This window comes from Parasteatoda tepidariorum, chromosome 9, assembly GCF_982258835.1.
Source record: "Parasteatoda tepidariorum strain Cologne lab strain chromosome 9, Ptep-v5.0, whole genome shotgun sequence".
Classification (NCBI taxonomy): Eukaryota; Metazoa; Arthropoda; class Arachnida; order Araneae; family Theridiidae; genus Parasteatoda; species Parasteatoda tepidariorum.
Genome location: NC_141763.1, coordinates 16,514,743 through 16,658,921, shown reverse-complemented (window position 1 = coordinate 16,658,921; position 144,179 = coordinate 16,514,743). Strand labels below are relative to the sequence as shown.

The window sequence follows — 144,179 nt, the reverse complement described above, 5'->3', positions numbered from 1 at the left end:
TAAATTAAAATTTTTAACCCCTTAAAGTTAAAAGTTTAACCCTTTAGGTCTCTGCTCATTATTATTTTTACTCCTAAAATATCACTACTATTTTGATCAATAAAAAAATACTAGGAGGCTCCGCCCCCTGCTCGCTAACGCTCGCCAATCCTCGAGAATTGCTACGCAATCCTATGTGGTTCACGCCGTGAACTATGGCTCGCTGCGCTTGCTTGCCAATGAACACAATGTTCTAGCACAAATACATAGTATATTATCATCAAAGACATAGTATTTTATCATCAAAGACATAGTATTGTACTTATGTAGAAGAATTCTATCTATGTTCTTATTGGCTTTTAAAAAAGTATATTAGCTATTTAGATTGTACATGGTCAGTACATCAAAACATTAGCTAAATGAGAAACATATTAGCAAAATAAATTATCAAATATTGCAGTTACTCACCTAAATTCAACTAAATGTGTATAATAAATTAGTTAATACTAGAAATTCTGAAAGTTTTAGAAAAAAATTTTATTATTTAAAAATATAAACTTTAAACCCTAACTTTTCCTTGTGAGATAATAATCCTCAAAAAGTCTTTCATTTTCAAGAACACAAAAATTTGTTTTATCGCCAAATGAAATATTTTTTGGTGATCAGCATTATTGAAATCAATTTCTATATTAATTAACATTTGTGATAAAGTACATAACATTTTAGAACAAAATAAGGATGTTTTACATACAATAAATTAAAATGCATGGCTGTTAGCATTACCCGAGAAATACCACGTGGAAGTCGCCATGCTGCATTTCTAATCGGGGAGTTTTGATTTTGGCAGTTCCCCTTGCCTACTGCCAATAGAAGTTTCAATTAAATTTTTTCCAAAAAACATTTTTTTCTGCAAAGCTCTAAGAAATTAACACTAAGCATTTAGAATTTCTTTGAAAACACAATCTTGGCATCTTGGAGCAATTACTGAAAGGCTGTCAAATGACTTAACTCTTGACAGGCCAACATAAAGTTGTCCATGACTAAAAACTTGTTTCGTATATTTGCCAGAAGAATTTCTTTCTTTGGCCTAGAAGTAAGCATTACAATAACTACATTGTTCCGTCATTGAGCCAATATAATACTCTTCGACATCTACTGTTACATCTTGAACAGTTATTATTGCACTTGATCTCTGCAATCTACGTCTTCCATAACATTCCTCAACACTTTCTTGGGCTCTTTGAACACGTTTTCTTTCATTACGTTTAAAAGCCCTAGCAGCTTCACTAATATTCTGCATTTTAAAGCGTGAAAATTCAATGCATAAATAAACGCGAAATATAAAAAAATTCAATGCATTCAATACAAACACTTAAGACGTTTTTTAGACGTTTAGGTAGCTCCCAGTAGAAAAATATCAATTCAACAGCGGCCTTTTAAAGCATTCTCACTTCAATTAATTAACTAATTCTTAATTGAGTTTAAATTAAATATTATCATATTTTTAGGACATGAATCTGAATTGAACAACCTGATAATGCTCACTCTGGTTATTGTTTCCGTTTTTAAAAGCGCTATATGTTGAGCCACCTCATCTAGATTTGCCATGTGACATTTTTAGCAGCAATCATTGGTCGATTTTCTAACGTTGCCATTCGGGGAGTTGTAATGAGGCTTTTTTTTGGTGCCGTTTAAGAGAAATATATATATAGATATCACAACTATGATAATATGTATAATTAACTATGTATTAGTTGAATTTATGAACTGTTACAATGACAATTGTAACAAGTGCACGACTGTCAAAAATTGTTAATAACTAATATAATAACATTTAAAATAAGGTATTTATTTTTTTTCTAGTAGAGGATAGTCTACTTTACTCGTCTGTGAATTAATACTAATAATATATTGGATTTTTTATTAGTAAAAAATAGTTATGTGAAAAATGTTACAATTGACCCCACTCTCCCCTACAAATCATGCATTTACACCACTTGCAAAATTTGCGTGTGTCTATTCGCTAAAAAATAAATAATAAAAATCAGAAAAATCCAAAATCTCACGTAATTGCCATGTTCACTCAAAAAGTTATATTTATTTACCGTCGTCAACGTTCTATATTTATTTGGAAGCCTGGTCAATAAAAACTATTGAATCTAGAGTGATACTTGAGATTGATTTAGGCACACAAAGAATTCTCATCTCTATATTTACATGATCAATTTGCATTGGTAAAAACGGATTCGTTTAATTTTCAGATACTATGTTTAATGTCTCCGAGTCTTGTCTTGAGGTAAATAAAATGTTAACAACACTGATACAATATAACAACACAGAAAAAAATATCTTCAATCGACGAAAAATTACACGCAAGAAAAGTCATTACTTGAAAATGTCACACGAAAATGCAAATAAAAAAAAATTATAGTAATTTCTGTCAGAGTATTTTTTAAAATATTGAATTTGCAACTAACTGCGTGCAGAATAACTATAATCGTTTCAACAAGATTTAATAAAGAGAAATAATCATGAATTTATAAGCAACATATAATTCAAAACTAATATATTTTTCTTCGTCGTCAGTCATTTCCATCCAGAAGAGCTGGTATGATTTAAATCAGATTTCGGTTTGGAAGGACAGGTTGTTGTAAAATACACAAAATAAATTTCCAATGCTCATAATCTTGCGTAGCGGCTTATAGGAAGATATAAAACATTAGTTAACACTTGAAAGGCTAAAACTTAGTATATACCTACATTGCCCGAAAGCAGTCAAAATGACTGCATTGCGAAAGAATAACTAATGTGTAAAGAAATTTGTTTAATTAATTTATAATATTATTTACAGTTATATAACAAGTTATTAATAAATATTAACAATGAAATAATTTACTTCACTTGAAAAAAAATTATGCTTTATTGTTTGTACATTTTTTGCAAATGAAAAAGCAGTCGAAATGACTTCATTGTGCAATCTAGTGTTAGACAAAAATGGGTTAATAGGAAATATGGACTCATCTAAGTCTATCTTTATATATATTTCTCTTACACGGAGACAAAAAAAAGCCTCATTACAACTCCCCGAATGGCAACGCTACAAAATCGACCAATGATAGCCGCTAAAAATGTCACATGCCAAATCTAGCTGAGATGGCTCAACATATAGCGCTTTTAAAAACGGAAACTGAAATAACCAGAGAGAGCATAAGCTAGGCAGAAGTGAGTAGTCTTTGTCGATAGATCTCTATTTTAGTATTTTGTCGAAAGCGCTTTTTTTCACGAATTTATATATTACGAATTTATTTGACGATTTTTGATTTATATCACGAATTTATTTGTTTTACTAGAATTTATTTGTTTATGCAGGTTTTTCCATTGCAATTCACTTATTTAAATTTTCAATAGACTTAATTATAGGCAAAATTTTAACCTTTTTAAAGAGATATCAGTTTTAGAAATTTTATCTTAAGATTTTATACTATAGCACATTTCTAATAGGTTTAACGAATTACATGTCATTTATTTGAATTCAAATTTATTTTAATGACTTAGTATTTACTAAAAAGATGTAATTTTTTTTTAAAAAAAGTTGTAATATGGATTTGAATGATTGTTTTGAATTCTTAGAATTTTGTGCATTTGCAATGCACCGAGCGAAGCAAACCATATAAGATTCCGTAGCAATTTTCGGGGGTTGGCGAGAGAGAGCGAGTATGGAGCGCAATCCACTAGTTTTAATTAAAATTCATGCTTCATTCCATGATTTTATGTTAGAAATAAGCCAGTTAGTTGTTATTGTAACAATGGGACCATTGTTGCAATGACATACAGATTAAATAGCAACATCATAAATCATAAGCAACATCAACAATGAAAATCATTTATATAGCAACGTGGTATTCAGGCTATGGATATTGCCCCCCCCCCCTAGAAAGTTCAGAATATGCTTCCTAGGGTTAAAGTCTCGAAATCTCACTGGTTAATAAACATATCGTAACTCTTAAGAAAATCTCCGACAAAATGAACTCCGTGATTTGGCGAGTGACTTGACAAGCTCGTCATAACATCAAATTACGATAAAACAGCTATTTCTATAAGCGTTATGTAATTTTTGATGTAAGCTAAGATGTAATTTTTGACAATTATTAGAAAACATTATTAATATGAAATCAAGATATTTTAGATTAATAAAGGCACCGGTTTAAAGACATATGAAAATTACATTCATAATACTGAATGGCCTCAAACGGTGAACGACATTTTTGGCCATGGGTTGCTATACAATTCTTCATCCATGTCATGTGTCTCTTCTAGAAGTTAGTTACATTTACGGGATATCCTGTGTACATTTGTATGACAGAAGAATACTTATTGTACACAATAAAAAAAAAAATCTAAACCATTCTTTCCTATGATCCCATTTACAGCACTGTTAATTTTGACTTTAAGCAACTAGAATCCCATTTAATTGGAAAAATAAGCCTGTTAATATTAGAGTGGTAAATATTTGTATAAAGCAATATTTCACGATTTAATCACTCTTAATTTTACTTTTCCACTACCCCTTGGGAGCACCTTTTCTTTCTTACAAAAATGTGGAGAAAGAATATTTAACAATCAAATTACATAACAGTACGATTTGCCAGACAAATTGCAGAATGATAAAGCTAGAAATCGTTTGCTTTTCAGGGTGCATCTACCAAAAAAATGAACGACATTTTAAAATTAAGAGCTCTCTGAAAGCATTAAGTTCTAGTAATTTTATATTTTACATTTTTAGTTAAAGAAATATTTTGGGGCGAAAAATGCGCACATTTTTCAAGTTTATTTGTAATAATTCTGACGTTTAATCGTTTAATCAAACCTGTCCAAAAAGCATTCCATGCAGTATCTTATACTCTTTGATTTTGGTGCGATCAAAATTATAAAATCAATATAACATTTAAAAAAACTGAACAAAAATTCACAGCTTTTTGACTTTTAAAAGTTTAGCTCGCTTCAGAAATCGTGGCAGAGAAATATTATTTTTATTTCAGATGCCTGAAAATAAAATAAAATTATTTTCAGTTTTCTGGAATGTACAAAATTAAGAGAATTTGCAGACTTGGTCTATTATCTCTAGAACTACTTGTTAATTATAATTTCTAATACTCAATAGATGGCGCTCTGCGCAGTAATGTAAAATCATTAGTTTCTAATCAGTTTTCCTCCATGCCACTGTACCATCATCATCATCCTTCTTGTTATTAAATATATTTTATGTTAAAAGGCGTTTGTAATGATTGAAACCCCGAGATCTGAGAGATCATATCAACGTATTTAAGATTGGCGCACCAACCTGGAGCTAAGAATTTGATTAAAGGTGAGTGCACTTGATTTAAATAATGGATTCATACGATGATTTGAAAAATAAAAGAAAAACAATTCGCTCTTTAACAACTCGATTAATAACAAAAATTGAAAATTTGATGAATGATGATAATGTTGAAACTAAAGAAAAGATCGAAGAATTAATAGATTATAAGGAACAGTTAATTGATAAAAATAAAAGTTTAAAAGCAATAAATAATCGAATTGAACCACTAATTGAAAGTGAGGAAATAGAAAATGAAATTACTGGAATTGAAGAATATTCGGAAAAAATAATAAAGTGGCAATCTCGAATCGCAAGATTTTTGAAAGAAAACAATAAAGAAAGTAGAGGAGGAGAAGAATCATTTAACAACGCACAATACGAAAAATCTAAATTTGTTCCAAACAGTAATGCAGTTAAACTTCCAAAATTAAACATAAATAAATTTTACGGTGAAACAACATTATGGCTTGAATTTTGGAATCAATTTGAAATCGCGATCCATGAAAACGAAAGTTTAACTGAGATACAAAAATTTACTTATTTAAAAAGTTTACTCGGTGGAATTGCATTAAATGCTATTAAAGGGTTTGCTTTGACTAAAGAAAATTATATGAAAAGTATAGAATTGTTAAAAGATAGATTTGGGCGGGAAGATTTAGTGATTAATATTCATATGAATCGTCTATTAAATCTTGATCCCGTAAAAAATTCTAGTGATATTAGAGCATTACGGAATTTATATGATAATTTAGAAGTAAACATTAGATCTTTAGAAAGCTTAAATGTAGTCTCTGGAACATATGGACACTTATTATGCCCTATATTATTAAAACTAATACCAGAAGATTTAACTTTAGAATACAACCGCAAACGAAAATCAAAATCAGAATTTAATGTATCGGAATTAATTCAATTTATTAAGGAAGAAATTCAAGTACGCGAATCATCTACATTATTTCATGATAATGCTAAGAAAAATAAACACTATAACTATTATAATCCCAGGGAAGTAATAAATAACAAAAAACAGTTCAGATCGAATATTCCCACAGCTTCAGCATTGGCTACTAATGTAAAATTTAATTGTGTATTTTGTAAATCAGAACATGATTCATTTATTTGTGAAAAAATGTCGGTTTCTGAAAAAAGAGATAGATTAATGCGCGAAGGTCGTTGCTTTAAATGTTTCCGAAAATCACATTTAAGTTCACAATGTAGGAGTAAAATTAGTCCTTGTAAAAAATGTAATAGTAAATCTCATCACGAAATAATTTGTTTTGGAATTCCGAAAACTCAAAACGAAAGTTCGCAAGAAACCGCAGAGAAAAATACAGTCGTAGTACATTAGTCGTTTCTCATGTCGAAGAGGGACAAAAGGGGGAATTTCAATCAGTGTTTTTACAAACATGTGTTGCGAATTTACATTTGGCAGACAAAACGCAGGAGATAAATATTTTATTTGATTCCGCATCGATGAGGTCATTCATTACTAGAGAATTAGCTCAAAAGCTTAATCTCCCGATAATAAGAAAGGAAAATTTATTAGTTTATACTTTTGGAAGCCGTGAACCGCAAGAAAAAACATTTGATATAGTAAAGGCGAGTATAAGCAATAAAAAATATCCTACTCGAAGGTCAGAGTTCGAATTATTGGTTTCAAGTACCATAACACGTGCTTCTTTCCCACCGCATAATAATAAAATAAAGTTGCTGCTTGAGGATTTTGCGCTTACTGATTTATGCCTTTCGAAAGGAATAAATTCCATTGATATATTAATTGGAGCAGATTATTATTGGAAACTCCACACTGGGTACATAAAGGAGTTGACTAAAGATTTGTTTTATGTCGAAACATTACTCGGCGGAAGCGTAACTGGGATTACTCATTCAGATTTAAAAAATGACTCTATCATTGAAAATTTGTGTTATTGTAAGGAAAAATTTAATTGTGAGGAATTAACTAGTGAAAATAATTCTTGTGATGATATAAATTTACAGTTACGGAAATTTTGGGATATTGAAAGCTTAGGCATAAATGATAAAATTCAGAATACACCTTTAGAGCAAGAAACTTTAAAACAGTTTGAAGAAAATATAAAATTTCAGGATGGCAAATACGTAGTTAAATTACCATTTAAAGATGAGGTAAACATTTCTGACAATTTTAATTTATCTAAAAGAAGATTAATTAGTTTAACATCGCGTTTTAATAAAAATCCTTCTTTGCATGATAATTATGCTAGTATTTTTAAAGAACAATTATCGGAAGGAATAATAGAACCTGTTAATGATAAATCAATAGTTCCAAATATGGTTTATTACTTACCTCATCATCCAGTAATTAGAAATGATAAACAAACTACAAAGTTACGGATAGTTTTTGATGCTTCGGCTAAAGAAAAAAATTGCTACTCTCTAAATGATAACTTATTATCGGGTCCCAATCTAAACCCTAATCTTTTAATTTTACTATTAAAATTTCGCGAGTTTAAGATAGGAATAATTGCTGATTGTGAAAAGGCTTTCCTACTATTGTTAATTGATGAACATGATAGGGACTATCTTAGATTTCTTTGGTCAGAGCAATTCCCTCCCAAGAAAATTGAGGTTTTTCGCAATAGAACCGTAACTTTCGGAGTAAAATCATCAACATTTTTACTGGCTGGAACAATAAAGTATCATATCAAAAATTATAAAGAATCTCATCCTTTGGCGTGTAAGGTTTTAAATGAAAATTTGTATGTCGACGATCTTATTACTGGTACAAATACGATTGAAGATGGACTACTATTATCCAGGGACACTAAATTAATATTAAAGGATGCATCAATAAATCTTAGGAAGTGGAAGAGTAATTCTAAGGCGTTATGCCAAAAATGGCAAGACACGAAATTTGAAAAATATCCTAGTGAAGAAACAGTACCTTTAAAGGTTTTAGGATTAATTTGGAATACTTTAAGGGATGAATTTAATTTAGATTTAAGTTCTTTAATTGACTCTTTGGAAAATGTGAAAAATACTAAGAGAAGCGTATTACGCATATCATCGAAATTATTTGATCTAATGGGATATATAACAGCATTCACGATTAGAATTAAAATTCTTCTTCAAGAAATATGGGAACAAGGCTTAGAATGGGATGAGGAATTCGGAGATATTTTAAGACTGAAATGGGAAAAATGGTATAAGGAAGTAAATGTATTAAAGGAACTTTCACTACCAAGATATTATTTTCATGAAGAAGATAGCTGTTCCGAAGTAGGGAATTACAAGATAATTATATTTTGTGACGCAAGTGAGAAGGCGTATGGAGCGATTGCATATATTCGATATGAAAGAAATCAAAATTTTTACGTAAGCTTTGTTACTTCAAAGGCACGCGTTGCACCATTGAAGAAGTTGAGTCTACCAAGATTAGAACTGATGGCCACTCTTATAGGTTCCAGATTATTGGATACTTTAAAGAAAGTGTTTCAAATAAATAACTATATACTATATTCTGACTCAACCATAGCCCTTAGTTGGATTCGAGGAAATGCAAATCAGTGGAAGACATTTATTTCAAACAGAGTAAGTGAGATCCAAACTTTAACAGATCCTACTAATTGGAAGTACATAAAGGGAAATGATAATCCAGCTGATATCATATCAAGAGGATGCAGTGCTAATGATTTGCTCTCAAGTGCAATTATTTTTAATGGACCAACATGGTTGACATTAAGCGAAGAAAAATGGCCGAAAAAAGAAGATAATTTTAGAAGATCAGATGTAGATGAAGAAAAGAGATCAAAATTTATTGCAGTTAATTATGCAAGTGAAAATAATGTTAACGATTCAATTTTCGATATCCACAAATTTAGTTCTATTAAGAAGGTTTACCGAATAACAGCCTGGATTAGAAGATTTATAACGAATTTGAGAGCGAAGAAAGAAGATAGAATCAAAAATGTTTTAACTGCAGAAGAATTAGAAGAAGCTGAAAACCTTTGGTTGAGACACGTACAAGCAAAGAACTGCAGTAAGGATATAGATTGCTTAAAGGAAGGACAACATTTACAGAAGTGCTCAAAAATCAGAGACTTAAATCCGTTCATTTCTGACAAAGGGATTCTACTTGTGGGTGGAAGACTACAGCACTCCAATTTGAACTATTATGAAAAACATCCTATACTATTACCATCAAAAACTAAATTTACAGAACTGATAGTGAAAGAGGCACACGAAAAGACCCTACACTCTGGTATTTCAGACACGCTAACACAGGTACGAGAGAAATTTTGGATTCCGAAAGGTCGGCAATTTATTAAGTCAATAATTGGAAGATGCGTCTTATGTAAAAGATTCAATGTTCGATCAGGAAGAGAAATCATGGCTCCTCTTCTTAAAGACAGAATAGAACAGTCACCTCCATTCTCAGTTACAGGCCTGGATTTTGCTGGACCCTTATTTGTGAAAGATTCTGACAGTAAGTTTTACATCATGCTATGCACCTGTGCAGTTACACGAGCGATACACTTGGAAATTGTTTCCAGTTTAACAACTGAAGTACTTTTACTTGCTTATCGTCGCTTCATTTCCAGAAGAGGACTGTGTTCTGTTATTTATTCAGACAATGCTCAAACGTTCAAGCGAGCAGAGTTTGAATTGAAAAAAATGTGGACTATTTTGAGCAGTTCTGAAGTGAGTGAGTTTTATTCCTCAAAAGGAATAAGGTGGAAATTCATCGTTGAAAGAGCACCCTGGTGGGGTGGATTCTACGAGCGAATGGTTCGTTCAATGAAAATCATTCTTCGGAAATTACTGAGGAAAACATCTTTGACTAGTGAAGAACTCGAAACAGTTCTATGTGAAATAGAAGCTGTGATTAACTCGAGGCCTATTACTTACGTGACTACAGACTCTCCAGATACTTTTCCTCTAACGCCATCCCACATGCTACTTGGAAGACGATTAATAAGTTTACCGTCAGTCAAGTTATCCGGTATTGACTGCATGATTGACAAAAAAATGATAATTAAAAAATTTAAATATCGAGAAAGACTTATAAATCAATTTTGGAAGAAATGGAAAAAGGACTATCTTTTAAATTTAAGAGCTGTCAATTATGTAAATTTGGATAAAGGTAATCAAAATTTTAAGGTAAATGATATTGTTTTGATTCATGATGACAAACTTCCAAGGAGCATGTGGAAACTTGGAAAAATTGTGGAAACATTTCAAGGACGTGATAACAAAATAAGAGCATGTGCTTTGAAAACAGATACGTCAATAATAAAACGTCCTGTAAATTTATTATATAATTTAGAAGTGAACAATTAAACTAATATGAACATTCTATTTGAACTTTAAATTCACATTTATTATTATTTGAACATTTTATTTTACAATATTACTTAAGATATTCATTTAACTTACAAATTAAGTTTATCTTAAGATATTATTTGAACTTTTTTGATTTAAAGAAAATATGCATACATATATATTTTCTTGTTTAAATGCATGTTTGTTTAAAAATGAAAATATTTGCATGTGAAAGAATTTGTGTTGTGAAAATTGCTTGAATTATTATTCATGATATGATAATTTAATTTCATCAATTGATATTTACTTAAATTTCAATAATTTCATTTTTAGGTAATAATTTGTTAAAGGTTTGAACTAATGCTCATGAAACATATTATTTTAAGAATTCAATTAATATTATTGCATTATAATCTTTATATAATTAAGAAGGGCTCATATTGTAAAAAGGTAAGATTATATTATTTTTTAAATATTGGTACCTTACATTTGAGAAAAATAACTTTGATTATATATGAAAATGACAAAATTGTTATGAACTAAAAGTTCATCGGGGGGAAGTTTGTTAATTATAATTTCTAATACTCAATAGATGGCGCTCTGCGCAGTAATGTAAAATCATTAGTTTCTAATCAGTTTTCCTCCATGCCACTGTACCATCATCATCATCCTTCTTGTTATTAAATATATTTTATGTTAAAAGGCGTTTGTAATGATTGAAACCCCGAGATCTGAGAGATCATATCAACGTATTTAAGACTACTGGACCGATTATAATGAAATTTGATAAGTACAGTCCGCAATAAAATAAAAGATATCACCCTGAATAATTTTTGTTCTAATAATCGGATTTTCACGAACTAAGTGTCAATTTTAATGGTTCTTGAGGGTGACCTCAAATATTCTAATTAATTAGTGCTAACTATTAATTAAGTTACGAAATCAGACACAAAAACGTACTTTCTCTGAATAAACATATATATTTTTTTACATATTTGGATTCCTTATCTTCAATATATAGGGAGTAGCTGCAATCTGGGCGAATCAAAGTTTGGACCCCTTATTGTTAATTTCGCTTTTTGTGTTTTCAGTCATATTTTCAAAACTAATGAAGCAATTCAAAAAAAATTTTCACCCACTCATGAAAATCATTTACCCAAAGATAATTAAAAAATAATTTTTAATAATTATTTATAATTAATTATCATTTTTTATTATTTAATTAAAGTGAGGATGAAAAAATTTTGAATTATAAGGTATGGATTTTTTTATACCATAGTTAATCTACATATTTTTCATTTGAAAAATCTAAAGCTTCAACTGTTTTTATTTATTAGAAGATGAGAAAAATTAAAATTAATTATTTAAAAAAGTAATTTGGCGACAATGAAGAAATAATTAAATGGGGCGATTAATATTAAAATGTGATAAACTTAACAGGAACTTGACTTAGCCCGCGTAGCGTAAAATTTCATTCATATTTTTTTCGCGAAAAATCGTTTGCTAATCTTTTTATTTTTTTAAAACTATAAAATACGATGTTTCTTTTTTAGTCGCCTAAAAATCTATTTGTAATTTAGTAAAGAAATTTGAATAAAAAATTTTATTGAATAAAAAACATTTTATTCAACGAATGTCGAGTTTTATAAAAGCATTCTTCAGATAAAATATGATTACATACCAGATTGTGCTTATTTAATGTGATTATTTTTTAGTTTTTATTTCTCAATATCAATCTATTAATTCAATTTTAATATTTTTAAAAATCTTATTCTTTACCCTACTACTTTTATTATTTCCTCATTAATATACTAATCAATTTTTTTAGTACTTTAATGTAGGTTTTCTTTAAAGTAAAATTCCTTTTTAAATTACAGTCAAGTTTTTTTAAAAAGAATTATTGTCTGCTAGCTTAGTTTTGTATTGTATCAATGTATGTTCATATCGAATTTCATTAAAATCGGTCCAGTAGTTCTAGAGATAATCGACCAATTCTGTAAATTCTCTTAATTTCTGACACCAATGTAGTTCGATCCAAAGCACTAATTTTTTTCAGTTAAAACAGTAGTATTTTTAAAATATGTCTCTGAACTTTGCCTGGCAAAATGGCAAATATTGCTGGAATCTAAAATAATCTTATGATTAAAAAAATCATTAAGCTATTTTTTTGTTTTAGTTATTTATGTTTTTCTAGATAAAAGTAAATAACGAATTCTTAAATTGCGCGATAAGTAAAACTAGTTCACCATTTACATTAGCACGCGTGTAACTTTTGTGCTTAACTTATAAAACACGCAAATATCATACATCTACACTCTTCAACTTAGACCGTGATGCTGCTATTTAATACAAGCTTAAAGAAGGATATAGTGGGGCGTGACAGAAATATCAATAGAACAATTCTCAGTTCCGCAATGAAATAAGATCCTAAACACGTTTTGATGTAAATTTCAAGAGTTATTTTGATGGATTTTAGATCATGCGTTTTATGGCAAAATATTCACGTTTTTAATTAGTTCTTGATAAATAAAATCAGATAAAAAGGTCTGAATACGATATAAAAAACATGAGGTAAGTAAAATGTTTCCAAAAGTGAATAAAAATGCAAATGTGTTGAAACATTTATATACAGTTCAAAATACCAATAGAGATTATTCGAATAATCGCTGTTAATCGCAAATAATTCGATTGTGGATATATAAATGACTTTGCAGTTTTGTTCTTCTGGAGAAGTTGAGGACCAAGGGACGACAAATCGCACTCCAATGGATTCCAAAGGACGCAAATTGCCAAACCATACCATAGATTATAAAAGGGTTGGCGAAAATTTCTATTGGCGTTAAAGGAGCGTTCTCGCAAATCGCCAAACAGCTGTGTGCTTATGTTTTTGTTTTGTTTTCGTTATCGCGTAACATTCAACATGGGATGATATGGATGCGACGTTTCTAAGTATCAATGAAGCGGATCTTTCAAACAAATTCTTGAATATCATCACCAAAAATGATGGAAATCCGCTCTTCCATTAAATCATTTAATGGCATCCAAGCTTGGATTGACGCATTCAGCGTTAATACCTGCACATCATGGATTACACGCAGATTTCGTCCAACTGAGACAAAAAAAAAACTTATTTGCAGCTGCGTATTCTATAACTGTGTTATGATTTTTATCTATACTAGTGGGCTGCGCGCCCTGCTCGCTAACGCTCTCCAACCACCGAACATTGCTACGCAATTTTATATGGTTTGCTTCGTAAATTAAGCTCGCTTCGTTCGCTACTAACTTAGGTACATTGCAAATGCACAAAATTCTAAGAATTCAAAACAATCATTCAAATCCATATAACAACTTTTTTTAAAAAAAATTACATCTTTTTAGTAAATACTATGTCATTAAAATAAATTTGAATTCAAATGAATGACATGTAATTCGTTAAACCTATTAGAAACGTGCTATAGTATTAAAGCGTAACAGCACGACTGAGACTAATTTTTCAACTAATAACAATAATAAAACAAATAAATTCGTGATATAAATCAAAAATCGTCCAATAAATTCGTAATATGTAAATTCGTGAAAAAAAGCGCTTTCGACAAAATACTAAAATAGAGATTTATCGACAAAGACTACTCACTTCTGCCTAGCTTAATAGTATGAGATTGCCGCAGCTGATGCTCTCTCAGGTTATTTCAGTTTCCGTTTTTAAAAGCGGTATATGTTGAGTCACCTCATCTAGATTTGGCATGTGACATTTTTAGCGGCAATCATTGGTCGATTTTCTAGCGTTGCCATTCGGGGAGTTGTAATGAGGCTTTTTTTTGTCGCCGTGTAAGAGAAATATATATATATATATATAGATATTTGAATAATTTGTTACTAAATTATGCTTTTCTTATCTGACTTATGCTTTTCTGATCTATACTAAATTATGCTATGTGTGCCACCACTACAGTCGTAATAAAAGTAACTCTGCTATTAGAAAAACAAAAGACTGCCATTGCACTGTTTACATTTATATAACCATCAAGCAATAAACTGCAAATACAAAAAGAAATCATAAATTCGTGAATTCATTATTTCTGATTTAATGTCAAATTCTGCATTAAATGAAATATAAAGCGTATTTTTTTTTTTGCTATAGCGTCGACATAATCTTTTGTATCTGTTAACTAAATTGTGTTTATAAGCGTTCTTTAAAAGGTCGTAATAAAGCTAAGACAAAAAAATTATACATTATTACCTCCATAACCAATTCTATATTTTCATAACTTTCATTTAATGTATTTCGAATAGTGAACTTCTTTTCCTACTCACCCACTAATGGTTTTTACCAGAACGAAACGAACTTTTATTATTGTAAATTGTTTAAGTTAAGAGAATACGCGGATCTAAAGCAGTTGATAATCTATATATATATTTCTCTTACACGGCACCAAAAAAAAGCCTCATTACAACTCCCCGAATGGCAACGTTAGAAAATCGGCCAATGATTGCTGCTAAAAATGTCACATGGCAAATTTAGCTGAGGTGGCTCAACATATAGCGCTTTTAAAAACGGAAACTGAAATAACCAGAGAGAGCATCAGCATGTTGTTCAATTCAGCTGCTGCAATCTCATACTATTAAGCTAGGCAGAAGTGAGTAATCTTTGTCGATAGATCTCTATTTTAGTATTTTGTCGAAAGCGCTTTTTTTCACGAATTTATATAAGTTTTTAGTCATGGACAACTTAATGTTGGCCTCTCTAGGGTTAGATCATTTGACAGCCTAACAATGATAGCTCCAAGTCCAGAAATTTATAATTGTGTGCTTAAGGAAGTTCTTAATCTTTAATAGTAATTATTTTTTTGCTATTATTTTTTTGCTAAGCCCTTAATCTTTCTCAGTATTTGTTCGCATTTAGTATTTATTGCAAATTAATATTTAGTTTCTGCAAGTTTTTCTTTTGTATGTCAAACTTCTAAGACTTATACTTACGTTTTTAACAAAGTTGTGAATCGTTCACGGTTATTATTTTTAAAAACATAACGTTTTGTTTATGCAGGTTTTTCCATTGCAATTCACTTATTTCAATTTTAAATAGTCTTAATTATAACCAAAATTTTAACATTTTTGAAGAGATATCTGTTTTAGAAATTTTATCTTAAGATTTTATGCTATAGCACATTTGTAATAGGTTTAACGAATTACATGTCATTTATTTGAATTCAAATTTATTTTAATGACTTAGTATTTACTAAAAAGGTGTATTTTTTTTTTTTAAAAAAAAGTTGTAATATGGATTTGAATGATTGATTTGAATTCTTACAATTTTGTGCATTTGCAATGTACCTAAGTTAGTAGCGAGCGAAGCGAGCTTGGTTTGCGAAGCAAACCATATAAGACTGCGTAGCAATTATCGGTGGTTGGAGAGCGTTAGCGAGCAGGGGGCGCAGCCCACTAGTACATTATTAATCAAATAATAATAATCATCATTTAGCTTGTTGATAATAATAATTTGCTTTGCATTTTGAAGAACACTTAGAAACAAAAAAAAAAAAAAAACAAGTAAAATGAATATCTATTATAAAAAGTAAAAATCAGCTTTCACAGCTATGTTTTATTGGTAAATAAAATGTTTATTTATAATTATCAATTAGTTTTGTTTAACTATTTAAATGTTTAGACAAAGGATTTATTGTAATTAAAAGTTTTTCTTTTCTTAATGTTTAGACACATAAGTGAAAATTAATTTAATTGATCTATGTCTAAAATGTGAGTTCCATAACGTATAATCTATTTATGTTCAGTACCATACATCTAGCCTCTGTTGTCGCCAATAACTCAATTTTAAAATATATTTTTTTAAAATAAATTTTCTGATATTTTCATATGAAGGATAGTATAAAATTCGGGAATAAAAAATTTGTGTTTAAAAAAGTTGTTAAAAATAATAATTATTATTAATATTTGAACAGATGGAGGTTCGCCATTTGTGTTAAATTAAAAGTTTTCGAGATTGAAATGCCGTTTGGACGAATAAAAATAAGAATATTTAGGTTTGAAATATTGCATTTGACAGTTAAATTCAGTAGTTTTTCAATTTCCGATAACCTATATGAGCCTGTGTATTTGTTTCTGGAAAGAGCTCTTTTTTATCTAATCATTTAAACTATAAGTATAGTGAGCTTTAATAAGATATTCATATTATTTTCGACTTCTTTTTAATAAGGCATTTTGTAACGATACTGTTTCTATGAAAGCAAATTTAAAATATTTAAAATTTCTTTTATAAATATTTCAACACGAAAATGATTTTTCATATCTTTGACTATATTTTTCTAATTTACGGATAATGAGAAATTTGAAACAAACAATATTAAGATTATTTACTCGTTTGTCTGATTTTAATAATTTACTGCAAATTCTAAAGGTATTTAACATTGAAAATTCATAGAGAATTATTTTAATACTAGGAAGCTCCGAACCCCTGCTCGCTAACGCTCGCCAACCCCCGAGAATTGCTACGCAATCCTATGTGGTTCACGCCGTGAACCATGGATCGCTGCGCTCGCTCGCCAATGAACACAATGTTCTAGCACAAAGACATAGTATATTATCATCAAAGACATAGTATTTTATCATCAAAGACATAGTATTGTACTTATGTAGAAGAATTCTACCAATGTTCTTATTGGCTTTTAAAAAAGTATATTAGCTATTTAGATTGTACATGGTGAAAAAATCAAAACATTAGCTAAATAAGAAACATATTAGCAAAATAAATTATCAAATATTGCTTCACTAATATTCTGCATTTTAAAGCGTGAAAATTCAATGCATAAATAAACGCGAAATATAAAAAAAATCAATGCATTCAATACAAACACTTAAACGTTTTTTAGACGTTTAGGTAGCTCCCAGTAGAAAAATATCAATTCAACAGCGGCCTTTTAAAGCATTCTCACTTCAATTAATTAATTAATTCCTAATTGGGTATACTATAGCCTACGTCACAGGTTGTGTTATTCCTACTAAATTTAACCCATGAACGGCATTTTCTGCGAGCCTAACTTCAAGCCACAAATAAACAAACGAAGTATTTGATCGTCTAAATAGCTGCTCGCCAGATTTTATTTCATTATAAAGAAAAGTAATTGATATTCGATTTTTGATTAATAATTGATTTATGTGGATAGTGGCATAGAATTTAGCATTGCGTCATGGTAAATGTTATTCCTACTAAGTGGAAGTAGTTGTGTTTTTTTTTATATTATACCCAATTGAGTTTAAATTAAATATTGTCATGTTTTTAGTGCATGAATCTGAATTGAACAACCTGATAATGCTCACTCTGGTTATTGTTATCTGGTTGCTCACTACGTGCTCTTGCGCGCCGAATCCAATCAATTAAAAATGAAAACTGTTGCCAGCGCGAGAAAAGAAATATTATCGGTTTTATTGATACTTACATACGTACGTATTAGCGCTTTATATAATATAGATTTTAGGCTCAACGAAGATGCCATTAGAAATTTGGCACGTCCAGAACACTTTTAAACAGGATAAAGAAAAGGATCGATATAGTTAAAACTCGGTGTAAAACTGATGCCCGCATTTCTAAAACCTCCAGAGGTAAAATTAAAGTCCAACCAACCTTCTTCAATCAGCCGTAGAAGAGTTGGAGTTACCAGGGGCAGCAAGAGGATACCTTCTGGGCGTCCACCAGTTCGTGAGCAGCACTCAAGGAAAAAAAGGAAAAGAAATCTTGCTGAAAATGTGAGAAAAAATCAAAGTAGTGCTACATCGCATTAGAAAATTTTAATTATCTTTTAACTATATATATATTTTTAATTATGTTAGTTTTTTAATTACATTATTTTTTAATTATGTTATTTTTTATTTAAATTACGTTCTTAATTACTCAAAACATTTAACTGACACGTATGTATGTTGCGTATAAACCTGCACGCAATATTTGTAAATAATAAATTATATTTTGGAAAATGTGGGTTATCTATTAATTGCCTTTATTATTCAAATATTGAAAGAGTATCAAGGTATCTATGACCTCCGTAATAAATGAAGTATTTACTGACTTTTATGTATATTAAGGAATTGAATAAATTTTTCAGGAAGTTGAAGATCTCATCCCATTGAAAAAAAAAGTAATTTAATAAATATTTTTTTTTACAATAAATGCTTCTAGTAATAAAACAAACGTGACATAGGTCATTGAAGAAAAGTCCCTTCATTTATATATTTTTTCCTTCTTGAAATTATTTCGCATATTTCTTTTTTCACTAGCAAATTTCCGATTACTTTAAAATTTTAAAAATATCGATTTTTTCATTTGCAAGAAATTTTTACTTTAAAGCGTGATAACATTTTTGAATAATCTAATTTTTTTTCTAGTCAATAATATGTCTTTGTTAATTTCTAAAAAAAATGTTCATAAAAAAAGTTACATTATTCTTTCATCAAGATTGATTTAACAGAGAATATCACTAAAATAAAACAGGTCATGTTTTCTTACAATAAAAGTTAAATAGAATTAATTCTTCAAAATAGCGTTCCAATAAAACATGGTATTAAAATGTTATGTTATTTTTTGTGATTGGTTCATTAATAAATTATTTTTATTTCTTTGCAAACACAATTCTTGCAAAAAAATTAAATTTGTTATATCAATTAACTAGATCGTTTTATAAAATATAAATTATTGCGTTTAGTAAAATATAAATACAGTGTATTTGTAAAGTGATCCTAACAATAAAAAGGTTATTTTCTTTTTTAATTCTCTACTTAAAAGAATTAATGAGTTATTTTAGAAGTGATACTTCTTATGCGACTTCCAACAAGGTTGCGTTAAACGTTTAACGCTACATTTTTATTGCCGGGAAATCACGTGGTAGGATCCAGTTTTCCCTCATTCATTTCCATATTGTTTTGGTTCTCACTAGCATAAAAGTATTGTTTTTCCACAAATATTTTAGTTTGATTTGATACACATATAATTTAATAGGGTAGTATTTTTTATTTTTAAACTTAGTGGATAACAATTGTAAAAAATGAGAGAAAACAATCCCACGGACAATGAGACGGATTTAAGGTTATGTCAAGGTACGGCTCTTGTGAATATCAATTGATTGTTAGGTTTTCTCTTTTCTAATTGCCATTTATATTTCACCAAATGCAGCCATGAGGGATATTAAATTATTTATTGCAAAATCTTTATTGCCACTATCCACTGCAGGTTCACAAGCTCTGGCAGACGTTACTGGTGAAGAAATTGATTATTGTGAGCGGCCTGTGATCCTTGCAGGAGATTTTAATGTGAATTTCTCGTTACCTGAAGCTGAAACATTATTAACTTTCCTTAAAGACAAATTTGGATTGGAAATGATAAATGGTTGGAATGATCCAACAACCAAAGGGGGAACTACAATTGATGCAGTTTTTGCGAGAAATATTGAAAAAATAGAACTCAAACATTTCGTATCTTACTTTAGTTATCATAATCCCATTGTAAATGTTATAGATTTGGTTATTTCTCCACTTGAAAATGATAATTAAAAGATGCGATCAATTGTGAATTGTAAGCATTGTTAATAAAATTTGTCTTAAAGAAACAATATGATTTCACTAAAAATCAATTTCTACCCATTCCAATTTTCATTTCCACATTACGAAGTTTCACTTCTTCCTCGCGGAGGGACTCCACGCACTATTCCTCATGGCTAGTCGTGGAGGAGAAAAAGAATATTGAATTACACTGTTTAAGTTAATGTAATTTTGTTCACCCACCACATTTAAGCGCAATCCATCGCCAATTCCACCTGCAATCGCCAAGTTTATAATCTATGGCAGTGGTTCTTAACCTTTTTAAGCCGCGACCCAAATTTGAGAAATATGTTCATGTCGCTACCCAAAAAAAAGTCAAAATTTTTTCATTGCTTTATTTTAGATCGTATTTTTAAAAAATCTTCAATCCTACGATGATGATTTTTTTTAACTTACAAATTTTTTATTTATTTTTTTAATAATAAAGATAAACAAAAGTACTTTTCGATCCAAGGAAAATTTAATTAATAATCAAGTGTTTTTAATAATTTTTATTGACCAAATTAAAATATATTTATAACTTTTTGAAAATAATTGACATTTCAACTTATTCCAAAAAAAAAAAAAAGAAATATCAATACATATGTTAAGTCTTTTAAATTTTAAATGCAAGTCATACAGTTTTAATGAGAACCTTGTGCTTGAATACATTTTGAAAGATCTTCAAACCTCGGTTGAATGCTTGTCAAGGAGCACCTTATATCTATTTCAGGATTTAACTTGTTCCGGTAATTGTTTTTGATTACACACAGAGCCAAAAAACCAGTCTCACACATATATGTTGTTGAAAAGGGCAATAATACTTTAAGGGCTTCTTTAACCATTAACGGCTTTTCGGTTTTTAATTTTAACCAGAAAGCACATAAAGATTCAGTGTTTTTGTAGAAATTGTATCGAAGTGCTTGGTCACTTTGTATTTCTATTAATTGTCTAAAATTGATTAATATTAACAAATTCCTCATGCAAATCACTTACATCAAAATTAAATGGCATTCGAACCCAATTATATTTTAAAACATCGTCTGCAGGGAAATATCGATCAAAATCTGCTATTAGTTTTTCTAAATGATTAATAATAATTTTCTGTATTTCAAAATCTGTGATATCAGTATTATTGTCTTCAACAAGTAAATTAAGAGTCTGGAATGAAGCAAGTTTCTTTACTTTAACCTTATTTATCCATAATTTGAGTTTATTTTTAAAACGTGTAATTTTTTCAGTTAATTCAATAATAGTATGATTACGTCCTTGCATAGACTTATTTAGATTATTTATTTCAAATAAAATATCTGACAAATAAGCAACTTGAGTAATCCACTTCAACTCGGAGAATTTAGATGCTAATGGGTGTTTCTTTTCTGTCAAAAATAATTCGACTTCTGTCCGTAATGATAATACTCTTTGAACAACTTTGCCCTGGGACAGCCATCTAACTTCAGAATAATATAATAAATGTTTGTATTCTGCACCAGATTCGAAACACAGTTCGCGGTAAATTCTACAGTTAAGAGCTCTTGATTTGATAAAATTGACTACCGCAACAATTTCATCCATAACGATACATAATTCGGGTGATAATTTTTTTGAAGCAAGATTTTGTCTATGTAACAAACAATGAATCGATATAATTTGTGGATTCATTTGTTTTGCTCTTGTCGAAAATCCCTTTTGAGATGCTGTCATGGCAGCTGCACCGCCGGTGCAAATACTGAAACACTGATTCCAATTTAATCCTTCTTCTTTAAAAAACGAATCGACCAAAAAAAATAAATATATATCTTCACCTCTAGTTGTTGTTGACATTGGTTTGCAAAATAAAATGTCCTCCTTTATATCTGTTAAACCTGGATACCGCACGTAAACCATGAGTTGAGCATCTTTACTTGCATCTGTCGTTTCATCCAGTTGAATACTAAATAAACCAGCAATTTTTACAGCAGAAATAAGTTGATTCTTAATATCAAATGACATATCATTAATTCGTAAACGAATTGTATCATTTGATAATGGTATCTTTTGTAATTTCTTTGAACTTTCATCTCCGCACATGATACGTGCCATGTCAATGGCAGCAGGTTTTATAAGTTTTTCAGCAATATTATGGGGGTTTTTTTGTCTTGCAATATGCCAAGCCACATGAAAAGAAGCAAGTGTAGCTTGTTTGGCAGAATTTATAAAACCACTACTACATGGTGTATCCAAACGCTGTCTTTTTAAATGGGCTTCTTTTCTTTCGAAAAAAGTACGATCTTTTCCCTCAAAGGAAAATTTTTTATGTTTTGCATCAAAATAGTTGCTTCTAAGTTGGTTCGGTTTCATCGATTCATTACTTAATATTTCACTGCACAACACGCATTGCGGCTTGTTCACTTCTCGATCATAAATGCAAGTAAAACCTAATTCTAAAAATGCTTTCTTGTATTCACGTTTTGCCATTATTAGGGTTATTACAATTTTACAATACGCACGGCAGCTTGATCACTCCACTATTAATAATAAGACAAAATTTGTTTCTAAAATGCGCTTCGCAATGGCAATAAGCCTCGCCCCTTTTCGGCTGTCGGAGAAAGCTCTTCAGCAGCTGCTGTTCCGTATACTTCACGACCACGCCCCCCAACCGAATGTTGACACCAATTCTTTCTCAGCCATTCCACAACTTGATGGCTATATTCAAGACATTTTCACACTTATTAACGAACTGAACACCATTTTTAAGGGCATTAATATTGCCCAATTAGTTATTGATATAAAAGAAGCAAACACCCCTCTTGACAAAATTTTTATCCTTGTTAGTTATTTTCAAAATAACGAAGGGTAATTCTTTCACTACAAATTTTCCCCCACCCCTGATTTCATAGTTTTGTCGGGTTGGTAACCTCGTCACATTGCGGTAGTGATGTCAGGTTGGTAACCTCGTCACATTGTGTTAGTGATGTCGGGCTGGTAACCTCGTCACACTGTGGTAGTGACACCTATAGATAAAAACAAGAAACGCTTCCGAAATAACTTCTACTTACACTTCAGACGGGGATTCCCCGTAATATGTAAACACTCAAGTGAGCGATTTAACTGGGAAAAATAAAGATTCGATTACAAAAAGTTGTCTCTTGTTATTTGCAGTTTTTAAAGAATATTATTACTTTAAATATAGTAAGCCGCTACATTCTGGTGACCCGGAATTATTAACGAAAATGACGGACTCTGAACCATCGGCAACCAAAGATGAAATAGCACGAGTAAGTGTTAAAATACCCCCGTTTTGGGCGGAAAAGCCCGAAATATGGTTTTACCAAGTGGAAGCACAGTTTTCGATTTGTGGAATAACTGCCGAGGAAACGAAATTTAATTATTTAGTTTCCCAATTAGAACCAAAATTTGTTGAAAGTTTGTGGGATATTATAAGTGACGAAAGCAAAGCGAAATATACTGCTGCCAAAGAACGTCTTCTGAACACTTTTAAAGAGAGTGAAAATAAGCGTCTACAAAGACTGCTTACAGGCATTGATTTAGGAGACATAAAACCTAGTCAGCTTTTGCAAAAAATGCGAAATCTTGCTACTGATGGCATTTCAGATAAAGTACTTAAAACCCTATTTCTGCAAAAAATGCCGGATTCCGTACGCAATATATTAATTGTTAGCGATGAAGACATTGAAAAACTGGCACTAATGGCCGATCGTATTGTTGAAATGCAACCAAAACAAGAACTATACAGCGCAAGTAGTGCCGTTACTCCAGGAGCGGATGCTATTACTGAATTAAGACAACAAATTGCAGCTTTGGATAATAAACTGGAAAAACTGAGTGTCACTCGGAACTCTCGTTCTCCATCAAGAAATATGTATCGATCTTCTTCTGATCGCAGTAAGTCTCGCAAACGTTATAATCCAGGTGGCAAATACTGCTATTACCATTTTCGGTATCGTGAAAAATGCTTTCCTGATAAATGCAAAGGCCCTTGTGCATGGAAAAACAATCAATCGGAAAACCAAAATCAGCAGTAGAATTATCGGCAAGCTCTGCTGCTGAAAATAAAGAAAATTGCCGTAGATTCCGCTTATTTGTCACGGACAAAAAAACGGGTTTACGTTTTCTGGTTGACAGTGGAGCAGACGTAAGCCTTATTCCCTATACTTCCAAACACAAACTTATTAGTGACTATAAATTATATGCAGCAAATAATACCGAAATCGATACTTTTGGTACAGAAAATTTGATTCTTGATCTTGGTTTGCGCCGTGATTTTCAATTCCCATTTGTTGTCTCAAAAATAAGTAAAGCTATATTGGGAGCAGATTTCTTAAACAAGTTCAATTTATTGATTGATATAAAGCATAGAAGGTTAATTGATGGTGTAACTAACCTTGCAGTATATGGTGACATTGCATCCATCTCTATAAATGAAAGTGTAAATACAACAAACAGCTTGAGTAAATATAATGACGTGTTTTCGATGTATCCCAGTATAACAAAACCGAATATTCTTATTTCTACCGTAAAACATAATGTGAAACATCATATAGTAACTAAAGGACAACCTGTAAATTGTAAAGCTAGACAATTAGACCCTAAACGGTTGGAAATAGCAAAGAGAGAATTCAAATATATGCTGGACAATAACATCATTAGTCCCTCTAGTTCAGAATGGGCAAGTCCATTACATATAGTAACAAAAAAAGACGGTTCCTTCCGCCCGTGTGGCGATTATAGAAGGCTAAATGATTTAACTGTACCTGATCGTTATCCCATACCTCGAATCCAAGATTTTCAACATATTTTAAGTCATAAAACTATATTCTCTAAAATTGACCTTTTTAAGGCTTATTTCCATATTCCTGTAGCGGACGAAGATAAAGAAAAAACTGCCATCATCACACCTTTTGGACTTTACCAATTCAATGTAATGAGTTTTGGACTAAAAAACGCCCCAGCAACCTTTCAAAGATTTATCAATGAAGTTTTTTATGGCTTAGACTTTGTGTTTCCATATTTGGATGATGTGTTGATCGCTTCTTCTTGCGAGGAAGAACATCGTTCTCATCTTGAAACAGTTTTTCAACGTTTTGATAAATATGGTCTTCGAATTAATATTAGTAAATCAATTTTGGGAGTACCTGAGATAGACTTTTTAGGTTATCAGATATCTGCTGAGGGGTCAAAACCTCTACCTGAAAAAGTTAAAGCTATTGTAGAGTATCCCTTGCCTGAAACTATGCATGAACTTCGTTCCTTCTTAGGAATGGTTAATTTTTATCGAAATTACATAAAGAATGCCGCAAAAACTCAAGCTCCTCTGCATGAACTTTTGAAGGGATCTACAAAAAAGGATCGACGCAAAGTACCGTGGACTGATGCAACCAAAGAAAGTTTTGAAAAATGTAAACAAGATATTGCTCAAGTAGCGTTAATGGCCTATCCCAATTCGGATTACCCTCTGGCACTTCTCACAGATGCTTCTGATTGGGCTATTGGATCAGTAATTCAGCTAAAAGAACCAAATGGTTGGAAACCTATTGCATTTTTTTCAAAAAAGCTCAATGATGCCCAGAAAAATTACAGCGTCTACGATCGCGAACTTTTGGGTATATACTTATCTATTAAACATTTCAAACACTTACTTGAAGGTCGTGATTTTAAAATATATACCGACCACAAACCTTTAATATACGCATTTAAACAAAAGAATAATAAAGCCTCTCCAAGACAGCTAAGACATTTGCAATATATTTCACAGTTCTCTACTAACCTATGCCATATAAGTGGTCAAAACAATGTAGTTGCAGACAGGCTTTCTAGAATAGAAGACATCGATTCACCTGTTATTGATTTTGACCAGCTAGCAGATGCACAAATTAATGATGATGAACTGCAACAGTTAAAATTACATTCCAATTCATTAAAATTTAAACAACACCAGCTACCATCAGGAAAACTCTTATATTGCGATATTTCTACTTCAAATATTAGACCATTCATATCTAAAAACTTTCGGATGAGAATGTTTAGTGCAATTCATGGATTAGCTCACCCTGGAATCCGCAGTACCGTAAAAGAAATGACTAAAAGATTCATTTGGCTAGAAATAAAAAAAGATGTTAGACAGTGGGCTCAAACATGCATTGACTGTCAGAAAAATAAAATCACAAAACATACAAAGTCAGAATATGCACAATTTCAAGCACCGGATGAAAGATTTAGTGTAGTGCACATTGACTTAATTGACCCTTATTCACCTTCTAACGGATATACCTACTGTTTGACGTTTATTGATAGGTTTACCTCTTGGATGGAAGTGGTACCGCTATCAAATATCACTGCTGAAAGTATCGCAAGAGCATTCTATGAAAATTGGATTACCCGATTTGGTGTTCCTTCTCGCGTTATTACTGACAAAGGAACTCAGTTCATTTCAGAACTATTTCGAAATTTGGCTTCATTATGTGGTGTAAAGATAAACTATACAACTTCTTACCATCCTCAAAGTAACGGAAAAATTGAGCGTTTACACCGCACATTAAAAACAGCCATAAGGTGTCATAACTCTCTCCGCTGGACAGAAACATTGCCAACAATTCTAATGGGTTTGCGAGCTGCAATGCACGATGACTGTAAGTTTACAATAGCTGAAATGGCTTATGGTAAAACCATTAAGTTACCTGGCGAATTTTTTGAAGAATCTGTATTGCCAATATCTAATGATAATTTTGTTAATATCTAATCTTCGAAATCAAATGGCACTCTTGAAGCCCTATCAATCCAAATTAAAATGTAAACAAAAAATTTTCATCCCGAAAGATTTGCATACTTGTTCGCATGTGTTCCTCCGGATCGACAAAGTAAAAAAACCACTTGAACCCCCATATGAATGACCCTTTTTGGTATTACAAAGAAACGCAAAATATTTTCTAATTTCAATTAAAAACAAGCAAGTTAATGTCTCCATAGATAGACTAAAACCTGCGTATGTGTTGCAACCTGATGAAACTTTGCCTCCAACTTCAGAAAATGATCTTGCATCCGTTCCAGTGCCAAGTAAAGAAAAACAAGTAGAACAACAACCTGAGAAAAGAACACGTTGTGGAAGACGAGTTAGACTTCCTGTTCGATTCAAAGACTTTACTGACTCTTATTGAAATATTTACTTAAAATTTATGTTTAGTTCTTTATGTTTTCCATCTTTATTTACATAATTTGTATATAAAAATAAGTGTATTAATATGTATTCTACTCCTACCATGTTTTCAAAGTAAAGTAACTTCGTTACTGGTAGGGGAGTGATGTCGGGTTGGTAACCTCGTCACATTGCGGTAGTGATGTCAGGTTGGTAACCTCGTCACATTGTGTTAGTGATGTCGGGTTGGTAACCTCGTCACACTGTGGTAGTGACACCTATAGATAAAAACAAGAAACGCTTCCGAAATAACTTCTACTTACACTTCAGACTGGGATTCCCCGTAATATGTAAACACTCAAGTGAGCGATTTAACTGGGGAAAATAAAGATTCGATTACAAAAAGTTGTCTCTTGTTATTTGCAGTTTTTAAAGAATATTATTACTTTAAATATAGTAAGCCGCTACAGTTTTTCCCTTTTAAATCATTTTATTCACTATTTTATCCTTTTATTACCTTTCCTTTAAAGTATATTTTTAACTTTTTCACTTTTCGGCCGATTCGCCGCTAGGGCGACATCAGCTCCACCGCTATTTTTTTACACATCCCATTAGGGAGTGACTTAAACAGCGCCACTTCTGTGGAACTATTTTTCTACCTCTTAGAGAGGGCCCTTATGCTAATTCTTTTTTACTTTTTTCTTTTCTTTTTTATTTTAAACATTAACTACTAAGTATCTTCTATTCTTATATTAATTTTGCATCTTGATATGCTAAACTAATTTTGAGTCATGTGCCTTTTTTAATTATTATGAACGAGGATTAAGGGTATAGAGTTACCCAGGTACCTCATTAAGCCTAGGCTGACTAAGTCTTCTAGGGGGTGTTGGTATTACTTATTATTTGGTGTGCAGCGCTGTCTAGATCAAGGCGTGCAACAAAAACTTTAACTGCAATCTTTTCAGGAGGTATAAACTTTCACTTCCACTTCTACTATCTCTGTGATCATTGATACAAAAAAAAAACACATGTACGATCAACTATATTTTTTAAGCATGTACCAATAATCTGAATATATTTATGGAGTGATTTGCATGTTGCATTTATTTATTATTGTTTATCGGATGCAACATACCAAAACACTTCAGGTGTATTACTAACTTTTTTGGTTCGACTCAGCGCGACCCAAATAATATGCTTCGCTACCCAATTTTGGGTCGAGACCCATAGGTTAAGAACCGCTGATCTATGGTATGGTTTAGCAATTCGCTTCCCGCGACACTGCGATATTCACGGCAGCGAACAAGCAGATATGTTGGTAAAGAAGGACACTCAAGCAATTCAACAGCCAAAGACTTCTATCACTTTCCAATTCCACAAACCTTTATATCAAAAATCTAACAAGACACAGATTGGAAGGCCTTGCTCACTTCTCGTGTTTCTTCAAGAAGTTGGAGGGATAGCTTAGAACAAAATATTTCAGATAAGCCCTGTGAAATTGGCTGTTGCAGAATTCAGACTCGCCATGACTGCCTCGCGAACCACCTTCACCGAATTGGTATTTTCACGAGTCCTAACTGCCCACTTCGTGGAAGAGATGATATCGTAGACAGGAGCCATTTGTTGGGATGAACGGCTCTGCTCCGAGGTGAAGCGATGCTGGAGAGATCGACGTCTGCTGATGGCTTTTTTCTTTTATTGTGTTCTTTTTTTATTCCTGTTAATCTTATAAGAGTTTATTATTTTCCTTTGCAGTTTGTCATTTTCCTATTTAGTAATTGATTCGAATACTACAATAATTACACAAATTGTAATAATAAAAAGGATTTTATTTCATTGTGGTTCAGTGGTTAAATCCAAACTGAAACTTAAGAAGTGAAGAAAAAAATAATAAGAAATTGTTTGCGCTCAGCGCCATCTGTTATTATAAATCCTCAACACTCCCCACTTGAACTCCTCCGAGTTCACTAAAATTTTAAACATAAAAATTAGACAAAATATAACATAAACATATTAAAAAAAAAACATTTAAATGCAAATAAATTTGAAATGAGATGCAAATATTCACTTGAAAGAAAATAAAAAAAACATAAACTATTAAAGTTTATCATTGTTCATTTCAGTCATCGAGTTCTAAAGGATAAATAAGTTGTACTGGGCGTTTATATTCGCCGTTGGATTTGCGAATAAGTCCATCACGCCCTTGAAATACTTTTGTTATAATACCTATGTCCCATAATAGTTTTGATTTTGTGGTGCCCTCCATCATAACCACATCTCCCACTTTCAAACACTTTGTTTGGTTAGGAGAAGTAAAGTTGTGTGCAGATCTCAAATTAAACAAATAGCGCTCCTTCCAGCGCTTCCATAAATTAGCCAATAATGTAGCTTGGTATTCTTTTCTTTTTATAAGAATCTTTTTGGTAGATTCTCTATGGATGGTTTCTATGAAATGGGCTGGATACTCTGCCTTTTCTTTACCAGGGGTTAAAAATTGTGATGGGGTAAGAATTTCCGGTTCACCAATTTCGTTAGTGACGTAGGACAAGGGTCGAAGATTAACGATGGTTTCGATTTCAGTCAATATAGTGGTCATCTCTTCAAAATTTAAAAGAGCTTTTCGAAGTATTTTCTTTAGAGGCTCTTTGACACTTTTTACCAATCTTTCATAAAATCCTCCCCACCAAGGGGCAAGTTGGACGATGAATTTCCAGGATATTCTTTTAGCAGCAAGAAAGTTTTTGAATTCAGAATTTTCCAAAATATCAAATAATCTCTGAAGCTCTTTATCGGTACATTTAAAAGTCTTGGCGTTGTCGGAGTAGATTGTATGACAACCACCTCTTCTAGAGAGAAATCTTCTGAATGCGAGCAGAAAATTTGAAGTAGACAAGTCTGTGACTAATTCAAGATGTATTGCTCTCGTGACTGCGCATGTGAACAAGGCTATATATGATTTCTTTATTCCATTTTCACCCTTGATGTAGATTGGTCCGGCAAAATCAATTCCGCATACGGTAAAAGCAGGAGTTTCACTAATTCGATCTTTTGGAAGCTGTCCAGTCATTTGGGTAGAAGGCTTGGCTGTGTATCTGCGACAAATCAAACATTTCGAGACAACCTTTTTTACTAATTGTCTTCCTTTAGGCACCCAAAATCTTCTTCGAATTTGTACTAGAGTGCTCTCTACTCCAGAATGAAATACATTTTCGTGTTCTCGCTTGACAAGCAACTCTGCAAATTTAGACTGTCTTGGTATGATTATAGGCTTTTTCTCATCAAAGGAATAATTTCCTTCGTCTAATCTTCCTGTGATTCTCAGGATACCTTTTTCATCAAGATAAGGAGCTAAATTGAAAATAGTAGAAGAAGCTGGAATAGGCAAACTAGATTGGAGAGCTCGTATCTCACTTTCAAAGAATTTTGCTTGAGTAAGCTTTACTAGTATATCTTCAGCATTTCGGAGCTCTTCTGCAGTCAAAGTGTCCATATTCGGCTTAACTTTCTTTAAACAGTTCAAATATCGCACTACCCACGCTATGATTCTAACAACTTTTTCGAGATTGCTAAAGTTAGCGATATTTATCAACTCAAGTTCTTCACCATCTACACATTTCATAACGGTGACTTCATTTTTACGATACTCAATTTGTTCATCATTTTCTTTGAAGAGTTTCAATTTTGGCCACATTTCGGTCGGAAGGGACAACCAATGTGGCCCCTTCCACCAAATGTCGGAATTCTTCAATATACTCATGGAAGCACCTCTACTAATAAGATCGGCAGGATTGTCAATTCCGGGGCAGTGGAACCAGTCCTTAGGTTGAGTAATCTCTTGAATTTCTTCCAATCGGTTACGCACAAATTGTTTAAAACGAATGGCAGGAGTTTTTATCCAACAACACACAATAGAGGAATCGCACCAAAAGAAACTGTCACACGGAATTTTTATGGCTCTAGTAATAGTTCGAAATAATCTAGCAGAGAGGAGGGCACCTAGTAGCTCAAGTCGTGGTAATGTAATCATTTTGAGGGGAGCAATTCTACTTTTAGCTGAAACAAAACATGTAGAAATATGCCCATCACTAGTTTCTGATCTGATATATGCAACTGTACCATAACCCTTTAAGCTGGCGTCAGAGAAGATATGTAACTGTGAACTTATAATTTCTTTGTTACCTGCTTCGAAAAAATAATAACGCGGTATTTTCAAATCATTAAGTTCACCGAATTGTTTACATATTTCGCGCCACTGATTTTCCATATCTAAGGGTAGCTCTTGATCCCACTCCAATCCGCTTTTCCAAATGCTTTGAACTAGAGATTTTAGAAGCATTGTAAAGGGTCCCAAAAATCCTACTGGATCAAAAATACGCCCAATGATTTTCAAAATAAATCGTTTTGTTATTTGCCCTGTGTCTATCATTTTTAACAGATATTTGGACTCAAAGTAAAATAGATCTTTTTCAGGATCCCAACAAACTCCCAAAACTTTAAATGGAAAGCCTGATTGACCTAACGATTCCTTTTCATTCTGAACATCTATACCTGCATTCTTCCATAATTCACGTAATTTTTTATCATTTGTTTGAAACTTTCTCAATACCATGCCCGCATCCCGAAATATTTCAACACAATCAGAACTTATTTGAAATGCTGTATCTGTACTGTCACTTCCCCCTATGACGTCATCGACATATACCCTTTCATTTAGTAATTCATACGCAAGAGGCTTTGATTTTGCAAACTTTTTAATATGCTCTTTAATAGTAGCCGCTAAGAGAAAAGGGCTACAGTTGATACCAAATAGCACGCGGCAAAATCTATAAATTACTGTAGACGAATCATTATCGGGGTCATCTGACCAAAGAAATCTTGTGACATCTCGGTCTTCTACATTAATCCCTATTTGTAAGAAAACTTGTTGAACGTCCCCTATAAAAGCAATCTTGTTTTCCCGAAACGCTATCATAAGTTCATATATATCTGGGTATAAATTTGGCCCAATATACAAACAGTCGTTAAGAGACAATTCATTTTTTTTATGCGCGGAACCGTCAAATACAATCCTTAATTTGCTAGTTAGTTTATCGTTTCTTATAACCGCCCTATGAGGTAAATAACATTGTTTATAATTTTGGGGATCAGTGTTTTTAACTTTCTCAATTATCCCTTCATTTTCGTAAGTTTTTATAACTTTTTTATATTCTTCAAACAAGGATTTATCATTTTTAAATCTCCTCTTTAATTTGTCAAACCTCTCTGAAGCCAGCTCAAAGTTATCATTTAACAAATGTTTTGTATTTGGTCTCCAGAGAAGTCGCACACTATACCTATTATTTTCAAAATGCAAATCAGAATTAAAACCTTTTAACAATTTACTTTTATTATCAACATTTTCTTCGTTCATAGTATTTATTCCTAATCCTTCAAGGTTCCAAAACAAAGAATAATCAACATCAGATATTATAGTATTGTTTACAATCCTACTTAATTGGCAATTATTCATGAATCTCCCTTGAACCACAAAACCAAATAAACTATCAGTTGCAACGAGCCCTTTTCCCAGCCTCAAAGACGTATCAGAGATTACGTCATGTAGGAAATCGGCGCCGATCAAAATGTCTATATCAGCAATTTCTCCGGTATCCGAAAGAAAAATATTATTTTTCCTTGCTAAATGTTTAATTTTCTCATGGGGTGCGGCTATTTTCCCACACGTTATTTTTTCTACTACAAATGCTTCAATGCAAACATTTAATTTTTTATCGTTTTTGTTCTGAAGATTCACTTTTACTAAATCATAAGAACACCCCTTGGAATTTTTTTCTCCAAAACCGAAAACATGCAACCGTTCAGTTTTAATGGTCCTGAGGTTCAACTCATTACAAATATCCCGTTTCAAAAAACTGCGATGGCTACCAGAGTCAAATAAAATTCTAACCAACTTCTTTACATTACCATAAATCAAATACGCTAAAGAAGTCTGTAAATAAATCATTTCATTTTGTTTTCGTTTCGAAACACATGAAGCGGTAACGGATGCCAAAGTATCGTTTTTCTCTTTCGACTCATTATTTATTGCTGATTTATCACAAATTAATTCGCTATGCGGTTTCTTACATAATGTGCAAATACATTTATTCCAACATTTTTTGGATGTGTGATATTTCTTTAAGCACCGGAAACAGCGAAATTGATCTTTCAGCGTTTGTTTTTTTTCTTCGATGGTCAGAGAACAATCTTTCGATTCGTGATTTTTGGAATTACAAAACAAACAAAATATGTTGTTAGATGCCGAAACTAATGCCGAGGAAGATGAGAACTTCCGATTATAATTATGTTTACTATGGCTCTCCGACCTTTGCTGTGTTTCGAAATGAACACTTAGTTTTTTAGAACTATTAGACAACACATGTGAGGCTTCTCTACATTCTACCTCTTTTCTAATAAATGAAATTAGTTCATCAATATCAAAATCTACACTTGATTTTCTATTTTTATTATAATCTAAATTTAAATCCTCTGGTAGCTTTTGTAAAATAAGAGGACAGAGTAAATTACCATAACTACCTTTTGTTACATTCATTGATTGCAAACTGCGAATGTGGATTTCACATTCGTCATAGAACTTACGTAGAGCTTTAATATCATATGAATTTCTTACAGAATTAATTGATAAAAGTTTATTCATATGACTACTAATAATTAAATCTTGCCTACCAAATCTTTCAGTTAGCAACTTAATAGAAGAATCATAATTACTTTCAGTTAATGAGAATCCAGAAATTACACTTAAAGCAACTCCCCCTAAATACATCTTAAGATAATTAAATTTATCAATTTTTTTTAAGACTCTCATTACTATGCATAGCTATGTTATAGCTATTCCAAAAACTGTGCCACTCACAGGCATCACCAAAAAATTTGTTTATCTCCAATTTAGGTAATTTATCGTTAGCAACGTGCGAGATATTTCTATAAGTTATATTTTCTTGTAAATTATTACTACCACTATTGGCCGTTACTTCCTGTCTTGTAGTCTGGCATTTCAGTAAATATCTTTCAATTTTGCCTTTATAAGCCACTACTCGATCTTGATACTCTTGACTTTGTATGATTTCACTCTCTAATTCATCGTTTTTATCAAAATAATTTTCAATTTTCAAATCAAGATCCTTTAAAGTTTCGTTTTTTTCATTTAACTGATTTAGTGAATCACACAAGGTCTCATCAGGAAGTATTTCTAATAAAAATTTATCAATTTTATTTATTAATTTTGTAATCAGCTGTCTGATTACTGCTCTTTTGGACTTTAATTTTTCAAAATCATCCATTATAAACAGCTCGCACGTTACTATAATAAATACAATACAATTAATACAATAAAATATTAAAATAAATTACCGACTTAAGGGAGACCAAAACAAAACAAATGTTAACTTACATTTCATGCAGGTGGCCTATTTTTCGGCCGGTGTAGCACCATGATTCGAATTCTACAATAATTACACAAATTGTAATAATAAAAAGGATTTTATTTCATTGTGGTTCAGTGGTTAAATCCAAACTGAAACTTAAGAAGTGAAGAAAAAAATAATAAGAAATTGTTTGCGCTCAGCGCCATCTGTTATTATAAATCCTCAACAGTAATGGAACTATTTTTTGATTAATATAGCGACAGTAATGATACGGACAGTGATTGTAATTTAGGTTCTCAAGCTACTTACCGTATACTCTTTATTCGTCTGGAAAACTATGCCCCTTCCATTAAATTGAAATAAATGTAAGTAGTGAATATTGTTTATCATTAGACAATTATTTTGCAAAAGTTTTTTTCATTTAAAGTGTAAGTACAACCTAAATTATTCTTAATTCTAAAAAGTCACCTAATTTAGCGATTAAAAGCGCTATTTGGCAAAACCATTAAAAAATGATGTAAATAGACTGCCGTAGCTGTGATAAAATTAGCACTTAAAGTATAGTATTATTTTAGAGTGTATAACGATAAACCTATTTCGGAAAATAACTTTTGAATCTTAAGAGGTAAAAATGCTTTCTTTTTTTCTCTCATTATTTTATCTTATCCAACGTTGTGAAAGTGCTGACGAATTTCAAAAGGTTAAGCCGAGGAAATCTTCGTGAAAAATATTTTAATCCTTTTTTTTTGCAGCTGTCATGATCTGTGGCAAATATCAATGTAAGTAAACAGATGACAATGGTCGTGTATTTAATCACTTCTCTGATTGGTATCTGAACTCACGATTTTTTTTTGCACCTACAGGGGAGATGTATTAATTTTTCAATAATATTGTTACAACTGACTTACTTATAAAACATTGTATAAATTCCGTTGTTTCAGAACGATTCCTAAAGTCTTTGATGATATCTGCCTGGAGCTGCTTTGGAACATGCATCTTTTAAAATTTCTGACGTCTTTGATTTTAGCTATGTTTTTAGCTCTTACTTTATCCACTTGTAAGTACCCAAAATTAGGTTGTTTTTTTTCTTTGTGCAAATCATAATTATGTGGTTTAAAACAGTGTATAAAACTGAATTATTTCTTTTTTAACAAGTGTTGAGCTTGTTAGTTATAATCAAAATAAAAAATAGGGCTGATGATAATTGTTTGTCAAATTTAAAAGAAAAATATTAAAAAATAAGTGAGCTAAAAAAAAAGACATTCAATTTTTGACTGTCAAGAGTTTTGTAAAAGAGTAAAATTACTTCTCACTTGTTTCCTCGTATTAAGCAATTTTGTATTCGTTTGATTAATTTGTCTTTAAACATATGATTATTTTTCCAATCCAGGTAATCAATACTTGCGTCACAATTAACATATAGTCTAGTAATTACAGCAGAGGGAAAGTGCTTCTTGGGAAAAATTAGCACCCAAGAAATCTGTTGACAAGCTAAAAGTTTAGAAGCAATAAGTGTTTCATGTACAATCTTGTACTTGGGCCTATTTTACGCATTTCACAAAACTGCACAGACAGCTGAGCTATTTTTCTGTGTATTTTTTCTCATTTAATCGAATAACACCAACTACACAAAGGCAATATTTGAATTGTTTTTATTATTAAAATAATCTTATATCTTCTGAACTATTGGTTCAACCATCTCGAAATTAGTCGCATTGCATGTGAAAAATTACATCGGAAAAAAAATCTTACTTATGCAGATAGTTCCAGGATAGTAGGAAACTATAATTATGTGTCGAAAGCAGTACCTTTCATACTATTGATCACATCTTGCAACATTTGAACTATTTGTTCGATTGACTAGTGCAGGGGTCGGCAACCTGTTTGTCCTTAAGGGCGCAATACTAAATTTGAAAATCACCGAGGGCGCATATTTTACAGATAATCATGCACAATCCTAAACTCTACTGACTACTTGCTGTATATCGCCGTTTGACAAGAGTTAAGTAAATCGCTCTGGCTATCATACATTTACATTAGTCCAGCGAGGGCGCATTAAAAATCGATCGGGGGCGCCACGGCGCCCGCGGGCGCCGCGTTGCCTACCCCTGGACTAGTGTATTATCATCATCATCAAAGTTGGCCAGATAGCCCAATGCCTTCCTCTGAAGATTTCTCCATCTTTTCATTAATTGCAAGATTTTTTTTTTTTACTTGAGAATAGTCTTATTCAACTTAACGTTCTTACTTGTTTGGGTATCAATATCAGTTGAGTACAAGCATAATTTCGTATTGTAACCGTTCACAACGTCTAAACTATAGGTTCGATCGTCTCGAATCTCATTCAATTGAGAATAAAGAAGAAACATATCTGAAAATATACATCACTTGACTGTCTAAAAGAAACTAAATTCTCCCTCTCAAATTACTGCTATATTCCTAGAGAAAAGGAGGAGGCATAAAAAGGAAAGTAAGTGAGGTTTCAGGAATATAAAACGAGTGGGTTTCCACTAGGTCTGAGCGATGTTAAGGTTTTGACATCGTGATGTTTTGTCAAGATAACAACGCGATATTTTGATGCATCACGATGTTTCGGTTCATTAATGTTTCACATTCAGTATTGCGTAAATGCGCAATTAGTACGTTGCATTTTTTTATAATTATTTCTCAATATTTAAAGACATCGATATCTGGAAAATAGCGGTTAAAAAAGTTAAACGGCTGGATTTATTGCAAAAAAAAGCAACAGAATTTGTACACACACAATTAAAAAGAAAACCCTTCCATTACCAAGAGATTCAACAACACTTCGATTCTCAATCACATTCAGTAAAACGAGTCACGATGTCAAAAAAAAAAAACTGGGAAAGATCATCGCTACAGGTATCACTGCACCCGTACGGAGAAAAAAGCTCTTCGCGCGAGTTTTCAGACATCCATGTCCACCCATGTGTAGATATCAATGCCAACGATACATCGGGTAATATCCAAGCATCGGATAATTGTATAGAATCGATATTTTCCGATGCATCGATTTATCGCTCAGTTCTAGTTTCCACCCCTTGTTCGCTTTAAAAATGTTCATACGGGAAAAAAATAATTCCGTCAGAATGTGAATAGACTGCGCTAAATAAGGTGGTTTCCGGAAAACAACATCTAATAAACCGTTGACGTTTCATCTGCTTTTTTAAAAAAAAATACAAATTCTTACAACACATTTTGAGACAAACTTTATATAAAACTAGCTGTTTCCCACTTCTATGTTAGCTTTTATCCGAGTTTAACCTTGAAGATTGTAAAATTTATCTGCTACTGGACTCAAGGCCTCATTTGAAAGTCGATCCTCTCTTAATTATGTTTAAACATTTGACGAAACTTCTACAGTACAGAACCCGTTATCCGGAAATCAGAAAACCGGAAAACCAAAAAACCGGAACGAAATTCGATAAATTTTTTCGCTATTTTTAAAAAAAAAAATTTTTTTTTTCTTCATAAGATTTTAGGATTTTTCTTTCTTTTTTGAACGATGTTTACCCTAGCATCATTTTGGAAATAATCATTAGTGTATTACTTCGTTTCTTCAAGATTATTTCCAAATATTTTTTTTTTTTTAGTTGTGTTTTACAGTAAAAATACGACTTTTTGTAGCAATTCAGAAAACCGGAAAAATCAGTTATCCGGAATAGTGATGGTCCCGATCGTTCCAGATTATCGGTTTCCTACTGTATTTACAAACTTATTTTCAGATATCATTCAGAACGACAATCATATTTTAACATCATTTTAAAAGATCTCTAACTGCATGCTTTCGCAGATACTCTTTAATCCACATTCTTTGAGAAATAGCTTTCAGGATATTCTGTATTCACATCTGAATGCCGCGCAAATAAATTAATGGTCTTCAATATATTTCAATTCAGTACGGTACTTTTATTCATTTTTGCCGTCTTATTTTTGTGCAATCTCATTAGAGCTGCACAAACAGAACTCATGCAGGAAAAAATTTAAATTTTGCTGAAATTTTAATATCTCTTTTGTTTTTTTAATCCATTATTTTCGATAGTAGTTAATTTACAATTACATTTAAAAAGTTGCTTTCTAATTTCAAATAATAAAATACTTAAATTAAACGATTTGCCTGTGCAAACACTACTGAAAGTCAGAGAAACGTATTTTTTACACTTAAATAAACAGAACCGGACAAAATCGGTATTTACCAAAAGAAGTTAGTTGTTATTGATTCATTTAAATAGCAATGAATTCACTGAAAATTTTGAACAAAACGTTCCTGTATTTGTAGACAAACACGCAATTTATTTAATGAAGCGAAGCTGAGTTTGGTAAACATGAAAACATACTTTAAGGGGAAAAAATAATCCAGAGTATATTATTAAGTTGTTTACAATTAACTGTACTGTACTTAAAAAAATGTATTTCCCCCCATTTAAAGATACTATGTTTTAAAAACAATATCAGCAGTATTTACGATCATTCAGAGTCAATATTGCGTGTATGTTTATGTACATACGTAAAAAAATATACTTTGGGTATATAAAATGCGTAACAGAAAAACTGATTATATAAATTTTTTCAAATCCACACACTGATGCTGGGACATTTATTATTCTGGCGGATATTGTTTAAAATTATAAATATTATTATTTATATAACTTTAATAAGTGTTAATTATGAGTAAAGTTATGTTTTCGTTAGAAATATGCATTTTCTGAATTCGTATTTTATTATAATTATAAATTAAACTATAAGCCGTTTTGTCAGTAAACATTAAAAACAATGTGTGATTTTGAATATCTAATAGTTTCAACGGCATTCTCTAAAGATATAATGAATGCTACTAAAATTTCGGATGGAAAATATGTGTGCAGTGGCTATGAAGGAATTTTTCTACAAATTTTATTAGACTATCTGGGTTTCAAAGTGAAAATTATAAACTTCTATGATTTTAAAGGCTCCGGTTCACCCTTAGCATTCGTTGACTATAACATATCACATGTGGCATTTGGACAAATTCTTTTGAATTACGACAGATTTACTGAAGCTTATATGACTTTTCCTTATAACATTATTCATGTTTCATTTGTCGTAAAAAGATCTGTGCCATTATCGACAAAATTTGCATTTCTCTACCCATTTACTCTTAACACGTGGTTGGGACTCCTGTTTGCTTTTGTATTTCTTCCTCTTGTTGGTGTACTCACGCTGGACATTAAAATAACTTATGTAAATATGTGCTTGCAGATGTTGAGCAGCCTATTAAAGCAAGGGTTACAGTTCCCGATGATATCTTTCAAGAGCAGACTGTTTTTCACTGCATTCTTTTTCTTTTCGTTGGTGGTCTCTTTCAGCTTTTCTGCAGTTTTTTTCTCCTTTATGGTGAATCCCTTAAAAAACCCACCAGTGCGGAATTTCAAAGAATTGTCCGAAGCCGTAAAAAAGGGTACTCAGAAATGCTATGTTATTGATTCGTCAGCGATCATAAGTGTACTGCAGCACTCCTCTTATGATTATGTTCGGACCCTATATAAAAACGTTGAGGAAGCAGATACTTTTATTAAAGATAGGAACTTTGATTACCATGAAGCGCTTTCTAAAGTTAATGCAATTCTTAGAGAAGATATTTTCTTGGACTTGAAGTTCGGATCGGACCCTGACCTTTTCGTGTCAGACGACAGAATTTCACCCTCTATGATTGCATTATACATGGATAAAAATTTTTGCCTGAAGAATAAAATTAATACTTTTATATCGCGGATTTGGCAAAGTGGGTTATATCAAAAAATACCGAGAGACATTCAAATTCAAAAATATATTAAGGAAATAAAAAAAACTTCCGTGGAAGATACCCAACCATTAACACTACATGATATAGCGGGTGTTATAATTATATTACTTTTCGGTTATGTTATATCATCACTTGTCTTAGTAATGGAGATCATTGTGAGTAAATTTCAAAAGAAATGATTATACAATTTAGAAAGTAGGGATTTGTTTATTTATAAATAAACAGAATGACAAAATGTATTATTATTATTATTGATGATATTTTTTATAGTTTTGCTTTCAGCAAGAAAATTCTTATTTATAAAACTCACACGTTTGCAAAAAGAAGGGAGGCATATAGAATCCTTTCCGTGTCGACAAAAAGTCACTAAAAATTGAGAGTAACTTACCTGTTGTTGCAAAAACGTCAAAACATGCGCACCAATTGTAATCGTAACTTAGAACATCGTTAGAAAAGTAATGATTTCGAAACTTTTCAAATGTTTGCTTACGAAAAGAATTTTGGACAGTTTGATTCTAGAAAATTTATAAGTGAGTAACAGCAAACATGCATCAGGTGTAGGAGGTTGGGGGTAACGGAATCCTTGCACCCTCAATGGGCAGTGCGAAAAAACATTATCACTCTAAATAACATTTGTTTCTAATGATTTTTCACATCATAAAAATCAGTTAATGCGAATTCTTAATTAGGTTATGGAATCAGACAAAATGATTCTCACAATACTCAGACAAGAATTTAAATTTAATTTAATGTAAGGCTTTATAGCACAAGGTACAAATACGGACACATTGCGTCAGAAAAAAAAAACGTTTAAAATACATTAAAATTTAATAAAATTGTACAAAAACAGTCGAAGGTGATAATGAAATGAAGTCAGCTTTTAATGAAATTACAAAAAAAAAAATTTGAAATCTATAAAAATAGTACAAAGCTACGAATATGCTTCTAATAGTGAATAAAATCATAAATAGATTAAAACTTATGTAGAATTTTAAGTGCCAATGTCATGTATAAAAGCAGAAATGTTAGAATAATGGGGATCACCAAACGAATGCTCCATAGAAAAAATATAACTATTAAAAACAAAGGTAACACGATGTCGATTGAAACACGGGCAAATGATTAAAATATGATGAATCGAAAGTAAAAGGTTAGAAGTGTTGCTTTGAAGAGGTTTCGTGTGTGAGTGACGCTTTTTTTGATCGGATTTGATGTTTCCAATTTAAAGGTAAATTCTTTGTTTTGGCGGATTTTTTTGATTTATTTGAGTTTCTTATTGTGTCTTTAACCCCTCTTAAAGATTTTGAATTGGTAAGTCTTTTTTTTTTATGGATGCTGCTATATTGTAGATCCTTTGCATGAAGCGAACTGAAGTGCTCCTGACTTTTCTTCAATAAATTGCTGATGTCAATTTGCTATTTTCTCTTCGTTCTTCTTTCAGTTGTTCGGCAGCTGTTGACAAGTGAACACGCTGGTCGTGTTGTTAAGTTTGAATAATAAATGGTTTTTGTTTCATTAAGGGAAGACTCGTTTATGATCAATCAAGAATAAATTATACACAACAACAGGACGTGATCGGAACACACATCCTTCTTTAACTGGAGAATTTTTTTCTAACTCTAAAATGTTAGTTACTGGTGATTTTCTTGCGATGTAAATTTAAGTCAATGCAATGGAAAGTTTGTGAAAGTCTATGAAAATGTGTCTTCGCCTAGATTTAACAAACATAGTCTAGGATGAGTTTTTTGTTCGACGTTCGTGAGCATTCAAATCAGAACTACCCCATAGATTGTTGTCACCATCAAAATCTCCGAGAAATAGAAAAAGCGTGGGCGGTTGACGAAGTTAGTTCTTTTCATATCCGTCGTTGAACAGCCGACCCAATTTTGGGTTTACGACTAAAAAAGTTCCACTCTGTAGCCTTGTAATTTTGAAACAATCCAGAAGACAAGGAAACTCCTGGATCAGTACCCCCAGAGGTATTGATTTGCTATGGGAACATGGAAGACTTTGCGATTCGTCAGATTCTTTTAGCTCTGCGATTGATCTCATCACTGCCTACTCGAAAATATTGCATTTATTCAGATAGTTTGAGCGTGTTGCGCCAATTGGGACATTTCGAAGAATCGACTCACACAATTTTAAATTTTATACATCATCTGTTAAATTCTTTTCATAAAAATGGGTTTGATATTTTATTTTGTTGGGTCCCAAGTCATGTCGGAATTCCAGGCAATGACTTGGCCGATGTTGCCGCACGATCTGCTACAAACCCTTTCTCTCTGTCTATACCATACCAAGATATAAAAACACACGTAAGACAGCTAACAAAGTCTCTATGGTTGCAGCAGTGGGACCTCCAAATTAATAATAATTTGCGCGCTATAAAAATTGATTTAGATCCATTGCCTGTGCTACGTAATCGTAGGGCAGACGTTAAACTTACTCGTCTTCGAATTGGCCACACTCGATTGACCCACCTTCACTTGCTGTTTGATGAACCTTCTCCTCACTGCAATACTTGCAACGTTTTACTCACAATCCATCACATTTTAATTTATTGCCCATGTTTTAACCGTCATCGTTTAACCTTTTTTGGTAGTTCCATTTTAACACTGCAGGATTTATTAGGTGACTGCCATCATCCTAACATTTTTGCGTTTCTACGCGCAATTGGTCTCTTATACTGTATCTAACTGTTTTTATCCTATTTGCAATTTTATGTGATTTTATTCAGCTTTGAATGCAACTGTTTTATGATACTTAACTACATTTAAATTTTATCTTGTTTTACTCACTCTTGAATGCGTTGGTTTCGTTGTATTCAGTTTTATAAATTCCGTGTGATTTTGATGGGAAAAACTTGTAGTATACATCTACCTAGGATTTTATTTTAAAACCGTTTGTTTGGCGCAGCATGTCCTTCTGTGGACTTTGTGCCATTAAACCCAACATTCAATTCAATTCAGATTTAATGTGCATCAGTCACCATTTTCTTCACGGAGACTTTTCGGCCGCCCTGTGATCGAACCTACGGAAGTTATGAGTTTGAATCAGGTTGAAATGTGGAAACATGCGGAGGTAGATAAACACAGCAGATTGTATTGGAGAAGTTTATTCAAATTTTAACGACAGCAGCTTACAACTATACTGACAATTAGGACTGGGCGATGTTAAGATTGCAGCATCGTGATGCATCGCCACTCAAACATCGCGATGTCACGTTACTGTTTCACATTTGGTTTTGCCAATTTTTGCATTCTTGCACATTTTTGCTTTTTATTTTTTTGATACTGCTGTAAAGTAAAAATAAAACTGAAATTTCAAATATATATATATTAGATATTTAGAATTTAAACTTAGTGTGTTTGGGAAAAAAAGAGAGTAAGATTTCAAGAAGGGATATTCAGATAAAATTTATAAAAAGTGAAAATCTGTCAAAATACATCAAACTAGCATTATACGAATTATATTCATTTTGTAGGTATATATAAACAACTAAGTGATTTATAATTGAATGTTGTATTTAATTTCAATAAATTCTTTTTTATTTTAAAATAAAAAATTTTATTCTTTAAAAAAAATGGTATACTTTACAATGCAAACTTTTTTCGACTATTACTAATAAAAAAAATGAATTAAAATCATTTTTGCATAAAATTATCTTTGGATAAACGAATTTTATAATTTTGTACTAAAATTTTTCAATTCGAGTAAAAAGTTCTCGAGATATGACGAAATACGCGAAAAGTAGCATTAACATCAAGAGATCCTAACTTTCTATCGCTCTCCTGACCAAATTATTAGGACTATATTTCTCAGATTACGGCTACCCCCTATATTTTGAGGGTCGGGAATCCGTCAAAAAATTTATTCAGATAAGTACGTTTTTGTGCCTCACTTCGTAATTTAAAACATTGTCTGCTTAAACTAATTGGCATATTTGAGGTTACTCCTTCAAACCACTAAAGATTAAGTCCTAATATGTAAAAATCAGATCAATAGACCAAAAGTATTAGTCTGTCACAAAGTATGTCAGCCAACTGTAAAAGTAAAATAGATACAATTATAAAAATAAATAAAATTTAAAATGCGCATTGAGTCAACAATTTAAAAATCTTTATAAACAGAAAAATAAAAAACGTAATGGAAAAAGATAAAGAAATATATATAAAAAATGATGGATTGAGAAAGAATGAATTGAATGTAGGGATTAATGGCGCAAGGTCCAGAGAAGGACATGAGAAGGCACCAAACAAACAGTTTTAAAATAAATCTTAGGTAACCTTGTACTAATATTACAAACTTTCTTATTAAAAATCACACGGAATTTATAAAACTGAATACAGCGAAACAGATGTATTCAAAAGTGAGTAAAACCAGATAAAAATGTAAAAATAAGTATGGCGTCATAAAACAGTTGCATTCAAAGCTGAATAAAATCACACAAAATTGCACCATGAAAGACCGATTGCGCGTAGAAAAGCAAAAATGCTAGGATGGTGGGATTCACCTAACAAATCCTGCAGAGTTGAAATAGAACTACCAAAAAAGGTAAGACAATGACGGTTAAAACATGGGCAAATGGTTAAAATATGATGAACAGTGAGTAAACCGTTGCAAGTATTTTATTTTATTTTATAACCGTCCTTGAACAGCCGACCCAATTTCATGGGTTTACGACTACTTACGCTCAACTCTGTAGCATTGTAATTTTGAACCAATCCAGAAGACAAGGAAACTCCTGGATCAGTACCCCCAGAGGTATTGATTTGGTGTGGGAGCATGGAGGACTTTGAGACTCGACAGATTTAACGTGCATCAGTCACCATTTACTACACGGGGAGTCTTCGGCCGGCGAGGATCGAACCCACGACCTCTTGGATATGGGCCCAGCGCCCTACCGACCAGGCTATCCCGACCCCTCGTTGCAAGTATTGCAGTGAGGAGGAGGTTCACCAAACAGCAAGTGAAGATGGGTCAATCGAGTGTTGCCGATTCGGAGACGAGTAAGTTTGACGTCTGCCCTACGATTACGTAACACAGATAATGGATCCAAATCAAGTTTTTATAGCGCGCAGTTTATTATTGATTTTAAGATCCCACTGTTGCAACTATAGAGACTTGATTAGCTGTCGTACGTGTGTTTTTATATCTGAGTAAGGTATAGACAAACAGAAAGGGTTTGTAGCATATCGTGCAGCAACATCGGCCAAGTCATTGCCTGGAATTCCGCCATGACTTAAGACCCAACAAAATGAAATATCAAACCCAATTTTATGAAAATAATTTAACAAATGATGTATAAAATTTAAAATTGGGTGAGTCAACTCTTCAAAATGTCCCAATTGGGGCAACACGCTCAGGCTATCTGAATAAATGCAATATTTTCGGGTAGGCTGTGATGAGATCAATCGCAGAGCTAAAAGAATAGCTACATCTTCGGCCGTGAAAATTGAGCAAACATGAGGGATTTTAAAATTGTACGTGGAATCGGCAATGACGACGCAGCAACCGACATGTCCTAGAGATTTTGAGCCATCTGTAAATACAGGAACTCATTGAAAAAACTGATGACGATGAGAACTGAAAAGTTGCTGAAATATAGCAGGAAACACTTGAGCTTTATTATAAGCAACAAACTGAGAATCAAACTGGTATTGCGAGATGGTCCATGGTGAAATAAGAAAATGCTCAACTGATTGCGATAGAGAATCACAAACAGACAAATTTTCAATAAGTGATCCCATGCGAACGTTAAAAGGGCGAATATGAGAAGGACGAGCTTCATAAATCCGCAGCAAAATTGATGGTGTAGAATCACGCTTTTGAGGATGTGTGGTAGATGACATAACGCGAAAGTAATACGTCAAGGACAGCTGCATGCGGCGTTGGTCTAGAGGTAGTTGATTACAGATAACATAAAGGCTTTCAACAGGGTACGTGCGGAAGAGCCGCTTACGCAAGGCAGTATGATGCACTGTATCCAAGCGCCTTAAGTTAAAAGCAGAAGCAGTACCATATACCGCACATGCGTAATCAAGTCGCGAAAGTATAAGCGCTTGATATATTCGCAGCAGGGCGATACGATCTGCTGCACCCCAAGACGTGTTTGAAAGCACTCGTAATATGTTTAAGGCTTTCTCGCATCGTTTTCTAAGTTGTTTGATGTGAGGTAAAAAGGTAAGCTTCTTATCAAATATCAGGCCAAGAAATTTTGTATTCTCAACAATTGGTATGACAGTGTTATTAATATGAATGGCAGGTTCATTATTAATCCTGCGCAACCGACAGAAATGCATGCATGAACTTTTAGAGGGGGAAATTGTATGGCCATTTAGTTCACACCACTCCACTATTTTATTTACACTCAGCTGAAGTTGCCGCTCAATTACTCTCTTGTCTGAACCTGAGCATGATACGTTCAAATCGTCGACATAAAGTGAGTCATGAACTGTAGATGGTAGTATGTTTAAGATGAGAGAAATATGTACAATGAAAAGTATGACGCTTAAAACATTGCCTTGTGGTGCACCTTCGGATTGGATGGTAACATATTGCACACTTTGACCCGGAAATATCTACGACTCAAAAAGTTTTTGATAAAAATAGGTAGATGACCACAGAGGCCCATGTCGACCAAAACCTTTAGAATGCCGTAACGCCATATCCGATCGTAAGCCTTCTCAATATCAAAGAAGATCGAGACTAAATCACTTCGTCGGACAAAGGCATTACGTATACGCTATTCTAAAGAAACTATATTATCCAGTGTCGATTTGCCTCTACGAAAACCGCTTTGAAAATCTGGAATGAGTTTGTTTTTCTCGAGAAAGTAAATGAGTTAACCATGCGCTCATGTCAGTGCTATTGGGTGATAATTAATTGGCTCCGTTGGGTCTTTACCAGGTTTCAATATTGGTATGACAATAGCCTGTCGCCATTTTGATGGGTATACTTGATCTGTCCATAATCTGTTAAAAAGTAATAACACATTCTGCAAAGATGCAGATGTCAAATGGCGAAGCATATGGTATGATGATACACCATCAAAGCCGGGACTGGTATTTGGAGCCCTAGGGATTGAGAAAGATAGAAAATTTAGAACAGCCGATGCGTATCACCTCTTGGCCTTTCATTTTCCAGAATTTCTTGAATATCCTTCAATAGTTTATTGAAAGCATTAGAAATATTGAAGGTAGTAACCTTCAATATTTTTGAGGAAATAGCGAAAAACTAGTATAAAAACAAAATTTCCTGGCAAAGGATACGATGGAAATTATTATGGCTTCAATATTGTAAAAATCAATTATTTAAAAATTTATTTTCCAAATTATTGCTAACCTAATGTATTATTATGTTGCTAAACTATATTTCGGAAAAATAAAATTTAACTGCACACTCTTATAAAAATCGTTATAAATAAGGAAGATCGAAAAAGAAAATGCTAAAGAAATAAAAATGAAACGGCTGTCTTAAAAAGAAAATTTGCGTTTGATAAGTTGTCGGTTTAAAAACTGGTTTGCCAAAATTGACATTTGTCCTACTGACAATAAAGACAAGTGAATGGAAAACATATAGAGGTTAAAAGTGCCGCATAGCATTAATCCGATTACCGCCTACTTAATTATTTTTGTGTGTACTTAACAATATTTTAGCTGAGCTATAATGTCATAAAAAATACATATCACCAATAACTATGAAATGTTAGTTTATTTAATTCTTTTAAATAAAATAAAAATAAATAACGTTGACATCAGCAAATACATAGATGACAAATATCACATTTCGGGACCGTTATTAGTCGATACACACAGGATTCACCAATGGAAGAAAAACACACACATATTTATAGTCACTACAGAGAAACGTCATTTCTTTTAACCAATCAGGAGTACTTCAGTCAGTAAGAAATTAAAGTTAATAACAAATATGTTTATTCTTCCACTGTTTTGATGTTGTTGTTTCTCATCCCCACTAGTCTAGCGGAGCTAGACTAGGTCCATGAGTTCATTCGCCCTCAGGAAATCAAAAAACAAGATCGGGTTGCGCAGAAAATCCTCCTTTTCAAAATCCACACAGTTAAGGAGGTGAGTCGGGCTGGCTGCACTGGAGAAACATTTGTTGCAGGTGGGATAGACCTTTCGCTGCTGTTCATACCTCATGCGCTTTATGTGACCACTGATGAATCTAGTGAACACGATCTGATCACCTCTATTACCTCTGAAGGTCAAAGCACGACCCGGCTTATCCCCAAAGTACTAGATATGTACTGGGGGGTGTATTCCAGACTAGCCGGACATCTTTCTTTCTAGTGGAGTGAATTTCCGAGGATGTGAGTCCCAAACTTTCCGGCAGAGGTTCCTTTGTGCCAAGTTTTGCCAGCGAGTTGGTGATCTCATTCCCGTACAGACCAACGTGGGACGGAATCCACTGCAAATAAATATCCCGCTTCACGGAAAGACTTCACGGAAACTGTTTTGATAACAAATATAGTTGCACTGCTTCAAATTGTTTGCGATTAAAACTGGTGTGCGGAATTGAATACCTTGCTATTTTTCAACAACAGAAAATATTAACCACTTCTATTACCAGCACCACCCACCATGGAGTCCAACTATATAAACATACACATTTAAACACAGATGCTGACCAATAGATATATGCTCGTGAGTCACTCTTGAAACAGCCTCCACCCTTAACGGCCCAAGGCAGAGTGCTGTGGTATGCCTCTCAATTACAAGGATCCTCTTTTCCAGGGACAGGGGTCTCCACGCAAGGTGAGCACGAGAGCGGTTTCTTCCATTCAGGATTTGATACAACAAAGTAATAATAATAATCGAATACAAACAAATATTCCTCACCAGTACATTTGGCAACTTCCAGGAAAAGGAGGAAAAGAAGAGGAAAACGAAGAACAAAATATCATTAGCGCGACTATATATATATATATATATATATATATATATATATATATATATATATATATATATATATATATATATATATATATATATATATATATATATATATATATATATATATATATATATATATAAAACAGTAAAATAGTTCTAAATGTATAAAACTTTCTCCTTCTTAAGTAAAAGTATGTGGATTATTAAACGAGTATAAACAAAAACCAGCTTCTTAAAATGAGTGGAGACGAGCAAACTTCCACCATATCCCTTTATTGATTTCTATTTGACAATTTGTTTGTTTAAACATGTCTGAACATATGTTTAAACATGTTATTTCTTCTAGAGATTTTTTTGCTGAGTTTTATACTCGATATTAACCGTGTTGTAAAATCATTGACTATAAAAAAATAATAAAACATAAAAACAGGTACATACTCTTGGAAATTGCAAGTGACGGACTAAATTTCAGGTATCGGCGTGAAAGTAAATCGAAAATAGAAACCAGAAAGCCTGCGTATTTTTTTTCGTTACTAGCAATTCTCTAATTAGTTTTATACAGATAGATAACAACTTAAATAGCATGTAGGGCTTAACCTATTGATAAATTTCTATCCTCGAAGAGAGAAGACCTTCGCACAGGTTACAGAGATGCCAACTGCTCCGGGCACGCCAAAATAATATAAAAAACGGTAAATAACTACAAACTAAACTTTGCAGATATTTCGCTAATTTTTTGCTTACTTTTTAAAGGGTTTTACATGACTAAACTTTTATAAAATGGCGAATTATATAAGCCTAGCTGGCATCTCTGAGGTACTATAATAATTAAGAGATACGATCCATAGTAGTCCTCTCGTTCTGACATCTCTCTGCGTAGTTATGATTCCTACGGACTGAAAAGGTTATCTGAGGTGAGGCTTTCACTCTTCTATGAGTTGCTACAAGTTTCAAACAAGAATGCAGATTCTTTTACGAATCAAAAAGTAAAAAATAGCGTAAAAATCTTTTTTGTTTCTAGTTGGCAATAATTTGTTATTTCAGACAAACTGCCCTGTTATGGAATGTTTCGCGTTATTCAAATTTTTCTGAATATTATTTTCGTTACTTTCTGAAAACTTGTTCTTGGTACGGGTTGGGGAAAGAAACTAAATAATCAATAATTGAAATTACTATTAAGAATGTCGAGTCACAAAGTCCTCCATGTTAACATAACAAATCACTACCTCTGGGGGTACTGGATTGGAGATTGATCGTTCTCTGATTCAGGTCAAAATTACGATCTGTGGATGAATGTATGAATGGGTCCGCCTTATAAACGGGTGTAGCGGAAGTCTAATTCTTGGCCATAGATGGCGCCACTGGAAAACAAGACTAATCGCACCCCCTCTGCTTTAATGGCATGCGTCAACAACTATTAAGAATAACTTGTATCACTGAGTTTAATTTGAATGTTCGCCATGTTGAAAGTCATATACAGTTCTTCAAAAAAATGGCTGTTAAGGGTTAAAGAATAATTATTTTAATTTTTCTTCTCGAACTATCAAGTCAAGTGAGACATCAATTTCATTATCTTTTAGAAAAACACGCTTTAATGGATAAAAGGTAGCAAAGGTTGGTTGGGTGGAGTTTATTGGCACAAGAGCAAGGAATGGCTATGTTGCGACAGACACTAGGTTTAATTGTTTGATTTATTATTTTTTAGAGTAATTGATACAGTCCTATTGTTTTAATAAACTGGATAAGATAGGGTCACCAAGTACGAATAAAAGATCAGGATAAAAGCAACCAAAAATTTTGTTCCTCAAATGTTTGAATCGTTTACAGTCAGTTAAAATATGTGTAATAGTATTGTCGGTACAATACAGAGAACAACTGAGTAGATGTTCGGCTTTCAGTGAATGTTTATAGGTAAAACGGGAAAGACCAATGCCCAGTCTATTGATTATAACCTGGGTTATACGATCAATATGTATTGTTTTGAAGTAGTCTAGATTAGGATAAATTTGCCTCAGTTTGAAGTAGCAAAGGAAATAAATGCTGATAATTTTCTTCTGTCATAAAAATAAATATGTTGGAGAGCTCTTGACACGATGGCGGTTAAAAGTAGTACAAATAAAACCGATTGAAAGTTAGCATGCAGTGATCAAAAATAATGGGCAGAGAAATATTATTAAGAATGAAATGTGTGTATTTTATAACAAAGTATTCCTTACAAAGTTTGTACAGTGCAAAAAAATAACGGATTACCTAGAATACATTTTGATTAAATGACCGGATTTTTACGCCTATCTAATCGTGCCTGACTTAAAACATGCTAATTAATTAGTACAGACAATATTAAGGTTACGAAATCAGACATATTTTCTTTTGATTAAACATACTTTTTTGTTGTTGAACGGATTCAGATTTTCAAACCTATAAGGGTGAAGGAGGGTACTGCGATTTGTAATATAAAATGCCAAAAGTTTGGAGTCCGAAATTTGTTGAATAGTTTCTGAGCTATCAAATGTTTAAAAAGTAGATTATGTAAGATTCAATTACCTATTCGTCCGATTTCGTTTACTGAATTACACTAATGTGTTGGCTAAAATATTAAAACACTTCATGCAAAAACTATGTTTCAACTGTAACACATTAACTGTTTTGTCTATAATAATTTAGATATACGTGGTGCAATTTCATTTCTTTAACAATACGTGGTGTAATTTTTTCGCAATTTTTTTATTTGATTGCAGGTGGTACCAATGGTGGATTTTTCGTAAAAGACATGGAAAAGAATGAACGTCTTATGGTAGTGCTTTTTTTTCACTCTTATTTCTAACTTGTTAAATAATTTATAATTTATTCATTTATAAATGACTAAGAAGCAGAAACCTCAAGCACCCCAAACAGATTAAACTAACGCTCTTTTAAAAGGAAATTTACAAATACCAGCCATATTTAGTCTAAAATTTATTATCTGTCGATTGTTGAATTACCGGTTGATTGTAGTCCAGTATCTTTAAAAATTCGCCAATTTTTTAATACATTCATATAGCAATATGGTAAAAACCGTGTTTCGGATCTGTATGGTATGTATACTTCGAAAGGAGTCTATAGATTTACATTTAAAATAGAATAAATTAATGTTATGTAATGAAATGTTAATTTTTACTCATTAACCTAAGAATATTAATAAGATTTAATTAATTTTAGTACTGTTCGTAACTGATCCAACTCAATGGAAGGGTAAGTCCCGACAAAACTAGTAGTAATGCTCCTAAAAGGAAACGCACACACAGCTTTAATTTTCCAGTTTAATATCTTCTCAGAAAAATAATTTTAGCATAGGTTATTTAATAAAAAAGAAATTTAAAACAATTTAAAGCATAAAGCGATGAGAAATTGTTTTAGAACCGTTACTGCCAACAGTTTACCCTAGCAACAGTTTTACCTTGGCCCCAGTAGTGCTCAATATGGATCCTCTTATAAGAACATGCACCGGGGAACCAATATTGGGATATCAATATTTTGTAATATTGGTCCAAGAATGGCCTATATGGTCTACATTTGCCAACATTGAACCTATATAGGTTAAATAATACATATAAATTATCGGGTGCATCTGACAATTCTATGTAGGACCGATATTGTCTGTAAAATATCTGTTGAATCAGAAAATTCTATGTAGGGCCAATATCGGAAAAATAACGGTCCTTTAAACCCTTATCGAGCCAAGATACATGAATAAGGGTCAGAAGTTATTTTGCTGCCATGGTAACTACAGTAAAACATTTCGTATTAGTCCAGCAGTGAACTGATCGTTAAGACACGGTTCCCAGCAAATCATCGAAGTGAAGCATCACTGGCTACGGTCAGTGTGCGGGTGAGTGACCACTTGGTTCAACCTGCGTAGGGACCGAGGGAGTGCGGTATTGGTCCTCGTTTAACTGTACTACCGTCAAGTGCTCGACTTCGCGCGCAGGTCGTCAGGCTACCGAAGCGGGGGTGCCATTCCCTCTGCAGAGGATCAAAATTGTGATGGCATGTCTTCGGATCATCTTCAGGGATGTTTCCCAGACCGTCGCCAATAGCCCATTGTGCAGCTCTAGTGCGACGTGAATGAACAACACCATTTCGTATTAATACGATGAAGATTTATCATCTCTTTAATTGAATATACATTGCAGAATGGTCGTGATCCAATTTTTAAAATGCTAATTGTGTGCTTATTTTTTTCCACTGTTTTTTTAAACACTTGTCACAGTTTTTTTATGTGCTCATTTTTTTCTTAATAAATCTGTAGCATATGCGATTGTTAGAATTAGATATTAAATTAAAAGATCATTTTTATGCCTATGTAATATTTTACGCTTCTTCCACCTACAGCTTTATTAACAGTTCAACAACATCACTATACTTACAGTTTCCGGCTATAGTATTAAACGCATTATAAGATTCTATGTAAAATCTTAATTATCAGGTGATACTATACCATTAGATGTCAAGTAAGACAAATGTGCTTGTGGGAGCATTTGTATGCTTAAATAAGACAGTTATGTACCACAGATTTTATAGTGTTTCTACACTTTTTAACTAAACTTTTTATGATACTAGCATATATCGCCTTTAACGCTTGGGCGTTTTAGCCGATAATGAATTCTAGATCTAGAACGACTTCTAGAGTGTCTTAAGGAAATAAGGACGCCTTGTAACAGTTCTGATTTTGCGGTTGAAGAACTTTTAGAACAGATGACACTGCTGTAGAAGTGAAATATCCAAACTTTTATCGGCAATTTCATCAGCCTTCGTTGACGTGGGATCTTGAATAGATGCTAAAATAGATCGAGCCCTGGGTGGATTATAATTGCTGGAGAAATAATTCGAGTAGAAGCGTATCGAATGCATGATGATTTTTTGCTTTTCCTTGAAGAAACTCAGAATGTTTTCTATCATCAAGCTGTTCTCTTGCTAACAATCGGCAAATTTTCTGTGATTTTGATTCCCTGCAATTATAATTCCCTTCGTTGGATAATTCCTTCCGTTAATTTTTGGTTGACTGAATGTAGAGTTTAATGGCACAAGATTCCAAATGAGGACCTGCTGTACCAAAACAATATGTTTATACATGTCAAGAAATAATGTGCATACTTATTTACTTTTCATTAAATACATTAAACATTGGATAAAATGATATAGAAACAATCAACGGTAATAATGAAATAAAATCATGTCAAAGTTAAAACTCAGTAAAATTTTGCAAAACAAGTAAAATTGTAAAAAGTGAGTAAAATCATGAATAGAATAATACTTATATGCAATTTAAAATGCCAATAGCACGTAAAAATGCAAAAATGTCAGGATTCTGAGACTCCCCTAACAAATCTCCCATAAATAAAATAGAACTACCAAAAAACGGTAAGACGATGTCTGTTGAAACATGGGCAAATGACTAAAATATGGTGAATCGAAAGTAAAACATTACAAGTGTTGCATTAAGGAGGAGGTTCCTCGAATAAAAAATGAAGATGGATCAGTAATGGCCGATTCAGAGCCGAGTAAGTTTAACATTTGCACTGCGGAGACGCGCCGCAGTTAAAAGGTTCAAATCGAGTTTGGCAGAGTTTAATTTATTGTTGATCTGGGAGTCCCATTGCTGTTGCCATAATGCTCTTATAAAATGTCGAATATGTGATTTCGTGTCTGAGTAAGGTACAGACGGAGATAGTGCCAGATCGTGCAGCTGCGCCAGCTAAATCATTACCCGACATTGCTACATGGCTTGTAGCCCAGCAGAACAAAATATCGAAATCATTCTCATAGAGATTAAATAATAAATGCTGTATAAAGCACAGAATGGGATGAATTCCACTACCAAAATGTTCCAGTTGACGCAAATTACTAATACTGTTCGAGTAAATGCAGTATTTCAGAGTCGAACCTGCTGAAATAAGTCGCAATGCCAATAAAATGGCAATGGCTTCAGCGATGAAGCTATTAGCTTTTACGGACCGTGAAAGTTGAAGGTTTCCCAGAATGCATACGTTTCATATCTTTAAATATCTCAATTTCGTATCATTTTGAAAAGAGAATTAACATACAAAGCTAAAATAAAATATAAAAGCGTTCAATAAGCGAGCGAAGACAGCTTATTTTGCAGAGCAACCCGATAGTTACAGCGAACACATTTCTGAGAGTTGCAGGCCTGCCAACAATTACGCTTTTTGTAAAATATTTTAAAGAGTGGTAGACGTTTGAGAAAGAAAGCTTTCAGAATTTTGCCAACATTCTAAAAGACACACCACGAAAAATAAGCAGAAAAGTGTCGTTTGCTTGTGAACTTTTAAATCTTTTGTGTGCAGTGGTGTGGAGAATATGTTTAAATGAATACATGATAATGCATTAAAACATAAACAAAGCTACTACTCGAATATATTTTTACAAAGAAGCGTAGAAAGTTGGCAGCCCTGGGGTTGGCAACCGCAGCGAGCAGGGAGTGTATGTGCTCTCTGTTAATTCTTTTCATTCCATTAATAGTTGATACAGTTTTATTTTATGTAGGACCATTTTACCCTACTGGATATTATGCATAGTATTAAGAGAAGTTTTTTTTCTCTATTTACAGCAAATGGAAAAGGCTGCTGCAGATTGGGTTGAAAAGGTTTAGTATCATTTAACGTTTTTGTTAATTTGCTCCTCCTTTTATTCAGGTGGTCTTTTTAGTGTAACGGTTAATAGTTAATTATTTTGTAGTTTGTGGCGCTAGAAATAGAAATGGTTATACAGTGCCATGAGCTTCGTCTGAGTTTACATAACAAATATTTTTATTTTAAAAACTAGACCAACTCTACATAACAGGCCTGGTTGGTAGGGCACTGGCCCCATGTCCAAGAGTTCGTTGGTTCGATCCCCGCCGGCCGAAGGCTCCCCGTGTAGTAAATGGTGCACTTTAAATCTGTCGAGTGGCGAAGTCCTTCATGCTCTCATAACAAATCAATACCTCTGGGGATACTGATCCAGGAGTTTCCTTGTCTTCTGGATTGGTCCGAAATTACAAGGCTGCGGAGTTGAACATTAGTAGTCGTAAACACAAAAAATGGGTCAGCTGTTCAACGACAAATAACTCTACATAAATTTGGTTTGTAAAACACTTATCTGTCTTTTTTTTAATTTGTTATTCTTTTAAAGTAGAAAGTTTTTTTGTGTGTTCATTAAAAATGGTGAAATTAAAAAAAAAAAACGTAAGAAAATCTCTCCTATAACTGTTTTGCTCTTTATTTTGGGAATTCCACTAAAATAACACTTTTAATTCCCGGTGGAAACATAATTATTTTCTTAAAATGTTATTTTAGTTGAATAAGAAAGATGTCCCGTATGCAGAATTTTTTTTCCGATCAAATAATATCTTTAGTGTTTACGTAGTGATGTCATAAAAAAGGCATCAAATATGAAAAATAACTGTGTATAAGAACCATTTAGTGTGGTATTGCCGAGTGCTAATAATTTTATTGAAAAAAGTGATTTTGTTATGAATTGAGAAGTTATCCAAGTTTTTTGACGAAAAAGTACCACACTTGATTAGAACCTGATTACGCGGCTGATAGTTGTATCCAGATATTGAATGTATTTTTTTCCGTTTAATTGAATGAGATGAGTGCAGCATACGAAGAGGGTATCCAAAATGTGATTCGCTGATCAGAATTTGATTTTTTTTTAACAGATATTTCCTTAGGTTCTAAGATCGTATATAGACTTTTTTCCAACTATTTCAAAGTATCTATTAAGTTATAAATTATGAAAAAAAATTTCTATGGATAAGACACTAAATTATCTATATATATATTTCTCTTACACGGAGACAAAAAAAAGCCTCATTACAACTCCCCGAATGGCAACGCTAGAAAATCGACCAATGATTGCCGCTAAAAAAGTCACATGCCAAAAATAACTGAGGTGGCTCAACAAATAGCGTTTTTAAAAACGGAAACTGAAATAACCAGAGAGAGCATTCTCACCAAGTGTGATCTGCTGATGACAACCTAAATAATATGAAAATGAACGGGGTAAAGCTGGATCCTACCACGTGATTTTCCGGCCAATAGAAATGCGCTTACAACAATGGAAAACGGTGTCAGACCATTATGATTTTATGTTATATAGAGAAACGTTTTCCTATAATACAATTTTTTTTTTCTTAAAAAAAGTTGTTATATGGATTTGAATGATTGTTTTGAATTCTTAGAATTTTGTGCATTTGCAATGTACCTAAGCTAGTAGCGAGCACAGCAAACCATATAAGATTGCGTAGCAATTTTCGGGGATTGGCGAGCGTTAGCGATCAGGGGCGCAGCCCACTAGTTGTATATAAAACCCTTAACCTACGATTAATGCTATCAAAATGTATCATTCGATTAAGCTGGAATACATAGAATATAGAAAACTATACTTCAAACTATCAACTCAGAACATAACCGTCAGAGATAGAATATATTAGAGCTGTGGTGGCTCATGGGATAGGGCGACTTCAATGAAGTGAACCGGGTTCGAATCCCATCGATGGCTATTGGATTCGAATTCCGCATCCGGCTCGTACCGACCGCAATGCTGACGCATAATATCCTCAGTGGTAGATGGATTATGGGTTAGAGTCCCCTTGCCATCAAGCTAATCGTGGGAGGTTTTCGTGTTTTTCTTCTTCATGTAACGCAAATGCGGGTTAGTTCCATCAAGAAGTCCTATGCGAAGGCAAATTTCTCCCAAAACTTGATCCAGGAGTTCCCTTGTCTTCTGGATTGGGTTCAAAACTACTAGGCTACGGAATTGAACTTTAGTAGTCGTAATCCCGAAATTGAGTCAGCTGTTCTACGACGATTATAAAATAACATAATTAGGGTTCAGTTAAGAATCGTTCTATTTAATCCTTTTTCTCAACTCATAACAAATTCAGTTATGACTAATAAAGCTATTTAAGCCCTGGAATACAACACTTATTTTAAGCGCATGTATACACATAATTTTTTCAACAAAGTATTCATGAAAATAATAGTTTTCTTTTTTTCTTTCAAGAAGTGACAAGAATTTTACGTACACTCATCTGAAGAAATTATTTGATTGGTAAAATAACTTTAATGATTCTTATTAAGCTTGTGGGACAATTTTTTCGTCCTCTGGGATGCCTAAATAATTATGTTTTGGAGTAGAAAGCGCTAGTTTTTACTCAAATTCATAAAGTTTAATTGGGATGCGGTAGAAGATATTTTTCGACGAAAATACAATAACAATGAGAAATAAAAATATGAAACGTTTCCTACCCCCGACCTACTTCTGGGCTTCTACCTATTACTGAAACAGTTCACGTTATATATTTTATTTAAATCTTATTTTTTCCTGATCCTATAATGAATTAACTTATTCTGAGTATTAAAAAGAACTTTAAAAAAAGTGTTTTTTGCACACACAATTTTGTATACTTTTTCCATCACGAAAAAAAAATCATCCCTTTGACTAATATATAAATTTAACGTAGTTAATTAATTTCTTGAGTGAGTTATGTAAATTTTTGGAGCAAGAGTCATGATTTCTCTATACCGCTCCTAAAACTAGGTTAAAAGTTCATATAACTTTGTTAAAATTTATATAAAAACTTGGTTAAATTCCAAACGCAAGATTGAGTTTAATTTGGGCGAGTGATGTAAATTTTTGAAGCAAGAGCCACGGTTTTGCTATACCGCGCCTAAAACTAGGTTAAAAGTTCATATAACTTTGTTAAAATTTATATAAAAACTTGGTTAAATTCCAAAAGCAAGATTGAGTTTAATTTGATGAGTGATGTAAATTTTTGAAGCAAGAGCCATGATTTTGCTATACCGAGCCTAAAACTAGGTTAAAAGTTCATATAACTTTGTTAAAACTTATATAAAAACTTGGTTAAATTCCAAAAGCAAGATTGAGTTTAATTTGATGAGTGATGTAAATTTTTGAAGCAAGAGCCATGATTTTGCTATACCGAGCCTAAAACTAGGTTAAAAGTTCATATAACTTTGTTAAGATTTATATAAAAACTTGGTTAAATTCCAAAAGCAAGATTGAGTTTAATTTGATGAGTGATGTAAATTTTTGAAGCAAGAGCCATGGTTTTGCTATACCGCGCCTAAAACTCAAGGTTGAATTTGAAGAAACTTGGTAACAATCAAAACAACAAAATGGAAACTAAAGTAATTTTGCTAAAATCAATATAACTAGGTAAAAATTGGTTAAAATTTGAACTAATTCGAATTTTAAAATCCGATGTATTTGAGGTAAGATATCCAAGTTAAGATGAGGTGTGTCTCCAAGTAAAATTGCTAAAGTCACAATTAAATTACTGTCGTCTTTTAAATTTAAATTTCAAACACTGGGTCAAAAAATTTTTCACCGTAAGAATTGAATATAGGATTTAATGGAAACAATATAATAAAATAAATCCAAACTTGCTTCACCATAAAATACTCTCGGCAAAGACTGCATTGTGGGAGTGCTTCATTTAAAATGAAATATTTGTGTGGTATTAAACAGGTTATGTCCTATACGTAGTCTATTGATGATAACTTGGGATTTTCTATTCTAGTTAAATGTTTGAATCCAGATTTAATTTCACGCAAGTTATTGTCAAGTTCAGTGTTCCAGCTTAGTTGTCTGAGCTGTGTTTCAGAATCTGTTACCAAATTTCGAATGTCATAGAAACAGAGGGCTTATTGCAGAGGTTGTTTGTTGATTAGGCAATGGAAAATTAGTTGCTTGAATGTAATTAGATATTTCGTAGAAGAACAACTAATACACAAAATTTAATTTTTTGACTGAAAGGAAATTTTAATGTTTAAGGTATTTTGAATTGTAAATAAAATTAAATAATTTTATACTAGTACTGGCAATAAATAATGAATCAATAATTAAATTAATAATCTCAGAGACTATCAACTAGTACAGAGTTAATCATTTGATAAGTTTAAAAAGACTACTAAAAGGATAAAGTATTTCTATTAAATACATTATATAAAAAAATAACTAGTTGAAAAAGTTTTGTATGTTTTTATATTTCAATACAGTAACTGAAATTATTGAAATCGAATAAATATTTAATTGCATTGAATAATTTAACAAGGCAAAACCTGAAGCTGCATTGATGCAAATTTTAAGGACACGGTAATACATACTAAAATTGTGAAATAGTATTATTTATGAATATTATATACACATATTTACTCTCTAATATAAAATATTACAAACACATATCTTTTCTTAGGAAAAAAAAAACTACTTTGTGCTACTTTAGATTTATTCAACATTATAAATTTTTTTTAAAAATATACAGCAATTTACATTTAAGCACTTATAATGAATCCCTCTACTGATTTACAATAAAAATGTGTAGCATGAACAGGGCTGAAAATTTAAAATATCAAGACAGAAAAGAACAAATTCTTGTAAGATAATCATTTCATTATAAATTGTTTTCGAAAATATCTATTACCACCTAGATTTTTATGACTGTTATAACAAGTATGTGTTTTTGTTTTTCATATTTTTTCTCTCTCGGCTATTGTGGTTTTTCTAGTTTTGTTTCTCATCCTTATTTTTCCATTTTCCGATGGCAACTTTACGTTTTATCTATATGTTTTATTCTCGTTTATCCTTATTTCACAACAAGTGATCCAAATTTAATTTTTTTAATTATAAATACGAGTTAAACGTTCTGTATTTTCTTCTACTAATTGCATTCTATTCTTTGTTTGCATTAGGAAATGGAGTCTGTAAAAACTTCTGCAAAAGCCAAGGCGGAAGCCAAGGCGGAAGCAAAGAAATGAATGAAGAATGTTACAAAACTGCAATATTTTTTTCCAAGACAAATTTTATGAATAAATTTTATTTCCTTCGTAAAGAAAATAATTTGTGTGTGGTGTATTTAATTATCAGTTGAACTAGTATGTAGTACGCCGGCGAGAATATGTTTTGCGTCAAAAATATCTTGAAGCATTATTTATGTTTGGAGAGTAGAATCGCAGAATAGCCCTCCTCTTGGCGACTTTTTGAAATTTCGCCAAGTTGACAATTATTTGAAGAAATTTTTTTTTTATTCAAACATTATTAAGAATTTATTTAAGCAATTAAAAAGTCAATTATAAGTTATTTATTTAAGCAATTTATTTATTAAAATTTCCCGAAACATCTTCCGGAAACCTAGATTGTCAAATTTCAAAAACTTGCTTCGCGAGATTTAAAAAAATTGCCACGGGAGTAGGCTATTCTAGGATCCACCCTTTTGGCGCAGTAAAAGCGCCATGTTTCAGTTAGTGCACCTTTATAATTAATTTCTCAAAAACCTACTTGATATTCAGTTAATTTGAACCTTTAACTGATTAATGTTATATGATTAAGTATCAGAAAAAAAAAGATACTTTTTATTTATACTTTGTTCACACTTTTCGTGGAATGACCATTTGCGACCTCTAATATGTAGATTACTTTCTAGACAAGCTTTCTGAGTGATTGAATGCAGTGTTTAATGGCGCAAGATGCAAAAGAGGATATGCTGCGCCAAACAGTACACAGCTTAAAATGCTTATTACAATTTTATTTTCGTAAAATACATAAATGTAATTAAACCGTCATTAACGAGACGAATATATTTAAAAGTCAAAAAACTCCAATAAAAGGCGTATTTATATAAAATACATGAAATGGGTCAAACGGTGCATGGATAATAAATAAGAGTGAATAAAATCAGATAAAACCAGCTATATACAATATAAAATACCAATAGCTCGCAGAATTGCGAATGTGTTAGGATGATGGATTTAACCGAACATATCCTTCATACATAAAATAGTGCTATTAAAGAAATAGTGCGTGGAGTCCCTCCGCGCGGAAGAAGTTAAACTTCGTAACCTGCAATGTTAATTGTAGAAGAATCAGCAGTCGTAGAAGGATCACTAGTTCTATTCAACGACTCTTTTTCCTGCTCCGCTCGCTTCCGTGCTCTGTAATCACGGTAATATTGTGCATTTTTCCCTCGTGGACCTTTTGAACCAGTGGAAGTGCTTGTGGCTGCCTCATCGTCTCGCCATGGAGAATGAATTTGTACTAATAATGTATGTGAATGCGTAATAATGTAATTTCAGAAGAGAAAACCTAACACTCAATTGATATTCACAAGAGACGTACCTTGACATAACCTTAAATCCGTCGCATTGTCCGTGGGATTGTTTTCACTCATTTTTTACAATTGTTATCCACTAAATATGAAAATAAAAAATACTACCCTATTAAATTATATGTGTATCAAATCAAACTAAAATATTTATAGAGAAACAATACTTTTATTATTTTTATGCTAGTGAGAACCAAAACAATATGGAAATGAATGAGGGAAAACTGGATCCTACCACGTGATTTCCCGGCCAATAAAAAAGTAGCATTAAACGTTTAACGCAACCTTGTTGGAAGTCGCATAAGAAGTATAACTTCAAAAGGTAATACGATGTTGGTTAAAACAGGGGCAAATAGTTAAAATGTGATGAAGCGTAAGTAAAACGTTACAATAAGTGTCGCATTTGGGAGGAGCCTCTCCAAACAACAGATGAAGACTGGTGAGTCAAGTGCGGCCGATTCTGCTGAGACAAGCTTTCTAAAAATGTATATTACAATAGAGTAACAAAGTTCTCTTTTCCTTTGTTATATTTTGTTAAACCTTTATTCTAATAAAATTTGGAATTGAATTCTTGGAAAGAGGTAGATTCGTTTGTATCAGTAAACATTCGAAGGTTCATAGAAAAAGTGAATACAATAAAAAAAAAATTCAATATCCTTTAATTGATATAATTTTAGTTACTGTAGAAACACAGAGGCTGAGTGGTAGCGCTGTCGTACCACAGGTCCTTGGTTCGATTCTCGGGCCGGGCAAGGTTGATTTACCCTTCAGTGGGCCGATAAAATGAGTACCAAGCATGCTTAGAAACTAAACGCTGTGGGTTCCGCGTTTGGCTGACCACCCACTGAGAAAAGTCGTTGCTCCAAAGGTCAAGAAAACTGAAATGGAAACAGTAGGTCATGGCCCTCTATGGGCTGTCGCACCACTGAGTTTAGTTTAGAAACAATTTGTTTTACCTCGAGAATAAAGGTGGCTACAAATTAATTGTGAGGGTTGTTGAGCAAAGCGAGCAGGGGTTAAATACCTTCAACAGATTTAAACTTAAAATATATATAAGAATCAAAATTTCTTTAAGTGTAACAGCAAAAAAAGAAATTTCGAAAACTTACAACTTTTTTAATGAAACTATACGTATTAGACAGACTTCCACGAGTTTAGTCATGGGTTCAATTGATTTCCTACAAAGGAAAGGAGAAAAAAAACAATTTCTAGTCAGTTATAATATGTATTTTTTTAACTAAATTTTATTTCGAGAATCATGACACATCTATTCACCGTTATTCAAAATCTAACAAATTAAGATTTTTGAAAATTCATTTCCATGAAAGAAAATATTGATGGCAACATAACCAATGATATTTAACCTGTTGCGTCTCCTTTTTCTTCCTTTCAAGAATAATATGTTTTTAATTGGTTGTTTAAAGTGATTGGCACAAGAGCCAGAAATGGCTGTACAAGTTACTTTCGAAACGGCTCAAACATTCCTCGATTGAAATGAGACAGTACTTCACTAGCATTCCTCATTGACTGAAAAGTATTTAACAAGACGCTTGCATTCGAACTTAACTTAGGGATTTTTAAAATTCAGATAATGCATCAAGAGCAATTTAAAATATTATCTTCTCATATTTGCACACTATCAAAACCAGTCCTTTTTAAGCACATATAACTTCCCCGAAAATCTTTTTATAAAATGTTTGATAGCATTTTGGATTTGAAGGGTACTTTTTCTGATATTAAAGTAAAAAGTCATAATTTTTTTTTTCGTTGAAATTTTAGAGCCATTTGAAAAATTAATTTTGCTTCGTAAAACCTGTAATTTTTGGTCGTTTTTGTTTCATTTCGTAACTAAATTAAGTCAACACTTATTAATTAACATATTCAAAATAAATGTTTTGAATAGTTGAAAGTGGAACTTAGAATGTGACATTTTAATTATTAGAAGAGAAGTTCAATAGAGTGTTATAATTTCTTTTTCGTGGTTTGTATTTTTTCTTTAAAAATCAATCAATTCGAATGAATTATAGGTAAAAAAAATAATAAGACAGGTACACTCGAAATTGCACGCAACAACTTCCTTTCATCCGAAAGTTATTAATAGTTAATAAAGTCACCATGCATGCGTTTCAAACAATTAAGACGATTAAAATTATTTTACGAAGTAAAACTTGAAAATTATTTACACATTGTCATTTTCTGATTTGCGTGATGAATTTGCTCTCGTAAAACCAAAATGTTAAACTGCAAGTAATGTTTAATATTTCCCAGTCAAATAGTGAGGTAAACAAAACGCAAAACACTGAAAAATATGCTCAATCGATTCAATGATACTTTCTTCACAGTTATTCATTACACGCGAATATCCCACGAAAGGCAAAAAAACATTATAGGTATGCCATTATAGGTGTTACATTCCTAGCTTTAAAATTTTCTTTATTCTTTAGTCATTTTTAATCATTCTCGATCCCTATTTAAATAAGTCATTTAATTAATTTTAACTTAATTTTATAAAGAACGAATGCAAATATATCTCATTTCTATAAATGTAACGACTAACTTTTTATTTCAATGCAAGCGTATAACTAATTGTTTTTCAAAGTTACGACAACTGAACTATAAAATATGTTTTTAATCTTTCTTTCTGCAATCATCTTAAACATTAGCATATACGTTATTAGGTTTACTTACTTTAATAAATTCGTTTTTTAAAAAAATTGCATTATGATTTTATTGGTAAGAAATATGAAGAATAAAAAAACACGAATAAATATATTTAAAAAAAAGCATTCAAAATCAACAGGAAATAGCTACGAGCTATGCTGAAGAGCTTTTATAATAATTTGTTCTGTAACCATTTCGCTTAATTTTCATTTTTATAATCTTTATAAAAATGAAATTAAAATATTATGTCTATAGATAGTAGAGATTTTGATGGTTGGTTAGTTTTTTGTAGTTTATCGGCACAAGAGCCAGAAATGGATATACTGTGCCACTCACTAGACTCAAAAGGGTCGCTAGATCAGATTAATATGAAGATTTTTTTAAATAGTAGGGGAGAGTGGGGTCAATTGTAACATTTTTTACTTAACTATTTTTAACTAACAAAAAATCCTATATATTATTAGTATTAATTGACAGACGAGTAAAGTAGACTATCCTCTACTAGAAAAAAAAATAAATACCTGATTTTAAATGTTATTATATTAGTTATTAACAATTTTTGACAGTCGTGCACTTGTTGCAATTGTCCCCACTTACGGGGTCAATTGTAACAGTTCATAAATTCAACTAAAACATAGTTAATTATACATATTATCATAGTTGTGATATATTTTTTTATTGATCAAAATAGTAGTGATATTTTAGGAGTAAAAATAATAATGAGCAGAGACCTAAAGGGTTAAACTTTTAACTTTAAGGGGTTAAAAATTTTAATTTATGCTGTGATAGGTGACAAATAAAATAATGCACATGCAACATAATATAAATGATATAGGAAACTATTGGTGGTTCTTAAAGAGTTAAGTAATGGTTTGTAAACATAAGATTATTTATTTTCAGCTGTTACATTCGTCCCTTTACTTATTGTTACAATTGTCCCCAAGACGCCATTTCAGCTTCATTTGTTAAAAACAATGCTAGTTAATTAGCAAAACTAATATTTTTTTTATTGAAATGTTAATTAAGGTGTCCACTTACATATTCGGTTACTAATTTTTATTTGTTTAAACAAAATTACTTTGTTTCAATATAATATTCCAATACCAAAAAAAGTACTTTCGGGGGGTGAAAATATCTTTTGTGATGTAACTCTTTCAAAAGTACATAAAAATGGTTGCCATCAGGGGTGTACATGTAGGTTTATTAAATACACCTTGTGCGCCACCTAGGAACCAAATCTAGAACCCGATACTCGAAATTTTTGCTCTGTTACAATCGTACCCTGTTACAATTGACCCCACTCTCCCCTATAATATAATCCTATTGATTTGATAAACTTTAAGATTGTGATGTATAGGGTCACAAAGTAAAGACTTATGCCTCTATCACGAGAAAAATAAGTGCAACCGTAAGTGTAACTGTAAGTGCAACTGTAACCGCAATTCCTCCGTTCGGAGTTGCCGAAAGGGTTGCTTAATTGCCTGAACGGTTGCATGTAATTGGGTTACCATATTTTGTTATTTATCTTTACTTTTGGCTCTTATTTCATTTTATCATATGATTCTATTACTAGAGCCCGGAAGTTCAGGCAAAATGCCATAAATGCCCTTTTCTGCCTTTTTTAAACGTTTTCTTCTGAAAATGCCTTTTTCGCTCCTTTTGTTCATAAATGCCTATTTCTGTCTAATTTAAAATTTTTCTGCAAAGCTTTTTGTGTTTTTGACCGAGCATAAACGCAAAATGAAGAAATTTTGAAGTACAGAAATGGTTGACTGTCATCCGACGTATTGTAATGCATTTATAGAGAAAAGAATGCATTTATAGAGATTAGGACTTTATTCTTTTTGTCTTATTAATATTTTCTCTCCGTCTCTTCGTGGCGTCACCTTCGCCCGATGCGCTTTGCAAGGAGAGAGAGAAAGGGAGTGAAAAGATTGGAGTTATTTTTACTTACAGTCAATAGAATTTATTCTTACTTACGGCCCATATAGCCTACACCATCGAATAACTCGTATGCTCTCTTATCTACAAAACGAATTCACCAAGCTGGTTGAGCACACTGTAGCAGGAGCACGAAAAAGTTTTCTAGCATACTAGTTATTTCTAAAATGCCTAAAGTAAAAGCCTGCACAAGCGAAAAACAGGACAGTTTTGTGAAAGAATTTGGGTCGGATGTGTTTTCTACTGATGGGAGTATTCTGTTTTGTAAGGCATGCGAGAAGTCAGTAAATTTTGAGAAGAAGTATTTTATATCTCAGCACTTGGAGACATCTAAGCATAAAACAGCAAAAGGTAAAAAAGATGAGAAAACATCGACTCTTATTCCCACCTGTTTTCAATTATCTTCTCGCAAATCGGAATTTGCAATGGATTTATGCAGATCATTTGAAGATGCCGGCATTCCGCTGTGGAAACTTGAAAATAAAAGTATACGAGCTTTTTTGCAAAAATATACGAATCAAAGTGTGCCCTGTGAATCAACTTTAAGGAAAACTTATTTAGATGACTGTTATACCGAAGTTCTTATAACTATTCAAAATGAAATCGGAACGAAAAACATATGGCTATCTATAGATGAAACGACAGATGTAACTGGACGATATGTTGCGAATGTTATTGTTGGTGTTATGGACCCATTTGAAAAACATAAAATCTTTTTGTTGACATCTGAACAGTTGCAAAAGACTAACAGTACTACAATTGCACAGTTGTTCACTAATGCACTGGCTTTACTTTGGCCAAATGGTACTGAGCAAGAAAGAGTGCTATTATTTCTTACAGATGCAGCCTCCTACATGAAAAAAGCTGGAAATGCCTTAAAAGTTTTATTTCCTAATATGATCCATCTAACGTGCCTTGCTCATGCATTGCACAGGATAGCAGAGGAAGTAAGAGGTCTCTATCCTGTGGTAGACTCGCTTGTTTCTAGTGTGAAAAAAGTATTTGTGAAAGCCCCTTCAAGAGTTCAAAGACATTGCACCAGACATTCAATTACCTCCTAAACCGATCCTTACGAGATGGGGAACATGGATTTCAGCAGTCTCATACTACTGCACAAATTTTGAGGAAGTTACTCGAGTCCTTACCAGCTTTTCGGATGAAGAGGCAATATCCATAAGAAAAAGTAAAAATCTGCTTAGCAGTTCTAAAATTAAAAATGAACTGACTTTTATTTCAACTTATTTTGGGAAGCTCCCTGGAGCTATTGAACACATGGAAAAAAGAAATATGTCTTTGCCCGAGTCACTAAAGATTTTCGACAGTACTATTGAAGAACTAATGTCTGTGCCTGGACCATCTGGTGACATAATAAGTCAGAAATGTGAAAACGTCATCTCTGCAAATACAGACTTTGAATGCATCAAGGACATTGCAAAAGTACTTTCTGGTGATACTACTGTTGAACTTACCATATCTCCTACCATGGCAAGTTGTTTTAGGTACGAGCCCATAACTTCTGTCGAAGTAGAAAGATCCTTCTCTTTGTTTAAAACTATATTGACTGACAGGAGACAAAATTTCTCTTTCGAAAATTTGAAAAAGCATCTAGTTGTGATGTGCAACAACAACCAATCATCAGAATAAATCTGCATACAATATTATTGTAAGTACGAGTTTTTAATTTTTATTTCGCACCTACGCAGTTGAGGTTTTTTTTGTGCAATTATGTCCACTTCTTTTGTACTATTGCTACGACAGTCGAGTGAAATGAATATGTAGGTATACCGGATACTTCTAGCAACTTTTTTTATACCTTGGATACCTATATGGGCTTTTAGGCATTACCAACTACCATTTTGCTCCAATTTTAAGTGCCTTTTTTAAGTGCCTATTTCAAGCTTTTTAAATGCCTTTTTGCCTGCTTATTTTTGCATTTTTTATTGCCTGAAATTCCGGGCTTTATCTATTACATCATAGTTTCTCAACGACGTTCGTAAAGGGAGGAAAAAGAAATCACAGACGCTGTAGAATATTGATTGATTTTGATTTAATTTTTTACATTTGTATTTGTGTTAAATCTTTTTTTCGGCAGCAAATAAAAATTCTAAAAACTTTATTTCCCCATTAGTGAAGTAGCATAGTATATAAAGGATTATGATTTCTACCCCATAATATGAGATGATATTAAGATATCATTGAATTTCATGCTGCGTCCCCTAAAAGGATAAGGGGTGAAAGGGAGATGGACTTAATTACTATCTAGAATTTTGACGATTTTTTTAAGTTGATTTGAGTGACTAATGTATAAAACATGGTGCGTAGCGTTTTTAAAAAGTGCTTAGCTTTTTTAAAAGGTGCTTTTTAAGTGAGGTAGCACAGTATAAAAAGGATTATGATTTCTATCTCATAATATAAGATGATATTAAAATATCAATGGTCCCGCAGTGGACTGATCGTTAAGACACGGTTCCCAGCAGATCACCGCAGTCAAGCATCACGGGCTACGGTCAGTGTGCGGGTTGGTTACCACTTGGATCAGTCTGCGTAGGGACCGAGGGTGTGCAGTATTGGTCCTCGTTAAACTGTTCTACCGTAAAGTGCTCTACTTCGCGTGCAGGTCGTTGGGCTACCGAAGCGGGGTTGCCATCCCCTCTGCAGAGGATCAAAATTGTAATTGCATGTCTTCGGATTATCCTCTGGGATGTTTCCCAGACCGCCGCCAATAGCCCATCATGCAGCTCTAGTGCGACGTAAATTGATTACAACAACAAGATATCAAAGAATTTCATGTTGCGTTCCTGAATGGATAAGGGGGTGAAAGGGGGATGGACTTAAATACTATCTAGAATTTTGACGATTTTTTTATCTTGATTTGAGTGACTAAGGTGTAAAACATGGTGCGTAGCATTTTTAAAATTCCTTTGAAATAATTCTTTAGAAGAAATGAGGGTTTAATGTATGAAATATACAATTTTTGACTTACCTTTTACTCATAAAATATTTATAACATCAAAACTATTAGATCTATCAAATCAATTCTATTTTTTTAATTTAGTCTAAAAAATACATAATAAATAATGTCAGACTTGTCTATACTACAATGTCTCAGAATTTTATTGTCATCAAATTAAATTACATTGCATGAAGGGATCTTCAATTTTATTCATTTACACATTGCATATCAGAAATATCGCTTTTATGAAAATTATTTTTTCCACTTTCTTAGTAAAATTGTTTTTTAAATATAACAGGGTTTTCAATGTCATACTTACAATTTATTATTGTAAAATTCAATACATTTATTATTGGTATAAGATAATTTAATTAAAAATTATAGGATTTATTTTAGGACAAATTTATTGTAATATACAATATATAAATTAAAATTTATTAATAACTAAGAAAAAAACAATATTTTATTAAGAACATACTTTTTATGTACCATATTATGTATTTTGTTATAGCCTTTTACGTGCTTTGTTTGGCATTTTAAATAATACAAGAATCAATTTAAAAAATGAAACATTTAATATCAAGTGAAACATTTAGAACATTATTCATTTTCATTTCTTATTTTTTAATTTCTTTCATAAAAACAGTATTACATCTCTTTCCTTCTTCCCCAGACAAACCTTACAGGATTATACGAAATATCTGAAATAAAAGAAAGAAATCATTTTCATGGTAAAATTTTACCAACAAATTATTAGAATAAGGGAGATTAAATATCATTAATTTGAAATTATTAAGTCCTTAGGTATCCCTTTTAAACTTATTTTAAGATATTTGATTATAGCTCTAAGATTATTCTATACACTAATGAAAGATGGCAGGTATATTTAGTTTTGTAGTCCTTATGTTTGGATTGAAATTTGTTTTAAGAAAAATAAATTGTATTTATTAACGAAGACTATTAAAAATTTAAGTATATTGAAAAATTAGTAAGGAACACTTACATACTTACTGTCATTGTAGAAAAGTTAAGGATCAAAAGATAAATGCGAAGTATAAATAAAAAGTAAAGTATCATTAGTTAACTTTGAATAATTATAAACAAAATATTATGCAAATCATCATACACCAAAAAAAAAAAAAAAAAATAGAGGGGATGAATGTAGAAATAGACAAGGAGATTGGAAATTTGCATTTTTAATAATTGCTTCTTTATATACTACCTTTTTTTTTTAATACTTTTCAATAATTACTGAAAAATGGGATAATTTTGTGAGAGACAAGGTAAATATTTACCACACATATTTTCTAACTTGTTTTGAAATAAGATTTTGAAAAATTAAAAGAATTCTTAGGGAAGAATAAAATAATGATTTCACAAATAATTATAATAATAAAAAAATTTCAAATAATCGGACACATGCTTTTACAATCAACAGAAATAAAGATTAAAATTTAAAAATAACGAAATATAATCATTATTATATGTTATGTTATAATAATGCAACAAAGTTTGGCGAGTTGCTTGGCGAATATTTCAAAGTAAAGCTTTTCGCCAGTATAAATCTTTACATATATAAAAATAGAAATTATTTCTTTTTAAAGTAATTAAAACTTTGATTGGAACAAATTATAATAAGTTTTAATTTTATTAGCTTAAAAGAAATAAATATTTTGAAAGACTATACTTGAGGGTGCCCCCGCCAAGTTGTAATCGCGATTGATCGCCAAGCTAGGCGATGTTGAAAACCAATCGTGATTATGATTGGTTTAGATTTTAATCGCGATTCTGATTAGTTTAGAATTTAGCGTTGTTTTTAAATGAATTTTTAAATGTAATTTCAGAGATCCCTTAGTTCTACTTTGGATGCCGGCTGGTAAGGTTATTTTTGCTTCTGGTACTAAAAATGAATACTGTCAATAAGATAAATCTTAAGTTTCTGTACGATTTTAATAACAATGAAAAAAAAAACAGTGATTGACTGGTGTATGAATGAAGGTTTAATTAGTAATAGATATAAATGTCCTGTTTGTGGGTTACCACGGCGTTGCGGGCAAACAAGTATGGCGCCAAACATAAGTCGCCAATTTTGCCAAGGGGCACTCTCAAATATATTTTTCCCTACTCGCCGATACTAAAATGATGTGTAGGTTCCTGTTATTGTAGTACATCAACTGCATTGAGATTGTCATCTCATCGTGTGAAAGTATTTTTAATGCTTTAATTTTAAAGGAAATGTTATTATTAAACTAAAAAACTGTTCCTTCTCGTCTATAAAAAAATTTCATCCGATCATCCTCTTCCTAACGTCGCCGCCATTTTTATTTACATTTGTATACGTCATCACATAAAATTGAAACGTCATAAAAAGCAAACGATCTGATTGGTTCACGTAAGAAATTGCCTGAACGATTGCAGATATTTCGTGAAACCGTGATTTCTATATCACACGAGGATTTTTCGAGCAATTTTTGGAGAAATTACACTTACAGTTGCACTTACACTTACAGTTGCACTTACACTTACAGTTGCACTTACACTTACAGTTGCACTTACACTTACAGTTGCACTTATTTTCTCTCGTGTGATATAGCCATTAGTCACCAATTACAATTCAATCTTAACATTTTTCTTGCTAGTAATTATCTTTCAAGTTGAAACTTTATTCTATCAAACCAATAGATAGTTAACACATCGTCATCTGGCATCATTAAAACATGTTGATTTTCAATATTGACGGCAATTTTCAAAAAATCATTGCGGAAATAAATTTTAAAGTTTCGCTAATAATTTACTAAACACCTCATCGTCCTGTCTCAGTTCAAAAATTAAACGGAAGCAACCAATCTCATATTTTTATCAATGCATACTGAAATAACATTCTATGATTTCACTAGAACATAACATGCCCCAATACCATAGCGACATTAACAGAGAACGTAGAGATTTATTACAAGTGCGGATTACGCAAGTTTTGTCGGAACCACCTAACGGTACGGTCAGTGGCGTAGCGAGGGGGGAGCAAGGGGGGGCATCATGCCCCGGGCGCTACTCACAAAGGGGCGCCAAATGGTCAGCAAAACAAAAAAAATTGTTGGATAATTTTTATTTTTATTATAATTTATTTCTGCAAAAAATATTTTAAATTTAGTGCCAGTGAAATATGATAAATGTTAATTCGTAAATAAAAAGGAACACTAATCAAACTGTAATAATATATTCATAATAGAAATGACACGTCTTTTCTAATGGCTGGCTGACTCGACCTGTATCTGTCAGCACTTCCTTATGGCATCTACGCTGTGTGGTTACATATATTATCTCCAAATATTTGCACTGTACAAAAATCGTTTGTATGTTTGTACAGTGTATAATACAGATTTCAATGGAATAGAACTCTTTATCGAAGAATGTGACTGTAAAATGTTACTCCTTTGTAGAAAAGAAATTGAACTTAAAACTCCATTAGAATTTCTTACTTTTATAATCCCGTATGGAGAAGATGTTTTTCCAAACCTGAGATGGTCATTCAGCAAATTAAAATTAATTTTGACATATCTACGATCAACGGTGGGACAAGATCACCTAAGTGACCTGGCATTTTTAAGTGTGGAAAGAGAAAAATTTGAAATGATCAACTTTGATGATATTATTGATAAATTTGCTTCATCAAAAGCGGAAAATTTACACATAGTAATTAGTTTTATAATTGTATTATAATCATATTATTAAATATATGTATCTCCTTAGAGATAATAAATATTTACTTTTTTATTGTTTTAAAACTGCATGTTTTTAAAATATTTCTTTATAAATATGTAAAATAAATAATAGGTATCTTATGAACTAATTCTAGATGATCATATACATTTCAAAGTCTAGTCTTGTTTTCTCAACTACATTTTTTGTCTCAAATTTAATGCCTAACTTGAGCCTATGACTTTATTAATTCTACTTTATTTATTTATTACTTTGCGAGTATATTTTACTTATAATATTAGATGGATTTCGAATGGGGGGGCGCTAAAAAGGTATTGTGCCCCGGGCGCGAGTTAAGCTCGCTACGGCACTGGGTACGGTGTACATTATGTTTTTGTATAAATTGTAACTAAAAGCTATATTTTTTAATTTTATTATGGGCACCATATGTTTAAATTTTATTTATCTCATTTTGTATTTCTTTTAACTTTCATTTTATTATATTAAGTTCAATAACTCTGTCCTAAATATTTCCCTTCTCCCCTGCTTCTTGAAAGTGGATCGTCTCACAGCTGAAAATGTGTGGACAGCGCCGTTTTTGTGAGGATGGATGCCTTGCCTTTTTCCCAAAACTGTCGCGAACCTGCAGATGCGGTACAGCAATGAGGGTGGCCGGCCAAGTACTCGGACCGTGATTATTCAAAGATAAGTTTTTTTTTTCTTTTTATGTGTCCATACGTATTTTTTTTTTTAAAATTATGATTATTCTCTGTTCTATATTCGAACTGAAATCTTAAATATATGGCAGCCTATAATATTCCTCTATGAATAATGTGGTTGGTTCTCATGAATCACTTATATGGACAACACTTTTTATTTTAAACATGTATAAAAATAATATGAAATAAAAGGTAAGTTAGTGACATCATTTTATCTGACTTCACAAGCCAGTTCCGAGAACACTTCTCTCTTATTTTGCTGTTGAATTTCTTTTTCCTACTCGGATTGAATAAGCTAGTGGGCGGAGCTAAATAGCTTCGCTCCCGTTTTTATTATGGATTCGAATGTTCCGATTATGAGCGCCCCGGCACAAATAAATGGTGAAAACCTGCAAACTGATGATGAAGAAGCAAAAGAAATTGAGAACTTAGTGTCCTTAGTGCTCAATGTCCTCGAAATAATGTTCCTTAAACTTTGTGCAAGCCTGTCTAATTTCAGCGTTGGATTTTGTCGAGAAATCTGTTAGAAACCCAAACAGATCATTTATTTCCCGGTAAGCTTCTAGGCGCCGCGACAGTTCTGTACCCAGCATGTCTAGTACTGGCAAATATGTATCAACTTTTAATTTCTCTTTTCCTCTGAGCACAACTTCTTTTGCAGGTCCGTCATCGTGATGCCTTTTCCTTTTTCGCACACGCTGATTCTCATCACTGTATTGAGTATCAGTTTTCTCATTTGCTTTAGTCTCGTAGTCGTCAAATAATTCTTTCTGTGAAATTAAAAAATCTAAAAGCGATTTTAAAAGATCGACTGCCGTTCGAAGTTCAATTGTTTTCTTTTGTAAAGATTTGCTGACACCATTGATCCGATCTAGTATGGCAGCCCAAAATACGGCCATTACAGCATTTTCACATTTTTCTATTTCGCGTTTTCAGAATTCATTCAACCACGATTAATTTCAGCGCACCGTCAGTCCATAGCGTATGAAAGCGCCAATCATTTTACAGGTTTGGTGAAGTACTTGCGAGTTCGCATGTGCGTCTAGTGAGCTGGGTTCGGTGAGATCCTTGCTTTCTCATGTGCAATTCTGCTGTATTTTGCAAGATATTCTCAATTTCAAGCTTTATTTTTCACCCTCTGAAATCGAACCGAAAAATCTCTTGATCATTTTTTAATGGCTAATATAATCAAGAAAAGAGTTCTTTGTCAAATTCTAGTTATTTTATCATGATCATGTGAAGTCTGAGATTTATTTTGAATTTTGTCAATTTACATAGTGCTTAAAAATATTTTTTGAGTGCCTAAAATGTTCTTAAAAATGTTGAATTTGGCTCCGCACCCTGTAAAAGCATAGTTTATTTATATATATTTACTATCAAACATGCTAGCTAGGCAAGTGCGGTATCGTTATCTATGTATACGCTAAATCGAATGAGAATAAAAACAAGCTGTCTGATTTAATAGTTTAGCTACTCGAAAATTTATAAAAGTTTCATGTGTAGAAAGGACAATTTTATGACTTATACCATTTTATGCAACTGACATTGCTATCTAAACAAGTAAGGCATTTCTTCAAATTTAATTTTTTAAGCTTAATTAAAAAACATAGTCCTTTGAAATAATTCTTTAAAAGAAATGAGGGTTTAATGTATGAAATATACAATTTTTGACTTTCCTTTTGCTCATAAAATATTTATAACATCAAAACTATTAGTTCTATCAAATCAATTCTATTTTTTTAATTTAGTCTAAAAAATACATAATAAATAATGTCTATACTACTAATGTCTATACTACAATGTGTCAGAATTTTATTGTCATCAAATTAATTTACATTGCATTAAGGAATCATCACACCCGGTGGCTGAGCGGTAGCTCTTCGCGCTGTCGTGCCACAGGTCCCTGGTTCGATCGTCGGGCCGAGCAAGGTTGACTCAGCCTTTCATTCCTTCAGTGGGTCGATAAATGAGTACCAAGCATACTTGGGAGCTAAACACTGGGGGTTTCACGTATGGCTGACTACCTAACCGGAACAAATGCTCTTGCATCCCAGAGCCCAAAGGTCAAGAAAACTGAGATGGGCACAGAAGGCCTTGGCCCTCTGTGGGCTGTGCCGCTGAGTTTAGTTTTTAAGGGATCATCAATTTTATTCATTTACACATTGCATATCAGGAGTATCACTTTTATGAAAATTATTTTTTCCAATTTCTTAGTAAAATTGTTTTTTAAATATAAGAGGATTTTCAATGTCATACTTACAATTTATTATTGTAAAATTTAAAACATTCTTTATTGATATGAGATAATTTAATTAAAAATTATAGGATTTATTTTAGGACAAATTTATTGTAATATACAGTATATAAATTAAAATTTATTTATAACTATGAAAAAAAAACAATATTTTATTAAGAACATACTTTTTATGTATCATATTATTTTGTTACAGACTTTTACATGTTTTGTTTTGCATTTTAAATAATACAAGAAACAATTTAAAAAACAAAACATTTATTGTCAAGTGAAACATTTAGAACATTATTCATTTTCATTTCTTATTTTTTAATTTCTTTAATAAAAACAGTATTGCATCTCTTTCCTTCTTCACCAGACAAACCTTACAGGATTATACGAAATATCTGAAATAAAAGAAAGAAATCACTTTCATGATAAAATTTTACCAACACATTATTAGAATAAGAGAGATTAAATACCATTAATTTGAAATCATTTAAGTCCTTAGGTATCCCCTTTAAACTTATTTTAAGTTTGACAGATATTTTGATTAGAGTTCTAAGATTATTCTATACACTAATGAAAGATGGCAGGTATATTTGGTTTTGTAGTTCTTATGTTTGGATTGAAATTTGTTTTAAGAAAAATAGATTGTATTTATGATCGAAGACTATTAAAAATTTATGTATATTGAAAAATTAGTAAGGTACATTTACATACTTACTGTCATTGTAGAAAAGCTAAGTATCAAAATATAAATGTGAAGTATAAATTAAAAGTAAAGTATCATTAGTAAATCATCACACACACACAAAAAAAAAAAAGAATTGAGGGGATGAATGTAGAAACAGACAAGGAGATTGGAAATTTGCATTTTAGATTTTCAAAAATTAAAAGAATTCTTAGGGAAGAATAAAATAATTAATTCACAAATAATTATAATAATAAAAAAATTTCAAATAATCGGACACATGCTTTCACAATCAACAGTAATAAAGTTTAAAATTTGAAAATAAAGAAATATAATCATTATTATATTTTATGTTATAATAATGTAACAAAGTTTGGCGAGTTGCTTGGCGAATATTTCAAAGTAAAGCTTTTCGCCAGTATAAATCTTTACATATAGTATAAAAATAGAAATTATTTCTATTTAAAGTAATTAAAACTTTGATCGGAACAAATTATAATAAGTTTTAATTTTATTAGCTTAAAATAAATAAATATTTTAAAAGAAAATTTATCTAGAAAATAGTGTACTATACTCACCGATACTAAAATGATGTGCAGGTTCCTGTTATGGTAGTACATCAACTGCATTGAGATGGTTATTTCATCGTGTGAAAGTATTTTTAATGCTTTGATTTTAAAGAAAATGTTATTATTAAACTAAAAAACTGTTCCGTTTCGTCTATAAAAAAATTTCATCCGATCATCCTCTTCACCAACGTCGCCGCCATTTTTATTTACATTTGTATACGTCATCACATAAAATTGAAACGTCATAAAAGCAAACGATCTGATTGGTTCATGAAAGAAATTGCCTGAACGGTTGCAGATATTTCGTGCAACCGTGATTTCTATATCACACGAGCAATTTTTGGAGAAATTTCACTTACAGTTGCACTTACACTTGCAGTTGCACATATTTTCTCTCGTGTGATATAGCCATTATTGAGAAGTATTTGGCTTCAATGATTTCATTAACAATATATTTTAAAACCTTATTTCCCAATATTTCAACAAGTTCCTCGCAAATCGTTGCTGACAAATACGATTGTTTTCCTTTGCCTCCATTACCATATTTTGCTAAATGCGAATTAAGAAACGGATCGTACTCAGCGATTAACTCTAAAATCCCCAAATAGTTGCCATTATGTTGAGAACAGAGAATTTCATTGTCCCACGAAATGCTAAAAATTTTATCACTGAGACCATTCTTTCTAAAACTTTCTTCCAATATTCTCTTTCTTTATTAAATGTAACCCCCAAAGAAGTGTCGATTTGTCCGTGAATGCGCCGTCTACTAATCAGTGTCTGTACACATACTCGGTGAGTTGCATTATTCTCATGCGATTGAATTCGGTGCAACGCATTTTTCCAATCAGAAAATCCAGTTTGAAAGTGTGAACGGTTTTGAGCTTCACCAAAAAGGATACATGGAAAACAGTATACTTTTCCAGTAGACGGAGAATACATGAGCCACTCCCGTTTGATTTTACCACCACTTATGTGTTTCCGAAAAAACATAGACTGAGAAAAAAATCTTTTACTGTCGGCTTGAAGCAGAAAAATCACACTCAAAGTGTTGACATTCGTTAAGGTCTCTAGTACGCCAAAAATCTTGCATTTAGTTGGTAATATTTTGCCATAAGCCAATGTCATACTGGTATTCTACCCCTAGATGAACTACGTTTTGATGTATGACCTCTGTCTCGGCCTCACTTTCCTCTGCACCGACTAACGTAGCTGTTTCTTGATCCTGGCCAATCTGTTCAAAAGGCTCGCAAGGAACCTCTATTGGGTCTACTACCATCGTGTGGCTGGCAGAAGACGTACTTGGAGAGTCATGAGGTTGATGTTCCTTTGATTCGCGACTAAATCCGAGTTTGAAAAGGTTTTGTGTCTTCTTGAATTGTTCATTAAGCTTATTTTGTTGCTCTTGCCGCTTTTTACGTTTTTCTGAACCACTTTGGTGTTTTTTCTCTACTGGTACCTCCGACATTTTGTTCCTGAAAAAAATAATCTTTCGGTTTAAAACAGAAATGAAATTTTCACCTTAGCAGCTCAAACATATTGAATTTCCTGCTTAATAATAAACACCCAAACTAATAATATTTGATAACGTTGAAATTAAATAAAATATGTAAGTAATTGAATATTAAAACGGCACTTCACATTTGTCAAGTCCTGTATTAGGTAATAAAATATGTAAAAAATAATAAAACTTACGTATAGTAATTTTAACTTCAGTTTACACTACACGGATTTTTACTCGTCGTTTCACCGATTTTCTCGAAGCCCGAAGCACTTCTGCAGTCTTTATAAATAAATATCCAATACTTAGCTCTAAATTCGTAAGTTTTGAAACACAAACTGTAAAACTCTCCTTTCATTCACAGCCGTAAAACTCGTAAACAAATTGCACGAAGTGAAAATTCAACGATTACATTAAAAATGTTTCAAAAATGTTGTCTATGACACAATACAACGTATGTATTTAGCGGATCGGGGAATTCCCCAGTCATGCGACGAAAGAACCAGTACTGCCAACCTTATTTTTACATACTCTTTGGTAGCTTGGCCATAGAATATACATACCTATGGTAGGTACCAGAAGAGTAAGTGTGCATTCACAACGTAGAATTTTGCGCGTTTTTCAAGCGTGTTGTGTTAAAAAAGCTGCTCTTGCTGTATAGTCATCTGATTAGTCGGCGTTAAAATTACCGCGATAAAATTGCTTGCGATTATATTACTGCGTTATATATGAACTAATTACCATAATATTAATATCTAATTTGGAATGTGTTCAGAAATGTACTAAAATAGCGTCGATGTAATGTACAGAGCAAGACAATCGTCATTGAAATTTCGAATTAAATTTTTACTGTTTAAGAAACATTGTCAATTTTTTTCTCTGTAGCACAGGGCCCCTGAACGTGGCGGGGCCCCTAGGCAGTTACAGTGCCTAATGGATAAAACGGCCCTGGGTAGGACCGACTAACATTTTATTTGGCAATGAAAAGGAAGATCCTGTTACCCGCCGCAACCTAACAACTCCACCAGTCGTTTTACCCGAAGTCCCACAGCCTTTAGAACAGGGGTAGGCAACGCGGCGCCCGCGGGCGCCATGGCGCCCCCGATCAATTTTTAATGCGCCCTCGCTGGTCTAATGTAAATGTATGATAGCCAGAGCTATTTACTTATTCTTGTCAAACGGCGATATACAGCAAGTAGTCCGTTGAGTTTAGGATTGTGCACAGATTAGCAGTTTGCTAACCTTGAGCGTATCTAATAACACGCACGTATTTTTTGTTAGTGTGTGATCGTATTTCGAATAGACCACGCGTAGACCGTGCATTTAAAACTACCAAGTAATCCGAAATAATTCTTTTCTTTCAAAACCCTTTGTTGAAAGCGATGAACTGGATCCTAAATTAAACAGTGATCTAGTTTGGATGGGTGATCTAGTTTCGCCACTGATGTAGTTTCTGACGCATCAGCTAGGTTAACTGTGACTGTACTGTAACTTGTCGTTTTAGTTTCAGTTTGCTTTTATGTTTGAGTTTCTGTTTGTTTATCTTTGGTATAATGCTTCTTTGCTATGCTTTCGTTATGTTTTAAATAATAAACGTTGTTAAGTTTAATAACATTGTGTTTCTTATTAAAATAGAGTTGTTATAGTTCTAGTTTTTTGTGTTTTAACACCCTTCATGGATAAATGTAAAAGAAAAGAACATATTATTTTAACGATGAATGGGAACATCTATATTGTTTCGTTGATTACAAAGGGAAGTGTATTTATTTGTTGTGTAATAATAGTGTTGCGATTCCCAAGAAAAGTAATATTGAACGACATTTTAAGACCGTTCATACCAATTTTGATAGTGACTATCCAATGAACTCTGAAATTAGAAGAAAAAAAATGTTTCCTTAAAATCTTCAATGACTAACCAGCAAAGTTTTTTTACTAAACCACTGCAACAACATAAAGCAGCAACGATCGCGTCATATAAAATATCGCATTTGCTAGCTAAGAATTAAAAACCATTTACAGATGGAGAATTAGTGAAAGAAGCCATGTTAGAAGCTGCTGATTCACTTTTTGAAGAACTTAAAAATAAAAAGGAAATAGTTTCAGCTATAAACACGTTGCAATTATCAGCACAAACTCTTACTAGAAGAATTGAAGTAATTGCGGAGAATTTGGAGGCAGAATTAGAAAATGATATGGAAAATTGTATTTTCTTTTCGCTACAGATGGATGAATCGACAGACGTGACAAATATATCACAATTAGCAATTTGCGTGAAGATGGTATTTTCTGATTTTACAACAAAAGAAGAATTCCTTAAAGTTCTGCCATTAAAAGGAAGCACCAGAGGAGAAGATATCTTTTCTACTTTTAAAAAGTATATAACAGATGTAAAATTACCTGTACAAAAGTTATCGTCAATTACAACAGACGGGGCACCAGCGATGACTGGTAAGAAAAAAGGATTTATTGCCTTATGTAGACAGGATTCCTTATTCCCGAAATTTATTTCTTATCATTGCTTCATACATCAGGAAATGTTATGCGCAAAAACAATCGGTTTTCAACATGTATTTACGATAGTAACAAAAATGATTAATTCCATAAGATCGGGAGCTATGCAACACAGATTGTTTAAATTACTTTTAGAAGATGAGGACGTTCAGTTCACTGATCTTCTTTTACATACTGAAGTGAGGTGGCTGAGCAGAGGTAAAATACTTGAGCGGTTTATCATGCTTTTGCCACAAATAAAGGAATTTATTGCATCAAGAGGCGAATTTTACGATAAATTACTTTTAGAAGATGAGTACGTTCAGTTCACAGATCTTCTTTTACATACTGAAGTGAGGTGGCTGAGCAGAGGTAAAATACTTGAGCGGTTTATCATGCTTTTGCCACAAATAAAGGAATTTATTGCATCAAAAGGCGAATTTTACGAGCAATTAGAAAATAAGGATTGGCTAATCTACCTCGGATTTCTGACAGATATAACGGCAAAGTAGAATGAATTAAATTTAAAAATACAGGGAAAAAAACAGCATATCGCTGACATGATTAGTGCAGTAAATGCATTCAAATGCAAGTTAGTGTTGTTGAAATCCCATCTATTGAAAATATCATTATAACATTTCCCAAATATAAAATATACTGTTGAGAGTTTAAATTTGAATAATGAAAATTTACTGCTACATCATATTTAGAAATTATATATAAGCTTATAGAAGAGTTTTCTTCTAGATTTGAAGATTTTGCAGCATTAGAACCCGTTCTAAGATTTTTCGTAAATCCATTCAATGTTACTGAAGATGAAGTCCTTGAAATAATTTCAGTGTATTTCGAGCTTCATAATATCGAAGACCTAGAATTAGAAATAATAAACTTGCAAAGTGATATTATTTTAAAAGCGCATAGTAATGATAAAATGTTTTGGAACTTAGTCGATGAAAATAAGTATCCTATTTTAAGGAAATGTGAGCTAAAAATTTATTCATATTGTGCAACAACATACAATTGCGAGTCTTTGTTCTCAAATATGCAATATTTGAAATCAAAATACCGAACAAAACTTAATGAGTCACATTTAGATAATTCTTTAAGGACCGGGAACTCTAAATATATCCCCAATTATAAGAAATTAGCTGAAAATATGGACACCCAAGTTTCACACTGAATTATATGTATCATTATGTATGACATCAACAAAATAAAGTTATAAAAAATCTGTTTTTTTTTAATGCCTATTTATACTTGTTGATTATCTGTAAAATATGCGCCCTCAGTGATTTTCAAATTTAGTATTGCGCCCTTAAGGACAAACAGGTTGCCGACCCCTGCTTTAGAAGATACAAGCTTTAGAACTACCCGTTGTGTTTGTCATGTACCCTTCCCAATGAGATATCGTTGACACTGAGGGGGAGTGTGCGGCACCTGCCGATCTAGTCAGAACACAGTTAAGTTATAAAAATTCTATTTAGTTCATGCTCATACTTGAACTGAAGGGAACAGTAATTCTTGTGCTCGTTGATCGATTGATCAAGCATGCATCGCCAACATGTGCCAGGGCTAAAGAGAATAGAAGGGCTAGTTCATTCCGCTCTTAGAGCTGACGTCACGCTGCACACTAATCACGGAGATCGCACGCAAAGTTTTTATGAAAACTTTGTATAATTCTCTCTGTAAAAATAAGTTCGACTTTTTCTTGATATTAGCTTTCAAACTTTATGCAATTAACATATTTCCTTTCAAAAACATACTTTAAAAAAATTTCTTGGCCAAAATATTAAATTGAATATCATTTTAAACTAATAAAAATATTTTACTAGTTGTCGTAAATGACGCTATAAATACATCATTTTAAAATTTTCAGTTTTAACTTTCATTATTAAAAAAACTCTAATGCATATATCGACACTTCTTTAGCTACATATTGTTCGATAACAATAACTTGTAAAGTCAGGTTAAATTTAGAATCTTGATTTTAAAATATGCCGTTAATGGCAATTTGTTTATACTTAATCATTAGGAAACAACAACCTTAAACGCTTATTATTCTAAGAAAATAATAATTTAGGTTAATAAAAATATTAGAAATTTTACAATTGTTTATAGATATTTAAATTTAAAAGAATATAATTATATTAAAAAAAATGAAATTGAAAAAAAATAATAAATATTTAGAATAACTACATTAAAAACTACGTTATGAAATTAGGAGAATTTTAACTATTAATTATCTATACTTTTCATTTAAGTTTTTATTTTCTTTGACTTATTCATTTTTTAATATTTTCGTCTGCCTTTTTTTATTCTTTTGAAGTAGCTGGGAGGTTTCAATTGAGATGACGAATTCTTATAAAAGTTCTGAAATGCAAAATAAGCGTATTGCTGTTTTATTCACTGCGGGATATCGTCCCTCTATTTCACTTATAAATTCTTTGATGACACTTCTTGATTTTCTGTCCCATGCACACTTTGAAAAATGTTCTCAAACTCCTGACACACTTCCATCCATGCTGCTGACGGAACAATTAGTCCTCCCTTAGATAAGAGAGCACTTAGTAGAGTTAGAGCAATTTTAAAATCATTCTAATCTGCAATCCAAGCAAACGATTTCTCATATCATCTTCATAATCTTGTTTTAAGAAAGGCTTACTGCATATTTGTCGACATTTAATATTAACTGGGTCATTTCGTTTGCAATGTTGAAGCCATTCTTTACATAGTTGTTCATTTACTTTAGGGAGCACGTGGAAAATTATATATTTTCTTTTTGTGTCTCTATCAGAATATTTGTAAGTTGCAATCGCACGAAAACTGGCATTTCATAAATAATTTTAAATTTTTGTCATTCACTTCACAAAAGTGAGAAAAATCATTATAGAAAACAAAGAACGTCTTGGAATATGTCACAAAAAGAAAAGCTCCAATATTAGTTAAAGCTAGTTAGACCGAACGTTTCGTTCTTGAAGTAAAAGAACGCAAGCTTTGCACCACCGTGACGTCACATGCAAAAATCGGAGGTTTGGCGCGGAGAGAGTTTCTTCAAAGGAGTGAACTAGCCCTTCTATTCTTTTTAGCCCTGAGCATGCGTCGTCTCTTCTCAATCTGATGTTACCTTAATGCTTATATTTCCTTTAAAATGTTTAATTTTATGTAATAAAAATGTGATTGCCTTTATTTAATCTCTTATTCATTTAACGCAACATATGCCTCAAGACCAAATACACAGAGACGATATTTGAATTGTTTTTATTATTAAAATAATCTTATATTTTCTGAACTATTGGTTCGGCCATCTCGAAATTAGTCGCATTATATGTGAAAAATTACATCCGAAAAAATATCTTATTTATGCAGATAGTTCAAGGACAGCAAGAAACCATAATTATGTGTCAAAAGCAGTACCTTTTATACTATTGATCACATATAAACTCTTGCAACTTTCGTACTATTTGTTCGATTGACTTGCGGATAGTCTCAATCAATTTAACGTTCGTACTTGTTTAGGTATGTTACATCTTGTGCAATTGCATGCAAACATAATTTCTTATTATAAACGTTTACAACATCTAAACTATAGATCCGATCTCCTCAAATCTCATTCAATTCAATATATCTGAAAATACGCATCACTTGAAACTTGACAATAAACTCAGTTCTTCCCCTCAAATCACCACTATTTTCCTCAGAAAAACTACAACTGAAAACCTCCAGATGGTTTCTTACAAACAGACTGGATATATTGGGTAGTTCCGTGTTAGGCGCAAAGCGCCACTAACTGATTCGTCGAATTTGTGTTGTCCTATGCCTCAGGCCATAAGCTTATGCTAGTTATAAGAAGGGGGAAGATCCCCATAGTCATGTGCAAAATAATAGAAGAAGAAAATGCAAGGCAATTAATTATAAAACTATTTACAAATGTTATATACAATTTAATTTAATAGTCGTATGGCTTGCCCGGATCGGACCCTACAGGGTTGCTACTTCACCGGGTTCGCCGTAGTACTAGTGTTTCAATCTGTGAGTGTTTGCGTTAATTTATTTGTATGATTTTGATAATATACAGTCTGACATTAGACTATATTTTATGTTATCCTCAATAATATCGATATCAAGTAAATTGTTAAAATTCGAGGCTGTACATTCTCTAGCATCTTTATAGAATTTAATGTTTAATTTCGCTATGAAACAATTTATATCCTTTATATCTAAATCCTTTCTTTGCACGACTAATCAGACTACTGTGAAAGCCAATTAATAGACAATTTATTAAAATTAAGAAAATGGTAGCAAATATATCTCTTATATTTATGAATTATGTTTGTTTTGTTTTGTTTACTTGTCAATCCCCACAAATTAACTTTTCAAATATATGTGATAAATTTCCCCCAATTACTTTTAAAAAAGAATTTGGGTTCACTTTTTAAATAGTCTGCGCAGACTACTTTTGAAAAACCGTGTGGATGGCTTTCTGATGTAGGAGGTGATGGCCAGGAAAAGTAAGTGAGGTTTTAGGTATTCAAACTAATGGATTCCAACCCCTGTTCGCTATAGAAAATGTTCATACGTGAAGAAATAATTCAGTTAGAATGTGAAAAGACTGTGATAGAACACCAAATAAGGTAGTTTCTGGATAACAATACTAATATCTAATAAACCGTTGATGTTTCATCTGCTTTTTTTAAGTAAAAAAAATTACGACGAATTCTTGCAACACATTTTGAAATAAAATGTTTTTGACTGATTACCGTTTATTGTAATTCGATAAGATAAACGAAAATATTAAACACTTATAAAACAATGGATAAATAAAACTATAAAAAATTAATTTTCACAAGACCATTCAAATTATATATTTGTACAGATGAATTATAACTATTTACAATACATACATGCTATTATCATTATTGTTTTAAATATACAAAATAAAAGGTATTGCACACAATATAAAAATTATATTAAACTTAACAGTTGTTTTATAAACTCTTAAAAAAACTAACACAGTTTTTTTGCGTTTAGCTTCAACTTCAAAAATCTTATCCTCGAAATCATCTCCCTCAACAATACTTAACCTTTCGCTTACGGCTTAATATAACAAAAATAAAAAATTGTCCAAGTTACTTGAAATAGTGCCATTTGTGCTGATTCTTAATTAATTTTAATCGTTTTCTTGGTAAGTATTTTTTAGTTTTGAAAGAATAAGTTCAACTAGAATTCAGCTATTCTGTTTTTAGCTACATATTCAAATTTATATCAATTATAAAATTTTGCTGTGTAGTATGTTATCTAAAAGTAATGAAGGGATAAACTATGTATCTATTATTTGAGAATAAAGTTTTCAAACAAGGAACTTATCATTTTGGAATTCTCCGGGAATTATAAATCAGGTAAGTGCAATGATTTTTACAATAAAAAATTTGCGTGTAAATATTTTTTTTTTCATTTGATGATGGTTCTCTACAGAATGGTTTTTTACGTCTGATTAAGAACTATAAGAATAATAAACAAAGAAACAATATGAAAGTTTTTATTTCAATGTCAAGAACTCTTAAAATCGTTTTTTTATCCTAAGAATTCTTTATTTTCCGTTTTTTAGTTTATAATTTTTTGATAAAAATTGTTCGCAAAATGCTTTTTTTGAAAAATTAAATGGTATAACATTATGTGTTTATGTATACTTCTTGTATATTCCAATGTTTGAAGTAATATGATTCAGAAAAGTATGGAATAAAAATTCGGTACTTGCGTATTAACAGATTTGGCGGTTTTTTAAGTGCCGCCAATATACACTTAAAATTTTTGCGACAATTCCTTAAAATAAAACACTTTATTTAAAATCAAAATACTCAATCGGATTTCGGTGGAAAATGAGCCAATATAGAGTTTAGCATAGATTCAAAACAATCATATCGCCATATGAACTCTGATAAATAAGATTCCAAATGAAATAACATTTCCAAAACGTACGTTTACCAAGATAAAGTTTCATGTTGTGGGAATTGGTACATTTTCGGTTTTTCGGAAAAATATTTCCCTCCTGAAAAAATAAAATTGCATCTTGTTTTGTTTTTGGCAAATCCCAAAGACGAATTTTCGTAGCACTAAAAATGGCGACAAAAAAGAATTGTTTTTTTGTTTTTGTTTCGTCAGCATTCTTTATTTTACGTTTCTTAGTTTCTAAATAATGATTTTTATTGAAACTTGAAATTTTTGGATAAAAATTGTTGTCAAAAAACTTTGTTTACAAAATTAAATTTCATAAAATTATGAGGCTTATGTATACTTTTCGTTCATTTTAATTTTTGAAGTAATATGATTCTTAAAACTATAGAATGTAAAGTTTAAATGGGCCTTTCATGTTTTATCATTAAATTTAGTAGTCGGGCATTAGGTTTTAACTGTTATAAGAATATACATATTTTTTTCTGTTAATGTACAAATATTTTTCCGATGTGTTTTGGATATTCCTTCTCTAATAAAAAGAGATACCATTTTGTTTTCGTTTGCATAAGAAAGAATATAAAGCATTTTTCTTTTTTAAATTTAATTAGCCACAATAAAGAAGGAACGTTGTAATGCTACGTGCTACATTAACGACGTCTCTAGAGTAACTGAATGACTGTTCATATAGAAATCGCAGGTATTAGTCTCATACAACAACGCCCCCTATAGTTCGTTGCGATCGCGAATTGGCAAAAAGCAAAACTAGAAAAATAAATTTGGACAACAAAATAAACATTCTTACCAGCTGTATAATTATTGAACTAGAACAATATTTTATATTCGTGGAACAATCATCTATTGAGATGATAGAATCAGTATCTTTATGAGCATTAGTTTTAATTTTCGGGTCTTTAATTAGCCAATGATTCGTCACTGCTTTGTTACTTTCCAACCGCACTAACGAAAAAATAAATTTGAATTGGGTATACTATAGCCTACGTCACAGGTTGTGTTATTCCTACTAAATTTAACCCATGAACATAATTTTCTGCGAGCCTAACTTCAAGCCACAAATAAACAAACGAAGTGTTTGATCGCTTAAATAGCTGCTCGCCAGATTTTATTGCATTATAAAGAAAAGTAATTGATATCCGATTTTTGATTAATAATTGATTTATGTGGATAGTGGCATAGAATTTAGCATTGCGTCATGGTAAATGTTATTCCAACTAAGTGGAAGTAGTTGTGTTTTTTTTATATTATACCCAATTGAACAAAAAAAAATGCCTTTTTTTCCTGCTTTGCTGTTTGTATTTTCACCCCTATCGCTAGTGATTGGTTGATACAGCGGCCTTGAATTAGGTCTCACTACTCAATTGGTCACATGTGAGGTGAGAAGAAGAAAAAAATTGTTCTTTGCATAGATAAAGAACATTGATTCCATAAAAACATTATTTTTTATTTATTAAAAAAAAGTCCCGCAGTGGACTGATCGTTAAGACACGGTTCTCATTAGATCACTGAAGTCAAGCATCACTGGCTGCGGTCAGTGTGCGGGTGGGTGACCCACTTGGATCAGTCTGCGTAGGGACCGAGGGTGTGCGGTATTGGTCCTCGTTAAACTGTGCTACCGTAAAGTGCTCGACTTCGCGCGCAGGTCGTCTCGGGCTACCGAAGCGGGGGTGCCATCCCCTCCGCAGAGAATCAAAATTGTGATGGCATGTCTTCGGATCATCCTCCGGGATGTTTCCCAGACCGTCGCCAATAGCCCATTGTGCAGCTCTAGTGCGACGTAAATTAACAACAACAATTTATTAAAAAAAAAAAAAAAAACGCTTGTAATGTTTTTTTGTAAAAAAAAAAAATAACAATTCTTACATAAAAAGGAAGTGCCATTCTAGTTTTTTGATGTAGAAAACGATTTTTGAAATATGCCAACTGGATACATCTCGATTTCCACGATGACAGCGATAAACTTTCAGATATGGAAGCACAAACTAAACGTGAATTATTCTGGATTGGCGTTATTCTTGCGTCGTTTTAAATAGCGGTCGCCGTGGTATTTTCCATTTAATAGTATTTTATCCTTTTAATATTATTTAAACTTTCAAATTACTACTGTAGATGGCGCTTAAAAATAAGTAGTCCTTTTTCAGATAAAGCTGTATTTTTTTAATTTCAAAGTCTAGCAACTTGACGGTTGAGAACGGGCAGCTTAACAGCTACACCATGAATACACATAGCTAGAAAGTTTTTGTTAGTTTAAAAATAAATGAATTGGAACCAGCGGTCGAAAGTAACGCATTACAAGTACTACTGGAGTAGCTGCTCTTTTTTGTAGTTAGTAGTGCAGTGAGATACAAAAAAAAAAAACAGTTTCCCTTGCCATTCGTCTAGACCCGTGGCGACGACTATAGTAACGAGGTATAACTATTTCAAGTAGGGGTGTGGGGTCGGCGAAAAAAATGGAATCTTTTTCTTCCGTCTATTGTGTTAACCCTAGAGTGAAGAGAAGCTACCCTCCCTGAAATGCTCTATTCTTGTTTCCATAGCAACAAACGGCCTCAGACTTTGTGGCGGGGGTAGCTCTTACTGTAGACAAACTATAGTGATCCCTGGCAACTACTTTTGACGTTAGTTTTGTTGGAATCTTGTTTATTTACTAAACTAATTTTTCGAATTTGATGGGTACAAATCTTCTTGGGTTCATTAATGGATAGAATAAAAATAACCCTGCTTTAACAGGAATTACGTATTTAGAATCACGTACAACTAATATTTAAACTAGCCATTACGAAGAATAGATCATTAAATAAATTTTGATCTAATGATTGGATCTTCACGTTTTAAGACTCGAATCTTTATGGTTCGAGGGGGTGACCTCAATAATGCTAACTAAAATAAGAAGCGCAGACGATATTTTAAGTTACAAAATCAGACACAAAAATATACTTTCACTGAATAAACATTTTTTCCCCAACGAATTTGGATTTCTGACCTCCAAAATATAGGGGAGCCGCAATCTAGGAGGTATGGTTCTCACAGATTGGTCAGGAGAGCTAATCAAAGTTTGAATCACTGAATGTTAATTTTGCGCTTTCGCTATATCTCGAGAACTTTTAAAGCGAATTGAAAAACTTTTGTACACAATTATAAAATTTGTCTAAAGATGATTCCACGAAAAAAAAAATTATTTTAGTATTTTATTTAATATCTTTATTACTGTATGTAATATTTGAAAAAAAATTTTTGAATTGTAAGGTATAAAATTGCAAAGAATGTAATTTTACAAGTAGAATCATTGTAAAGAATGTAATTTTACAAGGCAAAATACATTATTTGAACAAATTTGGTCGAATTGTTACTAAGAAATAGAATTTCAAAAAAGTCAGATACTAAAAAAATCCATTTCTCAGGAACTAATTCCACCAATTTTGTATTTTGTCATATAAAATCACGTTCTTCAAAATGATGTAAAAAATTACATACCTTAGAATTTAAATTTTTTTTGACCATTATTAAAGAAAATATTAAAAAGTAATAAATATTTACTAAAAGATTTTTTTTGATTCCTCGTAGAAGGGTCGCGTCCCTTCTAAGATAGTTTGTGAGGGGCTAAAGCTCCCCCTGGTTCTGCAGTCCCTGGGATTTGGAAACTCCTGGTAAGTATTAGCATTTCCTATTACACGTGTCTAAGTTAATTCTTGTTACTCTGTATCGCATATTTATAAAACAATCTAAAACAGCTAAATCAAAATTTTAATGAACACAACAGTACAGAATTTCATATTTAAGGTTATGAGCTATCTCTTAGTACACTTTGATTAAACCTAGTGCGATGAAACTTTCCTTGGTGACTGTCAGCTCGGTTAAGATGGAACAGTAGCCTCTCTTCTATTTTGCTTAATGCTTCCCAAGTAATTACCATGGTGTGATACTTCAGCATACTAAACACATTAAGTCCTACAAAAGAAAATAATAATTGCTGTATTAATAGTTCTTCTAATCAAACCTTTGATTGCTACATCTTAATCAAGTTTTTAGAGCATTTTTTTTTATATTTCGCTACAGTAAGAGTTTTTAATTCCAGGTGATTAAAAATTATGAAAATAAATATGCATAAAGGTAATCAACTATGTTCAAAGCACGAGAAATCTTAAGAGGAAGCTATATGGAGGGAAACATTTTTATGCCAAATTCTGTTTCATCTTCATTTGAGGTATAGATATAGGGCTAAGAGAATTAGTTTGAGAAAAAAAAAATTGATTGTAAATTCTAAATAAATAACAATGGGGAGCAATATTTTGATAGTTTACTGTTGCTTGAGATTTTTTTAAAACAGATCTTGGATATTTTCACGTTCCTAATTTTAAATCTTCACAAGATATAAGTTACAAGATACAGGTTTCTTATGTAAAATGGAACTTTTAATAAATATTTTGTTGAAATGTACAAGTTTAAAAACGTTACATAATATAACAGGAGGTCACATAAATGTTGCAACAAACTTCTTAGAGAGTTAGGGCAAATTATCAGGATTAAAACTACATAAGAACACAAGCCGGAAATATCGTCATACACTGCTAGCGGTGTAAGTTCTTCTGAAAAGGCCAGAATAGGAAAGCGCCCTGGACCGCCACATTGTTAGGCACGGGATCATAAGCAGCCTTAATCCTGATGATGTGCCCTAATTCCCCTAGAAGTTTGTCGCAACATTTACGTGACCCTCTGTTCCATACAAATTTTTTAAACTTGCACATTTCGACAAAACATGACATTTAAAACAAAATCTGCAGCTTTAGGAGCAAAACTACTTATAGAAATGAAATCTTCACACCCGAATTAGGCATGATCAAGTATTTGTATAAATGCAACAAAAAATTTGTTCCCGAGCACAATCAATTTTTCCATGCTTCTAACGCTCAATGCAATAAAAAGTGAACACCCTGAATAATTTTTACATTGATGATCTGATTTTATAATATACTTATCAATTCATGGAAGTCCCGCAGTAGACTGATCGTTAAGACACGGTTCCTAGCAGATCACCGAAGTCAAGCATCACTGGCTACGGTCAGTCTGCGTAGGGACCGAGGGTGTGCGGTATTGGTCCTCGTTAAACTGTGCTGCCGTAAAGTGCTCGACTTCGAGCGCAGGTCGTCGGGTTACTGAAGCGGGGGTGCCATCCCAGAGGATCAAAATTGTGATGGCATGTCTTCGGATCATCCTCCGGGATGTTTCCCAGACCGTCGCCAATAGCCCATTGTGCAGCTCTAGTGCGACGTAAATAATTAACAACAACAACAACAATTCATGGAAATGACATTTTAAGTTACCAGGGGTCATTGTGAGCTTGAGTCAAAATTCCGGAAAATTTCTTGAGGAAAAAAAAAAATTTTAAATCGAAAAATTAGAAAAAAATTTAAACAAGGTTTTTTCTTTTTCTCAATATTTCTTAGTTTACTTAAAAAAAATTTATAATTTTACACATACCTATGATGACCTGGAGAAGTAATTGAAATTTACAAACATGTCTTTCTTTCTAGAGTTTATGATTATAATAACTATTTACTGACAAAAAATTAATATTAATCATGAATATAAGCTTATAAAGTATCTCTCTGGCTCTCCTTTACAAACAAATAAAATAAACTGTGTTTTTAAGTTCCACTTAAATAAAAAAGAATTTCACCGAAACTTTTGTGATCAATGATTTTTTGAAACGTCTGAACCTTCAATCTCCGGAAACTTCCGGATCACGATTAGCAAAAAAGCCAGAAATCCGGATTTTTTCCGGAGCCCAATCAGCCCTGAGTTAAAAAATCAAAAAAATACTTTCTTAAAATAAGCAAGCATTTTTTCCCGTCAGACTCTGGACCTTTAAAAACATGGTCCATATAATTTGGTTGGGACAGCGATTTAAAGTTTGGACACCTTAATGTTATTTAAAAAATTTTGTGAATTCTCACATCTAAAAGAAGACATATTTTTATTTCTCTAGAACAAATGGGTCAATTACCTTCAAATTTTGGATTTTATCCTTAAAACTACAGATTAAATTAGCATACATTTACATAGTAACTTAAAATTCAAATTTTATCATTCAAGTTCATCATTAAAATAAATAAATACATATATTTTGCATGAATCATTTTTGGATGAGCACAATTTATAATCATTTATAATTTTTTTTAGATTTATTTCATTAGTTGGGAAGATATAATGAACCATACATGAAAGTGAAATTACATTAATGAGTCCAAACAGTCAACCACTCTCCTGATCTGTTTATATACTCTTATTTTACTGATTACAGCTACCACCGTATTTTTAGGGTTGAAATTCTAAATCCAATGAAAAATGTATGTTTATTTACAGATTGTCCAATTTTGTCCTTAAAATATCATCTATCCAACTTATTAGAATAAGGCTTAGAATGTGAAAATTCTATCATTAGATCAAATGTTATTTTAGGTTGTTGACTTATTATTTTTTGCACACCTTTTATATTTAAAAATTAATTCATTCATTTGCCACTCTTGTTGAAAACAAAGGGACATAGTGCTTAGATCTTCATACATCTATTAATAATAGCCTATGAACAAAAATCAATAATTTAAATTTCTGTTGATATGCCGTTGTTAACAGATTTGAAGATCTAAGCACAATGTTTCTTTATTTTCTACAAAAAAGACATTAGTGGTTAGATCTTAATGCTGCTCTATTTATTTTATAATCACCCTAGATTAATATGTAGAATGGTGTGTAAAATGCGAAAGGTTTTAGGAGTGTAATTAATTCTATGCTAAAAAATTTTTTTAAAGAAAAGAAAAATAATTTATTGAGTTTGGAAGTAATTTAAATTGGGCATGTTACAAAATTTACTTTAATCATAGTTTTGATTTTAATGCTTTTGAAGGTTTAATATGAAAATAATAGGAATTTTGAATGTTAAGATTAAGTGGTTTCGTTCTTTTCTGAATACTGAAATTTTTTAGTGACAGAAAACATTCAAGAAACTACTTTTGTACCTAAAAAGAACTTTTAAGAGTCAACAAATCCACAGCATGTACTTTTTTTTTTGAAGAAATAAAATTAATTTTTTTAATTAACCTTATTAAAGTAAATGTTTCTGTAACTCTTAAGTTCAAAATTCTCCTCTATACCACCAGGGCCAAATCAGATCTAAAACAAGTTTTTGAAAAAAATAAATTAATTAAAATGAATCAAGGGTATCAAAATTTAGAAATAACTACGCTTCAAAATACAAAGCACTTATTATTTCTCATTTCTATCTCATTTTCGTACGGAAAACAAAATAAATGAGTTTGTTCGATGTTCTAGAAGCATATTTTAATCCCATTAAATATTATAGCAATTTGTAACTATTGATAAACACTTTTCTTAGCACATCATAGGGGGGTATCTTTTAATTTTTGTTTGTGCTTAAAGTATACAGATATAAAAATGCAATTATAGTTTACCATAGAAAGGCATCAAGGCCACTGATTCCAATTTCTCTGTTGCAAGCGTGATATTTCTGGGCATAATGTCAGAGCTATAAAATAAAATAAATTCATGATATAAAACTATTTTTAATTTTTGCATTTAATTCAAAAACTACAAATAGGAGAAAGAAACTTACTGATTAACAAACAGAACAGAAACACCCCATTTTCTGTTTTCTATAAGGTTTTCAATGAACTAGAAAAAGAACGGAAGAATTAAAACTGAGAACGTAAGCAAATTTACAGTTTTTCAGAACTATACTTAAAGTTATTTTGATAAATGTAAAAATAATTTAAATGTAAATCAATGCAATTGCGAGTTTAAAACTTTTGTACAATTAAAAAAAAAAGCTTGTAAAAGCAGCGTATAATTAAAATTCCTAATTAAAATCAATATTTCCTTAATTAAATAATTTTAAAGTAGGGTTTCAATTATCTTGAACTGAAAACAGTTAATATGTCATTAAACATTTTTGTTCATAAGTAATTTTTATGGATGATTTCTCAATTCTATAATAAGATTACTATATTGTTAATTGGAACACATCAATTTTAAAACCAAACAACGAGACCAGTCAATAATAGTGAAGCCATAAAAAGGCACTCTGCAATATTTTGTTATTGCCTCTTCTAAAAATAATAATTAATTGTATGAGACCTGAATTCCTCACTATAAACTTTTGATAATTTAAAATTGTTAATTAAGTTCCGTTTTCATAAAATTCCCATAAGATTTTAAACAATAAATCTTGATTTTTACAAGCATTATTTATTAAAATATTGAAGCAAAAATTCCCATTGTTTGATTCTTTATGTGAATTGTTTCAAAATACGCATTCATATTATTTAAAAAAAAGAGAAGAAAACTATGTTCTGAGCACAAAACCTAGGAGCGGCAGGACGACAGATAAAAATCAAGGCAAATAAGGATAAAATATTTTTTTATCAAGGAAATCAGGACAACTATGAGCCCAATGATTAAATTTTAAAAAAAATATTAACATATTATGATTTTAGACATGAGAATATCAGTTGAGGATTGAAATTAAAATACTTATATACAGTGGCGTACGCAAGGGAGGGGTTTAAACACCCCCCCTTGAGTTCAGGTAAAATGGCAAAAATAAAAATTTTAGTAGAAATTATGCGTGCTATTATTTTTTAAGACTAAATATTTTTATTTGCCTTATGCCTACTTTTTTTTCTCACGGTATTTCTCAGAATACTGAAAAAACATTTACTATAAGAGGGTTGTACTTTTAAAACCAAATTCACGTGATACTGTTACGGACTGGTTCCTTTCTGTCCTGCCAGTATAGTTTTCGAGACTATCTGTCATTCGCGAGGTCTTTATGTGATGATTCTGGTATCCTAGACGTTCTGTCGTCTTAGAGACAATTCAAGAATTTTGGAGATGCGGTGAAAAATTATATAAAAGAGGGAACAGAGCACAGTGGAGTTAGTTAGTCAGACTAAGAGTTATCTATGCCGCTTGTCTTTCGGAGCTTGTCGCTAAATCTGTTTTGTCTTAACAAAAAGTTGATTCAATCGCCGAACCCGCCGTCGCCACCGTTTCGACTAGTGAAAAAATCAGTAACAATACCATTGGAGATACTGTGCTCGTTGAAGTTATTCATTCCAGCTCGAAACTTTGAGATCCTAGCATAGCGGATATTTATGTGCCAATATATGTATATATATATATACATATATTTGCTGTTCTTGGATCTTTAGGATGTAAAAATGCAAGAATTTAACAATTTTTAATTATTTTGAGAAAAAATCACGACCTGAAATTAGTGAGGTGACAGCATCTAGTACCAATGTAAGTTTTTCTGTTGTACAGAAATGTGATACTTCCGTTGAAGAAAACGTTTCTAGCATAACAAAATCTGATGAATGTGAAAGTGGTCCTCAAAGTGTTACTTCCCACCCATTTGACATTGGACTTTTTTCAGAAGATATAATATTATGTTCCTAAACATAAAAAATTAAATCAAAATTTAACTAAACAATGTTGTCTAAATAAAAAGTCAAAATTGTCTAGCTGTCTAAATTAGGGAAATAATAGTGCTTTATTACAGACTCTAATTTCTTTTAGTAGTTTCAGAAAATTATGAACACCCTTCTTGAAAAAAATTCTGCGTACGCCACTGCTTATATAGAATTAATTACTAATATATAAAAATGTTTGCAGCATTTTTTTTTTATTTTTACCTTTTGATCATCTGAAGGAATTTCTAATGAGTCTACAATAACTAAATCATCCTAGAAAAAATAAAAATACAAATGAAAAAAAAAATTCAACATAAACAAAGAAGAATGCTAAACATATATATGTCACGAAAAAAGAGAAGAAAGATATTGTTTAAGAAAATATCATTACTAAGGTTACAAAAAGGCGTTTTGTCGAATGAGAATAAAGATTAAGAGGTCTAATTTTAAAACATATTAAACAAAAAGAAAAATTCTTTTAAATAAATCAAAATTATTTAAGTTAAGTTATTAAGAATAATTATTATCAATTACTTTCAGCCTCTTACAATAATTTTTAAATACAATTAATATTATTGTTATTATTTTCTTTTTTGGTCTTGTAGTTGTAATTTTCATTACTTTATTAATATTATAAAAAGGAAAAATAAAAAACTAAAAATATAAGAAAATTATAAAAGTTCAGATTTCTATACAATGTAATGATATTCAAAGATGAGAAATTTTCATAATTCTAATAAATGTACTTATTATAATCATAAAAAATAATATATCTAATTATTAATTTAAGAAAAATTTTACTTTTCAATTAAATATCAATGAATGTTTAATAAAGACAATTAAATTGTAATATAAAGTTTCTTGTTTTCCTTTGTTTCCTGCTTTCTTGTTATTTTTTTCTTAATTAGATATGCTTCATTTGACTTTATTGCAGATAAAAAAGTTCTTTTAAACTATAGTTCTACTTTTGAAGAATAAAGTTTATTAAATGACTGTCACAAAATAAAACCACTGGATTTTATATCCAGCTACTTATGAAAATCACATCTACAAGAGCAGAATTATAACAATATCATAACATGCTAAAACCAGCCTTTAATGAAATTATTATTGCCCTTTTGTAAAATCAAATTTTGGCAAAGCATATGTTTTAAAAATGAAAAATTTTCCCTTTTTTGGCTAAATTAGAATTTTCTATTTTTTTAGGTTTTGAAAGATGTGTAGTAAATAAATTAAAATTTTAATACTTTTCCTTATAAACAGAAGAACAAAGTTACAGATGTGGATTACAGCTATTGAGGAGTGAGTGTTATAAGACTTATGGTAGGGTACTGTAAAGGAATTCAGATTAAAACTGTTTATGAGTAGAAAAGAGTTACGGAAAATATTCCAAACCCACTCACTCATTTACAAAAGTAAATTTACCAACAATAAATGTCTGAAAAGCACAGTGAGTTTTAAATGAACTTTACAGCAAAGAAAAAGAAATATTGAAACTTTTATAAACTTCTAAACTATGTTGAATTTTAAACTCAAATTTTGCTTTTCAATTACATATGCTGATTTTTTTAAAACCCTACTCTAAATTAAGCATTACATCTCATGCTTAGTTAAAATGTCGAAAGTTACTTGTAGTAAAAATAAAATATAAGTGTAATAGTGAATTTAAATTTTAGTGTATTTGTGAAGTTTAAATTTGAAAAGTGTTATTCCACAGTGTAGATAATAATTCAGTTTATAAAATAGGAAAATATAATTGGTAAAAATAAAACACATATTTTCAGAATGAAGTTTTTGGAAAATCATTTATCCTAAAAAATAGAACAACTGATTTAATCATCCTATGTTTTTTAAAGTTAAGAACTTCATTCAGGTAGTTTAAAGCAAAAGTTCCAAATATAGCTTATGACAAATATTTATCACAGTTACCAAAGGTTCTAGAAAGATGAAAATTAAATAAATTAAAGAGAAAATAAATTTGAAAGAAAATAAATTTAAAAAAATTAATAAATTGCCAATTAAAAAAAAAGAAAAACTTTGGACTCCCCCCCCCCTAAACTCGCTTTGCAAAAAGTACAAAACGGCAATGTTAGAAATTGTTAAGAATTTAATTAGACAAATAGAAAACATGTGGCCTAAGCTATATTTATAACTATTATTATTTCCACTTAAAATATAGTAAAGTGTATGAAAGGTAAAATTCCAATAGTGTATGGATTTAAATGTCAAGTAAAAATTCTGCCCTTCAAAATAAACTATGGGAATTCATATGTAAATAAAGTTCATCAAACATTAATATGGAAAAGATATTTAATAAAAATATACATTTATCAAAAACATTTTTAATGTTAAACATCAACATCTATACGAGTGCTTTAAACATGTTAAGTTAATTGCTATTTATAATAGAGAAATATTTTTAGAAAAAAAAAAAACTATTTAGATTACTTATTATAAAGATTAACATTACTTTGAAATATTTTTTAATAACTTTAAAAAATTACTTAATTAATTTAAATAAAAACTTTAAATAATTTTCTTAATAACTTTAATAGAAAAGTTTCATTATTTATTAAATGGCAGAAATACATATACTTGCATAAATATAGAGCTGGATGCAATATCTAGATAATTTTAATTAAAATAAGCCACAAATAACTTTTGTTGTATTGATTGAATATTCACAAACTATGTACAAATCTTAATGGTTTAAAGGGTTTATCTCCAATATGCTAGTTAATTAGTGTAGCTGATAAAGATATGAAATCAGATTCAAATATATACTTTCTCTAAAGAAAACATCTTTTTTAATGATATGGGATTTTTAATCATCAAAATATGGAGAGAAGTTGCAACATTTTTTGAGTATTTTGCAATATCCATTCCTTAGAAAAGAATAAAGCATTTTTGCAGACAATTATAAAATTTCTTTATCTAAAGATGTAAGAAATGATTTTTAATAATTACTTATAATATTTATTATTTTATTAAATTATGAACCATAAAATATATATATTTTTACATTATTTTAAACCATGTAGTTTTAAATGACAAAATCAATTGAAATTGGTCAAATTGATTTAAAAAGCTTTCTTTCTCAAAAACTATTTGATCCATTTCCTTTAATTTTGTTACTCCAAGTTTCATAGTTTAGTAGAAGTCATTCAAAATTACAACATTAACAATAAAAAAATTATAATTATTTTATCATCTTTTATACTTGTATGCATACAAATTTCTTGAGGTGTAGTAAAAATGCAGAAAGTTAAATTAACAACTAGAGCCCCAAATTTTTGAATATTTTTCTGACTAAGCTTTTAATACCATATTTTTGTTTACTTCAATTACCTTCTATATTTTAATAATCAAAAATCTAAATCTTGAAAAAAAAATATATATACAGTCGGACTTCTATTTAACTAACTTCCATTTTACGAATTGCTCTATTTTACAAATTTTTTCGAGGAACCATGAACAATTTGGAAATTCCTTCGTAAAATAACTTCCAAATAGCGAAGTGAATTTTCTATTTAAAGAACTTTTCATAGAGATCCACTTTCCCAGTTTTCCAAAATATTCCTTAACATTTCAAACTTGTTAACGCATTTTATGAAGGAAATGACCTTGAATTAATTTTCGAAGCCACTGCTTTATGAAATGTATTACTATTTTCTCTAAAAATGATCTTAGAGAAAGCAGTAAATTCCTTTTTCCCTTTTTGTTTGCACTTCAAACGAAAAACTATGCTTAAATTAACGGATTTTATCCGTAGAAATTTAACTTAACGCATGTGGTAATGCAGGTTAAAATTACTTTTATAATAAATGCAGGTATAATTTTATGCATAAATTTAGCCTTTTTTTAGTTGAAAATATATATAGCATGATAGTGAAACACTGGAAAATGTTTTGCTTTATTCTTGCTTTCCAAGCAGATCTCTTTTATGGTTAAGATTTATAAAATAAATAGTAGATACTAGTTTACAAGATAAAAGTGCATCAATTGCTATTTTAATTATGTCTAGTGTTTATGGATTTAAATCCTGTTTTGTGTAGCTTAAGTATTTTAAAAGGTGATTTTCTATTTAATGAATTTTCCATATAACGAACTTATTATCAGGATTTATTGACTTCGTTAAATAGAGGTCCGACTGTATAGATATTTATTTAGGGAAACTATGTTTTGTGTCTGATTTCATAGTTTTGAATATAGTCTGCACAAATTAATTAGCATATTTGTTAACACCCATTTGAATCATTAATATTGGCTTTTTTAATTCATGAAAATCCGACCATCAGAACTAAATTTTAGTAAAATTTTAAGGTGAAATATTTTTATCTTTTGGGTACTGTGCACAGTAAAATTTCTCTGTGTATCATGCGATAGAAATATCATGATAGTGGAAATATTAGAAGCTTGTAAAATATCAATCTGGAGATTACACTAAGTGCCAATCAGATGTAAAAAATATTACCTTTGTGAAAAGTTTGGCCTATTACTAAATTGGGCTAAACAATTCATATGAAAATCTCATAATTTATGGGCTTCAATGATATTAATACTATCAATTAAGTAAGATATTTTTTGGTTACTAACTAATATATATATCTTTGCATGTGTTTCATGTAATTTTAAACTGAATTGATACAGTAAGAAGGAAAAAACACAGCAAAATAAATTTGCCAATTTTACTAAAGAAGTCAGTTGCCAATTACATAAATTCACGCTTCATAATATGTAAATTTTGATTAATGTTTGATATTATTGCCATGTAATTCAAGCTAGAAAAATGTTATTTAAATTTAAAAAATAACCTGAATATAAGTCTGAAATAAGAAAAAAAGTATGACGTTAAAAAAAATTGATTGGGGATCTTCTGATTTAGAAATACAGATTATATTATAACTTGCCATATTTTGAGAATCTATAACCAATTGAAATTTTGTTTAATTATTTATTTAATAATTTTGTTATTAAGGTTGTCAAAAAAAATTTGGGGGCACAACAAAACAACAATAAACCATCTGTTCCAGAACTCCTATGTCTAAAGTTAGAAGATTTGGCAGTTATTTGATAAGTATTAAAAGCTTTTTTTAAAAATAACAATTAAATTTAAAAAAAATTATAACTCATTTTATTAATTTAACTTCCATTATTAGACAAAGATATATGCCTTTTATATAGTTGAACTGAAAGTAACTAACTTAATTATTACGGCACAAGTCTGTCATAAATTTATTGCAACACTTTATTGAAATTAACTGAATCTATATGAAAATATGTATTTTATCATAATATACACAATTTGTTAATATATTCTAAAAAATATATGCTCCAAATCCTCTTATTTTAAACTATACAGAACATGGTTTTTATATAAACAATGCTTAAAAATCCACAAGACTGAAAAGAATTATTTTTGTGAAGAATGTCAAAAATTAATTAATATGAATGGGAATTAAGTTATCCATAAAGTTAATATTTTGTCTTTCAAAAAATGCATAAAAACTAAATAAAAAGCAGCTTGTTAGTTTTATTTTAATTACCTACACAAAATTGTTATAAATTTTTAAAATCAAGTTTCATCTATAGTATGTGTTTGAATCTCTGCAATACATATAGTTCCTTATTTTAATATACACTCAAGAGCCAAAACATTATGACCACCCCTACATTTTGCAATGAACTCTCCTGGAGGATGTGGAAGGCATGTGATCAGAAGTGGTATGGAACTGTTGCTGAAGAGTTTGAAGAATCATTCTTTCACTTACTTCTGAGTGTGATGGAAAATGCTGCGGATCTAAGCGATTTTGATAGAGGGCAGATTGTATTGGCTCGAAGGCTCGGAACAAGTATTTCTGAAACTGCACAAGTATTTCTGAACAGAGCAGACCATGAATGCTACAGGGTATCTGAACATAATTGCGGACCAGTTGCACCCTTACATGGCCTTTGTTTCTCCAGCTGGAAATGGAATTTTCCAACAGGACAACACCCCATGTCACAAGGCTCAAATTGTGTTGGAGTGGTCTCCGGCTATCTACCAAGGACTTGTGGTATCCATGCCAAGGCGGGTTGCAGCTGTGTTGCGGGATAAAGGTGGACCAACTCGTTATTAAGAGGTGGTCATAAAGTTTTGGCTCTTGAGTGCAATAACTTATTTTACAGACACAGGGAATTTTTGTAACAATATTCAACAACTTTTTAGAACTAAATGATAGGAAATATATACTTACATATTTATTTTTTATTTTCAATAGTATTAGATGGAGTTTCAACAATTTTAAAATTTAATTACTTTCAGTTTAGGATGACAAAAGATTATCCTTGTCAGGTGTTATTTATTTATCAGTTAACAGATAATATCAACAAAACATTTTCACTGAAACTTAATAAATAAAATATTAAAATAATAATAATAATTTAAAATGAACTAGAAAAGTGTAATTATTTTAAACAGTTATGAAATGGATTAAATTAACACCTGTGCAAACTTGCAAGTGAGCAATGAAGACAGTCCTCTAAGTCTGGTAGCTAAAGGCAACATAAAAAATGTGGTTTTTGGTCCCCACTTGGCATGAGCTTTTCCTCCTGAAAATAGAAAATAGCAAATTAGTTTTTATTAACAAAAATCTTAACTTAAATGCATAAATTAAAAAAATAAACAATTTATATACTGCTTTACAATAATTAGTCTAGAAATAATGATATAGTAAAAGTTCTTTCAGATGGAAACCTTGAAGGATTAGGTTGGGCATTTTAAAGAGTTTTATGTAATGTAGATCACTAATCATATTGTTAAACTTACAAATAAGCATGCTAATATACATATGAAACAGAAAAATTTAAAATTTTCAAGAGCATTAAATTAATAACAAACAAATAAATTTTGGTTGCTCTTAAACTAAAAAAGAAAGAGGAATCTCTAAGTAAATAATCAAACAAAAAGTTATCAGCTCAAGTACAGAAATTTTTTAATTGCAAATTCCATTATTTACATTCACAAAGTGAATGCATACCTGCCAAGTCTCCTGTTTTTACAGAAAAACTCCTGTATTTTACCACTATCTCCTGTTTACCTGTATTTTTCTTAAATTTCTCCGTATTTGTTGAAATAAAAATAAAATAAAAAATGGCGATAAAATAGCTGTTGATAGCAAAAATACTTTTCTTATTCCTCAAAAGATCGTGCGATTGGAGAAATTGCAGTATGTTGAGGGTTAATAGTTTAAGTAGTTATAAATAATGGTTTAAAAAAATATTTTTCAGATTAAGGTTTATATACATATTTTTTTACTTTGCTAAATGTAACTGCTTATATTATTTTCAACTTTGAATTTCTCTTTTTGACTTACATGATATGCATGATGAATCAAAATTTTACTTGTAGTCTAAGAAATGTCGCTAGTAAAATCAATCCCCATTATTTTATTTCTCCAATGTTGGCAGGTATGTAAATGTAGTTTATGAAGAATTGTGATCCATAGAATTGCGTTAGATAGATCTCCTACCTTATAACTCTTATTTCTCATGTTACCATTTTTTCACTTTAAAAATATTAAATTTTACTTGAATTAATTTAATTTTTGTAAGAATTGAAGAAATTAGGAGGGGAAAGTTGATTTTTGCACTTATAGAAATTAAATTTTCTATCTTTATTTTGTTAAAAAAGGAATAAATAGTATAGTGTTTTCCAATCTTTTTTGGTTGACGGTACACTAAATATCATTTGGAAAATAAAAACATTTTTACATAGTATGGAATAAATATTTTAAAGTAATAATAAATATTTTTTCTATGTATTTCAAAATTTAATTTTATCAATAGTGAATATTTTATCCAAAAGATAAAGAGAAAAAAAAGTAGACCAATAGAATAGAATCCAACTCTCAAATTATAGTTATGAATTTTGTTGTATGTAGTATAAAGTTTTCTATTAATTTTTAAATTATTAATATAAAGATTAATATAAATATAGATGTTATCAAAAATGTAGTTAATGTATTTAAACCATGAGTAAAGATTTTTCTGCTAAAAATAGAATAGTTTATTTTAATTTTTCATGATCTTATTTCTGATAAATTGGCTTCTTGTTTTTACAGTTCATAAGGCAGTTGAGCAGAGGTGTAGGGACGCAGTGTGCAGGGAACGACGTACCATGCTGTTTTTTTTTTTAAAAAATAAAATCCTATTTTTTGTCCACATTAAAGTTTTCTTAGAAAATTCCATTTTTTTTAATCAGTTGTAAAATTTTAATATTTTGGCTTCCTTTATGTATTGCAAATTTTTTTATGCTTTTAAAGTTCGTTAAAAAGTAAAAGTTGCGTAAACAGTATCAGTTACTACTGCAGGCATATTTGACATGAAAAACCAAAGCCATCCACAAAGGAATTTTTACATTTTTATCACAATGTTGTGGCAGATTTGCCACAAGAACATAGGTAAAAGTCTGAAAAAAATAACTATAAATTCATTTATTCAGTGAACAGTTTGTAATAATTAATTTAATAGCATTTAACAATTTTAGTTATCAGCATTACATGTTTTAGTTTTATTAATAATATTAAGTATTGTTAATACATTTAATCAGTGTATTGATTAATCTGTAAAAAATTAAATTTGCATAAATAAAATCTTTTTTGATTTTCTTTTTATAATTAGATTATTGCTAACTGTGAACAGCAAATAGTTGTTATTCTCTACAGTTAACACTGTAATGTTTTTAAAAAAAGTTAGAATCTCATGTATTGTTTAACATCATAATTTAATAGACTGGTGATTGATTAAAGGAGAAAATTTTACATATATACTTTAAACAAAAGTGGGCAGTAAAAAATGTAACTTGGATTGACACCTGGGGTTGAAAAATACTAGAAATAACATAAGTAAAGCTAGAAAATGCAGAGTTAAAAAATTTAAAAGATAGAGAACTGTTTTTGAACTGAGAGTAAACACTAATCAGGACTTTTAACAAATTTAAATAAAAAAGAAATTTCTTAGATACAAGCAAGATTAACTATTGTATATATTTCAACATAAGTTAATCTTTTTTTGCTTTCCAAAAAAGTTCGGCCACCCCTCGAGTTGTACACAAAAATATACAGTATCAGTTATTAAGTTGTAATCATGCAAAGAATTAAAATAATAAGTAGACTATTTTTCGTTTGTTCAATGTTTCTTATTCTCTTAAAATATGTTTAAGTAAAATATTTCTTTCTTCTGGAGTTTTAAATTTTTTTAAAAATTGATATTTTTCAGAAAGTCAAGTGATGACATCAACATTTGGAAATAATAACTTTTTTTTTAAATTTTAGTTATTAATAACATTCATACTAATGATCAAAATTGCCCTGTTTATTTATAGGTGCTAAGGTTAATTTTTTTGGACATAATTTTTTAATGTGGTAATTTTCCTTGTAAAGTAATTTTAAAATTTTCAATACAAATTCCAAAATACATCAGAGAAAAAAACAAATGATTCAATTTGAACAAATCGTTATTCTACTGTGAAATATTTGTTAGAATTTTGTTTTCATGAATATAAATATACTTTTTACAGGGAATTATATCAAAATATTTTCCTTTTTAAACAAAGTCTTTTTTAATAAAATATTTTCTCATTTTTTTAGGGAATTTGTAAACTTTTCCTAATAGTAGAGAGAATATTTTTTTAAAGCTAACAAGACACGAAAATTTGTGGAATCTCATTAACAAACAAAAAGAGTAGGCATCCATGAAATATTGACATACTTTAGTCAAATGTCAATTTATTTTTAGAACAATAACTTCACAAAAAATTCAAACCAATACACCTTTGAAATATTTAACATTCATGACAGAAAGAACAAAACTAAAACTCTAAAAACTAAAATGATATTTAAACTAATTTCCACATCGAGAATACACGATTTAAAGAGTGTAAATTGCAATAATAATAATAAACAAACCTCCTTTAAATATTGGGCTCCGAATACTTCCATGCCTAGCTCTGCCAGTACCTTTCTGTCTCCAAGGTTTCCGGCCACCACCTTTCATGTCTGCACGGCTCTTATCACTTCTATAATCCTAAGAGGGATTCGTCAATTATATATCCATTTAAATTTTTTTCTTTCCCTTTTTTACAATTAGGTCAGCTTTTAAGAAGTTGAGTACAAGAAACAGTTATGGGAAAAGTTAAATATTTATAAATATATATATATATACAGTCGAACTTCCAGAAAAGACCACCTCTATTTACAACTACTTTTGAAAGGCACAGAATTTTTTCCTTAGACTTTGTGTTGAAAAAACCTTTAGGAGAGACTATTAAAACCTCTCACAGGGACTAGGCAATAATCTGCACTAAATGCAGAAATGGTCAATTATGGAAACACAGAAATATCAAAACAAAATATTTAACAAAAATAATAATAATAATAAGTAGATTAAAATGTATTCAAACTATTCATGTGAGGCTCTTATTTAGAGAGCTCTTTTTGTCCACTTTTGGGAGGCATGGAATTTTTTCCACAGACTTTGTGTTGGAGAAAACCTTTAAAAAACTAAACTAAACTCAGTGGCGCAACAGCCCATAGAGGGCCAAGGCCTACTGTGCCCATCTCAGTTTTCTTGACCTTGGGCTCTGGGGTGCAGGAGCAGATGTTCCGGTCAGGTGGTCAGCCAAACGCGGAACCCCCAGTGTTTAGTTTCCAAGCATGCTTGGTACTCATTTATCGACCCACTGAAGGGATGAAAGGCTGAGTCAGCCTTGCCCAGCCCGAGGATCGAACCCTGGATCTGTGGCATGTGAGCGCGAAGCGCTACCACTCAGCCACCGGGCCTCAAGAAAACCTTTAAGAGAGACTAATTAAAACCTCTCCTAGCTACCAGGAAAACATCTGCACCAAATGCAGAAAAGGTCAATTATAGAAACGAGTAAAAAATATTAAATCAAAAAATTTAACAAAACAAATAAGTAGATTAAAATGTATTCAAAATATTTGTGTGAGGCTCTTATTTAGAGAGCTTTTTTTCACAATACATGTTGCAGTCAAAGAGCACGAAAGACAATGCTGTCAATGACTTACTTTCAGTAGAGTTGAAAGTTAAATTAGAAAGAAAAAAAAGCTATTTGTGACTCAAAAAATCAAACCTCTTCTCATCTTTTAAAGCTAACTAATTTTTATGATATAAAATTATATGCAAACTTAAACAAAAAACATAATTGTTTATTTATTTAAAATAGCTTGATTTGGTAAAATTGTTCTTGCACATATTCATATCAGTCGGGATAATTTTTATACATGCTAAATTTTATTCATAGATCCGTCTTTTCAAGACACCAACAGAAGTGGACTTTCCGCACCAAGAAAATAACACTGACTATAATTAAAATCATTAGCAAAAAAATCAGGTACCTTTGAAAAAAATTTTAATTTTGAAGTCAATGAAGGTAACCTCTAAGAACGACCATTTTACAATGGAATTCAGAATGGCCGCTCTCAATATATATATATATATTCTAAAATAATTAGTAAATATAATTAGTAATTCTGCCTTGCCCAGCCCGAGGATCGAACCCTGGATCTGTGGCATGTGAGCGCGAAGCGCTACCACTCAGCCACCGGGCCTCAAGAAAACCTTTAAGAGAGACTAATTAAAACCTCTCCTAGCTACCAGGAAAACATCTGCACCAAATGCAGAAAAGGTCAATTATAGAAACGAGTAAAAAATATTAAATCAAAAAATTTAACAAAACAAATAAGTAGATTAAAATGTATTCAAAATATTTGTGTGAGGCTCTTATTTAGAGAGCTTTTTTTCACAATACATGTTGCAGTCAAAGAGCACGAAAGACAATGCTGTCAATGACTTACTTTCAGTAGAGTTGAAAGTTAAATTAGAAAGAAAAAAAAGCTATTTGTGACTCAAAAAATCAAACCTCTTCTCATCTTTTAAAGCTAACTAATTTTTATGATATAAAATTATATGCAAACTTAAACAAAAAACATAATTGTTTATTTATTTAAAATAGCTTGATTTGGTAAAATTGTTCTTGCACATATTCATATCAGTCGGGATAATTTTTATACATGCTAAATTTTATTCATAGATCCGTCTTTTCAAGACACCAACAGAAGTGGACTTTCCGCACCAAGAAAATAACACTGACTATAATTAAAATCATTAGCAAAAAAATCAGGTACCTTTGAAAAAAATTTTAATTTTGAAGTCAATGAAGGTAACCTCTAAGAACGACCATTTTACAATGGAATTCAGAATGGCCGCTCTCAATATATATATATATATTCTAAAATAATTAGTAAATATAATTAGTAATTCTGCATATAATTCTCAAAAAATTACAAGGGAGATGAGGGAAACAAAAACTGATTTCAGGACTCTTTAAATAAACAGTTAATGCTATATTATACTATATTATTATATAGTTAATAATATCAATAGCCCATTGTATTTTCATTGTATTACAGTATTTTTTTTAGAGTACAGTACATGTGCAATGACCATAGTCTATAAACATCTAATTGAGCCAGTGATTCTTGCTAGACTTACAATAAAATGAATCTTTTCTTGCCAATTTTTGTTCTGCCATATTAAGTCTATTCTTGGCATGACTCCGAAAACTGAAGGATGAAGTTCAACCAGTCCAAGCTTTTGTTCTTCAACAGTACTTATACTTGAAAGCCATGCTTGTCTGGGTGCAAGGTACCTATTAGGATGTTCTGGACGACATGGTACGATGACGGCAGATGATGGGGGTGAATAAACAGAGTCTGAAAATATTAAAATAAGTAATAATAATATTAGTGTGGGGATAGTGGTTATCGACCATGTCAACCTTCATCTATTAAAAGACATCCCAACATAGAATCGAGTTAACATGTCTTATATACTAGTGAATTGGAATTGCAGTAGCAGACACCCTACAGTACACCCCCACCAGAATTATATCTGATAGAAATTGATTAACGGATACCACTAGTTGATACATTGCTGTTTTGTGAGAAGCCAGGAGAGCTGAATTGAGATCATTGTACTTTTTTTAGTGATAAATTTTTGTTAGTGTATTAAGTTCACGGTCGTGGTCACTACTGTGTTCCCTTTACCAGTCGAGTGTATACTCTGTGTATGATCGAGATTGAGTAGTAACAGCGCGAGGAGGTGGATAATGTCACAGTCACAAGTAGCAAGTCAACTGTTCAATGTGGACCATCCATCTAAGTAGGCATGTTCAGATCAAAGTGGGCGTTACAGTCAAGATAGGCATATTCATATCGAAGTGGGAGTTTCTGTCAAGGTAGGCATGTTCACATCACGTCCGAAGGTTACCAATGGGGGGGGGGGGAGAAAAGTTATTGACGAAGTCAACTTTCATTTATGAAAAGGTACCCCACCATTGAATCCAGTTAACATGTCTGATATACTAGTGAATTGGAATTGTATTTTAGCGGTGGTAGACACACTACAATTAGTAATAATATATAATATAAAAAAATATTATTAATAAGTATAATAAAAAATAATTAATAAGTAACAATATTAAAAAAAAGTAACAAAAAATATGGGGGGGTTCTTCCACATTGGTAAATACCGTAGAAAAAACCACGAAAAGAAGTGCTCTGGCAGAAATAGATTTCTTTCATCCAAAGAGGAAGAAAACCTTTTTCAAAAGTACATATCAAGCATTAAAACAAGTTTTTATCAGTTTAAAATCAAAATCTAGTTTAAATAATAGAATTAATTACCAATCTATTTAATATGTCATATTTAAATAATTGAAAACAACTTGGGAAGTCTCTAGCTACCTTTTATTCTTTTGCTTCACTCTTTTTAAAAGTGAAGAATAATAATACAGAAAAAAAAAATGTAGTCGAAATTTTTCTGGGGAAAAAGTTCTTTTTGCTACTGCGCACATCTGCCAACACTACACATACTATGTTATAAATTGACTGAGACCCAACGTAAATGTAAACAATAGAATCTTTGCAATAATAAACACCAAATTATAAAAAATAAAATAAAAACTGAAATAAGAAAGGAAACGACTGAAGCTTCAAACTGCAATAGTTAACACCAAATTAATTATTCCTCTAAATGCAGGAAAACAACATGTCCTTCAACGATGGAACTGACTGGTGTTCAATTCTTTTCCTTTACAAAGACAAGCACTTTAGAAGATTCAGAAGATTTAGACTAGATTTTCAGATATGCAAAGAGGAGAAATGAAGTAAATAGTGATAATTGAATGATAAAAATTTTATGCATTTCTTTAATTTGAAAGTAGTAGGAAAAAACTTTATCATAAGCCCGTGTTGTACATCTCTAGTACACAAGTAAGTTTTAAAAGATTTTTTGATAAAATTTGATTTTAATAACGCAAAACTTGTACTGAATTGGACAATTTTTGTCGAAAAAACAACAGGTCTACAGATGCATTCCAAGAATGGGTCTTTTTTTAAAGTTTCTTATAAGAAAAGAGCACAATTTTTAGGCTGGGAAGAAACAGGCGGAAATTGAAGAAGTAAAATAAACTTCTAAGTTGGATATTTTACTAAGTATGGTTAGGTTTACTAAGTATGGTTAGGTTTACTAAGTATGGTTAAGTTTACTAAGTAGGGTTAAGTTTCTAAGTATGGTACACTTCATCCATTAAAAATAATTTCATTCTGAGATCCTTCCATTCTAAAAAGTGGTTAATTTTATAAGCTGGCAACTGAAATTCCTTAAAATTTTTTTTTTTATATGCACAGTGCACAAAAAAAAAAAAAAAAAAAAAAAGATGAACACCCTGAATAATTCTTGATCTCATGAATGAATGCGTTTTTGTTAAAGTTTACATTACCAAATTTTTATAAAAATTCTCACATTTAAAGAGTGGGTTTAAAACAGGGTTCGAAAAAACCCGGGGATTTTTGAAAAAACCCAACCCGTCTGGGTTTTATTTGAAAAAACCCGGGGAAAATTGGGTTTTATTTGAAAAAACCCGGGGAAAATTGAGTTTTTTCATTTAGTGCTCATAAATTTCACTGTGAAAATATTTTTATTCATTAAATAGAGTTGTATAAGTAAACACTAAAATTTCATCTGACTTTTACCTGTATTAAAATTAAACTGGAATAAATATTTAATGGTCTTCCATGTTTTTATAATACGATTAATAGAAAGTGAAATTAAAATTGCGTATAGGGTGACCCGGGGTAATTCACGATCACTCTGTTTCTGGGGTAAATAATGATCACCTAAGTTTTATTAATAAAAAAATTATTTTTTTTTAAATTTAAGACATGGACAAGAATGCTTGTACACTTTACTGAAGTATAACTACATTTACTTAATAATAATTTTTTGTTTAATCTAACAAAATAAGTATCTTTTAAACTGCTTTCTGTATTTTCCATTTCAAAGATGAGTTTCAAAATGTGCACATTTCTGCAAAGATCCCCCTCCTTCTCTTAATAATAAATATTTTGAGTCACTTTCTTTTTCTTTGATATGAAAATAGTGTAAGCTCTTGTTTAATTGTTTCACATCTACTGTAAACATTGTTATTGATTATGGGAAACTATATCAAATGTTTCCCCCTACAGATGGGGTAATTATTGATCACTGGGGTAATTCCTGATCATTGTCATTTCTTCTTATAAATAGTATATAAAATAACTTATAAATACCTAATTGTCTTTTCTTAAATAACAGTTCATATTTATTAAGTGGAACAACTATAAAATATATTTTAACTGTCATCACAAAATTTGTTTTAAACTGTATACAAGACTGTATTCTGATTTGCACCATTTCTGGTTTGTCTTACCTTGCTTCTATCTTAATTTTATGTGTGTACATCGTTAGAATAATTTTTAAGTTTATAAATTAGCCTAGTATAATTGTTAGAATAATTTTTAAGTCTATAAATTAGCCTAGTATAAATATGGTGAGAAATTATAAGCCTAAAAAGGATACTAAGCTTCTAGAAAACAAAATTAGTGAATTTCTTTTAATGATTGAAAATGAAAATTTCAGTGTAAAAGCTGCTGCCAGAGCTGTTGACATGCCTTACTTAACTTTACACTTTCCCTTAATGAAGATAAAAAATGCAGCAAAAGTAACCCATGTGGGAACTCTTATATTTCAGAAGAACTTGAGAATGATTTGGCTGATTGCCTGAAATGTATGGCACGATGCAAAGATTTTTGAAAATTTAAAGTGTTAATCCTTCTTCTTGCTTTTAAATAAATCATTTTATTAGCTGCTTAAACATATCTTTTTGGTTTATTTGTTTGATCTTGATGTCTTATTTGTTAATTACCATTATATAATTATTTTTAAACAGCCCCTTTACAATAAAAACTGGTGATCAGTAATTACCCCAGAAGTGATCAGGAATTACCCCAGAAATGATCAAGACCAGGGGTAATTCCTGATCACTAAAAATTTAAAATCTTTTAAATTCTAATTAGATTTTCAAACAAAAGAAGGTGGCATTGGACTCATCTCATATAGCCTCAAACTTCCAGTAAATATTAAAATTCTATTTTGAATAGTTTTTTCGCAAAATAGATGTTTGCGTTTTTTGATCAGGAATTACCCCAGGTCACCCTAATTATAAAGAGTATCAGTTACTTGCCCCTTTTTTCAAATATTTAGATACATATATGCATTTTTAGATACATTTTAACTTTATAGTTTCAAAAGACAAATTAATCTTAAAGTACATACACTAAAAAACATATATAAAAAGTTATAGCTTATTTTTAAAATCAGAAAATAAAACTTTAAATTTGTTTATTGTTGTTTAATGTATCACTTAATAGAATTTTTTTTTTGTTTGCTTTCAATATTTTTAAACATGATTAAAAGAAACAAAATAAATTGTATTCAAATGAAATCTTAATAATATTTAAAAAATCTTAAAAGTAATATTTTAATTTTTAACTGTTTTTTAATTGTGATAAACTTTCTCCAAATAGTTAAAAATTGTCAGCAGATGTTAAGAGTTAACTTTTAAAAAAAAGGTCCATTTTTTCACTTATTATTATTATCATACAACAGATTCAAAGTCTCTACATTTCTCATGGTGATACACTTTTACGAGTTTTGTAGCTTTATCTATTCCTAATCTATTTCGAAGTTTACTCTGCACCAAACCGAAAGTTGAAAAGCGTCTTTCGATAGAGACAGAGGATGCTGGTGCTGAGTGCAAATAAAAAAGAATTGACAGAAACTTTGTGAAGCAATAAATTTTATTTACTTATTTTTTTTTTTTTTGCCATAATTTTCCACTATTTTTTGATGAAAACTGACAAAACTGTTGAATAACAGTGTCAAGCATCATTGATTTTGGAAAGTATTCAGGATCGGAAATTTTGAATGCCATAACACGTGACAGAAATTCAGGATGATGCTTAGAAAGACAGTTTTCTGCTAATTGGTCTTGTTCATCATTTAAAAATTGTCCCCTTGTTTCGAGATCCAGGATGCATATGCTAATAAATGATGTGGCTGAACAGCCTGATTGAATCTTTTTTACAAAATGTTTATGGGGTTCGAATTCATCACACGATAGTAAGTTAATTCATATTTCAACAGCTTCTGAAATTGAAATGTTTTCTGATTGAAGCTTTTTTAAAGCTTAAGAAACAATTGATATCTGTTTTTCCCAATTGATAGTTTATTGGTAAAGCCCAACATTATTTATTATGGTAAAGCCCAACATATCATTATTAGATTCATTTTGATGTTCAAGAACAATCTCTTCATATTTATGGTAATTATTGGCAAAAGCTTTTACGTGCTCACAATATGAATTCCACCTAGTATCATTTGGTCATCGAGCAGTTTTTTTTCCATTTGCCCATCCATGTGCTTGATGCACATTTCTAAAATATTTGTTAACTTCAACGTTGTGTCCAATGATAGTATTAGGAGATACTTCTTTTTTAACCAAATTTTAAAAAAAACAATTTGTGAAAAAAAACACCAAGTGGGTTTTTTCAAAGTGGGCCCACTTGGGGAACCCTGGTTATATGTATTTTATATTAAGTTTAAATAACGCATTATCACTACATATTTGAATCTTCTTTATTGTTAAGTACATTACGTTACATAATTTTTTAAATTAGGAATTATAAAATATAAATGCAGTAATATAAAAGGAACAAGTTTATTAATCTTTTTGTTTTTACACACATTTATTTACTATATTTATTAAACATATGGATATTACCTATTATAAAATTATAATCAGTAAATATTTATAATCAGTAAAAACTAAAATTTCATCTGACTTGAGTTAAATAAAAAACTGAAATAAATATTTAATGGTCTTACATGTTTTTATAATAAGGTTAATAGAAAGTGAAATTAAAACTATGTATAATTATAAAGAGTATCAGTTACTTGTCCCATTTGTTTTCAAGTAATTAACCCTAGGAAAATGATTTCATTTTTAGATAAATAATTTTAAAAAGTTCTCTGATAAAAAGTTTCAGCATTTTTTTTTTTTTTTTTTTTAAAGCCAGAAAATAAAACTGTTTAAATTTGTTAATGTAATGTATCACTTGGTAAAAAAAGAAAAAAATTGTTTCTTTTCATTTTTTTAAACATACGAATTAATAATAATAACCTGTTTATTAATATATAAAGCATGCAACAATATTTGAAACATTGATCTTTTCAGAGTATATTATTTAAATTTTTATTTCATTTAATATCATTAAAATATTACTTTTTGAAAAAAATCCACTAGAAGTTTTCAATAGTAGGTACCTACTGTAAAATTATATGAAGATTCGAGTTTCTTTTTCTTTACTAATATTAAAAACTTAATTATATAACTCATGCAACTCTATTTGACAAATTTATGCTGCACAATAAATTATATAAAAGTAAATGCGAAACAATAAGTTTTAGTAAAAAAAAAAAGTTTTTTTGAAAATACCCACTTATCGTTCCAAGTGGGTTTTTTCAAGGTGGGCCCGCCCAATAAAACCCAGGCGGGTTTTTTCAAAGTGGGCCCACTTGGCGAACCCTGGTTTAAAACACATTTTTTGTTGGAATGAAGTAATTTTAGAAACAGTATGCATGAAAGAACAAACTGACTACACAGAAATTCCTAACTTGGGTTGCAACTTTTTTCAAAAATGAAGGAAATTAAAATGCTAAACACCAAAAATTTATTATAGGAAGACAACCACTTCCTTATATGAATAATATTTGATTGTTAATTAAGATTTAGATACACACATATATATATATATATAAAATGAAGAATACTGCATATAACTGTACATTACTAGCCAATACTGTAAATCATTACTAACATTCCTTACTCCTAATAATGAAGGAGAGATAAGTGGTTATGGAAACTTGCGTAGTTTTTAATAAATTTTAAACTAAAAATTAACATTACACATTCACTAATGAAAAGTTACATTATATATTTGATTACATTATATAATTGTATTACATTATATAATTACATCATAAATAATAATGATACAATTTCAATTAAGTTACATATATACATATCTGTATCTTTAAGACTTTAAAATACTGATTTGCAAACATTTAGACAAATGTATTTATGAATAGATAAATAATTTTTTTAACACAAAATTAAATAAGTTGAGTTGAATTTTTTAAAATTTATTGCAACTTTTTATGAAGCAACAACACTATCAAAGAAAGATGAAAAAATTTACAAAAATATTTTAGAACAAATCAGACATTAAAAAAAAAAAAAAGGAAAGAAAAGAAAATAATTACAAAGTTTCTAGATAATAATATATTACCTTTTGCTAAACTTTCAACTGTTGGCTTTAATATCTGAGGAACATCTGTCTCAAAGGCACATACAGATGAAAACTTAGGGATCTATAGAGTATATAAAAATAATGTGCTCAGTATCATTTTAATTATCATAATTTTATTGAAACTAAATAATCAGCCATCCCGATAATAAAATAGAAACTTAATTGAATACAAATTAACTAATATTAATTTACTTAGTTACTTCTTTAAGTATTGTCTACTTTTTACAAAAGTGTGAAAAAATAGATAATATATGCTTGTGTGACAGTCTGAAGGGCACATATAGATAAAAACTTAGAGTTCTATAGTGAACATAAAAACCATTTATACTCAGCATCATTTTAATTTTCAAAATTTTCTCAAACTAAATAATTAGTCATCCCAATGATAAAATAGAACTTTATTTGACTTAATAAAGTGGAACTTAAAAAGTATCTTAACATGAATTTAATTAAGTGGATGCTTAATCTATGTACCCTTCCCCGAAGAAAAAACAATTGCAAAATACATTAAAAAAAGGTAAATTTTATCTTTTACAAATGATATTGTTTTAATGTTGTTAATTAAGAAATTCTGGTATAGAATAGAAAATTTTTTTTCACAACAAATTGAGTATATATGTACCTTGTTATGGCTTTGGAACTATATCTATAGAAATATCATCATAGGATAAAAAAAAAATTCTAAATAATTAACAGCAAATTGAAAAAACAAATGTTTTTTATTTATTCATTTTTATTTTGGCAATATTTCTCCCATTCATTTCCTCAACAGTAGCTCAAAATTTTTGAACCACAAACTCTTGCTCTATAGCGGATATAAAAATAATTTGTGATCAGAATCATTTTAATTTCCTTCAAACTAAATAATTAGCATTCCCAGTGATAAAATGGAAACTTAATTGAATAGAACATAAATAAATATATTTTTCTATTTTCAATGCCCACCTGTGTTAACATTTTGTCAATTCAGGCATTTACAGGGCAGAAATGTAAGCCACTCTTTCAGAGGCACCATATTAGGTGGGCCAGCGTTGCTCCTACAGATAGTAAAGAGAATAAAAGAACATCATCCAAGCCTTGCCCTTGATTCAAACCCAGAACTTTTTAGATGCAAGGCCAGTTTTATGACCCCTACACAGTCTGGTCAGTGAATAAATAAAGATTAATTTGTCTACTTTCTAACATAGGTGAAAAAAAATGTGTAGCATATTTTTGGGTGGCAAAGGCTATGATAAGAGTCAAGGACCTTAGAGCAAATAATTGCATGCTCAAATCATCATAAATAAAATAGATATCCCTTAGTAGACAAAAAGAAAGTTTTATATAATTGCATAGCCATGAGAGATCTCAACATTCCAGAACACTTCTGAGCTTTAACATTGATTAAGATGCTATGATGTGTTTGAGCTACATGTTACCGAGAATGATGGGCCACTCTTTCAAATTAATAAGGCAGCGTCTGCACACAAGAACAAAACAGGTATACCTTTATTAATTAATTCTTAAACTATTGCCTATAAAGGAACTTATATCTTTACATTTATAGCAAACAGCAAATGCACGTACAGTGTGGCTTTCAGGAGAACTCCTCCAGACACCCGTCTCGTTGCGGGTACTATAGTTATGAGGAAAGGTCACTACGAATAGGGGTGTAGGGTGAATAGTTTTTATTTTATTTTATAACCGTCGTTGAACAGCCGACCCAATTTCATGGGTTTACGACTACTAACGCTCAACTCCGTAGCCTTGTAATTTTGAACCAATCCAGAAGACAAGGAAACTCCTGGATCAGTACCCCCAGAGGTATTGATTTGTTATGGGAACATGGAGGACTTTGAGACTCGACAGATTTAACGTGCATCAGTCACCATTTACTACACGGGGAGTCTTCGGCCGGCGAGGATCGAACACACGACCTCTTGGATATGGGCCCAGCGCCCTACCGACCAGGCTATCCCGGCCTGGTGAATAGTTTTGTCTTAATCTTGGCATAGGTCGTCGTGAGTAAACCAATCATCACCTTCTTTCCTCCATTTCATCCCCATTAAAAATGTGCTCTCGCTCGTCACCATAGCAGCAGACAGTTCCAGACTTTCAGTTTGGAGGAGTTCTCCTCAAAGACGCACTATAACTGACAAATTAAAAACACATAACAATGATAATTTTGCACACATAAATATGGAGCAAATGTAAATAAACTTACGATTCTTTTCAAAAACAGAGAAGAAATTAACTTTGTGGATTTTAGCATTTTCAAACTGAAACTCTGTAAAATAGAATAAATTGTTAAGAGTTAAGACTTCATTTGAAAATACAATAGCTTTAATGTAACTTTTACATAAACATATATACAATATTTTTTCTGTATTGGGCATGTGCAAAATCTCGCAGAACACGATAACTTTTACTAACTTTAAATAATTGTAAATGAAAATTCGATCATCTATAATAGTAAAATGATGAGTTTGTGTGTCTCTCACATAACTCCAGAACCATTATCCAAATAGAAATTTCAATAAGAATTTAGATTAAAATGTGAGGTGTTATGATGGATACATAAATGAGAGTCGACGTGATTAATAAATTCTTTTTAAAAGAGTATTCCTGTTGCACGATAAAATAGTAATTATATTACAACGTAAATCATTTCCCTATTTAAAAATGAAAGAAGTACGGTAGGATATGGCTAAAAAATATACCTATACTTTACACATTGAAATATAGTTTAATTTAATAATTTCTCAGCATTTATCTTTTAAAGTATTGTAAGATTCTTGTACACTTCCAAAATATTAGACTTTGTTACTTGGAATTATACTCATAGGGAAAATTAGCTTACAGCTTTGTGTAAAAACATATTACGCACGCGTGTGCTTTACTTTCTTAAGAAATGACACTGCGTTCCAAAACTGATGCAAGGAAAATAAACTTGAAATTATTTACCGTCATGAAATCTTGTTACAAAATTTTGTTAAGACAATCGAAAACCTTGACACTTTTATTAAAGAAGTTATATGTCATAATAAACTGTTTATTTTCTTATCTGATTAAGTTGAAATAAAAATTAGAACAGTAGACAATCGAAGTTTGCAGATTATCGTACGATTTGGCATCATCTTCAAAAACTATCACTTTTCCTGTAGTTTCGGGTTCGAAAAATAATCATTTCAGGTAAAAGACGACAAAAACATGGCTTGGACGAGTGCCGGTGGTGTTGGACCAATTGGTCAATTAGCCGAATTCTTTGGCTCATCAGAGCCAGCGCTTAGATTATTAATCACTATATTACTCGGTATGTAGTTTTTTAGTTTCGTATGCTTTATTATTATTGTGTTTTCATGATAGTTTCATCTTTATCACCCGGAAGCAACTAAACACCTCTAAAATACTTAACAATCTTGATCACTATTACCTAAATTAACTTTAGTTTTTAATTATTTATTTATTGCTTGTTATTGATTTATTAAAATTTAGCAACATACATTCATCAGGGGATGAGTAAGAGCAGAAAGAAACCATTTTAATTTGAGTGTGGACTTTGTATGGTGCACTTGTATTAATATCTATTGTTTATTATAGGGTATCCCTTAGCATTGCTGCATCGATATTTGTTATTTGGAAAAACTCCTGCTGTTCAACATCTGTATTTTATATTTTGTGGCCTTGCATTAGGATTTTTCAATTATGGTAAATAGAAATATAATTGATCTCATTCAACCTAATATATATAGTAATGCATATAATAATCTCTTTTCAACTATAGATAATGCATTAATCTTTTTGATAAATATAATGTTAATGATTTAGATCAGGAATTTGATCGCATATTTTAATTTATCATTAATTTTCATCATTAGAGTAAAAAAAAAAAAATGAGGCAAATGTAATGTCAAAGATAATTTGTCTTACTTTTAAAAAGGCTTCGATTAAAAAGAAGTGAAATCTTTTTGAAATAATTTTTCAATCAAGCTTGTGTAATATTTCACTTGTAATAAAAAAGAAAACTTAATCATATTAGGCTATACAATGCAATATGTACATATAGATGGCAAGTAATTTGTTTCCACTACTATGATTTTATTTATCTTTGTTATCAAAATGTTATTGTTTAGCAGGTTTTTTTTTTTCAATATACGTGGTAAAGTATTATATTTTAGATTTTAATTGTGATTGAATGTTACTAATGCTAAGAATTTAATGATCTATTTTTTGTATTATTTTATTTATTCTATTTTTTGTATTATTTTATTAAAGTTTCAGCTAAATTCTTTGAATGCAATGTAGCTAATATATTGAGTGTATACTCTATTAATCTCTTAAGGCAGAATCACATTAGTATGAAATGATTAACAGTTATTAACATTTTCATAGATTTGTTACAAATTTACTAATATTTTTAAAAAAAAGTTTTAAATTAGCCATTTAAGGATATTGAAATTTTAATGGTATCTATTTCATTCAAATAGATGTAGATAATTAATTCAATTAAAGAAAATAAAAATTATACTCTATCATATTTCTTTGTTATAGTTTAGTCTTGTCTTTTAATAGTAGTAAAATTTATTTGTTTCAAATTAGGCTGCTATTTAATACAAGGTTGTACAGTCACAGTTTTTGTTTGTTATTTTCTTTACCAGAAAGATTTAAATTCATTATAACTGGTTATTTTTTAAATTCTTTTCAAACATAGAATAAATACTGAGGAATAGTGTGAAAATAAAATAATTTAATAAAATAACTTAATAAATAAAATAATTGTTATATTTAAACATGCTATAATCTAGAAAATATTTTTAAAGATATTATAATCTATGGAAATATAAAGTTATATCATATATTTCAATTCTCTAATTAAAAATTTTTTTTTTAATTCTAGGAAAACAATTTTGAATTTAAAATGCATGTTGGATTATAAATAACATTGTTTATATATAAATGAATAAACTATTAAAGGCTGTAGCAGTGATTTTATTTTAAACCATGTTCTGAATTCAATACAAGGGGATCATTGTAGCTTAAATTTGGAACAAGTAACAGATCCTTCACAAATTATTTTGTTGTAAAAACAGACCCTTTTCGAATTATATTGTTTTAAAAATTGAGCCTTCCCAAAATACTTGTTAATAGTTTTTAAAACTACAACTCCTTGAAAACATGTTTTTTTATTTTACCCCACAATAAAACAAAAACAGAGTTTTATTTTCATGTATTAAAAAAACTGGACAATGTAAGAAAGAAATGGATTCTAAAGTAATTTAGATTCAGTAAAGTATATATTGATTTCTTTCTAATAAAAAAAGAGGATATTTTTCATAAAGTTTGAACAAATCTTTAGTTTTTATATATATTTTTTTTACGAAATTACAAAAACAAAACCCTGTTTTTAAAAATTAGTAAAATAATTTGTAGTTTTTTACAACATCATAAAAACATAAATGATTAAATATATTTATTAAGGACTGAATAATAACAGAAAATGCTTGTAAAAATCATTATTAGTATCTTTGCTTTTCGGATATTTTTGTCTCATGATAACTAAATGTAATGGCGAACATTAATTCTTTTGACTAAAATTGATAAAAAATAAGCTAAGAAATAGTATGATTTAAAAAAGAATAAATCGTTTGTCAATCAAGAGCATTGAATATGATGTCGTGCAGGAAACTGATTTTAATGATGTGATAGAAGACCTTGCCTCACAAAAAGCGTAAAATGTATTACTATCTTCTACTTTCTATACAAATAGCATAGCTGCCAACTCTACTGGATTTTCCAGTAGACTATTGGATTTTGGTAGTTTCTCTTGGTCTACTGGTTTATTTAAAATTCCCCTGATTTTTGTACATTTTAGAAAATACCCTAAAATTGAGTAATTTTTCCTAAAAAAATCCGTATTGAAATAGAATTTTTGTACCGATTATTGCGTGCTTGCTTGAATAATTAAATAAGTATTACTGATACATAATGAAGTGAACCTCATTTATAGAAATCAGTTCAAAACTCCTTTTGTTCTAAAATGTTTATTTTTATTCAGAGGTCTCTTTTTAAATGAATTAAAAAAATCTTTTAACTGCGTTTGATGAATTAAGTGCCTATTAATATTCGAAATTATGAGTAAACATACATGAAATTTTAAGTATGTTTAATGTCAAACATAACTGGAAAATATTGAAGTTTTCCTATTTTGAGGGCTATAAAAATCCCTAAAATTCCCTATGTGTAAAGTATTTAGTACATTATGCAACAATTTTCATGAAATTTATATTATTTTGTAAAATCTACTGGATTTTTTCCTATCCATGTTGGCAGCTATGAAATAGTGTATTAAAGCTTTAATAATAAGGTATTATTCTTTTTTCATTCTTGAAATAAAATAATTTTTAAGAATTATTCAAAAAAATGTTTTTTTTTTTTGAAATTACTCATAAAGGACCCCCAAATAAAGACAGGTCCAGGGCCTCTAAAAACATACTATGTTTTAATGAAAAAAAATGGGTGTTGCACTGAAATTTGTTTATCAGAATTTCGCATCTCATCTATTTTTTAAAAATAATCACATTTTAAACTTGTAATCGTGAGAATCAATGCAAGATTATCAAAAAAATAGATTAGGTTTCCTGAATTAATTGTTCAAGTTCTATAACTTTTCCATAAATAATTTTGATAATAAGTGCCTACTTAAATTTTCAGGGTTTGACATCTTACATTCTGTCATTTGCGTATTTACTACTTACATTCTTTTGGTCGCAATCGGAGGAACTATGTTATCAGTCATTATGTCATTCTTATTCCTTATGGTAAGTTTAATCATTAGTGATTTACATAAATATAATCATAAAACATCAGAATATATGCAGATTCATTTAGGACCAATCTTAAAATTTTTATCTTAACACTTTTTTAAGAAAAATTTTAGTGCATATAAATTTTTATGAAAAGTGTGCAATTTTATCTAAAATATGTTTTTAATACAAAATTTTAAAAAATATGTTAAATATTCAGCAAAAATACTAAAAACGACAAAAGATTGTAGATGTTATTTTATACTGATATCGTTATAAGTTATACTATTTTTGAAAATATATTTAATATCTTATTATTTTTGATCTTGTTTATTGTTATAAATTTTTTGACTACATTTGTTTACTAATTAAGTTAATTTTTTTGGAATGAAAAAATCTTTTTTTAGGGTCCTTTGAAAATAAAAGATTTTTGTTTTATTTTTTGGATAATTAGAAATTATCATCATTGTAATTTAGATTTCTTTTGCCATTAATGTGTGTAACTGAAGCATTGAATCAAAAAATTTTAAAAAGATTTTTTTTTAACATTCATTGCTGTGTTTATTTATTTTGATTTCTGCTATAACTAAAACTATATGTTAGCTTTTGTTTACAAAATATTTTGTAATTGTTACCAAAATCAGTCATTTTTGTTAATAATGCGTATTAATGAATCATTTATTAGTAATGATTCATTAAATGAAAGTTAAACAGTGGAACCAAATAAACATTAAAAAAATAAATATAAAAATGAAGTTACTTTCTCTTTGTGTTTTTTCCACATTTTATACCAATTTAATTTCTAAAGTTAATTTTACTCTATCCAATATGATTAATTTTGTTTCAATAGATTATTATTATGTAAATATATTGTTAATTTATTTAAATTATAATTGTAGTTGGCTTGATATTATGACCTTTGTCCAAATAAAAAGTGTGATAGCATGAGCTTCACTCTAATGTTATGTGTGATCAATTAAAATTGCAAGATTGTATTAGATATTAATTAAGGAATTTCATCTCTTTCTTGATTTTATCTTCATGAGTTTAGATTGATGATTAATGGAAATATTCTTTAGTTGCCTGATTCTAATTATTGAAAGGAAAGCCCTAATGACGGCCATAAGTGTGATATTCAGCATATTTTATTTTCTAAAATGGGTTCTTTTAATTTACATTCAAAATGGGTCATAGTGTATACCCTTTATTTTTATATTCTATTGTCAAGATATCTACTGCTTATTTGTTTTCTTGTATCTATTGCTTTTACTGATTTGTATTAATATAGCATGGCATTTCAATAACATTAACACTTTTAACTTTTTCTCAGGGTTATCTAATATTTGGCTATTATATTACGGGCACAGATGATTATGACATTAAATGGAGCATGCCGCAATGTGTTTTAACACTGCGATTAATTGGTATAGTATCTTCATTTAGTACTTTTATTTGTTACAATGAAATATTATTTCAATAATAATTATACTTTTATTTTAAAGGTCTTGTTTTGGATGTCTTCGATGGGCAGAAACCACACGTATGAATTATATACTTTATTTCATTTCTTTCTTTTTTTTTCTTTCTTTTTTTTTTTTTTTGCATTGCTTGTACAACCTGCAAATGCTTTGAAAATGATCATGTGTCTCTAAAGACATTAAGCTCTGCGCATTAATTGTGTAACCAGATAAGTAAAGTGATTTTTTTATGTTGCAGATTTACTTTACATACCTGCTTGATGACAATGTACTGTGTGTCACTTTCTATCTTTCCAGGCCTAGAAAAGTGACCACTTAAAAAAAAAAAAACTAGCATGCACATAATCAAACAGAAGCTCTTAAAAAAATTTAGAAATCAGGACCTATTTAGTTGTACTTACCATTAGTACATAATTTAATAGCTTTGTTGATTGAGGATAAAATAAAAAATGACATGAAAATTCATTTAATCTTTTAGTGACCACTTTACTTGTCCTATTGTTCAACATATAATTTTTTTTCTATCATTTTAACAATGAAACAAGTAAAATGTAATTAGGTAATTGAAATAAGTTATATTTAAACAATTTTCTTAATTTATATTTATTTACCTGTTTTTCTTTTATTTTATTGCTATACATTTTAATTATTCCATTTTATTTTATTTTTTTCATATTTTTTAAATTTGTTTATAAATTTTATTGTCTCATTTTACAAATTATTTGAAAAATAGAGAATAAATAAACATTTAGTATAAATTATTTACATGATCATTTAAATAAAATGTGCCATTGTTGTTGTGGCTTATCCTCCAAATGTCTGACGAATTCAGACAAGGTCCATCAGACTGTTGACCCTAAGCAAATCGAGTACCAAAAGGGGGATGAGTGTGTCCTCTCTGGAAAATCCCAAACAGTTCAGGATGTGTTCGTGAGAAGACTGCTCAGTTTGACGTTTGGAGCAGACCTGGAAGATTCTCCTTCCTTTGAAAAATGAGACTTTTTTTGTGACCACTTGCTAATCAAAAATGTGCCATAATAATATTAGTTACCCCCTTTTTTTTAACAAAAACTATTGATTCATAAAAATGCATGCAATATATAAATTACAACATACATATAAATATTCAACACATGTATTTACAAGTTTAACTACCAAGTTGCTTTTTCTAATTCTGAGATCCATAGTAAATTAAATGAATGTGACAATTATAATTGACCAGTTTTTAATAACTAAATCAGCTTTATATGTTTAATATATTTGTGTTTGAAAGGGTTAAAAATCCGATTCTGGCAATTTAGTAACAAATGAAATAAGGCATAATATTTTGTTAATATTTTTATTTTGGAGAAATTATTAAATAAGCTTCTTTGCTGAACTCTAGTAATAATTCATAAGTTTTTCATGGCTAAATGGGTTTCGTAAATTTAAAATTTTTGTGCCTAAAAGGATTAAAAATTCTTTTCTGGCTATTCAGTAACAAATGAAGCTAGAAATACAAAATTTTAATATTTTATTTAGGATAAATTATCTAATGATCAAAAGAAAACTGCTCTAAAGAGTTGCCCATCTATTCTGGAAGTTGCTGGGCATACATATTTTTTTGGAGGCTTTATGGTTGGACCCCAGGTAATTTAAGATATTGCAATATTCTTTTAATTAGGTACATTTTTATAATTTTTTTCTGATTTTTTAAATACTTTTGTTTTTTTAGTTTCCCATGAAGCGCTATATTGATTTCATTGAAGGAAATTTTCCCGGAAAAGCCCTGGCCAAAAAGCCATCTTGGTAAAATCTCTGTTTTTTCTCTTATTTCTGTTTTAATTTAATGATATAAACTAGTTCCAGTTGATTACTTTTGCTTTTCAGTAATTTGTTATTCAGTTTGAAAAGAAATTAAATAACTTATTGGATGGACACCAAATAAGTTCTTACGCAATATTTGTATTACAGCAAATATAAAAGATTTGGTGACTTTTATGGTTCTTATCTTAATTTCTCATTTGGTGACTTTTAAATATAAAACTCATGATCTTCTCCAAAAATCATTATGCATTTGAAGCTTTAAAAAATAAAATAACAAACAAAAATGTACAAAATATTACTTGCCTAGGAAAAAAAGTGAGAGCATTCTCCCATAGCATGCTCGGAATCAGTTTGTCTTCGCTGATGAAACTTTTTGTTCTATTGTAACACAACCTTCAAAACTGTATATGTGGTTAGTATGGATTTAAGACATACCACACAAAATACATTTCCTGTAATTAGAGAACTCTGTAAAGAAAGTCTGTGATTCTGCTTATGTGCTGGACACAAATATGCCAAAAATGGTAGAGAGGTTGCGAAAATAAGTTATGATGTGTTTTCTGTGACACATAATTCTCCAGCACAAAAAAAAGAATAAAAATGTGCCCCTACAGGTTTATGCAAGTAAAATTTTAGCTAAACTTCATGTAGAAAAACATTCTTCTTTTTTTTTCTTTTTTTTTTTTTTTTTTGTTAATAACTAAGGAGAAAATTTGAGTAATTCTGAGTATCAAATTTCTTCACTGCTGTTTCTGGTGTTAGATCAGTCCTAATTAAAAGCGTAGTTTGTTCAAATATAATTGTTCTTTTTTAAAAAATTCGTTGTTTTTTTCTGTCAATAGATGAATAATTATGAATGATTGGAATTAGTAGGAGAATTTAATGAATATCCTGTATCTTTTCAAACAACTAGATGCTATGTAAATATTTCTTTCTTTTTTTCCCTAGTGAACTTGTATATATAGTAATATTTTGGAGTGTTTCTTAGGGTGAAAAAATTAGTGTATTTTTTCTTAAAAACATGAATTATTTTATTTTTATTGTTTTAATATGATTTCTGTATATAGTAAAATTCATGGTACTTTAAATAATTATGAATGTATATTGTAGATATTTGCACTTATATGATCTGTCAGTTTGCTAAAAAAAAAAAAGAATGACATATGGTTTTAATGTAAAAAAAAAAAAAAAAAAAAACAGAACTTAGTTGTTGATTTTATTATTTTTATTTGTTTAAAAAATTGTGCTTTTTCTGTTGTAATAATTGTATTTATTATTATTTTTTAGTATGGGTGCTGCAGTAAAACGTCTTGGTTTAGGTATTTTAGTGTTAAGTCTGTTTCAAGTAGGAAATATGTTTGTCCCAGAAAAAGTTTTGCTATCTGATGAATTCATGGTATGTTTTATCTGGTTACTTCTTGCAAATACAGTTTTCCAATTTTTTTAGCGAAAATTCTTTGTTGTTTGTTTCTATGTGTATAATCAGTCTTTATTTATTTTTATTTTTTTTGAAAACTTAGCTAATTTTTTTAGAATCATTTTTATCATTTCATTGAATAAACTAGTGCTATTACTTCATTTTGTACTGTAGTTAAGTCTGTCGAAAAAATCTGTGACTGACTATATTGAATGTAATTACTGCTCCTTTAATTTTCATCTAAGAAATCTCAAGCAAGTAAAAAAAATATTATTTGTATAAAACGTAATAGCTTACTTTTAAATAAAGAAATGAAGGAATTTTTCATTTATTTGGCAAAAGCTATTGAGTTTTAATTATTGTCTCTACCTGAAATGCACTGAAAGGAAACTATAATGATCATTTTCCTTTCATGTCCTTGTCAAATTACAGTTGATACAAAACAAGTTAATGTTTTTTAACGTATGGTCTGTTGGGACTTTTTTATTTGTCCATTTCAGATGGAATTCCATTTTTTTTACAGTGTCCATGGCAGTAAGATGGACTGCCATGGAGAAAATATTTTGTATCAATATTATTTTTCTGTAGGAGGAAATTACTTGGCAGGCTATTTTGACTAATTTTCTAGTTATAAAGTAATTAGCTAATAAGTCGATGTTTTAAAGAATATGTTTTTTTAATTACCAATTTTTAATCGTGCATTTTTTACTTTTTTCTGTAAGTTCCTTTAAATTTTAACATCCTAGTTAAAAACAAGACTTAATTTACTGCTAATAAGTTGGCCTACTTTATATTCAATAATTTTTTTCTTCTTTTTTTTTTTTTGGTATTGTACTTAGTTAAATCAAAATCTGTTGCTTTTTTAAAAGTAGAACAGTAAGACTTTTTTATAAAGAATGTTTGATTTTCATGGGACACTATTTTTTCAATGTTTAGAAATTAATTTGTATAAAAAATATTCATGACATTTGTAAAAAAAATTATTCATAAAATTATTCATAAATATTAAAAAAATAATAATAATAAATAAGCCTAGTCAATTGAATGTGAGAAATGTGGAAAGATATAATGCTTGTCTTTTTTTACGGTAATGAAAAAAAATTGAAAATCCTTAAAAGACATTGAAAAAAATAAAAAGGCTTAAAAAAATACAAAACCATTTAACACAAAGTTAACAATGGCTTTGAGCCACTCTCTTGTAAAATTACATTTGGAATATACTAATTCACCTTACTAATTTACAATTCCAGTACAATTTGCTCTGAATCTCTTACATCTAATGTTTTAATTAATCATTTTAAATTGAATATAATGTTTATCTTTTTTCTATATATTTAAAGTCATTTCAATTATAATTTTTAGTGTGCATAGTATTTTTCTGATTATTCATTAATTCGAGGGATGTAATAATTGCACTTAGACAAATTCGTCAGTAAATCTATAAAATGGCATCCGTATCATTAAAAAAGTCATTTGTATGTGTTTTATAGTGGTAAAATATTTTTCATTTATATTTTTGCTTTTTATTTAAAAAACAATTTGTTAATGCAAAAAACAATGGAGGGATATTTGCTGGTTAGGCATCATAGATGGACAAAGTGTCAAAGCGCAGTGACTCACACCAATGAAATATTGTATGGCTAAATCTTGAAGAGACAAAATATCACTTAAATTTCGTAAGACCTTCTTAACAACATACTAGTATTATTTATAAACTCTATTCATGGTTGCATTTGATGGAGAAAAATTTTATCTGCGAAATTTCTCTAGGAATTCACTGTGTATGATATATATGTATATCTTAATTGGCTTCTTAATTTATGCTCAAATGTTTAATAAAATGGTTTGCAGTGATAAAGTTATATTTTTGTTTTCAGAATTACGCTTTATGGAAAAAATTGTTTATCATTGGGATTTGGGGTAAAGTTACCCTTTACAAGTATATTTCATGTTGGTTGATATCAGTAAGTATTATATAATTTATTCATTCTATTGTTTACTTTAAAGTTTCTCTGGTTCTATACTATAGTCCTATTAAAAGACGTTACTTCTTTGATGCATCTGCTTATAAGAGTCCCATTATGTTGTACTTGAAATATGCTACTAAATTTATTCTCCTTCAAATCATTTGACAACTTTTAGCTGATGTGCTAAATCCCATGACTCATTTAAAGGTATTTAAATGCTGCATTTTGTATTAAGTACAGTGTTTGAAATGAATTAGGTATCATCTTGTATCTAATCATATTTCAACTTACTGAAATACAATCTTATTCGCTCAATCGGACTCACTTTAAATATGTTTCAACTAATTAGTACTATTTATGAATTAAGTACCCAAATTAGACATAAAAACGTACTTTCTCTGATGAACAGTTAACTTTCACTTGGAAAAGTTACAACAATAAAAAGTGTTGCTATTTTTTACATAGCATTTGTATTCAATTAATTAATTGCAGACTTTGAAGAAACAATCAAGATTTCTTCCAGAAGCATAAAACATAAACATCCCTTAAAAACACTGCCTTTTTATTCATATTGCATTTTTAAAAAAAAATTAAAAACTAAAATCAGAGGCGCGACAGCCCGTAGAGGGCATAGGCCTACTGTGCCCATCTCAGTTTTCTTGACCTTGGGCTCTAGGATGCAGGAGCAGATGTTCCGGTCAGGTGGTCAGTCGAACGCGGAACCCCCAGTGTTTAGTTCTCAAGCATGCTTGGTACTCATTTATCGACCCACTGAAGGGATGAAAGGCTGAGTTTAAAAAGATTAACTAACTCTTTAAATAATAATTGCACCCAGATAAAATTATTTGTGTTAATAGGTTTAATTTTGATTACTATTATAAATATTTACTATGTTGGGATCATTTCTCAACTGATTAAATATTTGCAAGTATTTCTTTTTTTTTTTTTTCGGGGGAGGATATTAATGAATTTTTTCCTTTTTTTTTTTTTTCCTTTATCCTCTACGTGCCTTGGGCACTTAAGGCCTCTAGCATATCCCTCCAACACCTCCTGTCTTTAGCAATAGATCTTGCTTCCTCCCAGCCAGATATTCCACATTCTTTTAATTCGCCCAAAAACATGCGCTGGATGGTAAGTCTGGGTCTTCCTCTTGTTCTCTTACCATCAGGGGCCCATGTAAGCGCAACAGATGAAATTTTTTCTTTGGGCATTCTAAGGATATGTCCGAGCCAGCTCCATCTTCGTTTTTTAATTTCATCTTCGATTGTTTTTATTTTAGCTTTCTTTAATAGATTTTGATTTGATACTTTGTAAGGCCATGAATTTTTTAAGTGATTTTAAATTTCTAAATTGTTTAATCAAAAAGCTTTTTTTTCCCTTCTAAATGCACTTTAAATGTTAATTTTCTCATAATTTTCAGTTTAAATAGAAAGAAGCTTTCAAGCTGTTTATGAATTAATCTTTTTTTTTTTAGTTTACTTTTTTTTGAAAAAAATTTGTGCGCAGATATTGTCTTTTAGCATGCCTTTAATTATTTTTATAAACTACAAATTTTTCTCTTATTTTTATAATGAGTGAGAATCACTTTCAAACAGGTACATAAAATAGAGTTATTACATAATATGACACATTTTGATAAATTTTTACAGGGTGAAGTGAGTGCCCTTTAAAACTCAAAGTGTCCTTTTATGAGAGGAAGTGCCCTGTCGTATTTTATTCTTAAGGAGAACTCTGCTTGTACTATATAATTTCTACTGCATTTCAGGAGGGAAGCTGTATATTGACAGGAATGACATATAATGGAATGGACAACAATGGGAATGAATTGTGGGATGGATGTGCCAATGTTAAGCTATGGGACTTTTCTAAAACTACAACTTTTGAAGGAATAATTAAGGCTTTTAACATCAACACCAACTTATGGGTTGGACAGTTAGTATTTTTCTCTCTATATCAATGTATCATTCTTCTTTTTTTTGCTCTTAAAAGTCCTCTTTTCAATAATTAAAATATTTCAAAAATAGTCATATCTAATGTTTGTGATATTTATGTCAGCATTTTCATATTTTATGACATTCATTTACAGCTTTGTACTCCTTTAGTTATTTGATATTTAAAACAACCAAGATCTTATGCGCAAGGTTACTGTTGCCTTTTTCTGCATTTCTCAATGCTGACTAGTAAAAGTGAAATAAACTATAATATAAGTGATTATATAAAAGAATAACGCTTTCATAAATTTAGAAAAGAAAACAAAAATAAATATCATTTATAACTTAAAATCTGTATTTTTTTAAAAAACTGTGCAATGTTTTGAAAATGTTCCAAATACTTTGAAATTTTCACAAACTTTTAGATTTTGTGATACCCCCTTTTTTTAAGAAGCTAGTAGCGCATTTTCTTTTTGAAGGTGGTTATTATAAATTAATGTTAATAAAATTAATATTAACTATTATTGAAAAATATTATTGAGTTGTTATAAACAGTTAAAATAAATTAATATTGACTGAAATGAAATGCTACAAATAAGTCACCTTTATCTACAGGTAGAAATTGAATTGGGAAATGTTTAAAATCACTCTGAAATATATTTTAAAACATTTTTTTTTAAGTTTCATAATTTTTTATATAAAAAATATTTAAAGTTTAATATTAATATATATTTATAAATGATGATGATGTAATTCTCATTACTTGCATATAAAATCTAAACGTAAATTATAAGTGATTGAATATAGTTCATTTGTTTATAATACTACTTTTTTTTTAAAATTATGTTTTTAACTAATTTTAATTGAATAGCTGGTTTCAATGTTTCCAAACTTTTAAGCTTTGCACCTCACGCATTTTGATCCTAATGAAATTTTTAACCTAATTATGAACCTAACTAAAAACAAGCAATTCACTTTCTTTCCGAAAGTGATCATTAACTGTTATTAAAGAATTAGTACTTTATTCACATGAAAAAATTAATAATAAATTAATTTTAATTAACAAAAGAAATGAAGTATTTGTTAGTATGTCTTTTTCTTTTTTGCCCGAGAAAGCTGGGTTAAAGGACTTAAAATAACTCTATAATCTTTGAAAATTTTGTATTTTATAACTTTTATGTTTTATGCCATTCTTTTTAATTTTTCATACTTTATTTACTTGTATTATTAATATTTATTTATATTAATTTGTATGAACTGATATTTATTTGTATGAAAAAATTTATGTTAATTAAAATAAGTACTTACAAAAGGTAATGATATAACATTCATTACTTACTAATAATATAAGAATTGACACAGGTAATTAATACAGGGCTAAAGCATTAATCAATATCTAGTTATTTCTCTAATTGAGTAGTTTCTTGGCAATTACAAACATGGTCAAATTTTCAGATATGTGTTTAAACGGATGAAGTTCCTTGGAAACCGCTATCTATCTCAAGCTGCCGCTCTATCATTTCTTGCAGTTTGGCACGGTTTACATTCCGGATATTATGTGTGTTTCTTCAATGAGTTCATTGTGATGTATTTTGAGAAAGATGTAAGTCATAATATTCTCTCTTTATTTATATTTTGTTTGTTTTTTGTCAATTTTTAATGTTTGTATTTTTAATAGAATCTCATTCACTGGAAGTAATTAAGACTGAACCTACTTCAGAGAATTAAAATCTTCAGATTAATTTTTCTGTTTATCCATTTTAATTAGTGAACTCTGATCACTGAGGGAATATGCGGCATGACATACTTCAACTTAAAGGGACTCGATCTTTTTCAACATTATTTTGCTTTTTAACAAAAGGAAGTAAATGCACAATAAGTAAAATAACACTTACACTTTTTACTCTAAGATTCCAGTTCATTTTTATTGTGTAGATGCAAAAGAATTTTACAATCACCATCAAAATCTGGCTGATAAACATGAAGCTAAATGATATAACAGTGACTTTTTCAGAATATTGTTAACAATTGAATCCCAATCATAGAATAAATAATGACAGTACAGCATGGATACTGACGATAGCAATAACATAACAATAAAAAATATGATTATAGAAGTACAAGCATTAGTAGAATATAAGTAGATGCATGAAAATTTTACTGGCATGTCTCACAATCATTATCAAAATCAGTCAGATAAACGACATAACAGTGACTTTTTCAGACAATTGTTAACAATTGAATCCCAATCATAGAATAAATAATGATAATACAACATGGATACTGACAATAGCATCATCATAACAATCAGACAAATATCATGAATATAGAAGTACAAGCATAGTAGAATATAAGCAAAAGAAGAGATCATCCATAATAGCTTACATGGCTGGGATCTTTATTTTTACTAATTTATTTACACATGAGTAATTAATGCTGACACTATTGATAGTTGACTTAAAATAATGCTGCTGGCAATTCGCTTATAATATTAAGTGATTGAGCCTCATGCTGAGCCCCATAGCATGATGTCGTAAAGTAAAATATAAAAAAATAAGTAAAAGAGAAAATCTGATGCAAGCAGAGTTAAATTTTATAAATAACATCGGTGCACTAGTACATAGCTGCCAGATTTTCCAGTTCCTTCTTCAGAAAATTTTATTTTTAGCAAAATATAAACTTTGATATTTCATTCTTGTTTTAGTTTATGCGATTTAAAATAAGTTTGATAGATATTTGATAATTCTAATAGGTATTTCATTCAGATTTAAGATGCTGGTAATATTAATCATAATAATAAATCTGTTTAGAAATCAATGCTTCTGCTATTTCGCTACCAACAACAGCAAAAAACATTCCTTAAAAATGTTGACAACTGTGTTGGTGCATTTTAATGCGGTTGATCCGAAAATTGCTATTAATTCAGTCAGTGAAATGCTTCTGCATAGCAGTAATAGGTGTCATGATATTCAAATTAAGTGGGGGGAAAAGTGATCATATTCCTTTAATGGAAACTAAATAACTTTCTTCACCAAATTTATTTGTTAATCACATACTATGGTCATCATTATTTGTAAGCTATGTCATACAAAGAAAAGAAAAATATTTTTTTTAAGAAGTCATAAGTTAATTTTCTTTAATAATTTGATATTATTTGGCTTAGGTTATAATTTGGAAATTTATGATAAATCTAGAAAATTATAAAAAGATGTTTGTAGAATAATAATGTGACACATTTTTATTTTACATCAAATATTAAGAAATACTAAAAGTTACATTAATCTTATGAATACTTTAAATACTTAAATAATATGATTTGGTATACAATCAAAACAAAAGATTACATAATTGAATGTAATCTTTTGTTTTGATTTTTCTATTTCTTGTGGAATTATAAAAATTTTGCTAGAAATGGCAACAGTGAATTTATTTTCAAGAAAAATGTTACAATTTTCGCAAAAAGTACGTTTTTAATATTTTTTTAAAAAATATATGAGGTTATATAAATTTACATAATCTTTTATTTCTAAGAATTTCTTGAATTTATGAACGAGACTATATTTTCCATTTGTTCTTTTATCGTTATTGAATCAGTGATTGCTTTAACTAAGATTTTGAATATATTTATATTATTGGAAATTTATTAGAGTAAATTGTGTGACAGCTATTTCCCATGGAATTCTAGCAAATTTAACTTAGAAATAGCTACAGTGAATTTATTTTCCAATAAATAAGTATTTTAGTTAAACTGTTTTTTTTTTCTTTTTACATTATATAAGGGTTATGTCTTCTGTAATATGTCTACAAGTAATTTCTTAAAAAAGACATTTTCTAATAGTGCTGCGACTTGATTATTCCAGGTGGAATCACTACTGATTAAGCGATTGCCCAAACTGAAGGAGTTACTGACTCAAAGTGCCTTGAGGATCCCAGTGAACATTATTCTGAAAATATATGTTGACATATTTATGGGATATTGCCTTGTTAGTTTTGTCCTCTTGTCCTGGGATCGATACATGCAGGTGAGTACAGACATAACATAATAAATATATTTATTGTTCTCTTTTAAAATTACCTCTTATAACTCACATAACGCTCAAAAGTCTTTTTTACCCTAAAAGTATTAACTAAGACATAATATACATAAAATATTTTGTTGTGAATAATTAGGTTTTTGTTAACTTTATGTTATACTTTGAATTACAAATAAATTTTTAGGATATGTTTGAAACTAAATGATGAAGTGCATAAACTTTTTATTTTATAGCAAATCAGTGAATGTAAATAATTAGGGCATTACAGGAACATTTGTTCAAATTTAGGCATAGTATAATGGAATAGGGCAATTGATGCTTATTTCTTGAAAGTTTTTTTTTCTGTAATTCTTCAAATAATGTTTTGAAGCCATTTAAATTACTATGACATAATATACATAAAATTTTGTAGTGAATAATTATGTTTTTCTTGACTTTATGTTAAACTTAGAATTATAAATAATTTTTTAGGTTATATTTGAAAAGAAATGATGAAGTGTATAAACTTTTTATTTTATAGCAAGTTAGTGAATGTAAATAATTACGGCATTACAGGAACATTAGTTCAAATTTAGGCATAGTATAATAGAATGGGGCAATTGTTGCTTATTTCTTGAAAGTTTTCTTTTGGTATAATACTGTAATTTCTATTCAGTATTATTCAGTACTATTTCTAAACAGTATATGAAGAAATACTGTTTTGAAGCAATTTAATTTAATTACAAAATAAAATACCTAAAAATTAGCACGGCACTCTTAATAATTAAAAAATATTCTAGAATAATGAAGGCACTATGTAATTTTTATGTTATGTTATTGTAATACTTATTTCATATCTTACTAAGGCCTAAAAAATATGACTCCTTCCTCTAAAATGAAAAAATACAGTTCTAAAACTGAAAACATGTATGTTTTAGAATATCATTGGTGCTATGCGACATATATTTATAAGTTAATAGTTGAAATCTTAAGTGTATTTCACTTTATAGAAAATATTTAAAGGCATATCCAATTCAAACCTTTTCGTAGTCTCTAAAAAAATCCAAATCCAAAAAAAGAATGTTTCTTTTACTTGAATTGGTGAAAACTATTCAGAAATTGAAAACAATGTCTACAGAAAATCTCAGCACCCATTTCTCCATATACTCTTTTCTATATATATTTTATTCAACATTCATCACTTGTTTGTCTTTTTATGTTGCAGGTGTATGGGTCTGTTTACTTTATTGGCCATGCTATTTATTTGGGTTGGCCACTTCTATCACCCATTGTCAGATTATTCATTCCAAAGACCAAAAATGACAAAGACAAGTCACAGTAATAAACCTTTAAAATTCTAGATTCTAGACATAGAATTGAAGGGAAATGAAAGTTTAAGCCGACCATTGTCTAAGCACTTCTCACTCATGAATTTTCACTTTTTGTTGTCATTTAATGTTTTCTTATTGTTTTATCAATAGCTTATTCTGTTCATGACATATTTTGTTACTAAGGAAAGGCGTACCTGTGATATTATGGGATTATTGATGTTAGCGGTTATATTATTTGATATTGATTAATAAGTAGGTGCCATGTATATTTAGGACTGTAAAACTTCTATTTTGAATTCTGTTTAAAAGTTATTGATTGTACATTATGCACTGATGCATTTTCTGTTAGATAGCTGTAATACTTCCTGTTATTTATCTGTTATAAATAGCTTAAAGGTGTTTTATTAAATGCATAAGAATGTACCATTGAAAAAAGCAATAATATATTTTTGTTATTTTGATTAGTGATTTAAATATATAATGTAATAAAAATAATTTTATTTTTGTTTAACTTTCCTTATTTATTTTTGTAAAAGTCTTTTTATTCTCCAATTTCAGTTTAATGAAATAAAATATTATTCCTAATTATAAGATAAGTCAAGGATTAGAGTCTTATTATTATTGTTGTGTTAAACTTGAGTAATTTCACTGCTTTTTCTTTCGTAATATAAATGGGAATTAGATTATAAAAAGGAAACAATAATTGAATTAAATAAATATTCAAATTTATGCAAATTAAATTTTAATATAAAAAATATCAATAAGAATTAATGGTGGTTTGATTTTTGACATAAAATTCTTGATGTTTTAGTTAGGGTTTAAAACTGCAGTTGTTGAAAAAAAGTTAGACGCCAAAAATTATTTAAATGGGTGTGTTGATGGGTGTAAGATAATAAAATGTAAGATATTTAAATGGGTGTAAAGATAATAAAACATGTGGTTAAAGAAAGTTTTTTCATCCTAGTTTTGGGGAGGAAAGTATTCGAACAACAAAGTAAGAACAACTTAAACTTGCAAAACCGGTTTTAATGTTTCTTTCTTTAATGGGTTTAAGATTGTATTAGGACTTCATTGCTTGGGTGTCGTGTGTAAGATACTTTATAGTTCAATTACATTACAGATTTTTTTTCTCCAGACAAAGCTGATATAATTTTAGTGTATCACTCACATGTTAGAAATTGATATGAGTGCCAAGGATATAGTGTAAGATTTAGTGCCAATTGTGTGAGAGAGCAATTTATTTTAATGTAATGTGTAAGAATGACAAATGTTATTATGATAACTAAATTCTAGGTGTTAAAATTGGGAATATTTTTTTTTTAAAATTTCCCATATCATTTGATGATATTTGAAGAATATGTTAACTTTAAAAAAAATTAAAAATCATTTAATTTATTGAAAATAGTATCTTTCACTTAACATTATTAAAGGGAATGTTAAAGTACATCAGCAGGTAAACTCCTGCTGCATATTTAATTCTTATTAGGATTAAGTATTTCCTAACATGTTTTAGCATAAAACAGATAACTGCTAATAACACAAATTTTAAGTCAACAAAAAATATTAGAAATGATTTAATTGATATTTGTGAAGAATTATTTCTACTTAAAAATATCAAAATATTTTCTTTATTAGAAAAATAGCTGTTTTTATGTTTTATCTTTATTAAAAAAATAATAAACATCCCTCAGGAATAAAGTTGTGCACATTCTCAATTTTAAATCTCTTCTCATTTTCAACTTTTCTCATCTCATATTGTACTTTAATACATCAAAGTGCAAAAAAAAATTTTTGTTTAAAAATAATAGCATTGCTACTATTATATTTGGAGGTGATGTTGTTTAATAGAATTTTATCTACATTTAAACCAAATATTTATTGTTAGTTTTATTGATAATTTTCTGTTTCATTTTCCATTTTGAGCTATTTTTTAAGACAAGTAATTTATTTAAACATTAAATCTTTCCAATTTTTTTTTTATTTCATTTAGGTACATTTATTTAGTTATGAAATTTTTGGTCATACTAATGAAAAAATTTGAATAGTTTATAGGTAGTTTTCTTATCTAAATAACATTTAAAAAAATTAGTTTTGCCTTGCAGAGAAAAATGCAGCTCGAAATGAGACTTTCTTTGTATGTAACCATCAGAGAGTTTAATAAAATAATTTCTAAAGTGATATTTAGAACTTATTACATTTAAATGCATTAAAAAAAGTTTGGTTTTGGGTCTTTATGTTGAATAACCATACTGTTTAGAAAATTTCACTTTAGTATACTTTGGATAAGATATGATAGCATGTCCTCCAAGTGTTGAGCTGGAGTGTGTGCTGAGACTAATCGAACTAATTAGGTAGTTAAAGTATTGAACTGACTAATTAGTCGGTGAAAGAAGTTGTGTTTCTGCAAACCTGTAATTATCTAGTTTTGTTACAAATGAAGCAAAATGATGATAGAAATGCAGGAAATATGTTTTATTATATACGGTGTGAAAAATTGTGATTTTTAAATGGTTTAGAGAGCAAAAGGAAGGTGACATGGACGACTGTATTTCAAATTATGCTGGAAGAATTAATTTCTGACTGTAAAATAGATAATAAAAATGTATTGAAGATTTTACTTTATAGTTTATTTTCTGCAATTGTGACAATTTTCGCAAACTTTCTCACCTTCACTTTATGGCACCTTCTTTCTAAGCTCATAGTTCATTGAAATCTTTAATTCTAATGTAATTTAAATTGATGTTCTTGGTCATTATTATTTTGAATTAAAAAGGGAAATCGATTTTGTTGTTAAAATTATATTTTTGAATGGTAGTGCTAGTAATGATGTCTAATATGACAAGGCAAATAAATGTCGTGACTGAAAAACACTGTGTCATGCACACTCAATGTGCATGACTGATTAGGTAGCATGAGTGGGCATGACTGATTAACACTGTTAATATCATTTATATGCAGAAAATGATGATTTCTGTATGATAGTACTGATAATTATGTCTGTCAAGTCAAATGACGGATTATTCATTTTACAGTTTTGTTGTTTTTTGTCACAGGGTTGCTACTCCACTGGGAAAATACAGGGAACTTTTAAACTCACCTAAAATGACAGGGAATTTTGTTTCTTATTTTTGTCTTTTAAAAAATGGTGACCACTCAAAGCGTAATCTTCGGGATATTATCCATGATATTTCAGTTATACTAAACTATTTCATTTACTACAGCATTATTTAAGTATGTTGTGCTGTTCCTTTTTTCCTCTTAAGTTTTTCCCTCAAAATTAGTTTAGTTAACCCAATATAGCTGACACAAGAGCACAGTAATTGTTTTCTCTTAATATATTGTGTATAATATGTACAGGGATAGCACATGGAATTTTTTTTTCCAGATTTGAGTGGCAATCCTGTTATAACAAAATATTTTATAAGTGTTATTTGATTCTGTGTGAGATGTTGCTTAGAGAATTGTTTGTCCTTATGTTCAAGTATGGTGCACGGCAGGAAAAAAAACTTAAAATTTGTTTTTTATGTATTGCTGTATTTGATTTCAATGCTCAGAAACTATTTGTTATGTGTTTGCGTACTTAATATATTTACAGATTAATATATAATATATTTATTTCATTTTGAAATATTATTTCAGGAATGTGAGTGAGTGCTAGACCCAGGTTTGATCTCAATAGGTTGTGCATAGTTTGTCTTTAGGTGTGCAAATTTTGTAAAGTGCACATTTCGATCTTTAGGAAAATATTTTATGAATTTTAAAGAAAAAAAAAGTTATAGAAAATATATACTAAACATAGATTTAATCACGATTCCCTCCTGAATCCGATTCCTCTGGTACTTTTTCAGATGAATTGAATGATTCACTTTTATAGAAATGTTAGTCATTTTTGACTTCTGCTACTCCTAGATAATCACAAATTGTTGCATATTTTTGATTATTTTTATAAATAGTTCCAATATTGTATACAATCTTACATGTACTATTTCTCTTTTAAATTCTGTTACAGTTGTCTTAGTAGTATTAAAATTAGCATGTGCAATAATTTAGATGATGTAAGTTAATGTCACCTCTGTTGATGAAGACAGCGTTAATACTAATATTAGTAGCTTGGACATATGGGGGTTTAGGGGTTGAGATATGGGGGTTCGAACCATTATATTTCATTGAGATGTATTCTGATTTGTTTCTACCTTAGAGCTTTTCTCTTTATATAAAAATTGTTATTATTGACAGTCTAAATACACTGTGACAAGTATATAGGGTGCCCAGTAATATTTACTTTCACCCTTGTAACTTTCGAACTTCTGTAACTAATGTTATGAAACTAGTGTTTAGGTATATCAAAGTGGTGCTTCCACCTGATGGAAAATTTGCAAAAGTAAAATTCCTGTCTCAAAAAAAAAAGGAAGAAGACGAGCATTAATGCTAAAAAAGGGAAAAAAGATTGAAACCTACATTTGTTTGTTTGCAATTTCTTACTCAGTTTAGTTTTCCAAATAGCTTTAAACAAAATTTCATCATAAAATCTTTATTCTGAAATTCAATCATCTCTAGCTTTGTTTCGGTTCTCTAGCTTCTGTCATAGCTTTGTTTTAGAAGAAATCATTTGTTTTGAATGAAATCAAACTTCTCTTGTTTCTGTTGTTTTGGAAGAAATCATGTATTTTTTTAAGACCGTTATATCACATTACAGTTTAGGAAATTACGAACAAATAAATGCATTTTGTAAGCGTTGAGTTTTGGTCTAAATTACTGATGTTTTTCAATTCTTTAGCCCAGTTTGCCTCATTTATTTTATGAAGCAGGAATGCTATTTGTACAGTTTTCAAACAGATGGCTAAGTAAAGTGACTTTAAATTTTTTTTTGTTGTTGCTGCCCGGTGCCACTTTACTGTCCCTAGACACAAGTTTTATAACTCTAACTAGAGTTATAAAATTGTACCATAGTGAAGAGGAGGGATACATATTTCCAAAGTCACTTTGTGTTAGAAGGTCTGCATTTTGGAAAGAATGTGCTTCCTTCCATCGACTGTTTGATGATTGAAGAATCCCGTAATTTCCTAATATGAAATTTTCTTTTCAAAATGGTGGACTTTGTAAATTTTGGTCATTGTGTATTGGAGAAGTTGATAATATATATTTATATATGCATTGCATAACAGTTTATTTCTTTCATAATATATTTTTTATTAAATTAAGCCCATTGTTCTACGGAAGAAAAAATTCGATTTAGCAAATGTAATAAATTTTAAGAGCCTGTAATATTTTTATGCCCTTCTATGCTATTGGAATACATAAATATATTTCGTAATAAAAATGAAACTACAATGTTTATGTAACACTTATTAAATTGTTAATACTTCATACTTTTTCTCACTTTTCTTCTTTACAAGTGACTCTTTTTCAATCATCTTGTTCAACATGCCAAATAACTTCATAATGCTCTTAAATTGTACAAAATTTTTGCCCAAATTTCATATTAAATAAATCATCTTTAATAATAACAAGATTATACAGGAATTTTAAGTTTTATTTTGCTTGTATTACTGCACAAAAAATGTACAGCTAACAATTTCTGCAATATTTATAAAAATTAATGTTCACCATTAAGTGCTTACATGAATTGTAGTTAGATTGTAAACTAACACAACAGTATTATGCAAATTGCTCATTAATGCAGTGCTATATTATTTTAATATGAATTCTATTCAAAAAAATTCTTTGTTTTAATTAAAATTAAAGATTAATAAATTAGTTATTAAGTTATAAAAATCTTTGTCTATGTATTTAGAAGTAGTTAGTTATTTAGAAATATTTTTTCTCTTTTTATGAACAATTCAAGTTGTTTTGATTTTTAAAAAAATATTTGCTTAATTCTCATTCATTTTTATTAACAACATAACTTTATGTCTAAAATGCTGATTTAAGTGTTTACTGTTAATAATGCACTGTTTTTGTAAAAACAACATTTTGTTTTTATCTTGTTATGTTCAATTATATTTACCAAAATTTGAATAAACTATTTTTGTTATTTTACATTTTTCCTTATTCCATTAATTCTGTAT

General features: G+C 30.4%; 5 protein-coding genes and 1 long non-coding RNA gene across 8 annotated transcripts; 4 read left to right on the top strand and 2 right to left on the bottom strand.

Annotated features, from left to right (window-relative positions):
• Positions 1 to 7,648: 7,648 nt before the first annotated feature.
• On the top strand, positions 7,649 to 10,995 carry LOC147803344 (uncharacterized). Its single transcript, XM_087150511.1, has 2 exons — positions 7,649 to 10,319; positions 10,973 to 10,995. Exons 1-2 carry the CDS (start codon positions 7,649 to 7,651, stop codon positions 10,993 to 10,995), a joined length of 2,694 nt encoding a protein of 897 aa, XP_087006637.1.
• An 18,477-nt stretch (positions 10,996 to 29,472) lies between these two features.
• LOC147803343 (uncharacterized) lies at positions 29,473 to 32,325 on the bottom strand. Its single transcript, XM_087150510.1, has 2 exons — positions 31,593 to 32,325; positions 29,473 to 31,532 (listed from the first exon to the last, which is right to left on the bottom strand). The coding sequence occupies exons 1-2, from the start codon at positions 32,323 to 32,325 to the stop codon at positions 29,473 to 29,475; spliced, it is 2,793 nt and encodes a 930-aa protein (XP_087006636.1).
• A 3,347-nt stretch (positions 32,326 to 35,672) lies between these two features.
• On the top strand, positions 35,673 to 61,402 carry LOC147803342 (uncharacterized). Its single transcript, XR_015429045.1, has 4 exons — positions 35,673 to 35,831; positions 52,234 to 52,289; positions 56,103 to 56,138; positions 61,255 to 61,402. It is a non-coding gene; the product is annotated as an uncharacterized LOC147803342 (long non-coding RNA).
• A 20,270-nt stretch (positions 61,403 to 81,672) lies between these two features.
• Positions 81,673 to 82,632, top strand: LOC147803341 (general transcription factor II-I repeat domain-containing protein 2-like). The gene has a single exon (XM_087150508.1). The coding sequence runs from the start codon at positions 81,673 to 81,675 to the stop codon at positions 82,630 to 82,632; it is 960 nt and encodes a 319-aa protein (XP_087006634.1).
• A 9,178-nt stretch (positions 82,633 to 91,810) lies between these two features.
• On the bottom strand, positions 91,811 to 120,464 carry mRpL4 (mitochondrial ribosomal protein L4). 3 transcript variants are annotated; one of them, XM_016051364.4, is made up of 10 exons: positions 120,330 to 120,464; positions 119,590 to 119,652; positions 117,366 to 117,447; positions 110,128 to 110,348; positions 107,523 to 107,640; positions 104,060 to 104,166; positions 97,798 to 97,848; positions 95,718 to 95,776; positions 95,557 to 95,630; positions 91,811 to 92,035 (listed from the first exon to the last, which is right to left on the bottom strand). In XM_016051364.4, the coding sequence occupies exons 1-10, from the start codon at positions 120,333 to 120,335 to the stop codon at positions 91,869 to 91,871; spliced, it is 948 nt and encodes a 315-aa protein (XP_015906850.2). In that variant the 5' UTR covers positions 120,336 to 120,464; the 3' UTR covers positions 91,811 to 91,868. The 3 variants fall into 3 exon arrangements, with proteins under 3 accessions (XP_015906850.2, XP_071043280.1, XP_071043281.1); XM_071187179.2 differs by lacking the exon at positions 120,330 to 120,464 and adding an exon at positions 120,086 to 120,206; XM_071187180.2 differs by lacking the exon at positions 120,330 to 120,464 and adding an exon at positions 119,799 to 120,190.
• Positions 120,465 to 120,537: 73 nt separating this feature from the next.
• On the top strand, positions 120,538 to 141,886 carry nes (lysophosphatidylcholine acyltransferase 3 protein nessy). The gene is made up of 13 exons (XM_043053378.3): positions 120,538 to 120,678; positions 120,966 to 121,073; positions 124,077 to 124,183; positions 125,499 to 125,592; positions 125,671 to 125,708; positions 127,168 to 127,275; positions 127,361 to 127,434; positions 128,740 to 128,848; positions 130,747 to 130,833; positions 132,602 to 132,768; positions 134,223 to 134,370; positions 136,628 to 136,789; positions 138,006 to 141,886. Exons 1-13 carry the CDS (start codon positions 120,576 to 120,578, stop codon positions 138,120 to 138,122), a joined length of 1,422 nt encoding a protein of 473 aa, XP_042909312.2. The 5' UTR covers positions 120,538 to 120,575; the 3' UTR covers positions 138,123 to 141,886.
• The last annotated feature ends 2,293 nt before the right edge of the window (positions 141,887 to 144,179 follow it).

Coding starts and splice junctions, on each gene's coding strand:
- LOC147803344 (XM_087150511.1), top strand. CDS start 7,649: ATGGTTTATTACTTACCTCATCATCCAGTAATTAGAAATGATAAACAA. Junction 10,320..10,972: donor ACCGTCAGTCAAGTTATCCG/GTATTGACTGCA, acceptor TTTCATTTTTAG/GTAATAATTTGTTAAAGGTT.
- LOC147803343 (XM_087150510.1), bottom strand. CDS start 32,325: ATGATAGCGTTTCGGGAAAACAAGATTGCTTTTATAGGGGACGTTCAA. Junction 31,533..31,592: donor AAATCAGTGGCGCGAAATAT/GTAAACAATTCG, acceptor TTTTCGAAGCAG/GTAACAAAGAAATTATAAGT.
- LOC147803341 (XM_087150508.1), top strand. CDS start 81,673: ATGTTAGAAGCTGCTGATTCACTTTTTGAAGAACTTAAAAATAAAAAG.
- mRpL4 (XM_016051364.4), bottom strand. Junction 117,448..119,589: donor CTCTGTTTTTGAAAAGAATC/GTAAGTTTATTT, acceptor TATACTCTATAG/ATCCCTAAGTTTTCATCTGT. Junction 110,349..117,365: donor AGTTGAAAGTTTAGCAAAAG/GTAATATATTAT, acceptor TAATATTTTCAG/ACTCTGTTTATTCACCCCCA.
- nes (XM_043053378.3), top strand. CDS start 120,576: ATGGCTTGGACGAGTGCCGGTGGTGTTGGACCAATTGGTCAATTAGCC. Junction 130,834..132,601: donor TTTCATGTTGGTTGATATCA/GTAAGTATTATA, acceptor ACTGCATTTCAG/GAGGGAAGCTGTATATTGAC. Junction 132,769..134,222: donor ACCAACTTATGGGTTGGACA/GTTAGTATTTTT, acceptor TCAAATTTTCAG/ATATGTGTTTAAACGGATGA.